This window comes from Triplophysa rosa, linkage group LG19 (genome assembly GCF_024868665.1).
Source record: "Triplophysa rosa linkage group LG19, Trosa_1v2, whole genome shotgun sequence".
NCBI classification, from domain to species: Eukaryota; Metazoa; Chordata; class Actinopteri; order Cypriniformes; family Nemacheilidae; genus Triplophysa; species Triplophysa rosa.
In genome coordinates this window covers 8,137,073-8,278,889 of record NC_079908.1, presented here as the reverse complement: position 1 = coordinate 8,278,889, position 141,817 = coordinate 8,137,073, and the positions used below count along the sequence as shown (strand labels likewise).

The 141,817-nt window shown below is 39.7% G+C and overlaps 13 protein-coding genes and 1 long non-coding RNA gene across 21 annotated transcripts in view; 5 read left to right on the top strand and 9 right to left on the bottom strand.

Annotated features, from left to right (window-relative positions):
* LOC130570364 (uncharacterized) overlaps positions 1 to 1,925 on the bottom strand; it is a 4,854-nt gene extending 2,929 nt beyond the window's left edge. The window contains exons 1-2 of one of the 2 annotated variants that reach the window (XM_057360636.1): positions 1,324 to 1,925; positions 1 to 221 (exon numbers count right to left, since the gene is read on the bottom strand). The exon at positions 1 to 221 is cut by the window's left edge and continues 441 nt beyond it. In XM_057360636.1, coding sequence (XP_057216619.1) covers positions 1 to 221; positions 1,324 to 1,335 — 233 coding nt within the window. In that variant the 5' untranslated portion in view covers positions 1,336 to 1,925. The remainder of the gene's footprint in view (positions 222 to 1,323) is intronic. The other variant, XM_057360635.1, reaches the window with a different exon arrangement.
* A 4,922-nt stretch (positions 1,926 to 6,847) lies between these two features.
* On the bottom strand, positions 6,848 to 10,599 carry LOC130570365 (olfactory receptor 13H1-like). Its single transcript, XM_057360637.1, has 2 exons — positions 9,888 to 10,599; positions 6,848 to 7,794 (listed from the first exon to the last, which is right to left on the bottom strand). The coding sequence occupies exons 1-2, from the start codon at positions 10,009 to 10,011 to the stop codon at positions 6,848 to 6,850; spliced, it is 1,071 nt and encodes a 356-aa protein (XP_057216620.1). The 5' UTR covers positions 10,012 to 10,599.
* Positions 10,600 to 21,708: 11,109 nt separating this feature from the next.
* On the bottom strand, positions 21,709 to 22,638 carry LOC130570368 (olfactory receptor 146-like). The gene has a single exon (XM_057360640.1). The coding sequence runs from the start codon at positions 22,636 to 22,638 to the stop codon at positions 21,709 to 21,711; it is 930 nt and encodes a 309-aa protein (XP_057216623.1).
* Positions 22,639 to 29,415: 6,777 nt separating this feature from the next.
* Positions 29,416 to 30,530, bottom strand: LOC130570367 (olfactory receptor 142-like). Its single transcript, XM_057360639.1, has one exon. The coding sequence runs from the start codon at positions 30,416 to 30,418 to the stop codon at positions 29,483 to 29,485; it is 936 nt and encodes a 311-aa protein (XP_057216622.1). The 5' UTR covers positions 30,419 to 30,530; the 3' UTR covers positions 29,416 to 29,482.
* Positions 30,531 to 39,018: 8,488 nt separating this feature from the next.
* LOC130570369 (olfactory receptor 1361-like) lies at positions 39,019 to 39,942 on the bottom strand (the record flags this gene model as incomplete). Its single annotated transcript, XM_057360641.1, has 1 exon — positions 39,019 to 39,942. A coding segment is annotated over exon 1 (924 nt), but the record flags the coding sequence as incomplete, so codon positions are not given.
* Positions 39,943 to 51,883: 11,941 nt separating this feature from the next.
* Positions 51,884 to 57,341, bottom strand: LOC130570366 (putative gustatory receptor clone PTE03). Its single transcript, XM_057360638.1, has one exon. It carries the CDS (start codon positions 56,404 to 56,406, stop codon positions 55,450 to 55,452), a length of 957 nt encoding a protein of 318 aa, XP_057216621.1. The 5' UTR covers positions 56,407 to 57,341; the 3' UTR covers positions 51,884 to 55,449.
* An 18,169-nt stretch (positions 57,342 to 75,510) lies between these two features.
* slco2b1 (solute carrier organic anion transporter family, member 2B1) lies at positions 75,511 to 96,348 on the top strand. 2 transcript variants are annotated; one of them, XM_057360634.1, is made up of 15 exons: positions 75,511 to 75,606; positions 75,903 to 76,009; positions 78,105 to 78,242; positions 79,841 to 80,003; positions 80,136 to 80,360; positions 80,446 to 80,538; positions 80,874 to 81,004; positions 82,116 to 82,221; positions 83,019 to 83,183; positions 85,946 to 86,135; positions 87,868 to 88,009; positions 91,717 to 91,886; positions 92,776 to 92,840; positions 93,435 to 93,555; positions 93,894 to 96,348. In XM_057360634.1, the coding sequence occupies exons 2-15, from the start codon at positions 75,986 to 75,988 to the stop codon at positions 94,096 to 94,098; spliced, it is 1,938 nt and encodes a 645-aa protein (XP_057216617.1). In that variant the 5' UTR covers positions 75,511 to 75,606; positions 75,903 to 75,985; the 3' UTR covers positions 94,099 to 96,348. The 2 variants fall into 2 exon arrangements, with proteins under 2 accessions (XP_057216617.1, XP_057216616.1); XM_057360633.1 differs by having other exon boundaries at positions 75,564 to 75,677.
* A 1,802-nt stretch (positions 96,349 to 98,150) lies between these two features.
* Positions 98,151 to 103,280, bottom strand: serpinf1 (serpin peptidase inhibitor, clade F (alpha-2 antiplasmin, pigment epithelium derived factor), member 1). The gene is made up of 8 exons (XM_057360363.1): positions 103,184 to 103,280; positions 101,707 to 101,770; positions 101,437 to 101,623; positions 101,198 to 101,353; positions 100,901 to 101,104; positions 100,617 to 100,756; positions 99,190 to 99,400; positions 98,151 to 99,085 (listed from the first exon to the last, which is right to left on the bottom strand). Exons 2-8 carry the CDS (start codon positions 101,767 to 101,769, stop codon positions 98,820 to 98,822), a joined length of 1,227 nt encoding a protein of 408 aa, XP_057216346.1. The 5' UTR covers position 101,770; positions 103,184 to 103,280; the 3' UTR covers positions 98,151 to 98,819.
* Positions 103,281 to 103,429: 149 nt separating this feature from the next.
* Positions 103,430 to 106,631, bottom strand: serpinf2a (serpin peptidase inhibitor, clade F (alpha-2 antiplasmin, pigment epithelium derived factor), member 2a). Its single transcript, XM_057360725.1, has 7 exons — positions 106,575 to 106,631; positions 106,284 to 106,470; positions 106,006 to 106,149; positions 105,465 to 105,653; positions 105,210 to 105,352; positions 104,452 to 104,650; positions 103,430 to 104,314 (listed from the first exon to the last, which is right to left on the bottom strand). Exons 1-7 carry the CDS (start codon positions 106,629 to 106,631, stop codon positions 103,878 to 103,880), a joined length of 1,356 nt encoding a protein of 451 aa, XP_057216708.1. The 3' UTR covers positions 103,430 to 103,877.
* Positions 106,632 to 107,767: 1,136 nt separating this feature from the next.
* On the top strand, positions 107,768 to 115,669 carry slc13a5a (solute carrier family 13 member 5a). Of its 3 annotated transcripts, XM_057360722.1 has the most exons (12): positions 107,768 to 109,596; positions 110,656 to 110,784; positions 110,945 to 111,081; positions 111,159 to 111,346; positions 111,782 to 111,962; positions 112,094 to 112,216; positions 112,546 to 112,758; positions 113,576 to 113,682; positions 113,814 to 113,935; positions 114,089 to 114,250; positions 115,233 to 115,370; positions 115,455 to 115,669. In XM_057360722.1, exons 1-12 carry the CDS (start codon positions 109,489 to 109,491, stop codon positions 115,578 to 115,580), a joined length of 1,734 nt encoding a protein of 577 aa, XP_057216705.1. In that variant the 5' UTR covers positions 107,768 to 109,488; the 3' UTR covers positions 115,581 to 115,669. The 3 variants fall into 3 exon arrangements, with proteins under 3 accessions (XP_057216705.1, XP_057216703.1, XP_057216704.1); XM_057360720.1 differs by having other exon boundaries at positions 115,233 to 115,669; XM_057360721.1 differs by lacking the exon at positions 107,768 to 109,596 and having other exon boundaries at positions 110,593 to 110,784; positions 115,233 to 115,669.
* Positions 111,088 to 118,361, bottom strand: LOC130570422 (uncharacterized). 4 transcript variants are annotated; one of them, XR_008964962.1, is made up of 8 exons: positions 118,272 to 118,361; positions 115,502 to 115,572; positions 115,174 to 115,352; positions 114,867 to 115,012; positions 114,039 to 114,172; positions 113,788 to 113,928; positions 113,566 to 113,656; positions 111,088 to 111,298 (listed from the first exon to the last, which is right to left on the bottom strand). It is a non-coding gene; the product is annotated as an uncharacterized LOC130570422 (long non-coding RNA). The 4 variants fall into 4 exon arrangements; XR_008964961.1 differs by having other exon boundaries at positions 114,867 to 115,362; XR_008964959.1 differs by having other exon boundaries at positions 114,867 to 115,352.
* Positions 118,362 to 118,400: 39 nt separating this feature from the next.
* On the top strand, positions 118,401 to 119,844 carry med31 (mediator complex subunit 31). Its single transcript, XM_057360724.1, has 4 exons — positions 118,401 to 118,567; positions 118,757 to 118,831; positions 119,026 to 119,122; positions 119,319 to 119,844. The coding sequence occupies exons 1-4, from the start codon at positions 118,546 to 118,548 to the stop codon at positions 119,533 to 119,535; spliced, it is 411 nt and encodes a 136-aa protein (XP_057216707.1). The 5' UTR covers positions 118,401 to 118,545; the 3' UTR covers positions 119,536 to 119,844.
* Positions 119,845 to 121,667: 1,823 nt separating this feature from the next.
* LOC130570303 (multidrug and toxin extrusion protein 1-like) lies at positions 121,668 to 132,253 on the top strand. The gene is made up of 17 exons (XM_057360548.1): positions 121,668 to 121,786; positions 122,098 to 122,199; positions 122,303 to 122,371; positions 122,448 to 122,596; positions 122,676 to 122,718; positions 125,921 to 125,965; positions 126,925 to 127,019; positions 127,102 to 127,199; positions 127,295 to 127,408; positions 127,948 to 128,015; positions 128,194 to 128,302; positions 128,464 to 128,539; positions 130,514 to 130,583; positions 130,917 to 131,049; positions 131,322 to 131,416; positions 131,485 to 131,566; positions 131,667 to 132,253. The coding sequence occupies exons 1-17, from the start codon at positions 121,670 to 121,672 to the stop codon at positions 131,924 to 131,926; spliced, it is 1,725 nt and encodes a 574-aa protein (XP_057216531.1). The 5' UTR covers positions 121,668 to 121,669; the 3' UTR covers positions 131,927 to 132,253.
* LOC130570302 (multidrug and toxin extrusion protein 1-like) lies at positions 132,182 to 140,147 on the top strand. Its single transcript, XM_057360547.1, has 17 exons — positions 132,182 to 132,367; positions 136,059 to 136,160; positions 136,254 to 136,322; positions 136,449 to 136,597; positions 136,760 to 136,802; positions 136,913 to 136,957; positions 137,045 to 137,142; positions 137,227 to 137,324; positions 137,622 to 137,735; positions 137,836 to 137,903; positions 138,066 to 138,174; positions 138,396 to 138,471; positions 138,681 to 138,750; positions 138,995 to 139,127; positions 139,468 to 139,562; positions 139,641 to 139,719; positions 139,816 to 140,147. Exons 1-17 carry the CDS (start codon positions 132,182 to 132,184, stop codon positions 140,049 to 140,051), a joined length of 1,770 nt encoding a protein of 589 aa, XP_057216530.1. The 3' UTR covers positions 140,052 to 140,147.
* Positions 140,148 to 141,817: the final 1,670 nt, after the last annotated feature.

Here is a 141,817-nt window from a genome sequence, read left to right as displayed (position 1 = left end):
CTGACACATGGGGCTGGACATTCCACTTGTGCCCTCACAAGGTCAAAGAGCTCTTGCAAAGCCTGGGTGATAACAGGGGGTACTTGTATGTGATTAGATAGGGCCTCCAGAATATACAGCACCTGACGACAAAGAAACTCCACGTAATCCAAATCCAGTGCTGTTGCGCTGAATGCCTGCTGTAACTTTTGCAAAAGATTTTCCAAAAGGTGATGTTTCATCTGTTGACAGAACAAAGAAAAGGTGTCAAGATCAATGTCCATGTTGTAACACACAAATCACTGTTCAAAAGTTGAAAGAGGTTTAAAACCATGAAAATGTTCAACTGGTTAATTTTTTATATAATTCTCTAGTCCCTTGTTTTGCACCTAGTAGATGTGGTGTGACATGATCTCTATGTGTTTTGAGTAAAACATAGTCCTGTCGTAAACATAAACATAGGCTATGTATACAAAATCCAGGCTAAACATCAATCTAATTATCAGATTAGCAGCATGAAAATTTGATTAAAAAAAAAAATTTCACTTTGATTTCAAACTCTGACGTATCCGGTCTTAGTCAATATTAAACAATCATGGATATAGTCACAAAATTATCATATGTAAAGAACAATCTATGTAGAAAACAGTAAACCACAAAAAATACTTTAGCTGAATTTACACATGCAGGGTCACAGTCAGCCAGGGACTATTTTTCCAGTGGAATGAAGGCTTTTAGTAATTTAAATTCATGCATTGATACATGTTCTTTGACTTTATTATTTGTTTTGTGTTGTTACATTAACAGTTTTATAAAAGAAATAGCACACTTGAGGCTAGTGAGACTAACTTAACCATAAACAGTTTGAAGGGTTAAAGGTTAACGTAGTCAGCCAAGTTAGCTTTATCAAACTTTAATAAGGCCCTGTGCAAACCTTTGCAAGGTGATTTTATCTGAACTATACTTTACTATCAACTATATTAAACAGTAAACAAAATCAATACCTTTAAAAATTGCCTACCCAGGCCTGCCTGAACACCATGGCCCGGTTTCACAGACACGGTTTAGCTTAAACCAAGACAAAGCTTTAGTTGAATTAAGATATTTATGTCGCTTTTATAAAAATGAATTAGAAAAATACATTGCTGGTGTGCATCTCGAGACAAAACAATGGCACTGATATATTTCAATGTATTTCTGGGCAAGATATATTAATTTTAGACAGGGACTAGCCTTAATCTTTGTCTGTGAAACCGGGCACATATCTCCAGGCGTTCTGTGGGTGCAGTTTATTGCATGGATTAAACACGATAAAAGACCATGTATTTAACATAAATTAATTACCTGCTCTGACATGATGATCCCACAAAACGTGTAGTGTCTTCTCTACCTAACTTATAGTGACTGGAATTGAACGAGAGAATCATGTCACCGATCAAACCAAACAACCAATCACAGATGCGGAGTCATCAGTCACCTGTCCCGCCCCCAAAGTCTCAAAAGTCAGCTTGAAGATCGAGCGAGTGATGAGCAGTTGCGAGCGCGTAGAGAGAATCGCGCGCGCGCTCGTCAAAGCCTCTGCTCGCGGACTGAGTTTTTGCTCGCGGAGCAGAAATGCGCCCGCGCGAGGATTCTTTTCCGCTTGCGGATACTGTTCTGCTCGCTCGCGGAGTTTAAATGCGCCCTCGCGGAGCAGCTTTCCGCGCGTGGTTATCATTATGCGCGTTTGCATAGCGCGTGCGCGCGCGGATTCCATGCGCGTGAGTTTTGGGTCCATTTAAATTCCATATAAAACAGCCAAAAACGATTTGCGAGGCGTCATTTTTAGCCGGATGCGGACAAGGTATTCGGTTATTTAAAGGGACCACGCACTATTTTTATTCAGTCAGTTTGATGCTGCAGTATTTATCCAGGAGACGAAGAACAGGAACAGGGAAACTCGAACACAACCAGGAACACGGTAGGAACTCCAACGATCTGACAACAAGGGACGGAAAGCCTGGTTCTTGAATAGCCGTGCTGATGAGCCACAGCTGACCCTGATCGACTCATCAGCACGATCACAGACACACATACACAGAGAGAGCGAGAATGAGTCAGTGAACACATGAACCGTGACAACCCAGGGTTTAGTGATGTACAGTGTGAAACATCAAGTTATGAAAACCCAGGGTTATCCCTTAACCCCTGGTAAATTATAAGCAGTATGAAATGTGAATCCCAGGATTCTGTTTACCTGGGGTTAAGAATAACCAGAGTCAACGATTTCAAGTGTGAAAAGCCCTATTGTTTGGCACATCAGGCAGAGAACCGCAGAAGTGAAGCCCTCCCTCCTTTCCAGTCGCGTTTGTCTTGGTGTGGAGGTGAGTGGTGATGAACATACTAGTGTGTGCCTCGGATTCACAGCTAATTATCCAAAAGACAAAACGCATTTTGCTAACATCCATCACTTATGAGATAATGAGGTAGCTAAAGTTTAGCTAAGGCAGTATATAATTAGCATACATGCTAACTTAATGGAGAAACGACAGCAGAATACAGTAAAATTAATAATGTCATCAGAATTGTCATTGATGTGCAAATCAGGCGTTAAGAAATTAAAATGTGCTTACTTGCATACATTTGTCAGGCAATGCAGATGGAACAGATGAGGGTATATTTTGGAAATGTCCTTTCCAATAGAGCAAAAGAAGAAAGCAAAATAGACCAACATCTCAAAATTGAACAGTACATTAAGTGTCCTGCCTTAAACAATATCGTATAGGTAAGTTTGATGTCAGACTCCTCATCTAATAACTATGGATTTTATATGTTGTGTATGCTGACAGATTTAAACAGCCCACCAAATTTTTAACCCATTTAAAGAAGTAAGTCATCAGTTGTGGCCTAGTGGTTAGAGAGTTGGACTTGTAGCCAGAAGGTTGCTGGTTCAATTCTCAGTGCCACCAGGAAATGACTGAAGTGCCCTTGAGCAAGGCACCTTACCCCTGTTTGCTCTGCAGTAATAACTGCCCACTGCACCCTACTTGTAAGTCGCTTTGGATAAAAGCGTCTGCCAAATGTAAATGTAATGAAAACATACTAATTCTATTTTGGACACTATTTAGGATGGATAGTATGCGAATTGGGGCGCAGGGACATATAATTCGGTTGTTAAGTGGTGACGTAAGGAATACCGTTTCCGGGTCCAAGCATCTACTCATTTCAAGCGGGTCCACAGTTTAAACAGCTGTTAATGAGCACTGTTTACTCACATCGCATATTTAAGTGGATCATTTATTAACTCACAGTATACACTTCTCCAGGCTTGCGGAATCTCCGACATCAATATTTGAATAAATTATGAAAAATGAATCACTGACTGGCCATGTGGGATTTCGTTATGAAGATAAAGGTTAGGATCGTTTTTGTTGTTTGCCTATAGCTTTTTATTGAGCGTTTGGACCCGGAAACAGTATATGACCTTCCATATATGGTGGTGCGTGACGTCAGACTAAACAGCCGAATACCTAGAAGCCTCCTTAAAGGAATCGTCCACTTTCAACTTACATTTTCATGATAATTCACTCACCCCTGTTGTCATCCAAGATGTTTATGTATTTTTTTCTTTAGTCGAAAAGAAATTAAGGTTTTTGATGAAAACATTCCAGGATTTTTCTCCATATAGTGGACTTCAATGGACTCCAAAAGGTTGAAGGTCAAAATGACAGTTTCAGTGCAGCTTAATAAAAAGTAAAAAGTTTTGTCTGCGTCATATCATATCACCCCTTGTCACACCGTTAACTAGCTTTAGAAAATTATCATGATAATATTGTAGCACACAGAAATGTGTCATTCATAATGAAGTGTTGTTTTTTATTTCTGCACCTAGTTATAGAGAGCTGATGGTAGTTTTGAGAGCCCCGGAAAGACGACGGGCAGATAGAGTTAGTTCAGCCTGGTGCGGCTGTGTTTTTCATTGTTCTGAGTTCCGAGTAAACAAAAGTGTACCTTGGAGCTCTTTGTCGTTTTTCAGAGGCTTCAGTATTTTATTATTAATTTAAAACATATTGTGGATGTGATAGAAGAACACGCAGTCATGCACGGGAGTGACAGCGCTAGTGCTAATCAGAATGAATTGCAGGGAAACATCACATCAAGTTATTCTTTCTACTACATAATGACTCAGCAGTTGATTTTGACATTTATTATATGGATTTGTAGCAGTTGTTGTCACTTTGAATTATAAATGCTGAAGACTGATCGATTAATGTGATATTAATTTTAATAATAACTTGTCTTTATTCTGTGCATATTCTTTCTTAATTATTTATTTTAGTGATGTGTATAGTATGTGGTGCTTAGAGCGTGGCTACATATGTGTGTGTGTGTGTATATATATATATATATATATATATATATATACTGTATTTACAGTCCTGTTCACCATTATTGGCACCCTTGGTAAATATGAGCAAAGAAGGCTATAAAAATAAATCTGCATTGTTTCTCCTTTTAATCTTTTATTTAAAAAATCTACAATATTCCAACATTTCATTGAAGGAAAACAATTTGAAGTGGGGGGAATATCACATTGAGAAAAAAAAGTTTTTCTTCCATATATGTTGGCCACAATTATTGGCACCCTTGTATTCAATTCACCCTGCAACCTTAATTTATAAGAAAATCAGCTCTGAGTGTTTTCTTTTCAGTCTGATGAGGTTTGAGATTACATTGAGAGTCATCTGAGTCCATTCCTCCATAAAGAATTTCTCCAGATCCTTCAAATGTTGGTCCTCCCTCTTCTTCAGTTCATATCACTCATTTTCTATAGGGTTCGGGTCAGGGAACTGGGATGGCTATGGCAGGATCTTGATTTTGTGTTCAGTGACCCATTTTTTATTGATGTTGATGTTTATTTTGAACCAATGTGCTGATGGCATATATTTATGCACAAATTCAAACAACATGCTTAATCTGACTTGTACATATTAACATATATAAAAGAGTAAGGGAGCATATTACGTTTTATTGTGCTTTAAATGAGTAAAAAAAATCTTATTGACAAATGGGCATAACCTAGGATAGTGGCACATTTAAAAAAATGTAAAATTACAACTAATTAGCATGAACGTAATTAGTCTTAATGTCATATATAGATTTTTGTTGTAAATATGCCTGACAAGATTGTTACACTGAATTACATTTTATTTGGCGACTTCTGTAAATCAGGGGAAAATGCGTGATATTTATTTTTTGCTCAGAAAAACTAAACTAAAAATGAAATTACTGTATATTAAACAGAAAAGTTTTTCATTTTTTTAACAACAAAGCAGTGTTAAACTTGTTTGTATGCTATAACCCTTTTTCGTCTTTCACCATGTATATGTATATGTGTATATGTATATCCTTGTAATATACAGTATATATATCTCTGGAGGCTGAGCCCCCATAATATTGAAAACCTAGAATCGCCCGTGGTCGAGCAGCAGTTTTCTGGGGAAAAAAATCAGTTCTCAATTAATTTCATAATTAACTTTCATACTTTTTACGTGGAGTAAAGAAACGTTTTGGCTCCAGTTATTGATGGTTATGATTTATTGTCATCCGGAACTGATTGTCAAGCATTCATTTAGGTTTAATAAGGCTTAATAATTGTGTACACATCTCTTTGATGCTTAATGTGATATCATTTAAGTTATATGAAATACACATTATCAGAACACAGCTTGTTCACTTTAAGATACTGGAAAAAGGTAATGATTTTAATAATTTTACCATATCATTCAAATGTTTTACTGCTGTAACGGATTTATAATTATCACCCTATTTTGGGACAAGAATACCAAAGCTCATTTGCACTAACATCGTAAAGATACTAAAAAATATCAGCTTTCAGTAACATTATATTGTTATTTAATAATTTTACTTTTGTCTTTGCCCTATAAATAATTGTGGTCACTGTCCAACTGTATTTAAACTCTTTTATCCAAAGTGACTTAACTGCATTCAGGCTGTACATTTTATCTTGCTTGTTCCAATCGAAGCCATGACCTTTTTTGTTATCAACGTAATTCTCTAGTAGTGCATCATTTTGAAAATGAATGTTTCATTTTTTACTTACCAGAACAGATGATGGTTGCTCATGTGATGAGTTTCAGTTTAGCACTGATAATTTTTCTATATAGTAGGTTCTAACTAAATTTTCATTTGTGCAACACTGCCATTAATATTGGTTTGTTTATTTTGCACAATGAGAAAACAATAGGCCTACAGTACATAAAGACATCAGGAGAAACGTAATAGATCATACATTTATTAAGTTTAATTCAACTATTGAATTGATTATATTTATGTGCACATATAAGATTTATGGGGGGGGGTTAAGAGGCCTGAGGTCTTTGTGCCTGGTGGCCTCTGGCCTGTATCCTGTAAAAAACTACAAACAGGGATTACATGTTTGATGTACAGTAGTTCATGAACTAGTTCAGTTCAGTCATTTTTTCAACAGACTTAATTTAAAAAAAAGAAACTTTTTCACACAATTCGTTTCGGTTTTTACAACATTCATGTAGTCCAAACACAATGACTCAAGTAATGTAGTTTAACACATTTAAGTGGGTGATCGAGTGAAGCTTTGACAATATTTTTCCCTTATGTAAACTGGACAAAATTCAGACGCAAAATTCATTTTTCTTGATCAAGACTTCTTATGACTAATCCATATGGAATATGTCCACATATTTAACTTACATGTAAATATTTATAAGACGTGCATATACAAAAATGAATGGTATGGTACGTTCCCCTTTTGCACGTTTGCATTTGAAAATCTCTACGCGTCGTTACATTGACTGCTTCATTTTATGATTGGATAAATATGTTATCATTATTTAGTATAGACTTTATTCCTAAAAATTGTTAAAATGCTTTGTCTTATTTCTTTAGCTTGTAAACCATATATTATAGGATTCAAGCCTGGTGGTATAACATGGAACAATACACTTGATAACTTTCGGGTTTCAGTGTAATCAGGGAAACGATGAAGAACAATAATGTTTAATCCAGATATCAACATGATTAAATACACCGCCAAATGAGTGCCACAGGTTTTTATGGCTTTGCTGTTTGTTGATTTGTTTTTGCTTTTTATGCAAACAATCGCTATCCTGAGATATGTCATTACTGTACACCCAATTGACAAGGTAAATAATACGACAGTAAAGCTTAATCCATACACATTATTGATCACCACATTTTCACAGGACAGTTTAAACAGTGAAGCATTGTCACAGAAGTGATTTTGTACCACTGATCTGCAGTGAGACAGACGTACAGACAGACTGATCAGAATTCCCACCAGAAGTAATGCAACACCCCAGGCTCCTGCAGATAATTTCACAATCATTTTGTTAGTCATTATTGATGAATATCGTAATGGATTACATATGGCCACATATCTGTCAAAGGCCATGATCATGAGTATAGTGTGAGATGTTGTTCCATACAAATGAGTAAAAAAAGCTTGAAAAACACACTCCATGTATGTGATGTAACGCGCGGAGGGATCTGTTAAAATATCCTTCAACATGCGTGGTAAAAGAACAGTTGCCCCCATCACATCATTCAGTGGTAAATGGCAGAACAGAATGTGCATGGGCTCATGTAAACTTTTTTCTGCCAAGATCTGAATCACAATCCCAATGTTTAATATCATTATAACCACATAAGCAATCAGAAGAAAGATAAAGGCAGGCTGGCTTGACTGAGGTGTAACTTTCAGTCCTTCCACTAAGAGTACGCTGTATCTAAATGTCAGGTTGTCCATCTGTGACCCTAAAGAAAACATAGAGAAAGGGTGATTACAGCATTAATATTTTGTCAAAAGTACATTGTATTTTTTAAACATTAGTAGGCATCATATTTTCTGATATACGAACACGATACAGAACAGTGTAAAACTGTTTACTTGCTACTGTTAAGCCTTTGATCTTTTCTACAGAATCTAACAGAAGGACTTATATAATAATATTATTTTTATAAGCTGAAAATCAAATTCTAAAATATTACAGAGGAAAATTATTGACACATTACAGAGTTGTCATGTTACCCAAGAAATATTGGCGGTCACTGTCCAATTGTGAATTATTTGGGAATTAAGTATGTGACGATATATTTCCTCAAAGTGGGTTAGATAGTAACCCTGAGATTCAAGAGCTCATCCTGTTTGTCTCCGTGTAGTGTTTATATACTGTGACCTGGCCATTTTATAAGTCTCACAACAACTTTTGTCTTGTCATCATATTCCTAAAAGTAAACTCTCTTTTCTGTGACTGGAAAACTGTTGACTTCTTTTTTTTTTTTTAAATACACTAGGGGCAGTTTTTTAAAAAGTTGTTTTTCGATCAAGACACCTGTAACATTTAAATTAGTCTAAGACTAGGCTTAAAGGCAGGGGCGGAGTTTGCGTATGGCAGATTATGGCAGTTGCCATACACTAGCATTCAGACAAAACAGTGAAAACAAAGTATGCATACTGATGCTCATTAAAGATAATACAAATATTTTTGACTGCTGTATATTTTTGATGTGATTTCTAAATGACAGGTTGCTGTCTAATATAACGCCTAGGTCTTTAACTGTATTTGTTGGAGTAACAGTGCAGCCTTCAATTTGCAGGTTATAATCCAAAATATTCTGCTCACGTGTCTTTGGTCCGATAAGTAATATTTCAGTTTTATTAGAATTTAAAAGAAGGAAATTACAAGTCATCCAATGTTTTATATCTTCGATGCACTCTGCCAATATGGATAGTTGGAAGGAATCATCTGGTCTTGAAGAGATATATAGCTGAGTATCATCTTTTTGATTTGATGATTCCCCATTTAAATGGACAAATTGATGTCTGTCTGATAAGTAAGATCTGAACCATTGTAGTGCCTGTCCCTGAATACCGGTATAATTGTGTAAGCGATCTAGAGGTATTTTATGGTCTACAGCATCGAACGCAGCACTAAGGTCAAGCAGGACTAGGAGTGAGATGTTACCTTTATCAGATGCTATAAGCAGGTCGTTTGTAATTTTAACGAGCGCAGTTTCAGTGTTCCTCCTGTTGAAATGAATAAAAACTCAAAGGATTGTTTACACGGCGCATGGAGTTTCTGTGACTCTACACAGCTTGTGAAATGAGGCAAGCGCTGTTCAGTTTTTGATTGGGTGTCCATTGCTTAGCGTCTGGTCGTATCATTCTGCCCCTGCCTCGTTTCACACTCCACACGTTTGGCACCGCAATGCAGGGTTAACCCTGCAAAAGTGGTGCTAACCCTGCTTCGGATCAGGGCTTCATATCCCTTGGTAAAATGCGGGGATAAAATTACAAGTGTGAAACGTTTGTTTACCCGGGGTTAAAAGCGGGGTTTGGAATGATGATAACCCGGGGTTAAGCGTAGTGTGAAAAGCGCTTATTTTTGTATGCTTGCCGTGCGTCTACATTTAAAATAATTAATATGCGCGCAATAGACACAAAATGTGAATGGCCCCAAAGGGGTTCGCACACCGGATGCGTACATTCTGTATGCGCGAGCTAAAGTTCAAAGGTTACCCTGATCTTATATGTTATTTTTTATTAAGCGATTAGTCTTTGAACTTTACTAAACAAATATTGGCTCCATATGACGTTGGCAAATCTGTTGTTTTCCTGTATCTGTTAAAATAATAGATGAAGACTTGTTTTAATGGGATATTTTTTCCGTTATTCACAAACAGATAAATACTGTATATCTTGCAGTCTCTATGAAGTTAATTTTGCGTGGTGTGGTAGGATTTTGAGCAGCATCCACATTCACGAGTTTGCCTATGCAGATAATAGAAATGGTATGCGTATTTGGCGTGCGGTCCGGGGAGTGGGCTCCGAGCTCGCCGGTTCCTACCTGACCGGTGCGAGTGAACGGGCTTCTGGACAAGCGAAGTCTGCTGCTGCAGAGGCAACTGGAAGCGCAGGCCCGGCAGGGCGGTCGCTGCTGCGATATGGGCTTCTGGACGAACGAAGTCCATTGTGGCAGAGGCAACTGGAAGCACTGGCCTCTGAGGGAGCGGTTGCTGCTGCGATGCGGGCTTTTGGACGAGCAAAGTCTACTGTGGCAGAGGCAACTGGAAGGACGGGCTCCTGCATGAAGGGTTGCTGCTGTGGCAGTTTAGAGCGAAGATGTTTGGTTGGCATTAGAGAGATGAGGGCGAGCTGAAGTTAGATGATTCGGGAGATAAGGGTCCGACGGGCATCTCTCTTCTATATTTAAGCGGTCCGACCGGACGTAGCTTTTGAATGCCTCTGGTGTCCAGCGGCCAAGAGCTTGGATTTCCGACTGGGAGAGGCCTTTTTGGGCGGCTGTAGTTGCCGCGCCAATGTGGGAATCGTGGCTGGAAAAAAACATGAATGTATGGATAGACATGAACGCGGCTTGTCTATGAATAGGCACAGTGTTACCCGGATGGATTTTAGAGGTTCAGTTGAAGTGACTGCTGGTTAACGTGTAGCATTAAGTGGTTGCATTCGCTCACCATTTCATATTGTTGTAGTCCAGTGGCGATCCGTGACTCCTCTTCCGGGGAAGCAGTAATGCGAAGCTCGGCAAAACATGTATTTAGCCCGTCATGTGTGTGACGCGTCATTTCAAAATATGTGCCTGCTGCAGACACGTCGAAAGGTTTTTTTTAAATAAAAGAGACGCTCGCGTTTGCTAGATACTCGCTTAGTCTCATGTGTAATCAGAGTTAAGTGTTAACGCAGTGTCTTCTGAATGCGAGCGTCTCTATTATCATAAACCCTTTCGAGGCGTCTGCAGCAGGCACGTATTTTGACATGATGGGTGATGCACACAGGTTCACGTGAAGCGCTGAACGCGTATTTTGAATTTCTGCTTCCTCTGAAGAGGAGGCACCGATCGCCACTGTTGTTGTCTGCCAACAAAAACAAAGAAGTGAGTGAATAGAACAGATTTTTTGAGCATTGGCTGTATTATGTATTAATAAAATACAGAGTATGGTATATACCTAATATCTAAATATCTAATATTTTAATTAAAACAAACTTCCAACCTACCTTCCATCCTAGTCCGATGAGAAAAACAAGATGGCCACTGATCAGAAAAATTCACAGCCAGGATAAAACTGTGCGTCATGACGTCAGAGAACGTGGGTCCTTAAAGGGAAATTTTACGTTAGCTAAAAGTGAGAAATTTGAGTAATCGAGAATGTCTGTGCGGTTAAGTTGAAAAAGTGTACAATTCTGAGTTACGTTTCGGAAAGCAAAAGAATAAGTAAAATACACTCAAATAGTTTTGGCTTTCCAACAAACACCCATGTTTACTTTTTACAGTGTATACCAGCTGGAGTATCACAATTCCAAATTGTATCACAGTGCGAGCAAGTAGTAGTGATTCATAAAATATTTAAGTAAATTCTAAAGTATTTCTTCAACACTGTTCCCGAAGGAATAACTGTGCGACAGTTTATCTGTACAGCAATGATAGGCTTGTGAAACAGCAGTGAAACATTCAACTGATTCGGTGACTCGCTGAATTACTGATTCGTCCAAATCGTTTGAAACAAGGATTCATTTCAAACGAAACACCGCTGTTGTTGTTCAGAGAAACGCAAGCATTCTGTTTTAAACTGTTGGAATTGGCGCAGTAGCACAAAAACTGTAATTTAATGCTATTTATTAATAACTTTGTGTTTATTAAACTGTATAACATTGATCGCTTGTTCAGTTGTGCTGATATTAGGATAACTCTTGCTATTGTCACTGTAAACGGCATTAGCGTCATTGAAAGGCACGAATACGACATAATAGTTTGCAACATAATGGGCCGGAGAGGCTTGTGGGGGTAACCTCACTCTTGGGTCGCCCCCTGGAGCAAGGTAGTGGAAAAGGAAAAGCGGGGTGAGAGAAGGGCGTCTGGGCCTGTCCTGAGCCACTGACGGAGTCATACTTACGCTGCCAGGACGGCTTGGGCCGGTGGTGGGCGGCGCCGCGCTGGGGAAAACTGCGGTCTGGTGCTGAGCGGTGGAGGGGGGCTAGCAGCGCGCCTGATGACCAGAGGCCCTTCCTCACATGGGCCGGCGTAACGGTACGAGTTTAGTAGGGACATGGATAAGGGGCCTTGTGGTTCTGGCTTGCTTTGTTAATGGCTTGCAAGGAGGAGTTGACTTCAATCTCAGACGTAGCAGCGATGGGGTGGACCAATGCTTGAAAACCGTAGAGAGAAGATGTAGAATATTTTGATAACACTTTGTAATACTGTTTCATACTTAATAGGTCGTTATGCAGAAACTAATGCAGAACAAATGGTTAGTGCTGCATTAACATGTAGTCATTACTGATAACTACTAAGGAAGAAAGATTAACTAATCAGTAGGTAACAGAAGAGGCCTCTTGTTCTGGCATGTGTTTGTAACCAAATTGGGCTGTCAGAGAATAGACCCCTTCTTCCTAGGGTAATTAATAATATTGGCATGTGCGTGAGAAGACGTGTATTTAAGCTAGGCTGAATGAAGAGAAGTCAGTTGCTTTGCAAACCAACTCGGCTTTGTTGTCCCTGACAATAAAGTCTATCTTTTGGCATCAAAACCCGAGACTCGAGTGTTTCTTCAAGAGAAAATCACAACATTTTGCCGACCCCGGCAAAGAAGAGTAAAGTGGACCACGGCAAGCGGGTTCTGGACAAATAAAATTGGCCAAAGGTAAGCAGTTTTTGCTTACATAGTTAGGTTGTGTTGTTTGCCAGAGATTGCTCGTGGTGAGACACTTTAAGTTCTTCTAAATTCATCGAACTAAATTGAATAGAAAAAATCTAAAATAAAAGAGTAAAGGGGAAAATGCGATCTCTATATTTTTTGCGGCGGAGGTCCGGACAATACTTTTTTTATATAAATAATGTTAAATCAATCAATCAATCTAATGTTTTATCAGGCCATTTACTTTATATTCTGATAGCCACAGTCTGTATGAAACATAGAAGGTCTGGTAACTGAGAAAATGTGTTGTAGGCTCTGGTGCTGAAGCGATGTCCCAGTGTCTATTTTAATATTTAAAAAACTACTGACAACAAAATGTAACAACTGAAATAAATATATCATGAGCAGGAGTACTTGCAAAGTTACTAACAGCCTTTCCATGCCATTCATACTAGAACTGATTCTAAATATTCTTTCCAATTAAAACATGATTCACAATGAAATGCTCTTAACATGCTGATTACTTATGCTATTAATATCATCAGTGCTATATGTAGATACAAGACGTTATGTTTTATAATCTGTCACAAACCTATATAGCAAACAGTAAACTGACTGACAGCTAAAAATACTTTATTACTGCTGCATTTCCGTTTACTTAAAGGCGCAGTTCTTGAAAATCAGCGGCCACTAGCTTTGTATTATAGTTTTGAAACGAATCTCTGAGTCATTTGCCCATCCCTCCCTTTCGAATTACGACGGAGGCCGCAACAGTAAAAAAAGATGTCGTCTACCGAGACAGCGGATAGCAGTGATACAAGCAGGTAAGGCAATATATTAACGTAATTAATCATTTAACATGTATTCTATTGCGAAAGTTATTGTTACAATTCTATAATTAGATATATTTCTTGTTTGCTATCTAGTACACGCTGAGAGTAGTGAAGTAACTAAAGTTAGCTAATCATAAATAGCAAAGCTGTTCAAAGCGTATGATCTGACAGCGACATAGACAGTTAGGTGTAAGTTAGTAGACGTTTGTCTCCCCCTTTGTAAAGTCAGGAACAACCGGAGTTCGTACCGCAGGGACGGAGAAACATTATTATTCGGAGGTTATATGGCCATTGGTATAAAATGCTAACGTTACCGTTTCAACAAAACAGTTGTTTGGTAAACATTGAAAAAGTGGAAACATTGAAAATGTTGAATTATCTAACCAGTCAAGCAGAAAACAGGCAACTTCGGCGTCGCCTTGAAAACATTTGTCTTTCAACAGTGCCTTCCATCTGGTAATAGATACACCGATGTTTATCCTGGATTTCTGCCGCCGTTTGTCTCTAATTCGTCTGGCAGCATCACGTTTGCGCTTCTTTGACGACGGAGATTCACGCTCTGTCGGCTCTTGTGCACAATACGCATGGTCCTCCATTTTATCAAAACTTCTAAGAGAGAACAATCAATTGCTTCAGCTAGACGTCGACTACTCCTCCTCTCCGTACTACGACTTACTACTTTGTGCGTCTTCAACTCAGTGATGACGCAAGCTGCGTCTAAAAACACACACGAAGACCAACATATACGAAACGCGCTCTGTAGAGCTGTTTGTCCGTTAGAGCTTGCTGTACAAAACATGGCTGCGCAACATAACAAATTCCATGTAGATAGGCCCACCCCCTATGTAGATACAACTGGTTTATTCTAAGGTAATAAAAACATAAGTTTTCATTACGTAAGGTTTTTATACACATCTAAAGACACAGTTTTGTATGTTATATTGCATTTCTGTTAATAGATCATACAAAACATCCCACACTGTACCTTTAAGCGTTACAGAAAAAGTGTCCATTTATTTACCTGCTCTTGGTGTATGTGAAGTGTCTTTGGTGGGAGAAGCAGGGCTCACGGAGCGAAAAGGGTTCAAATGAAGTGCGTTTGGCGCTAAATAAAGATATTAGAGGATATAACGGCAAAATATAATCAACATAAATGTCCCTGAGTGCGCGTTATGTACACGCGCTGCTCAATTTAAACCAAAGAAATAGTCTGATTTTTTTAATGGTTCATTGTGTCTTGCGGTCCGGATGGAATGAAGGATAAGCTGGGGGAAAACCTGTCATCCGGTGGTAACTGGACTGTTGCTTGTCAGGGGCAGGGCATGCATATTTTCACCACCCTGGGAGCGTTTAAAAACACAATTTTTTATCTGCTTTTCAGGTGGTTGACGCGACATATTTTCCCACACGAGCTCTCTGTCTGCTGGTGAAAGTGTGCTTACCTGTGTATGTGTGCGCACGTGTCTGTGTGTGTGGAGAATTGTAAAGGCGCGACCATGTAGAAACAGAAATGACATGCCGCCATGTAAATAAGATAAATAACATAATGCTATTTAGTTTGTTTAGTACGAGAACAAGGTATAGACATGTTATATAGGAAAGGTAACCTTAAATGACTTCTCTTGTGATGTAATGCTACATAAAAAATTTAATTAACTTGACCTTCAAGGAGGGCGGGAGGTGCAGTTGCAGGGGTGGGGCGCCCCCTAAGGTAATGGTAGGGGAAACACTGTATGCACATATAAGCCCTCTAAATAAAGGGACACAGTTTGAATGTATAAGCCCTGCAAATAAAGAGACAAGGATATATTTGTACATGAGCCCCATACGAATAAAGGGACTGGTATGAATGTTGAATATTACTTGCTTGAAATCTTACCCCTGTATAGGTTATTGTGACTGAAAGTCTATTATTGTAATAAAGCGTATATCTATTTCTACATAAAATTAATACTCTAAATCTAAATGATTGGTTGACAAATGATGTGTAAACGTTAGCATTGAGGAAAAAGTGGCTGATATTTCTGTTTGGTATTATTTAGACGAAATGGTATCACTCTGAGTATCTGTGTGTAACAAAGTTCAATAGTAGGGAAGGAAGGAGGCGGGAACCGGCGAACATTTAAACAATAAACTTTAATCAAAATAAACAAACAATAACACGAAAGTAAAGGGCCGGCAGCCACCTCACGGTCGACTGCCGGCCACACAAACATAAATAAAACTTAACATTTCCGGGCCCGGTCCTCTCTCGTCGGCAGTCCCGTCGCTCGTCCTCTTATGCTCCCTAGCTCCCCGTGAGGCATGCGGGACCGGTGCGCGTACAGCTGATACTCATTATCACTCACGCCACCGGCCCCGCCTTCCTGCCCCACGGCTCTCGTCCCGCCTTCCTCGCTACACTGTGTTAAATTGAATACTTGGGAAAACATTTGTAAAGAATTTACAAAAAATAATTTTTGTCAAGCTGATAATTTTGAAAAATGTTTTTAAGTGGAAAACAATTCAAAGTGAAAGATTTGCTGTGTATCACTTGTGTGAAGAACTTATTAATAAGCTCTCTAAAAAAATGCAAGGGGTAGTTCGTGGACAAAAGCCCATTCATAAAAGTTGCCATTGTACCAATAGTCAGACGGAGGGCTCGTATGCTTCAATTGTACGCCCATTTCACGTGCACTCTTATGGTGACTGGGACTTTTTTTCCCTAACTCACAGCAAGGGGCCGTTTTCCCGGAGAGGCACCGTATGGACAACACTAAAGGTGCTGTGGCTGCACCGGACCACTCCTCTGTCCACTGATGACCTGTTCATTTCCCTGACTGCCTAATCTTCATCACATCACTGCCTACACTCACCGTAGTCTTCCTCACGTACGTGGGGTGCCTATTGGTGCCCCCTTGCCGCCTAGTCATGACATAACGTCCAAAAGATGCCAAAACGCCCCCCTTGCCACCTATGCTCGTTGTCTTCCTTGGGTCCGCTGGTTTCTGCAAAGTTTCAGGCTCCTGGGGCCTCCTCTCTAAAAGGGAGGTGGCGGTGGCCATTCACTCATCTTTTGTTCTTCGGAACCTGCATGACGTACATGTCAAGCGCTCCATCTCTTCTAGATTTCTTCCAGACTGCTGGATTTACGACGCGAAGCAGCGGATTTCTCCCTCTTGGTGGCGGACTTCCCCTGGGCATCTCGGCAGTGAGCCGCAGATATTTCTAAAAGAGCAAATTTCCTCCCACAGTCTGCGCTGTCTTCGGGCATGTCTCGCAGCGGAGTTCTTCGGTATTACAGACTCATCCCCAAGTCCGACGGGTACAACACCTGTATTGCATGTTGGGGTTCCAGCATGCAGTGGCAGGGCTCGTCGATTAAGGTGTTGCGGTCACGGTTGGATACGTTCTCTGGAATGTAGCCGCAACCCCTTCTGCTTCCCGAGCGAGTTCGACTGCTGCTTTGGCGAGGTCGACCGCTTCGGCGAGCATGATTGGGGATTCCCATGGATGTCACTCCGCCAGTTTCGGCTCGTGGACAATCCGTGCCCTGGCACGGACCCGGCTCGTCTCTGTTGGGTGGTGGTGTACCGTCCCATAGCGGGCAGACTCGACAACGGGATGGGGACGAACTTCCTGTCATAACGTCGGACAGCTACCTCCTGGCATCGGATGTGGAGACCCCTTGGAGCTCCCACCCCGGCAATGCAGAGATGACGGCCGTGCTTGCCCGGCCCTGACCTGGGGCCTCATGTACAAAGACTTGCGTTGATACCATACTAAAACATTGCGTACGGACAAAGCTGTAAATGTGTGTACGCACAAAAAAACTCACACCAGACTTCATGTTGGCATGGAGGAACGCACATTCTCACGTTAATTTCACTGTTAGTACATCCACCGTGGGCCTGAAAGCTGGCATACACAAAGTTTTTGTGTGTACGTGGCGTTGATACATGAGGCCCCTGGAGATGCATGAGGAGCTCACAAAGACATTGAATATGCCGTTGGTGGCACATTCCAGTCTGACGGGCTCAGGAGCTGTTACTTCCCTGGATGGTGGGGGAGCTAAGGGATATGTTAATGTCCTCCAGGTGGAATGTGCAGTCGCGGTGCACCGCAGACGCTGCCACTTGGAGGGGTCGACCAAGGCTCCCTTCCAGGGCATGTAAGCTCTTTGACACTCGTGTCGAAGACTTACGATGCTCTGGGTTAAACTGCCTCCGCCCACCACGCTATGGCGGGGTTCATAATGCTATGGTGACCCATCGGGTCATAAGTCAAAGCATTGGGATCCGGTTGATGGGAAGAACGACCCGGCTGCACACCGCCTCACGCCTCGTGCGACGAAGGTCATGGTGAGTGCTCTGGTTCGGACGACGTACACAATAGTGGTCCAAGGGAGACATCTGTGGCTCAACCTTGCATAGTGACATTCAGAAGACTCACCTTCTAGATGCGCCCATCTCGCAAGCGGAGCTGTGTGGTGACACCGTGGATGCTCTCCATGGTGAAGAAGCAGACTGCTCCGCTGTGACCCGGCCACCTATTGGTCGTCGAGGTCCCGAGTGCAGCCTGCCCCCAGCAGCCTCGCCTCCCCGTGGTGGCCCCTCTGGTACTGGGGCCCTCCAAGCGACGGCCCACCAGAGATACAGATCCCCGCGGTAGAGGGCCTTTACCCTAGGAGACAGAGCGGCCCTGACTGGATGAGCCAGGGGGATTGAGAGTAACAACGGGCCCGAACCCCCCAGCCAGGTCATAGCCGGCGGGTCGAAGTGGGATGCCGCCTGCCATGTCCCCCACCCAAGCCGGGACCTTTTTAGGGCCGGGCGCCCACTCTCTCTTAAAAGAGCTTCTCTCTCTCCGGGCTTCCCTGCAGCACTCTCGATACGACGGTGCACCGGGCGACACAACTTCTCGCTGCCTTCCACATCTCTACTTGACATTGCGTTGGCCGGCGGTAACACCAGGCAGGTAAGTCAGCAAAGCCATCAACCTCCCCGGGGTTCCGCCCTGTGAGAGGTGACCGCTCTGTCAGCCACTGAACCACCCCCCACGGCACAGTGAAGCAGATCGTCCCTCTTGTTCTGCTGTCACGGTACTTGGGTGCTTGACACGAGCGCACCAGCCCGTCACGCTGGCTAGAGAGAACGATCCGTCTCGGTTATGCGATCCATTTTGCCAGGCGCCCGCCCAGGTTTCGAGGCATTCTCCACACCTCGGTTGAGGGGAGAACGCTCCCGGGCTTCGGGCCGAGGTTACCCGTCCCTCTAACCGAGATGTCTTCGGGGTTTTACAGCCCATATTTCACAGTCCTCAAATAAAGTTGGGGGCTGCGCCCTATTTTGGATCTGTGCTCCCTGAACAAGCACCAAAACAAGCTGCCGTTCAGGATGCTGATGCAGAAGTGCATCTTGGAGTCGGTTCGTCACCAAGACTGGTTCGTGGCAATCAACCTGAAGGACGCGTACTTCCACGTCTCCATCCTCCCCTGATACTGGCCGTTCCTACGGTTCGCTTTCGAGGGACGAGTGTATCAGTACAAGGACCTGCCCTTCAGTCTGGCCCTGTCTCCACGAGTTTTTACCAAACTCGTAGAGGCTGCCTTATCTCCCATCAACATCAACCGCGAGAAGAGCAAGCTCTCCCCAGCTCAGAGCTCCTCTTATCTCGGTATGGAACTAGACTCTGTCCTTATGTCAGCGCGTCTCACCAGCGAGTGTGCACAGTCGGTGCTGAACTGTCTGAAACATTTTAGATGGACATCAGCGGGCTCGCTAAAACATTTTCAGAGGCTCCTGGGGCACATGGCGTCCTCTACAGGGGTTATCCATCTCAGGTTGATGCACATGCGACCGCTTCAGCACTGGTTTCAGGGTCGTGTTCCTTGGAGAGCGTGGCACTGGCACCAGGCGCATTACGGTGGCACCTCAGTGCCTTCGCACCCTCACCCCTTGATTCGAGGCGCGTTGTGGTTACGACAGCTGGGGTGAGGTGCCGTGTGCAACGGGCACACAGTATCGGGGCAGTGGACGGGTCCCCAGCTGCGGTGGCACATCAACTACCTAGAGTTGTTGGCTGTCCTCTTGGCACTGAGGAGGTTCCAACCCCTCGTGCAGCACAAACACTTGCTAGTCCGGTCGGACAGCATGACTGCCATGGCGACTTCAATCACCAAGGCAGATTTCACGACTCGCCCGACGCCTCCTCCTCTGGAGTCAGCAGGTGATCAAGTCCTTGCGAGCCACCTTCATCCCAGGCGACCTGAACCAGACAGCCGATGTGCTCTCTCGTCAGGGGACACCCCGCGGAGAATGACAGGTCCTATGCAAGGTCAGGGAATAGGGACACCAAGTACTGTTAGTTGCGCCTTACTGGCCAAACCAGACTTGGTTCTCAGACCTGGTGGCTTTGACGACAGTTCCCCCCTGACCGATTACCCTGACGAAGGACTTTCTGTCGCAGGGGAAGGGCATGGTGTGGCACCCCAAACCAGGCCTCTGGAATATCCACGTCTGGCCCCTGGACGGGACGAGGAGACCTTGAGTTGCTTGCCGCCGGCGGAGACCGTCCTGCAGGCTACAGCCCCCGCCACTAGGTTTAGTACCCTCTTGGGACCTTAATGTGGTCCTACTGGGCCTTTGTATGGCCTTTTGAGCCCCTCAGAGACGGCAGTCTTTCTCATCTGACGATGAAGACGTCCTTTGGGGCACGGCCTTTGAATATGTTGTGCGTGGGGTTGTGATGGACGAGTGTTCAAAGCCTCTGGGAGTTTGCACAAAAATAAAGCATGTTTAAACCGAAAGGGCTGAGCAGAGGTTTATTTTTGTGAAAAAGCATTTGTATGGAAAATAAGCAGTTTAACATGCCACAGTGTACAATAAACCCATTTGAGGTGCTTCTGGTTTACGTAACCGTAGGTTTGGCATCTAAAAGTCTTGCTTACAGTCTTAAAAAATTACCTTTTACAGTATTGTCCAATGGAAGCCTATGGGGCAATTGTCAAATAAGTTACGACTGGGACCTCCGGTGGTTTTGCTGAGTCACAGGAAGTCCCAGTCATAACTTCTTTGACAGTCAGTCAGTAGGCAGCTAATGTACACAACTTTTCGAATTTTAAAATCTCTGAACTGGCCATTAATGGTCACATACACCATGTGCGGCCCCCAGTTTCTATGTCCAAAATTTCAGGGTCCAAGATGCTTCGGAAGTGTGTCTTTCTAGAGGACAGCAATCAGATTGGATTTTGCCTAACACTGGAAGTTGTCATGTACACTTTTCTATGGAGATCTGAATCAAAATCCAAACCTTAATTTTTTTTTATAAATATATAATTGATCAAAAACAGATAAAGGACAGATGGTTGCATTGAGGTTCTGTTTTCAGTTACGCTGTATCTGAATATGTTGTCCATCTATGAATATCACTTTACACACAACACACAGGTGCTCACCAAATGGAACCATGAACTTAGTGGCATTCGAGATGTCAAGGCATTTAAAGCACCATTGCAGTCTGAAAGTAGTCACCTGCTTATTTTTACTTTGAAATACTTAAAAAGATATGTCAAATGCCTGGTAGGTTTTCTCATAAATGTGGCTGTTACTTTAAGTGTCATTAAGTGAACATACTGTAAATAGTGAGGAAGTACAGTATTGGATCCATGTATTAGGTCTAAAAGTGACAGCAGCCTGATATTCCTGATGCTCTTTATATGAATAAAACAAAAGAAAAAGAGAGAATCACTCACTGCTCTTGACTCAATAACATTTGTAGCTTTAATAAAAAATCATACACTGAATAATGTTTTAGTTTTTAGTTTGAAGCACAAAATTGGCCAGGAGTTTGAAAACTGAGAACAAATCTGCCCCTAAAAATGATTATAAAAAATAAATCACAAAGGTAACCACTTTTGCTTTTTTTGATGCTCTGTATGTTTTCACCATTTGTGATTTCATTTGCTATGTGTACATTAATATCTGTATAACCAATAATTAAGTTAAAACAAACTGCTGATCTTATCGATTTGGTGGGTTCAGATTATGGGCTGTCCCCTCTTTCGAGTCATTCCGTGATCAGTGCTTCTCACATATTTGACTGTACATCATATAGACATAGACAAACACTTATGTAAAGGTATACAAAATTGTCATTAGAGTGACTGATTCCTACAACAAATAAATATGCTAATGAATAAAATCTACTTATTATTAGTAAAAAGTTTAAAAACCTTTTGTCTTATTACTTTGGCCTGCAAACCATATATTACGGGATTCATGCATGGAGGTATGACATGGAAAAGTATACTAGCTACTTTTCTACCTTCAGGGTTTTCTGGGAGACGATGAAGAACAATTGGTATGAGTCCAGATATCAGCATGATTAAATAAACAGTCAAGTGAGTGCTGCAGGTTTTTATGGCTTTGCTATTTGTTGCTTTGTTTTTGCTGTTGATGCATATCATTGCTATTCTGAAATATGTCACAAACACACTTCCCATTGAAGAGGTGAGTAAAACCACAGTAAAAGTCAATCCATACACATTATTGATCACCACACTTTCACAGGACAGTTTAAACAGCGAAGCATTGTCACAGATGTGATTGTAAATCACTGATTTGCAATGAGACAGACGTACAGACAGACCGATCAGAATTCCCACCAGCAGTAATGCAACACCCCAGGCTCCTAGAGATAATTTTACAATCATTCTGGTATTCATTATTGATGGATATCTCAATGGATTACATATGGCTACGTATCTGTCAAAGGTCATAATTATGAGTATAGTGTGAGATGTTGTTCCATACAAATGGTTAAAAAATGCTTGAAAAACACACTCCACATAAGTGATGTAGCGTGCAGAGGGATCTGTTAAAATATCCTTCAGCATGCGTGGTATAACAAGAGATGCCCCTATCACATCATTTATGGGTAGCTGGCAGAATAGAATATACATGGGCTCATGTAAACTTTTTTCAACTAAGATCTGAATCACAATCCCAATGTTGAAAATTGTTATAAATATGTAAGTGATCAAAAGGATGATAAAGGACAGATGGATTGACTGGGGTGGAATCTTCAGTCCCTCTACTAAGAGTAGACTGTATCTGAATGTAGCGTTGTCCATCTGTGACCTAAAGAAAACATACATAATGCGTCACAGCACTAACCTGCACATACAGTTTATGTACTAAACACACCACTCTGAAATATATTTGTGATAATATGTGATGTTTGTTTTATTGCACATTGGCTGTGCTTCTTGGCTAGTTTTGTTTGTCTTGCAAAATGGTCTATATAATTTATATCATTCATTTTATTATACTAAGTGTATATTTTAGTATGAGTATTTATCCTGAAATATGTTTTACTTACCAATGACGATACACACACAGCAGTGACTTCACTTAATATGTAGTTCAAGTGCCTAACTGTTGCATCCCTTCCTAGTCTGTATTACTTAGTGAACATAATATTCAAGATCACACCTGAGTTTAGTGGACATGACCATTTTATATTTGTCTTACAATCGCATGAAGTCTTGTCATCAAACCCCAAGAGTCTTTATCTCTATGACAACATTTCAGTAAACATTTTCTGGTCACAATGTAACATTAATCTCTATAACTGGGGTAAAGTAATACATTTATTTAAATTTGTTTAACAGAGGCAAAAGCAGTGCAATAAACCTCACCTCCCGATCTCTGATGTTAGAGGCCGTGGGCTTTAGCTTCCTTGTAAAAGTGAAGGCATGATTCCCATGCTTGACCGACTGCTGGTTTGAGTCTGTAATTACACAATGTAATGCATTACACAAAAATTACACAGGGGCTCTGGAGTCTCAAAGAAGCCAGAGCTGCATGCATGCACTTTGTGAAGACCAGGGTACGGCTCTTGATGAGCATCAAGCTTGTGGCCTTTGAGAGTCCAAGTCAACATACTTGCCCTCTGGTTTGCCCCTACTCCTCCGCCTTGGGCGGATCATTGGCACGGTGGCCGGCTGCAGAGAAGCGATGGGTGGCACGGCTAGCTCCGTGCTGGAGGAGTCGGACGGGGAGTCCCACGACTCCCTTCTCCCACGCCTTCCATGGAGGCTGGTAGGAGGGCCAGGACCAGCAGAGCTTGAGGCTGGTGGGGTCGAGTCCCCCAGGGTCACGGTGGCTAGGACAAGATCCTCCAGGATGGAAGACAGGCGGGGACATAGGGGGTCCTGACAGCAGCTGGAATAGAGGCCCTTGACTAACTCCTGGAAGGAGCCCCGGATTAGCCTCTTTCGCTCTGCCAGAGGTGGAGGATCGGCGAGGCCCGCTAGGAAGAAGGCGTTCATGATCACTTCCGAGAGAAAGCCCCGCCTAGCCGTCGATGTCCGGGCATACTCTGAAAGGCTCCTGTCCCCCTGAGGGGGAAAGGGACCGTCGCCGCTCTGCATCATGGCAGAAGTCGATATGCGAACAATGCTGGCAAATGTATTATTTCCTAACAAGAAATTGGCGCTGAACAGCTAACAGCTAACGAAATATTCAGATACTGTTTAAATATGTTGTAATACAGTTCAATGTAGGGAAGGAAGGAGGCGGGAACCGGCATCATTCAAACAATAAACTTTTAATCGTGAAAGTAAATAAACAATAATAAAACAGGCCGGCAGCCCCTCGCGGTCGACTGTCGGCCAAACAAACTGACTCCACTTAACTTCCGGGCCCGGGTCCTCTCTCTCGATGGTCCGGTCGCTCGTCCTCTTATGCTCCCGAGCTCCCCCGTGAGGCATGCGGGGACCGGGGGTCGCACAGCTGACACTCGTTGCCACTTATGCCGCCGGCCCCGCCTTACTCGCCCCACGGCCTCGCCCCGCCTTCCTCGCTACATATGTTTTGTGCTTGTTTTGCGTGTCTGTGTGTGAAAGAGTGGCGCGGTTGCGTGTACCTAACACGTGATGCTTGTGGAGTTTACAGCGCTAGTGTTTCACTGTACAAGGACCCAAACACATAAACAAACACCATTTGCGGCGATCCGTCAAAATAAAAGTCCAGTTAACTTAAACAAATGCTCTTTGCGGCTTCCCGACAAAAATAAAGTTGGGTTAACTTGAACAAGTTATAACACACTCCCATTTTACCACACCACCCCCCTTGATTTTTTTTATAATTCGACCACAGTCAGAGTATATTGTTTACTTCAGTAAACTGAAGTAAATGTGCTAGTAAAATTCTGCTACTTATCATTAAAAAATAGAAATAGTACTTAAATTTAAATAGATCTAAAAACAAAAGAAAATGTACCAGTAAGATCAGTAAGTAAGATACTGGTTTATTAACATACACGGTGCGAATTCTGATGGTCGGAAGATCGTATGTCCACACACACTGAGTAAAAACTGAGAAGTGTACAGAGGCAGCGATACATGACACGATTGTACGACCTGCCAATATCCCAAGCAATCACACAAAGTTCTGCGCCAAAAACATGGAGTCAGCAGAAGAGATTGCTTTCTTTGTGACAGCAATGCAAAATTTTTGAGTTTTGTTTGAAACTCAGTGATAGAACCATCGACAGTTAAGGTGACCGACCCACCTTTGCGTAATTGTTGAGGAGAACCAATGAGCATAATCGCAGTCTTATTGCTGTTAGCGACATCAATTCTTTTATCTTAGAAATACAATCAGAACGAAAATCAACAAGCACAGAATCATTGGGTTTCGAATGTATGTATATCTGAGTATCATCAGCGTAAAAATGAAATTTCCAACAAGAGATTTCAAAAGCTGGCCAAGATGTTAAAAAGTGTCATGATCCTGGATCAGCTTGTCTTGCTTTTCTAGCCTTGTGGCAGGGTCATGGCAGTCCCACTTGTTTTGTGTGGGAACGCATGGTAACTGTTTGTTTATGATGACCATGCGTTTTCCTGTCTCGTCTCTTGACCCCGCTCCCTCTTTTCCTCGTTTAGCTTCCGGCTTGTGTTTCATTCCCCTAACCCTATTTAATGCCCTCGTGTTTGCTGTCCTGTGCTGTTTCGTTTTGGTTCGTGGCTTTGAGTAATGACTTCCTGCCTTGTATCAAGATTAATTATCCTGTTTCTCTGTTTTTTGCCCTCTCGAGGGAAGTTTTTTGTGTTCTGTTATCGTTTTCCCATTGAGGGTCTTTATTTTGTCATTAAAGTTTTGGGTCAAGTAAAAGCTGCCTGCGTTTGGATTCTGCTCTCTCCAATCGTGACAAAAAATTGAGGGCCCCAAAATGTATCCCTATATACATTAACATAGTGCTGATTGCTCCGCGAGGAGGAGCCTCCGCTGGGCTGAGGACCGAGCGGCAGCGTGTCAGGGAACCGGACCACATTTGTTTGTTTTTTTTGTTTTTTGTTTTGTCCTCTCTCCCCTCTCTCGTTTCGGTCGCTCGGAATGCTCCCGGCTCCGTTCTCTCGCCTCGTCCGTGCATGCCCCAGTCACTGGGGCCCTCATGGGAGAAGGCCCCCCGGGGGGGGAGTAAGCACAGGCTCGGTGCTGCCCCCCGGCCTGTGAGGGGTGATGGGGTATGAGCGAGGAAGGCGGGGCGAGAGCCGTGGGGCGGGTAAGGCGGGGCCCGCCGGTCCCTGCATGCCTCGCGGGAGAGCTCGGGAGCATAAGAGGACGAGCGACCGGACCATCAAGAGAGAGGACCCGGGCCCGGAAACAGTTAAGTTTGTTTATGTTCGTGTGGCCGGCAGTCGACCGTGAGGTGGCTGCCGGCCTTTTATTTGCTGGATTATTGTTTATTTATTTTGATTAAAGTTTTGTGAATGTTCGCCGGTTCCCGCCTCCTTCCTTCCGTTTTATTGAGCTTTGCTACACTGATAATCTGTGCTATTGATAGGTGGCAGTAAGTGCACTATTTCTGGTGCAAACCACCATGCTTTTACTTTGCTAATGACACAATAGAAGAGAATGGTGCTGGCGATCACTAGTGATTCATTTATAGATCACTTCGAAGATGTAAACACTGGTCCAGAGGCACTTCCAGTTTTTATTTTTTATTCTTACATGCAAACTTAAATCTTAAAGCGGCAGTCCGTAGGATTGGCCTCTTTGTCGACATCTCAGTTTGTAATTGCTACTGTAGGTGATGTGCGGAGGTATTTCTTTACGTGAGTTGTGATTCGGCACTGCTCAACTGTGCGGATGAGTCTGATGTTTTGAGTCGTGACCTGTGACAGTGCACCGCTGAGAATCTTCACTGTACATCAGTAGCGCATAATAAACACAGATAACATGGCAGATGATATAACACGAAACAAATACGAAGATAAACAGACACAAATAGCGCAAATGGAGGTTGTGTTGAAGTGTTTTGATATTATTTCGGGTGCGGGTCATTTCCATACCTGCCAACACTGCCGGTTTGACCGGGAGTCTCCAGTTTTGTTATTTCTCATGGAAACTCCCATAACGCGAACCGGACAGAAGATCCCTGTACGCGGGTCTTAAATGCTGACAGGCACGGTCATAAATCATTATACACCATACAACTATATATACTATATGCAAAGCCTTGCCATCATATCCGGGATATAAGTAAAATCACAGGCTTCACTTGTTCGTGCTAATTCGCGCCACACGAAATACAGATGTGGGGAGGTAATTTCTAAATCACACGAGGTCCCCAGATAATACTAATCCCGGGTGAATAGGTCTTAAGTTACATTTATCATAATGAACATAACAAAGAGAGAAAGAACAACCGATGAAACTGTACCTGTCTGTATTAACACAACAAGTGCGCTACGGTTTTTGTGTTATCTATTGAAATATTGACATGTCTTACCTGTTCAGAAGAAATAAAGCGATGTCTGCATCCGTTTACAATCCTTTCAGATCACGGAGTTCACGCCACCTTTGAAATGCCTTGCCAATATTAATTCTTGTTTTCGCACGAGTCTGATCACATTCCCTGTTTCTTTGTAAACTGTCATCAGTTCGTTCTTTCTTGTTGTTCACAAATGATGAATCCCCAGATGTCAACACTGCTTGGCGTTTTAAAGTAAAAGTACTAAACGGCGCCATAAATAATACTAAACGTTGTGTGAAATCCTACCCAGCAGTTGTGAGTACATGCTATAAACCGCCTGTCACTCGCAGCATCCACGCACGGGCTAGCAGCCGGATCCTCTTTGTTCTGTCTACGAATGTGACGAAATGACGCATAGACGAAAGTGTGTGTGTTTGTTTTGTCGAGCACATGGCATGTTGTTTTGACTGCTCGCCATGTGCTCGGTGTCTGCGTCATTCGCCCCGCCCCGTGTCTCCCAGTCAGGCTTTCCCTCTCACCACTGTATCACTTTTACACCTGTAGTTAATTCCCTAGTTATTACCATCCTCTCACCTGCAGCCTCTTGCCGTTATTTGGGTTTCTCTATATAATCCCTCTCGTCTTGTGTCAGACCGTTGCATGTTTTACCAACTCTGACTGCCACAATCTAGCGAGTCTAGTTCTGTCTTGCCTTAGCCAAAGCTACTCTAGCCTTAGTCTTGCTTCGCCCTCAACCAGCTTCTCCATTGTCTTTGCCCCTCTCTGTGATCTGTTGCTGCCTGGGACTATTTTTGTTTGGTTTTGTTTTTTGGGACCTTGGACTTGTGTTTTTCCTAATGAAGTTCTGTTCTCTCCGCACTTGAGTCTCCGCCCTCCTGAGTCATGACAGTGAACTACTCCTTTAATAATTAGCATGTTTGTGTGCTGCTGTGCGTCCCTCTGTATGTAACAAGCACAATGTTCACTGTACATCTGCCTTTAGGCGCATATATAACACACTCTTTAAATAGCCAATATTGCGCCGTTGACTTTAGACTAGGTTTCAGCAGCGCGCCAACAATCCACCTGAACACACGTCGTTTTCAGACCAGCACGCCCATGGGCCCAGTAATGGGTGCATTTTGCTGTTTAAACAACGTGGCGCATGACGTAAAAATGATAACTGCATCTGGTTGAAACTAGCAAAAAACACTTGAGTCACGCCTGCCTCATTTGTTAAATGACCATGTATAATTAAATCATAATAAATACGATTATTAGAATTTTGTTTGTTTGTGTATTTTGGAGAAAAAAAACTGAAAGGAAAACAACGTTATTTTTTAATACAAAGCACAGCTTTTCAGTTGTCATTTATGTACATTGGATTTATTTTTAAAACCTTAATGTACAGTTCTTGAAGTATGCACCCACCACTATCAAAATAAAATAACTCAGATTTGGGACATCCCTACCAAAAACTTTTCTTTCAGATATGATGTGTGATGTGCACTAGGGTGTTGTTTTTACACCTGACAGAAGTGTAGTGTGATGTAGTTTATTTATAGTATAAGTGCCTCAAGATGTGACCTTTCCAGCCTTTGTTAAAACATAAATAAGCACTCATTAAACTTAACACTTACTACTGAGACAATTAAACACATTAGTCTGTTGAACGTATACAAACTTGTATTACAGTATGTCATTTGCCCTAGACATAAATTATACTGGTAACACTTTACAATAAGGTGCTATTTGTTAACAATTAGTTAATGTATTAGCTAACATGATCTAACAGTGATCAATTCTTATATAGCATTTATTAATTTTAGTTTATGTTAATTTCAGCATTTACTAAAACATTTTTAAAATCAAACATTGTGTCTGTTAACATTAATTAATGCACCATGAACTAACATGAATAATTGTATTGACATTCACTAATACAAGGATTAATAAATGCTGAAAAACTAAATTGTTCATTGTTAGTTCATGTTATCTAATGCATTTACTACTGTTAACAAATAGTACCTAATTGTAAAGTGTTACCATTATACTCAGTAAATATTTATCTTACATATTGATGTAAGAAGGTTGTATTGTATTGACACATTTAATGTACTTCATTTAGGGATGACGATACTTATGCACATGTATATTTCATATTTAAAAGACATAATTGTTACAGAATAAATTAATATGTAAATAAATATAAATCACACAGAATTAATTTTAGTAGAACATTTAAAAATCTTTTCTCTTATTTCCTTGGATTGTATACCATAAATTAAAGGATTTAAGATGCAAGGTATTATATAGAAAAGTAAAGCTGATAGTTTTCTACCTTCAGGGTTTTCTGGAAAGCGATGGAGGATAACTGGCACAAATCCAGATATTAGCATTATCATATAAACAGTCAAGTGAGTGCTGCAGGTTTTTATGGCTTTTCTGTTTGTCGCTTTGTTTTTACTTGTGATGCATATCATTGCAATCCTGACATATGTAATGAACACACTCCCCATTGAAGAGGAAAGTAAAACCACAGTAAATGTTAATCCATAAATATTATTAATCGTCACATTTTCACAGGACAGTTTAAACAGTGAGGGATTGTCACACATGTGGTTTTGAATCACTGATCTGCAGTGAGACAGACGTGCAGTCAGGCCGATTAAAATCCCCACCATCACAAAAGAAACACCCCAGGCTCCTGCAGATAATTTTACAACCATTCTGTTGGTCATTATTGATGTGTATCGTAATGGATTACATATGGCCACGTATCTGTCAAAAGCCATGACAATGAGTATAGTGTGGGCGTTTGTTCCATACAGATGTTGAAAAAAAGCTTGGGTAACACACTCCATGTATGTTATGTAGCGCTCGGAGGGAGCCGTTAAAATATCCTTCAACAAGCGTGGTATAACAAGAGTTGCCCCCATCACATCATTCAATGGCAACTGGCAGAACAGAATGTACATGGGCTCATGTAAACTTTTTTCTGTCGAGATCTGAATCAAAATCCCAATGTTAAATATCATTATAAATATGTAAGCGATCAAAAGAAAGATAAATGCAAGATGGTTTGACTGAGGTGGAATCTTCAGTCCCTCCACTAAGAGTAGGCTGTATCTGAATGTCGCGTTGTCCATCTGTGACCCTAAAGAAAACACACAGACCTAAGAGAGTCACAACACTAACATGCACATACAGTACATGGACAGTAAAGCACCACCATTAACAACATAATCAAGTATTGCAAGAAGAAAAGTAGCAAAACTCTTTATCTATTAATATTCCAAAATTTTACAGATTGTTTTACAGGGTGTAAATACATTATTCTGTTTGTTTTCCATTTTTCTTCCTTTTAATTGTAAATGTTTACATGCTTGTGGTTGGACTGCAAATATAAAAGTAAAATATTCAATATATGACATATAGTATTAACAATTACTCCTGAAATATTCTTTACTTACCAGTGAATATACACACACACAAACACACACAAAAGCAGTGACTTCGCCTAATATGTAGTACAAGTGTCGAGCTGATGCATCCCCTCCTAGTCTGTGTTAGTTAGTGAACATAATACTCATTTATTTACTCAGTTATATATTTGTCTCAGTCACTGAACTCTTGTCGTCATACCCCATGACTCTTTGGGGCAGTTTCCTGAACAGGGATTTGCTTAAGCCATTCTCTGGTTAAATTAGGACATTTAAGTTGTTTTTAAAAACATACTTTACAAAAAAAATCATCACTGGTGGGCCTCTTGAGATGAAAAAATCGCAATGATATATTTTGAGATGTGTCAAGTTGTTGTCGATTAAGACACCTCTAACATTTAAATTAGTCTATGGGACTAGGCTTACGCCCTGTCCGGGAAATCGCCCATATGTCTATGTAGTTGAAAAAAATTATCTGTTTTCCTCTTTTAGTTCATTTATTCAAAGAGCTTGATTAATAAGATTATCGTATCAATTTTATATTTTATCACTTTTTTTTACTTGTATATCTAATTGACATAACCTAAGTGAATGCTAATACTACACGGTTAGACAAACGATTTTAGGCCAGCTAGGTTATAACCATGAAGAACTGAAACTCCTCCATATGTTTTGAGAATGTCCAATTGTTTCTAATATGTGGACTCTGTGTTAATGTGACTTCATCCTCTCTACTATGATTCAAATCCAAGTTTATGTCTTCTTAAAGGGGCCATTTCATGAAAACGTCTTGGTTACGGATGTAACCTCAGTTCCCTCATGGAGGGAACGAGACGTTGTGTCAAGCCGACAGATGGGGTTCGTCCCTGAGAACCAATCGCTTCCGACTTCTTATAAAAGGCCAATGACATTGGCGAATGAAATTTGCATGCCGGACTCCGCCCCCGGATATCCGGGTATAAATGGGAGATGGCGTGCTGCATTCATTCGCCTTTGTTCTGAGGAGCCTGAGGCCTCTCACGACTGCTGCAGCGGGCAGCACGTGTTGCGGCAAGAAGGACACAACGTCTCGTTGTCTCGGTTACGTTTGTAACCTCGGTTCCCTGATGGAGGGAACGATCGTTGTGTCGAACCGACAGATGGGGTTCGTCCCTGAGAACCAGAGATGGGAAGTAACGAAGTACAAATACTTCGTTACTGTACCTAAGTAGATTTTTCTGGAATCAGTACTTTACTCCACTATTTATTTTTCTGACGACTTTTTACTTTCACTTCTTACATTTTTACGCAAATACCTGTACTTTCTACTTCTTACATTTTCAAACCAGGCTCGTTACTTTAGTTTTAATCTGTATTTGATGCACAATCAATATTATTTCTTGTCATTGCGTGACTTTTTCAACCTAATGATAGGTCTGCCTAAAAGCCGAAGCGCTGTGTGAGGTGGCCACTAGCCAATCAAATGTAAGAAGGCGGGAGTTACTGTTTACAGAGCAAAGCGGTGACCAATCAAATCAAAGAAGACGGAGTAACTGTTCTCAGATCTCGAGCGTGATATTCTGCATCATGTGGTGACTCGTGAATGGTAGGGTTTTTTAGCGCGAAAGGACCAGATTTTAAATATGTAATTTAGCTATTTAGCTATTCGCATGTTCTACAAACATATACTTCACGAAAGATGTACTGTAGTTCTGTCAGAAGTTAAGGCAGCTCGTTAAGGTAAGCGCATTATTGTTGCTGTTGTTCATTAGTATGTATGAATTGCATGTTTTTTGCTATCGTGGTGTGTGCGTTAAGTTCATGAACGAGTGAAAAATACCTGCTCATTGCGTTGCTTTCGATGAACTAATTATAGTGGGCACTTTTGCACAAAAATGCGCTAATTTCCTGATTGCCATTTGAAGTGGTTTCTGGACATATCCTATTAGTCTTATTTTCTAATTTTCTTAATGCATTTGCCTTGTTTGATCTGTTTGATCTATTTTCCTGATTTTTATTATATTTTTTCATCTTGTCATGATTAAAATTATAAGGAAATAAAAAACGATCCTTATCAACGTTGATTGACATTGCAATAAAATACTATCACATTATTTTGGAAGTTAAAATTTTGGGCTGGTTTTTGTTGGAGTGAGTAGGTTTTAGTGAGCCTTTGGGCTGGAAATCATCCACCTAATCTAGCAACACTGACATCAGTTTTAATGTTGAACGAGTGTAACGTACAATGTAAGAGGCTAAACATTTAATATTTTAAAGCGAGGCATAATTTCAAGAAATGTGTTTAACCAATCGAGAAAAACAGTAATTATTACCAAGTAAATTGACTTGCCTAATTAATTATCTCTTTATTTCTCAGTTTTCTCTTTTTGACAAGATCTCTCAAGTGTCTACAACCTTTGTATAATGATATGTCCATGAATGGTCTGTGCTTAAAATTTAAAGGGACAGTTAATCTAAAATTGAAAGCAGTGAAATTCTGTTATAAAATGTTTTGACAATCACAGTACCAAACAGTCATTTCCTGGCTATTACGCATCGCAGACATAGGCTAGTAGTCTAAGAAGCTGCCACGGACCAAGGCGGAAGGCAACACAAAGAATAGCTAAAATTATGGTTGAGAACTTGAGACAAAGGGAATTCTGTCACAATTATTATCAATACGCTTGTCCTTTACACTCTTATCTTACATCATAATTGTATTATACATTTGTGTTTTTTTCCACTAGGTAGTGGCAAATAGATTTATTCCATCAGTCTTTTTTATGCTTGTGTTCTACATAATGGTAGTTCAGTTGTGAGGTACGAGCGTGACTCTAAAACAGGTAGTAGTATTGGCTACTTTTTACTTAAGTACATTTTAGAGCCCATACTTTATACTTTTACTTGAGTAAACAAGTTTAGTCAGTACTTCAACTTTTACTTGAGTACTTTTAAACATGAGTATCTGTACTTCTACTTAAGTAAAGGATGTGTGTACTTTTGCCATCTCTGCTGAGAACCAATCGTTTCCGACTACTTAGAAAAGGCCAATGAAAATTGGCAAATGAAATTTGCATGCCGGACTCCCCCCCGGAAATCCGGGTATAAAAGGGAGACGGCGTGCATCATTCATTCACCTTAGTTCTGAGGAGCCTGAGACCTCTCACGACTGCTGCAGAGGACAGCACTTGTTGTGGCAAGGAGGACACAACGTCTCGTTCCCTCCATCAGGGAACCGAGGTTCCCTTTCTGTCGGTCTCTCGACGTTGTGTCGAACCGACAGATGGGGTTCGTCCCTGAGAACCAATCGCTGCCGACTTCTTAGAAAAGGCCAATGAAAATTGGCGAATGAAATTTGCATGCCGGACTCTGGGTATCCGGGTATAAAAGGGAGACAGCGTGCCTCATTCATTCACCTTTTGTTCTTCGGAGCCTTCGCTCATGATCAACAGACTTCGCTACAAGACTGCCGGCTCTACAACGTGGTGCAGCGGACTGTCCCTTCCTGCAGTGACTTCCCCTGGGCGTCTCGGCGGTTCCAGAAGTGTTCGAGTTTTTTCTCTAAAAGAGCAAATTTCTCCAGCGTGGCATGTCCCGCTGTTCTCTTGGGTGCAACACACTCATCAAGGAGGGGGACGGACACGATGTCTGCTTCCAGTACACTGGGGCAGATGTTGTGGATACGTCCTGCCCGCACTGCGGGTGGTTGACGATTCAGACGTTGCGTCACGTCACCACCTCATCTGCTTCCCGTTCCGTGACGGCAGGACTACGGCCCTGCCGCCCGCTACGGCGAGCAGCGAGGATGATATGAGGATTATTGTGAGCGCTAATCCGTCAACCACTGGCTCGCGGACCGTTCGCACCTCGTCTTGCTCGTCTGACCGTTCCCCATGAGACGGTCCGCCGTCTTATTCCTCAATCACGTATCGGACACGGTACGTGATGATGAGATGTCTATTGCAGCATCGGAGGGTGACTTACTAGCATCAGACTCCGAATATTCCTTGAAGCTCCCTCCCTCGGGGGGTCGAGATCAGGAAGAAGCGGACGTCGAAATGTCAGCCATGCTTTCCCGGGTCGCCGGCATTGGGTTGCGGTGCACCGCACTGCCTCTCCCAACGCTTGCGGCTGGATACACGGTACATCGGGCTTGAGAGCGGCTCCAAGCCGCACTCGCCCCCAGTGCCGTGTTCCCCCGGAAGTGCATGAGGAACCTAGTACGACCTGGAACGCCCCCTTCGGCACGTACACGTCAACTAGTTCCATCACGCTTTCTTCCCTCGATGGTGGGGCAGCTAGAGGATACGTCGATGTCCCCCAGGGGCTCGACCTAGACTCCCGTCCAAAGCACGTAGGCTTTTCGGCATCTGAGGTGTGGAGAGCTTACTCTGCTGCGGGCCAAGCTGTCCCCTCTCTCCACGCTATGGCCTTCCTGCAGGCCAATGCGCGGAGAGAGCTCCACGAGGGTAAGACCGACCCAGCGCTTATGCAGGAACTCCGCGGCTTCACTGACCTCGCTCTCGGGCGACCAAGGTGATCGCGCGGGCCCTGGGTCGGGCGATGTCCACACTTGTGGTCCAGGAGAGACACCTCTGGCTGAACCTTGCACAGGTGAGTAATACTGAGAAAGTCCGCTTTCTCGATGCACCCATCTCACAAGGGGGGGCTGTTTGGTGATACTGTCGAGTTCGACAGTTAGGGAGCAGACAGAGGATATCAAGTATGTCCTCCCCAGCCGCGACTTGACTGCCCTCTGGCCGCCGAGATCCCGTGCACCGTCTGCTTCCCAGCAGCCCTGGTCCTCTTCGAGACATCCTCCCTACGGTAGGAAGTGGTCTCTGTAGCGCATCCCCCGCTTGAGGAAGTAGCGCTTACCAAGTGGCCTTACGGTACCAGGCCGAAGGCAGGGGCCTTCCCACCTTTCTAAAAGCTCTGGGACCCCCTACCTACCCACTGGTAGGTTACAATTTCGTGGTAGCGCTCACGGCTGACACGCCCAGGCCAGTCACCGTAACACATTGCCAGTTCCAAAGGGAACGTCTTGGTTACGGATGTAACCTCAGTTCCCTGATGGAGGGAACGAGACATTGTGTCCTTCTTGCCGCAACACGTGCTGCAGCAGTCGTGAGAGGTCTCAGGCTCCTCAGAACAAAGGGGAATGAATGCAGCACGTCGTCTCCCTTTTATACCCGGATATCCGGGGATGGAGTCTGGCATGCAAATTTCATTCGCCAATGTCATTGGCCTTTCCTAAAGAAGTCGGAAGCGATTGGTTCTCAAGGACGAACCCCATCTGTCGGCTCGACACAACGTCTCGTTCCCTCCATCCGTAACCAAGATGTTTTTCATGGTTACATGGGTTCCCACCTGTCCCGCTTTGCGTTGTACAGCACAGCATTTTCACCCCTTGTCCCGCACGTCGCATATTGAGAAAATGTCCCGCATTTTCATCAGTCTGTTGGTTTTCAGTTGTAATATTAAGAAACACGTTCTTTAACCTTTAACTTGAGACGCTTGTTTGCGCCATTGTTTATTTTACTATTTAACAGTGAAGTGTCAAACCCGGCGCACACCAGTGTCCAACGTGCTCATACAAACGTAACTATGTTTTAAAGCCTGACTTTTATCCAATGTATGAGAAGAAGGCAGTGATTTCAGTCATCAAGAGGCTGCGACGTCTGTAAGTTGATCGGGTGGCGATCCTCCCATGTCAACTTGCCGAAAAAAAACTCACTATAACATTGTAAATTGTGTGGCATTGAAACTGTGTTTAGCCTATAGGTTGTGGTTAGCGTATTAAAATAAAACTTGTTTGCAGATCATGAAATTCATTATTTAACAATAATACATTTGAAAAGATTAACTCTTTTTCATTATTTGTTTGTTCTTTATTCCTTTAGTTTTCTCTTTTTGAGAAGATCTTCAAAGTGTACAAAATGATAACTCCGCGTCTGACCTCTGTGCTCAAAATTGAAATTGAAATCGCCAATAAAATTGTTTTATGTAATATAACATTTTATTGTTGTAGTTGGAATGGACTAAATAAAAAATATTTTATAAGCTAAAAAGTTATATTTAAATGTTTTCATTCTGTTATTATATCACAGTTTTACGCATTTTCAATGTTGTCCCACATAAACAGATTACCTGTCCCACATTTGGTTTGTTGGGTGGTGGTCACCCTAGATCCCGCCACGCTCACGTTTTGTTATTTCATCCCGTGAAACCCCGTGACGTGATCGTGGGTCTCACTCCTGATAACGGTCGTGACCAGACCAACAGGGACCAGAGCGCCTTCGCGAATGGCCCCGGGGGAAATAGGCGTGCTTATAGAAAACAATGTATTTGGTGTTCAAAGACGAGACATAGTAGTTTCTCATTCGCTTTGTGACCCTTCTTTCTTGTGTAGGCTACTTTAACTTGTAGAAAGCAGTGTGTATGATTTAGTATGCGATCGGTTTGTCATGTGTGTTTTCGCGTATAGAAATCATGACACATTTGTTAGGAGTCTGTTCGCTTATAGATCTCCTGCATCCATATTTCCTCCCATGAAATCTCCTCTCTGCAACGCTGGAGATGTGTTCTCAGGCTCCTTACTGCTGAGGCTGCATCGTACTTGCACCTTGCAGTCTTTTGTGTGTTACCTGTTCAACTCTAAGAACTTCCTCAAGAATAATTATGGAAGTAATGAAGCGGAAACTTGTCATGTGGTGATACCATCCTCTTGCCTCCACGGACCACTTTTCTCCCTCTTCTTCCATGTCTTTCAAACAGCGAGTGATGGCAGCATACTGTGATTTGACAGCAGAAACACATTTACATTTGCAAGCCCAACGTGTTTCGCTTGGCTGTATCTCCTTTGGTTTAAGAGCCAGTGTTTTCTGCATCATCAGAAACCAGCAATAGTTGCTTGGCTCTGCAAACATAGAGTACAGTTTGTCAATCACGTTTAAATGTCTCTGTTTTAATGTCTCTGTTCACTGTGCATGATTCAACGAGGACAAGTAGCTTATACGCCATTCAATACACATACAAGGGGAATTCCTCTTTGATTCGTTGCTGAACACTACTCAAATGTCCCGACATTACATTAGGCTCCCTCATATGCCTGGGAATGTCTTTCAGCCCACACGACTGCAATCCTTCTTTAATGCCAGAAACAATCCCTTTCACGACTTCGCTTCATCAGCAATAACAGCAAGAAAACCTGTCTCGTGTACTTTCTTGGATTTTTCTTCATGAACGAGCTCTGCACACAATGCAATAATTTCATTCTGAAAATCTCGGCTTGTGCAGTTAAAATATTTGGACGGCATGGATTTGAAATCAGGGTCGTATTTTGAGAAAAAATTGCATATGCTCAAATAATTCCCCTTTGTTTCTGCATCAGCATCTTCACGGTGTCCGCGGAAAGGCAGGCCTAGTTTGAATAGCAATTTTGCAATATTAATAGATTTGCACAAGTACTGTCTGTTTTTTTCTACTGTGCTTTGATGGCTGTGAAGGTCCTTCGAAATAGAATGTTTCCGGTTACGCACATATCCTAATTCCCTGAAAAGGGAACATGGTACTGCGTGTTGTTGCCATGCTTTATTCATGCCTGCAAGTCTTGTTTAGGAAATATATCTGATGATGTTTCTTTTATGGTTCCTGTGGCTTGCATTGCTACATGACCTGACCTTGACATTGCTCATAAGCTTAGTATGCATAATAGAACATTTGCCCTTCGCTGTGATCACAACACAGCGACACCCTGTGTGGAAGATGATTTTGTTGAGGTGATGTTGCCAATGATCTTTGTATGGTGTTTTCACCAAATTGACAAAGCGTGTGTGTTACATAGTAACATAGATACATTAATATTGTTGATAATAAAAGGTTTTTCTGAAGTCCCCCTTTAAATTACTGTTTGCTTTGGTAGACATGGACCCTATTCAATACACTGTGTTTTCTTAAAAAAAGGCAAGTCCAATTATTAGGGTATTTAGTGTGTTTTGTCCCAATTGGGATTTAGGTTTAGTCCACATTGAAAGGAAAATAGAAATGTTTAATGTGACAATTTTTAACACAGGTTGACACAGTCACTATCTGCATTACGTTTCTTGCATCTGCATTAACTTGTAATACATGTCATTTGCCCTATAAATAAAATATACTCTGTACATATTGATGTAAGGTTGTTATATTGACATACAAATTTTATTATACATAATTTAGACAGCAAAAATATGCACAGGGATACTTCTTTTTTAAGACATTATTCACAAAATTAATTATATAACACAGTAAATAAGCATTTAAATAAACATAAATCAAATAGAATTAATTTTAGTAAAACGTTTAAAAATCTTTTGTCTTATTTCCTTGGATTGTAAGCCATATATTATGGGATTTAAGCTACAGGGTATAATATAGAAAAGTAAAGTTGATATTTGTCTTCCTTCCAGGTTTTCTGGGAAACGATGGAGGATAATTGGCAAAAATCCACATATCAGCATAATTAAATAAACAGACAAATGAGTGCTGCAGGTTTTTATGGCTTTGCTGTTTGTTGCTTTGTTTTTGCTTTTTATGCATATCATTGCAATCCTGACATATGTCACGAATACACTTCCCATTGAAGTGGTGAGTAAAACCACAGTAAAAGTTAATCCATACACATTATTGATCACCACATTTTCACAGGACAGTTTAAACAGTGAGGGATTGTCACAAATGTGGTTTTGAATCATTGATCTGCAGTGAGACAGACGTGCAGTCAGGCCGATCAGAATCCCCACCATCACAAAAGAAACACCCCAGGCTCCTGCAGATAATTTTACAACCATTTTACCGGTCATTATTGATGTGTATCGTAATGGATTGCATATCGCCACATATCTGTCAAAGGCCATGATCATGAGAATAGTGTGGGCGTTTGTTCCATACAAATGTGTAAAAAAAGCTTGGGAAACACAGTCCACATAGGTGATGTAGCGTCCAGAGGGATCAGTTAAAATGTCCTTTAGTATGCGTGGTATAACAGTACTTGCCCCCATCATATCATTAATTGGTAACTGGCAGAACAGAATGTACATGGGCTCATGTAAACTTTTTTCTGTCGAGATCTGAATCAAAATCCCAATGTTAAATATCATTATAAATATGTAAGCGATCAAAAGAAAGATAAATGCAAGATGGTTTGACTGAGGTGGAATCTTCAGTCCCTCCACTAAGAGTAGGCTGTATCTGAATGTCGCGTTGTCCATCTGTGACCCTAAAGAAAACACACAGACATAAGAGAGTCACAACACTAACATGTACATACATGGACAATAAAGCAGTGGCATTAATAACAAAGTATTGCATGAATATTTCTAAGCAATAAGTTTGAAAGTAGCAAAACTTTATCTACTTCTATTCACAGATTTTACAGATGATATTACAGGGTATTAAACACATTACTCTGTTTGATTATCTTTTTCCTGCCTTTTAATTGTAAATGTTTGTGTGTGGTTTTTGCTTTGCCGAACAAAAGTTTTCTATTCTCTCAGAATAGATAAAAAATTAAAAAGAGAACAGTTTATTTGATATTATTTAATATTATATTTAAAGTATATAGTAATTACTACTGGAATACTTACCAAACATAATGATGATCAATAGGCACAGCAAGAGATACAAAAGTGACTTCAACTAATATGTAGGACAGGTGCCTCACTTTTGCATCCCCTTCTACTCTGTATTAGTGAATACTCATGAACACAGTTTGAGTTTAGTGGACAGGGCCGTTTTATGTTTGTCTCATAATCACTGCAATATTATTGTCATAACCCCATGAGTCTTTATGTGATTGTGTTTCCCCTGTTACTTTATTCATTCATAGGGCTTGTTTAGGGCTTAGGGAGGGGTCATACATGGGACATTTAACCCTCTGGGACTTTTCAGTCATTTTTGACCAAAAAAATGTACATTTTGAAATGTTTACAATCGTAGTTTCATCAGAATGAGATGACAATTTAATAGTTTTATCATATTAGCTCTGTGAACATACAAAACAATTATGGACATGATTCGTATATGTTAAAGGGTCACAAAAAAAATAGTCCGACTTGGCTCCTTCACGGTCAAAAATGACCAATATAGGAAATGAATGGAAAATATGAAAAACTATGAAAACTCAGAGAATCTTTTGGTGGTACAAACTACAAATCAGCCACTGTGCAGAAAAAAGTCACAAGGGGTGACACTCTAAAATATATGCAAAATAGTCACCCACGCACACACAGACTCACAAACACATACACACACCCAAAAAAATGAACTGGTAAGGCTGGAATAGAGCAAATTTTGAGAGTAAGTTAAAGAAAATATATAAATGAAATAAAATTATAAAAGAACCTCTCTCTCTCTCTCGGACACACATGCATGCACACATACAAACAGGAACCGTCTTGTAACGGATGTAAGCTCAGTTCCCTGATGGAGGGAATGAGACGTTGTGTCGAGCCGACAGATGGGGTTCGTCCCTGAGAACCAATCGCTTCCGACTTTTTAGAAAAGGCCAATGAAATTGGCGAATGAAATTTGCTCCGCCCCCGGATATCCGGGTATAAAAGGGAGACAGCGTGCTGCATTCATTCACCTTTGTTCTGAGGTTACATCCGTAACCAAGACGTTACCTTTATGTCGGTCTCTCGACGATGTGTCGAGCCGACAGATGGGGTTCCTATGGAAAACGCCACCACACTGTGCCCTGTCACAATCTCTAGCGAAGCAACGGTGACTGGCCTGGGCGTGTCAGCCGTGAGCGCTACCGCAAAATTGTAAACTACCAGTGGGTAGGTAGGGGGTCCCAGAGCTTTACTTGAAAGGTGGGAAGGCCACTGCCATCGGCCTCACAGGCGGCGGCCTTGTTTCTCTAACAGCGAGAAGCCGCCTGGTACCGTAAGGTCACTGGGTAAGCGCTACTTCCTCAAGTGGGGGATGCGCTACAGAGACCACTTCCTACCAGAGGGAGGAGTTTAGTGGAGATACCAACATGGTCTCACCGATGGGGGAGAACTCATGGGAAGAATGTGCGGACTGAAGGAGTTAACCGCGAGGTGGAGGTCCACCTAGGGAAGGTCATGGGTTGCCAAGGTGGGAACCAATCATGAGGATACATCAGATGGAACCGCCCTGCTGGGGGGTTACAACATCCGGTAGCACTAGGTCCGGTTAGAGCTATGTTGTGGATAACTCAGTTGGTACCCAGCCTAAGGGGCAGGGTTGCTCTGCCCAGCCCGCCCACAGGAGGTGCTTGCTTAGTGATGGATGGAGTGCCTGTTCTTCACCCAGTGGGGGAAGAAGGGAGGCCTAGTTGGAGACCCCTTAGGAGAAAGGGGGTAAGGTACTGTCATAGGCGTACACCCTACTGGCCGTCAGTCTTGCCTTATGCCTGCAAGACTCGAGCTGATACCAGTTTTACGCGGAGGCTGTAGGACCTCGCGAAGGTGATGGGTGTAGCCCAACCCGCAGCTCTGCAGATGTCTGCCAGAGAGGCGCCTAGAGCCAGTGCCCACGAGGAGGCTGTATTCCGTGTGGAGAGAGCTCTCACCCAGTGGGCGCGGGCGATCTTAGGACAGGTACGCCGTAGTGACGGCGTCCATGGTCCAGTGTGCCAATCTCTGTTTGAGACAGCCCTCCCTGCTGATCTCCAAAACAGACAAAGAGCTGCTCAGAGCTACTGTGGCTCTGCATGCGGTCCAAGCAGAGGCGCAATGTGTGTACTGGACACAGCACGTATGGGTTTGGGTCTTCCTCCCCGGTGGGGAGTGCCTGTAAATTCACCACCTGGTGTAGGGGGAATGGTGGGAACTTTGGGCACGTAGCCGATTTCTAGGCAATCTGTGGACACGGAGAATGCTTTTAGGTCTGCTACCCTCTTCAGCGCCATCCGGAGAGCCGTCTTCATCATGAGGTGAGAAAGAGCGGCATCTCCGAGGGGCTCCAGGACAGCATCAAGGTCGCAAGAGGGTACGGAGCGCGGGTGAGGCAGTGCCTTCCCGCACCCATTAGGAACCAATTGATCAGGTTGTGCTGTCCTAGAGACTTACCAGCAATTGGGTCGTGATGAGCGGCAAAAGCGGCTACATACACGTTCAGTGTGGAAGGGGAGAGATTACTCTCGTATCTCTGGAAGGTCAGCACGTTCCCAATTGAGCAACTCCGCGGGTCTTCTCTTCGAGAAGAGCACCAGGATGAGAAGAGGCACCACTTACAGGCGTATAGCCGCCTAGTGGCCAAGGCCTAGCCTGAGTGATGGTCTTAACCACAGCAGGGGGGTAGGCCACTCAGGATCTCCTCATCTCAGACATGGAGGTTCCAGAGGTCTGTCCCCAACCCTGCAGGGAGGCCGCTGTCGTCACCACAACATGCCTCTTGACCTGCCCGAGAGGGACCCCCGCGTAGAAAGGTCATTGAAGACTAAGGGGTTAGGGTGCGTCGGCAGAGAGGCGTAATCACCATCCGCCTGCTGCCGGTGTGCCACGCTCTCCAGGGACCTCGACTCTGTAGCCAGTGTTGGAGCGGTCTCATGTGCATCAACCCGAGGGGTATCACCACCGCCGAGGATGCCATGTGCCCAGGAGCCTCTGAAATGGTTTCAGGGGGACCGCTGACTGTTTGAAATTTTCCAGGCAGTTCAACACTGACTGAACGCGCTCTGTAGTCAGTCACGCTGTAATGGAGACAGAGTTGAGTTCCATACCAAGAAAGAGGATGCTCCGCACAGGGGAGAGCTTGCTCTTTCCTCGGTTGACCTGTGGTCCCAATCGATCTAGGTGCCGAAGCACTAGGTCCCTGTGTGTACATAACAGATCTCGCGAGTGTGTCAAATGAGCCAGTCGTCGAGATAGTTTAGTACCCGCACACCTCTCTCCCTGAGGGGAGTGAGGGCGGCTTCCACGATCTTCATGAAGACTCGTGGGGACAGGGACAGACCGAAAGGGAGGACTCTGTACTAATATGCCTGACCCTCGAAAGTGAACTGTAGGAATGGGCGATGACGAGGGAGAATCGAGACATGAAAGTAAGTGTCCTTCAGGTCGATTGCCATGAACCAATCTAGCAACCCCCTTTTTGGGGAGGATGAAGTACGGGCTGTAAAACCTGTTGAACATTTCAGCTAGAGGGACGAGCATGATCGCTTCCTCACCAGAGGGGTGGCGACCTCGGCCCGAAGCACGGGAGCATCCTTGCCTCTGACTGAGGTTTGGAGGATGCCCGAAACTTGGGTGGGCGTCCAGGGAGTTGGACCGCGTAGCCGAGACGGATTATATCCTGTAGTCACCGTGACGGTTTGGGAAGCTCTTGTCAGGCTCCCAGGGACCGAGACAGGGAGGCTAGGGGCACGTTCTGCTTCATCGACCTCCCGGGGGGTGGTTCGATGGCTGGCAGTGTGGATCCCTCGCCGTGGGGGGGCCCCCGGAGAGGAGATCGGCTCTGCTGTTTTACCTGCCTGGCTATGATGTAGCACAACGCACCACCGATTGAGAGTGCATAGGCTGATGATTATCCTCAACATGGGGTCTTGCCTCAACATTGAGTTGCCGAATGCCGTCATGTAGAGGGTGAGAGCGGCTGTGATAATACTCAGACGATGATGTAGCACAACGCACCATCAATTGAGAGTGCTTAGGCTGCTGATTATCCTCGACATTGGGTCTCGCCGTGACGCAACGTCGAGTTGCCGAACACCGTCGTGTAGAGGGTGAGAGCGGCTGTGATAAACACCCAGAGAGAGAGAGAAAACTCTTAGAAGTGGGCTGTTGGGACGGGGCAGGAACCGTCCCGGATCGACCAACCAGCGAAGGAATGGCTGGGGTCGGGCCCGAAGGTATTCTCGATCTCCCTGGGGTCTTCCCTTGAGGGCCGCTTCGGCTTCCACCGCGCCTGCTGACGGGGTAGTGGTCCCCTCTTTGATGTCTTCTTCCGGGGGTTGCCTGAGTGGGGGGGCGCCGAAACCGGAAGGCGTCGAAGAGGACCAGGGCTGCTGGGAAGCAGACTGTGCACGGGATCTCGACGACCAGAGGGCAGCTCTGCGTCGTAGAAATCCAGTAGTAATCAAGAGATAATTCGCTCAGCATTAGCTTCACAGGTTCCGTAGAACAAAAGGTGAATGAATGGGCACGCCATCTTCCTTTTATATCCGTATGTATAGGACGGAGACTGGCATGCCGTGCCATTCACCAAGTTCATTGGCCTTTTAAAAGTAAAATCAGAGATAATAGGTTCTCAAGTTCAAACCCCATTCTGTCTGTTAGACACAACGTCGAGAGACTAACAGAAAGGGAACTGTTTTTGCTAAAGTCACCATTTAGGTGATTTGTCTATGCTTTGGTAAACATGGAACCTGTTCAACAGATTCCATTTCTTTCCACAATAATGAATTGGCATAAGTTTGCAAAAACTCATCGACACATCGAGCCGATTTACTTAAGTGGCCCGGATGATGCTTTAGATCGGTCCAGTGGGTGGAGTGTACAATTAAATTCGCCTGCCAGAATAAGGTTGTGACTATCAAGATCTGGAATACGTGGAAAGAGGTCTTTAAAAAAATGAACATTCTCCCAATTAGGTGCATATATGTTTGTCAGCAGCAAAATAATTTCCCTTGGACAATAACATAGCGGCCCTCTTTATCAGCTATCACCTTTGATTCTTCAAATGCTACATCTCTATGTATTAATATGGCAGTACCTCGGCTTTTACCAGTAAACTTTGAATGAAAAACTTTATGAAAGCCACCTCTTTTTAGTTTATTAATATCCTTAGGGATCAAATGTGTTTCTTGTAAATATACGATAGATGCTTTATGCTTAGAAATATGAGAGAAGACTTTACTTCGTTTTATTGGATGGTTAAGGCCCGACAGTTCCAACTTAAAACTACTGTAGATTTCCTTTTGCCATATGTAATTACGCTTTGCAGCATAGTATATATGCTCCTGGGAAAAAAAAAAAAAAAACATACACAGAACAACACAACTTGAGCTGGCCTTTGAAGAAAGGCTGCTAGTACTACCAGTTGTTTCAAGTCACTCACCTCACTGACTTAAACTCCAATCTGAACTGTAGCAAGATGACATAACATTATAATAACATAACATTATCACAAACTGCATTCCTCTTATTTACAGGAATATGTAAATGTAGTTCTAAACTCTACAAATGTAAAGAACGTATCTCTTTAAGTGTATAACTGTCAACAGACATTATCTTCAGATACTATTGTCATCAATGAGAGATGGCCAAACAGGTTCTGAATTATATCGGTTTAGCTCACCATACATGGCTTATCAAAATGTTGAAGGCATGTCGTTTGCATTAAGATTTCAGAGTATCCCTCACAAAACCCATAGTCTGCTTTGGATCTTTAAAGCTCCGCCTCACTCCGTCTTTCGTGGTGATTCTCAGCTCGGCCGGGTAAAACAGACCATATCGCACACCCTCACTGCGTCTGAGTAGACCACGTACCTCGTTGAAAGCTGTCTGCTGTTTTACAACCTTTTGTGTGTAATCAGGCTGAAGGCGTATTTTGTCCCCATCCGGCGTGACAACCTCCCTTCTCTGTAAGGCTTTCTTAAGCACCAACTCCTTCTCCTGGAAATAGTGAAATTTCACTATAATTGCCCTTGCGGGTTGATCGTCTCCTGGTCTCAATCTCAAGGTTCTGTGTGCGCAATCTATCACAGGGGCCTTATCCAGCTGTAGCGCGTTCTTAAGCAGTTCGGATATGAAATCTTGCATATGTTTTCATTCCTCTCGCTTTTCCTTCACTCCCGCAAATGTGTAAATTACAACGGCGAGACCTGGCCTCGAGATCTTCATTTTTTGTTTCCAGTGCAACTACATCTTGTTTAAGTTTCGTCACTTCTCGTTGCAGGGTACTCACAACATCCAAATGCTTGTTCTCAGCTTACTCCAGGGAAAGCACCCGCGTCTCCAGTGCGGCCATTCTCGTACCTGCCAGGCCCATCGCGTGCCCAAACTCCTCTCTCAGTTGCTCATATTGCGTCTTTATCGCTGTGGCCTGGACGTCGGCCTTTTCATCTATTCTCAAAAGTAGCTCTGTTTTAAGTAGTCTTATTTCGCGGATAATGATCTCTTGATTAGTTTCCATACTTTCCACTGCTTCCTCCGCAGTGCTCTCCGCAGCCTTATCTGTTTTGCTGTGAGTACCAGGCATGTTCGATCAAACTCCAAGTTGGACGACTGTTTACTCAAAACTTTACTTAAAACAATCTCTACTCTTTAACTACATAACTCAAAGTGAACTGGTCGAGAAAGCGTTTGTGTTCAGCTTAGTTTGTACAGTTCAGCGCGGAGCTCCGTCAAACACGTCTTCACATGTGCCGTCCAAACCGGAAGTCCCAGAAAGCGTAATTATCACGCACGCACACACACACACACGTCCAGTTTTTATATCAGGTTCATGATTCACATTATGTTGTTGCCTAAAACATAACCCTCACATAGAAAACATGAGCTAATAACTAGATTACACAGAAACATGATTTTCATCACGATTTATACGCATTTTTAACTAATAAAGACATATGAAACAGTCGATTGTCATGCATTGGGAAAACACTGTCCTTGACTCAATATGTGACGCAACTTGTCGCATATTTCGTCAATAAAATTGTTGGTAAGAATGTTTTTTTCCTCACCGGTAGCCTGAATAAATATGAACATAGCATTGTGTTGACAGTGCTATGGCGCTTCGTTCAAACGAAAGCAGCCAACGTCACACGTTAGCGAGAGAAGTAAAAGCCAATCATAAAGCGACCTGGTTTAGAGAGGCGGGACTCAAAAAAGCAAAGCCGATCCTGTTAGCGACGTGAACTACAGAGGTGGGACTCATTGCAGAGAATGAGATTTAACCATTTGTGATCCACAAACAGCGGTTGTAAAACATGTTTAACTTCAATTAAATTATTTCTGGAGAAAATGAATGTTGAGTAAAATAAGTGTTAAACTTCAGGTTCCTTTCAAACACTAAGTTTCTTTCTGTGTTTTGGATCACCATTAAAATCAAATCAGAAATAGGTTGGATGTTGTGAGAGAATTCTTCTGCAGATCTGGGAGCACAAAAAAACAAGACACAGAGAGGCATCAAGCTTTTGAACTCATTTATTTTAGAAACTACAAGTCTTTATATCACTTCCATCACTTCCTCCCTTCACCATCCTGGACAGCACTGTAGATACTGTGGAGTCATTCAGGTTCCTGGGCTCCACCATCTCTCAGGACCTGAAGTGGGAGTCCCAAATAGACTCCATTGTAAAGAAGGCCCAGCAGAGGTTATACTTCCTCCGTCAATTGAGGAAGTTCAACCTACCACAGGAGCTACTGACCCAGTTCTACTCAGTGGTCATCGAATCTGTTCTGTGCACTTCAATTACTGTTTGGTATGGCTCGGCCACCAAATCAGACCTATGAATACTACAACGGACAGTTCGTAGTGCTAAGAAGATTATTGGTGCTCCTCTGCCCACACTTCAGGACCTGTACGATTCCAGAGTGAAAAACAGGGCAAGAAAAATCATCATTGACTCCACACACCCAGCACACAAACTTTTTGAACTGTTGCCCTCTGGCTGGCGCTTCAGAGCACCAAACACCAGGACTTCCAGACACAGAAGCAGCTTCTTCCCCCAGGCAATCTCCCTCCTAAACAGATAACTGCTCCTTAAGAGCAATATTACACTTCCACTACTCCTATAGTGTGCACTATAGTGCCTTATTATATCTACATTTTATTTATACATGTATATAACAATACCTCTACTTACTACATTATCCATTTGCACAAGTGTACATACAATCTGTTAATATGTATATTCTACTATATACTTTGTACTACTGTCATGGTTCTGCTTCTTTTAGTCTTGGATTTCCTGGTCCTGAGGCAGAGCCATGACAAAGTCTTTGGTTATGTGTGGAGAGAAACATATTGTCCTTTTGACAATAATATGTGTTCTCTCCAGTGTCTCGTCATTGGCCCCGCCCCTCTCGTTTCCTGTATTGTTTCCCGGCCGTGTCTGATTACCCTCACCTGCCCTGTGTTGTTATCCTTTGTTTGTCTTCCCTATAAATGCCCTCATGTTTCTTTGTCCTGTGCTTGTGGATTGTGCTGTGAACTTGTACGTTTGTCGTGCTACCAGTGTTTTGATGTTAGCCTTACGCTCTGTGTATTCCCTGGTTGCTGTGTTCCTGTTTCCCCTGTCTTAGTAAGTGGTTAGTTTAGTCTTTGTCAAAGTATTGTCTAGTTTAGTGTTTAGTTAGCCTTGGTCCTGGTGTTTGTATTTTTATTTTTGTCACCTTGTCGTTTACCCCTCGTGGGTGTTTTGTTTCTGTCTTTTATTTATAATTAAAATCTTGTTTGTTAACCCCCTCATTGCCTGCCTGCATCTGGGTTCTTCCTGCCACACCCGTGACAGAATCCACCAGCCACAACTGAACCCAGCAGGCAGCCCATGGACAGGCTCCCAACCAGCCGGTGGCCGTGTACCGGCTGGTTTTTTACAGTGTTTTTGTTATGGTGCAGCAGCACCATTAAGATTTGTTGTTAATAAAGTCTGACCTCGGTTTCCCAGCTACGCCGACCCTGACTCTTTTCTTCCGGTATTAATGAACCTCATTACACCTGTATACAATACAGGCGATTAATCATCTGTGTAACTTTAGACGTGCTGTTGTGCGAAATACCGTGGTTATGTCTTATCAATACCACAAAGGACAGCTTTGGTAATGCAATTCACCTGTTTTTATCTCTTATCAAACCGTTAGCATCTGGGGCACATCCATTTTCTGCCCAATGTTTCACGTCTCCCTGTGTGGGTTGACTTTGCAAAATTTTCAAATCTATGTCAGGAACACATGATACATGTGCAAACATCATTGTTTTTACGTCCCTACTCTGCACTCTCTGATATGGGGAAAACTCTGCATGTTGAACGGCCCATTTGGCCATTTCATCAGCATTTCTGTTGCCAACAGCATCTGGTTCATCTCCTGACGCATATCCCTTGACCTTCACTACAGCTTGTCCAGATGGATATTACAGCTTGTAATAGATCTCCCACCAACTCTGCATGTGATATTGGTTTGCTCTCAGATGTCTGAAAATTTCGTCCAGCCCAAGTCTGGGAGAAGTCTTGAACGACCCCGTACGCATATTTGCTATCTGTATAGATGGTGGCTCTTTTGCCTTTCGTTAACTCACAGGCTCTTGTTAATGCAATTATTTCCGCAGCCTGTGCTGAGTTATGGTTCAGGTGATATACCTCCACCCTCCTCTGTCACAATGGCATATCCACACAGATACACTCCATCAGACGGTCTTGAACATGAGCCATCTATATATAAGTGCTCCCCCCCATCCAGGGGCGTATGTTTCATGCCAACCCAGGCCGAAGTGGAGCGCTCAATATCATTCATCCAATTATGAGGTACAGTTTCAGTTATCAATGTGGATAAGCCATACAGCGACTGAATTGGTGGGCTAGAAACTGAAGTGAGCTTAATTGTTAAATTTTCCGTGGCTAGCAGCGTTGCTTCATAGCCAGACCTCCTCTGGGCTGTCATGTGCTGTGTCTTCAAATTGTGTAAAATAACCCCCACCTGGTGAGTGATGTATAAAATCAAAGGATGTGATAAAACAATTTTCTCAGCCAATCTTACCATCTCCACAGCCACAGCACGAAGGCATGCAGGCATACCATGGACTATCGGGTCCAATTGTTTGGACAAATAAGAAACAGAGCATGGTTTTCCACCATGCTCTTGGGTCAAAACGCCTATTGCAACACCCATAGCCTCCCCCGCATACAAGTGAAACGGCCTTGAATAGTCTGGTAGCCCCAATGCAGGAGCGCACGTGATAGCAATCTTCAATGCATCAAAATGTTCTTCTGCTTCAGAAGTCCAGTTCAATGAGTCCCTCTGACCCATGCCATGTTGAATGAGACATCGTAGGCCTTGTCATGATACGCACAGTCAGGTATCCATGCACGGCAATAGTCCACCAACCCCAAAAATCTTTGTAGCTGTGTTACAGTTTCAGGAGTTTGCATAGTCTTTATCAGCTGCACCCTCTCAGCTGAAATGGCCTTCAGGCCCGGTGAAATGATGTGGCCCAGGTAATGGATTTTGGGTTGCACCCACTGCAGTTTGTCATTCGAGGCCTTAAATCCAGCGCTCGTAAGCACATTGCAAACAACAATGGAGGCCTGCAAACAGTCAGCCTCAGTTTCAGCGGAGATTATAATGTCATCTGTATACTGTAGGACACATACAGTGGACGGCAGGTCAGTTATTGTGTCCAAAACCCATTTCACCGCAGCAGAGAAGACGGCTGGGCTCTCAACAAAACCGTGAGCAAGGCGTGTCCAGGTCAGCTGCACACCTTTAAATGCAAACAACGGCTGAGTATCTGCATGGACGGGGATAGAGAAGAAAGCTGCACACAAATCCACCACCGTGAAGTGGGTGTGATTGTGTGGTATAGAATTCAGAATAGTTGGAACATCAGGCACAATCGAGGCCAGAGGAATTATTAATTGAATTAATAGCCCTCTAGCCCCTGATGGGATTGATTGGTGTTTGGTAAGGTGAGTGTTTCAGGACAATAACCCCTTGTTTAAAAAAAATATCAATTAACGGTTGAATACCCTCAACCTTTTCAGTTGACAATGGGTATTGCTTCATGTACACAGGCTTCTGTGTGATCAATTTCACCTTGTAAGGGGGTATACCAACAAGGCCTGATTCATCTTTATACTGTGACCACAACGTCGGGTTTACCTCAGGAATGTTGTGTTTAAATTGTTGTTGTTCGTCATTACTCATGAAGTGTGGCATTAACTCCACTGTTGCATCTGGGACATCTGAAAGCAAAGAAAAATTAACAGAGCTGTCTGAAAATACAATCTCAATTCTAAGTTTATGAATGAGATCTCTGCCCAAAAGATTCAATGGTGAATTTGGAGCAATTACAAATTTGTGAAAGAAAGGCAGATGATTAAGTGCCCTTACCTCAATGGCAGGTGTCATGTGACAAATAACTTCAGTCCCTGAAACCCCAACAGAGCACATAGTACGATTTGTGATCAGCCCTTCATAACATTTAACAGAAATAGATGAGCACGTAGCACCAGTGTCGATTAAAAATGAGTAATCTACCCCATTTATTTCTAAATTTACAATGGGTAGTTCATCCGTGCAATTGCTAAAAGAAAAATAAATCATTGATTGTGCATCTGGACTGACATCGCTCTGTGGGCACCCCTAAGCATGTTTTGGATTATTTTGTTCACACCTCCTGTTCACCCAAGACACCTGATATTGATCAGCAGAGCCACTGCCATATAATGGTGCTTGAGTTTGGTTTATCTGTGGTGCTCGAGCCAGACGTCCGATGTAATGTTCCTGTCAGTCTACACTCTCTCTCCAAGTGGCCTGGTTTACCACAATAACGACACACCCCGGACCTTTTAAGACCTCCCCGATGCAGGCCCCGATTATACTGAGGTCCGCCCCTTTGGTTCCCTCTGGTAAGCACCGACACTGCAGCCATTTTCTGCTGAGAAGCTGCCAGCATAACTTCCTGTTTCGGCTTAAACAGAAAAGAAGTGAAACCACTAGATGCATCTATCTTACGAATGCTTTATTTAAGCACGTATTTATAAACAGTGAAGACATTTCACCGCCTACTGGAATATGAACGTCTTCTTCCCACACGTTTAAAACGAGAAAAAAAAGTAGAAGCGGATTCGCCCTTATTTTGCTTGGTATTTGTGACATGGGTCAGATCTCTGCAGACATGAGCACGGGCATCTAGAAAACGCTTAACCTGCTCGAAAAATGTAGTGACATTATCGGGATCAGCCCACCAAAATTCATGAGGGTCTTGCTGTATACCAGAGCCATCCAACTCATCATTATCAAGACTTAAAGCAGGGATTTGTCATCAGACAAAACTCGTAATAAGATCGACCTATTATCCAATCCGCTTAATCGTGCATATGTGTGTGAGCGCAAAACATCTTCAAATTTGTTAGAATTATTTGGGTTCAGGAGAGTTTTACATATAGTATCAATGTCTGTCATTGTTGCTGGTTTAAGAATAATTATAGGACCCTCTTGGACCCACGCCATTGACAGCTGGGCTGCAGCGTGTAAAGTTTCTTTGATTAACTCGGGAGGGGGTTGTGGACTAGAGGAAAATGAAAGCAAAAAGGGATACAAATTTGAACTGGTCTGAGCATGAGTTTGGACAGAAATCACGGCTGTATCATAAGGTGGCGGTGTTTTTACAGTCGACGGCGCGTCGATTGATATTTTGTTCTCTTTATTAACACGCTCGGGACCTTGATTCCATATTATTTTCATTTTTTGCCAAATTTCATACGATTCGCACATATATTTATAATCCCATTGGGGATCACCCCATCCACCCTTAACTGTCATGATTCTGCCGCATCATGTCATGTTTTTCGTGGTCTAGTGGCAGGATCATGACAGAACCCCATGTTTCATGTGGAGAGGGGTAATTTTGGCCCTTATGGCCTTCCATACACCCTCTCTGGTCTCGTCTCTGTTCCCGCCCTCTCGTCTCCTCATTATTGCTCGTTTATTGTTTCATGCCCTTCACCTGTTCCCCTCTTGATTTATCCCCTTTATAATGCCCTGGTGTTTTCTGTCCTGTGCTGGTTCATTTTGATTTGTGTGGTGTAAGTCCCTGTGTCTTGTCAAGTTTAGTCTAGTGTAGTCATTTTGTAAATTATGTCAAGTGTTAACTGTAGTTCTTGTGTAAGTTTAGTTAGTCTTAGTCCTGTTTTGTCATGTTATTATATTCCATTGTTTTGTTATGTTACCCCCTCGTGGGTTTTTTGGTTTTGTCTTTATTATTTATTAAACGTCTTGTTAACCCCTTACCCGCTATCTGCACCTGGGTCCTCTGTCCTTGTGTCTCACCACGTCTCACGACACTTAACCATGGATTTCATTAACTGCATATCAACTTTCTTAAATGAACTGAGTCTGGGATATTCGTCAATTTGCGGTCCGGCGCTTTCAGACCATCCAGCCAAATTATCAACAAATGGTTGTGTACAATAACCCTTATTATTTCTGAACATAAAATCTACCGGCGTTTCAGCTGATAGTGATCTGAATATTTCTTGTCCCATCCTCAACGAATGAACAAAGCAAATGTTAGAAAAGGAAAGTAAGAGACGAAAACTTCCCCCACAAAATCCAACTCTTTATTTTCGTTACTTATTACAATTATGTAATAAAGTCAATATCTTTAAATACGCACATTGTGTGCCTCTCGACTACAAGGACGTAACTTGGCCTTGGTTAACGTCATGGAGTGTCACACGCAAATGCAGAAACCCATCGCAAACATGCGGAAACTGCCAACAACAGTATATCACAGGAAGGTTATATAAAAAAAACTCTTACCTGTGTGATACTGCTGGAACCCGTAGTACGTCTTTCAGTCTAGCGTGGTCTTCAAAACACAGAGTTATCAAGTTGTCCCCGGATTACCGATGAGTAAACAGGACGAAGCCCCCAATTGTTGAACTTCAGGTTCCTTTCGAACACTAAGTTTCTTTCTGTGTTTTGGATCACCATTAAAATCAAATCAGAAATAGGTTGGATGTTGTGAGAGAATTCTTATGCAGATCTGGGAGCACAAAAAACAAGACAGAGAGAGGCATCAAGCTTTTGAACTCATTTATTTGAGAAACTCTTTAGAAGTCTTTATATACGGTACCAGAAGACATCTGGAAGGTTTCATATGTCCAGGGGTTCACAGAATGACCAAATAAGGTATAGCTTGTCAAACAAAGAATGTTTAGCTTAGAAGGAATCCCCTCCTCCACATATAGCCAGAAGGAATCCCTTCCTCCACATACTGTATATAGCCAGCAATGTATTCAGTGAGCTTTAAAACTTCACATTTCATTTTTTGTGGGCTTGTATTCATTTATGCAGAAATTAAATCTAACCATAAGTAATAGGTAAAAACACAAGACACAGATGGACATCAGTGGAAAATCAACTGTTACTTGTAGCTTGATTATTTGTTCTTATTTTTATTTGTCAGTACCTGAATATATCACAAACTGAACCGACCTGAAACCGTGACCCTAAAACCGTGACAAAAACCAAACCGTAAGTAATTAGAACCGTTACACCCCTAGTGGTTATATATAAATGTAGATTAATTGTTTGGTCTAAATTATTGGTAGGGACAAATTAGTGTTCCCTGGATCAAATCGACGCCCTTGGCTAAAACAATATCACAGTATAGTGAACTTAATGTTATGCAACTTTTGATTTAAAATGCTTGTGTAAATGCTGCAATTAACATGGACTATAGAAGTTCATTGTTACTGTAGTAAGTAACTAATCCATTTACTAATGTTAACAAATACAACCTTATTGTAAAGTGTTACCTTTTGATGAATGCATGAAAACATCTAAGACTACTATTTCTATCAAGTTTATTGTTTGGATATAACTTATATTGCATACAGTTCACATTCACAGAACAGGTCAGTTAAAGTATTAACATACAACTGACCAGAAACGCACCTGACACCTTAGCAGATCAACACCAGTATTGTGTTGCTTTTATCAGATGACAGTAAAAGAGCAAATTTTACATTTTCTAAATTTCATGACCTTTTTTAAGCAAGCTTTTCTTTACCGAATTCAATGTGAGAATATCTTTCCCTGCCCTGTTTTCTTTAAGCACAGTACCTGTGTGAGAGCATGTCTGAGCTCGGTGCACTGCAGACCATATATGACAGGGTTTGAGATGCTTGGAACAATATGAAACAATAGAGAAACCAGTTTCCTGTAATCTGAATAAGCAGGAAAGCGATGTAGGAGTATAACAGTGGTGCCAGATAATAACATTATCAAATACACAATCAAGTGAGTGCTGCAGGTTTTCAGTGCCCGGCTGTTCAGAGCTTTGCTTTGGGATGTCAAGCAGACGACAGTTATCTTAATGTATGTGATTGTGATGCTTCCTAAGGAGGAGACTAACAGCAGTACTGTATATGTTAACCCATACACATTATTGATTGTCACATCATCGCAAGATAACTTGAACAAAGACGCATTATCACAGTAAGGATTTGCTATGAAAGTTCTGCAGCGGTTGAGCCTGTAAGTGAGTCCCAACAAAATAAAAACAAAAAAAAGCGGCACCCCCCAGGCCGAAGCTGATAGCGTGATCACCATTTTATTGCTCATTATAGTCGTGTAGCGGAGTGGATTGCATATGGCCACGTATCTGTCAAAAGCCATCGTCATCAATATGGTATGGGAGGTCGCGCCAAACATTTGTACACAGAACGCTTGAATGCCACACTCTGGATAACTGATGGTGTGTTGAGACGGCTCTCTTAAAATGTCCAACAAGAGTCTTGGGACCGTGATAGTATTACCAAAAATGTCATTAAACGTCAAGTTACAGAAGAGCAGATACATGGGTTCGTGAAGATTTCTCCGTCCTGCTATTACCATGATTATTCCACAGTTCATCACAATAAGTATCACATAGAAAATAAGTAACGATACAAAAACAGGGTACGCAAACTTCTCAGACACCTTCAGTCCTTCTAGTCGCAAAATGGCGCTGTTGTACGTCAGGTTTTCCATTGTAAAGCTTTGAACAGTTGGACAGTTGAAAAGCACTCCCTTCTGAGAGGACTGATAAGATGGTGAGCACAGTCTGATGTCCTGAAATGTTTCTCCAGAGCAGGTCTCCTAAATGTAGCACATTCACAGTTCTTCAGAAAACAGCAAATGGAAAAAAAAGGATAAAACCTGAAGCACAGCTTTTATCTCACATGCGTTTGAACAAGATGCAAATGTGGATATACAATCTAATGTGTGATAGTTGGAATGCAGATGTGCTCTATTTAACAGAGTGCCAAGCTACAGAATATGTGACCGTGTCTATGTCACACCTACGTCAGACAGTTTTTACTCCAACGTTCATAACTGTATGGTCTCTCATTCGTTACTAATAATATTTTAATACTTTTTAAACTATGTCAATTAAACTATGGGATAACACAAATGTTACTATGGAAATTATGATGTAACTCAAAAAAGTAAAACGAATCATAACTGTTCAACATTTTCAAAGTCACTTTGCCTAGAATGATAAAAAATGCATGTTAAAGCTTCTTATGCCCACTTAAGATTACACGATTTGTTTGTCTATTACAATAGTCACTCCGTCTTGTTGTGGACGAGCGACATGACCTGTCTTAAACGGCGGGCTGTGGAAAATCAAACATGCTAGTCCTTCTGTCACAACGTTGTGAATGCTGTGTCGGTTGCAAACTGTCCTCCAAGTGAACATACAACAAGAAAATTTGTTTGTTCTTATCTCAAATACGATGCGTTGGACTGTTCACTGAATAAGCACCTGTACCGGCAGCAGGAGAAGCTTTTGTCTACCATTATTAAAAAAGGATATATTGTGCTATAATTTTGCAATGAAAACATTTATTGGATTGTGATTTTTAATTTAAAGGAGTTGTTCACTATAAAATAAAAATTTCATGATAATTCACTTTCATGATAATTTTCTTCTGTCAAAAACAAATTGAAGCTTGTGAGGAAAGCTTTCCACGGTTCTTATCCATATAATGGTCTTGAACGGGGGGCTGTTGGTTAAGGTCCCAATTTCAGTTTCATGGCAGCTTCAAATGCTCTACACGACACCAGTCAATGAATAAGGGTGTTGTCTAGCGAAACAATTAGTAATTTTCCAAGAAAACAAAAAAATATTTACTTTTAAAAAATAAATATATGGCTTGCTCTGCCTCCGCGATGCACGTCAATGACTTCCATAATATGCAATCACATTGGAAAGGTTATGCGTGCCGTAGATTTCAAAAGATCTAAACATCCCTGATATGCACACGAACTGACCATTTTAAACAATAGTCTTGCATAAAGACATATAACGTGTCATTCAACATCCAAGAACTTTTGAACGGTCTTCTTTCTCCACAGTCGTAAACACTGGGTCGGAGCTTCCACTTACGTCACACGTAACCTTTCCAACGTGATTACGTAGTACGTGAAGTCATGGACGCGCTACATGGAGGCACACTGAGGCAGTGCAAGCCATATATTTATATGTAAAAAGTACATCATTTTTTTGTTTTTTGGAAAATGACTAATCGTTCTCTTATTCATCAGCTGATGTTGTGTAGAGCCTTTTGAAGCTGCAATGAAACTGAAATTTGGACCTTAACCAACAGCCCCTCGTTTAAGTCCTTTATATGGAGAACAACCCTGGAAAGCTTTCCTCAAAAGCCTAAATTTGTTTTCGACAGAAGAAATAAACACAGACGTGGTGGGTGAGTAAACACACAGGTATGTGGGTGAGTGAATTATCATGAAATAAATGTTTTTTTTAGTAAACTACTCCTTTAAACCATCAAGATTTACTGTATTTACATTACACATTACTCCATTCATGCATTCTGAGCAAGTAACATAACTCATTTATTTATTATATAACACAAAACACAAAATATAAATCATTCACAACTGTTTTTCAAAATATGCAAATATTCCAAGCGTGCCAATGTCAAACAAACCGGAAAAAACGCTAAAGCGAGGACCAGCTGCATTAAATCTTCAGACCAGGTGAACTTCTGGGTTAAACACACGTTTAAAACCACCGCCTGACAAAGTGATACATCAGTAGTGATTGTGAAATAGCATTGGCTTTCGTGTATCTTGTGACCGATTGCATCATTACGTCAGCTTTGTATCTGAAGTGTCATGGCTCTCATGACCAATTACGTCATGATGTATGAATGTTTCAACGAGATCTGACTGTGTACGTTTCATTCATGATATATTCGTATAAAGTTATCTTATTGCTTTAATTCAGAAGGTTTGCAACACAAGTTGTTTTGTAATATACTGTTTTTCGGTCAATTTATGCAATAAATACCTTTGACTGTACTTTCACTCATGTGTTGTGTTTTGTATGGTTGAGAAGGGGTTAGGTTTAGGGTGGGGTTAGGGGCTCCAAAATATCGTTAAAACCATAAATATTCATGTCATAAATGTGAAGAATTAAATGCATAAAGTGAACAGCTTAAAGCAATGGAATACCCGGCACGTCAATACACGTAACCGTAGGTCGTAATGAGTTGCGGCGCTCGAGGGCACGCATCCTCAAGACACACCTGTTGGTCATAATAACGTGCTTGTAAAAACATTTTTAGGAGGACAGTCTTGACGGTTGTCGTATACTAGTGTCAGTTACCAGCTGTAGTGCCCTCTCAAAGCCACAAGAGGGCATTCTCCACATCACCCGAACTTTCAACACACCACATTTCCCATAACCCTTTAACACCTGTGTCCTGTTATCTTGTGTGTGTATATACAGGTGCTGGTCATATAATTAGAATATCATCAAAAAGTTGATTTATTTCACTAATTCCATTCAAAAAGTGAAACTTGCATATTATGTTCATTCACTACACACAGACTGATATATTTCAAATGTTTATTTCTTTTAATTTGATGATTATAACTGACAACTAATGAAAATCCCAAATTCAGTATCTCAGAAAATTAGAATATTACTTAAGACCAATACAAAGAAAGGATTTTTAGAAATCTTGGCCAACTGAAAAGTATGAACATGAAAAGTATGAGCATGTACAGCACTCAATACTTAGTTGGGGCTCCTTTTGCCTGAATTACTGCAGCAATGCGGCGTGGCATGGAGTCGATCAGTCTGTGGCACTGCTCAGGTGTTATGAGAGGCCAGGTTGCTCTGATAGTGGCCTTCAGCTCTTCTGCATTGTTGGGTCTGGCATATCGCATCTTCCTCTTCACAATACCCCATAGATTTTCTATGGGGTTAAGGTCAGGCGAGTTTGCTGGCCAATTAAGAACAGGGATACCATGGTCCTTAAACCAGGTACTGGTAGCTTTGGCACTGTGTGCAGGTGCCAAGTCCTGTTGGAAAATGAAATCTGCATCTCCATAAAGTTGGTCAGCAGCAGGAAGCATGAAGTGCTCTAAAACTTCCTGGTATACGGCTGCGTTGACCTTGGACCTCAGAAAACACAGTGGACCAACACCAGCAGATGACCTGGCACCCCAAACCATCACTGACTGTGGAAACTTTACACTGGACCTCAAGCAACGTGGATTCTGTGACTCTCCTCTCTTCCTCCAGACTCTGGGACCCTGATTTCCAAAGGAAATGCAAAATTTACTTTCATCAGAGAACATAACTTTGGACCACTCAGCAGCAGTCCAGTCCTTTTTGTCTTTAGCCCAGGCGAGACGCTTCTGACGCTGTCTGTTGTTCAAGAGTGGCTTGACACAAGGAATGCGACAGCTGAAACCCATGTCTTGCATACGTCTGTGCGTAGTGGTTCTTGAAGCACTGACTCCAGCTGCAGTCCACTCTTTGTGAATCTCCCCCACATTTTTTAATGGGTTATGTTTCACAATCCTCTCCAGGGTGCGGTTATCCCTATTGCTTGTACACTTTTTTCTACCACATCTTTTCCTTCCCTTCTCCTCTCTATTAATGTGCTTGGACACAGAGCTCTGTGAACAGCCAGCCTCTTTTGCAATGACTTTTTGTGTCTTGCCCTCCTTGTGCAAGGTGTCAATGGTCGTCTTTTGGACAACTGTCGAGTCAGCAGTCTTCCTCATGATTGTGTAGCCTACAGAACTAGACTGAGAGACCATTTAAAGGCCTTTGCAGGTGTTTTGAGTTAATTAGATGATTAGAGTGTGGCACCAGGTGTCTTCAATATTGAACCTTTTCACAATATTCTAATTTTCTGAGATACTGAATTTGGGGTTTTCATTAGTTGTCAAGTCATAATCATCAAAATTAAAAGAAATAAACATTTGAAATATATCAGTCTGTGTGTAATGAATGAATATAATATACAAGTTTCACTTTTTGAATGGAATTAGTAAAATAAATCTTTTTGATGATATTCTAATCATATGACCAGCACCTGTGTAGTGCCTGTGTTTCTTGTGTCAGGTGTCCGGTATTGTTTGTATTCGTTGTGCCTTGTTATCTGCTTTTGTTTTCAACGGATATTACTTTTATATTAAAACTGTTGCATATGGATCCTACTTGGCCCCTCATCATTACAACTAGGACAGACTATACGGGATGAAACGATTGAATGTTGCGTCACGGTGCCCCACGTCGTCCTCATTATTCAGTCAAAGTCATGTTTTTTTTTTAAATAAAACAACAATACTGAAATTAACACAATATCTAGTAAAATGTACTAAAAATAAATAAATAATGCTATCAGTGAGATTATTCTTTAACTTAGTTTTCTCTTTTTCTTATTTTTTAATTTAATAAATTTTTGTATAATAGACCACTTTACAAAATGTAAACATTGGTTCAGAAGCACTTCCGTTTTCAGTCTTTATTTATTTAGTATTTTGAATATGTTTTTACTCTATATATAATGAAATCCTAAAGATATTCGCTTAACATTTTGATTCAGTTATAAATGTTCAGTTGGTTGTATTTTGTTCAAACGTTTGTGTAGTGTCAAAAAACTGAAACAGGAAGTTCTTTGGACCAGTGTTGTTTACGTTGACGTGGTTTATAAAAACATTTAAGCATACACTTTCAGATTTAAATATCATTGCAACATTTTATGCATTTGGCAACTTCTTTTTACCAAAGCAAATTATGGTGCATTTAGTCTATACATGTCTTTTATCATTATGTGTGTCCCTGAGATTGAACACACGACCTTTGCGTTGCTAGTGCAATGCTCCTTAAAACCTCCTGAGACCTAAACATAGTGTTTTGTCCACAGTAGTGGACATTTTATTTTAGTGAATTTCTCTGACACGGTACATGTCACAGTTGTATGGCTAGATGTCCTATAAAGAGCACATTCAGGGCTTTTCAGAGATAAGAGACATTTGGAGGTTTCACCATGTCAATTTCTTCACCTTGGTCAGTAAATATGACTGACATTAAACGAATGATCAAATTCTTATAGAAATGTGAAACTGTCACGCCCCCCGGTCTGATCGGCCGGTCTTTTCCCGCTTTTCCCTTTGTGTTTGTTTTTTGACAGCTCCCCATATGCATGTCTCTGCCCTGCCCCTGTAGTTATCCCATTCATTATCTCGTTTGTGTTCACACATTGTCAGATCGTTTTGTTTACCCCCCGTGCGTTTGACCCGCTAATTTTCTAGCTTCTAGTCTTGTCACAGTCTTGTTTAGTTTCCTAGACCTGTTTAGAGATTGGTTTTGTTCCCTTTATGATTTTCTCTCGACTCTATGTTTTGTTTTGTTTTTTTAAGTGAAGTGAAAGTGACCTATTAGTCAGATATGGTGACCCATACCCGAAAATGTGACCTCTGCTTTTAACCCATCCAGAGAGTAGTGAACACACGCACAGCAAGTGGTGAACACACGTACACCCGGAGCAGTGGGCAGCTATCACTGCAGCAAGTAGGGGTAAGGTGCGTTGCTCAAGGGCACCTCAGTCGTTACCCACCAGCCCTGGGAATCGAACCGGCAACCTTCTGGTCACGAGTCCAACTCTTTTACCATTAGGCCATTGATCCGGTCCAGTTCATGGATTCAGCGGGGGTGGATCCCCTCCGGTCTGCGCTGCAGCAACAGGGCGTGATGCTGGGCCAGCAGTCTTCTCGGCTCAACACCGCTGCCCAGAATATTGGGACTCTCAAGTCGCAGCACTTCTAGATCATGTGGACCAACTCCAGCTCGAAGCCGCAGCTCGCAGGACCGCCTTTCCGTCCCACGAGCCTGAACCCCATGCCAAAAATCCGCCAGTTTATGATGGAGACCCCAATTTCTGTGATGCTTTTCTCTCACAATGTGCTCTTGTTTTTTCTCTTCAGCCACGCCACTATGTCATGGTGGAGGCGAGGGAGGCTTATGTCCTGACTCTTCTGATGGGCAGAACCCGGGAATGGGGGGTGGTCGTGTGGAATTCCGAGGCTCCGTGTTGCACCTCTTTTGACGCCTTCCGGCAGGAGATGTCGAAACTTTTTGACCGTTCAGCCCGGCGAGACGAGGCGGCAGCTCGACTCTTACACCTCTCACAAGGCAGGACTTCCGTAACGGATTTCGCCATTCACTTCCGCACATTAGCTGCTTCATGCGACTGGAATGAACCTGCTTTGCGTGCTCGTTTTCTGGAGGGTCTTAATTCTGCCATTGCAGATGAATGTCTTGGTTACGGATGTAACCTCAGTTCCCAGATGGGGTTCCTATGGAAAACGGAAATAGCGCTGTGCCGTGTCACAATCTCTGGCGGAGCGACGTTGACTGGCCTGGGCGAGTCAGACGAGCACTAGCACGAAATTGTAACCGTCCAGTGGAGAGGTAGGGGGTCCCAGAGCTTTTGAAGAAAAGGTGGGAAGCCCCTGCCACTGGCCGTCACGGGTGGAGGCCTTGATTCTCTAACAGCGAGAAGCCACCCGGCATCGTAAGGGCCACTGGGTAAGCATTAATCCCCCCCGGGGGAAAAACGCTACAGAGACCACTAGCCTACCAACGGGAGGAATTAGTGGAGACAGCACATGGTCTCACCATCTGGGGAGAACTCATGGAAAAATGTGCGCGCTGAAGGAGTTAGCCGCAGGGTGGAGGTCCACCTAGGGAGGTCATGGGTTGCCGAGTCGGGAACCATACATGAGGATACATCAGACGGAACCGCCCATGGTGGGGGGGGTAGCACGTCTGGAGCACTAGGTCCGGTTAGAGCTATGTGGTAGATAACTCACCTGTTTCCCGGCCTACGGGGGAGATCTTGGGACCAGGGCAGGGCTGCTCTGAACAGGAATGCCTGTTCTTTACTCAGTGGGGAAAGAAGGGAGGCGGAATATAGCCGCTGACCCCCCCTACGGAAGGGGGGAAGGGCTTTCGCAGGCGTACGCCCTACCGGCTGCCGGTCCTACACGTTGCCCTGCAGGACGCGGGCTGACACCGGTTCCACGCGCAGGTTGTAGAACCTCACGAAGGTGTTGGGCGTAGGCCAACCCACAGCTCTGCAAATGTCTGTGAGAGAGGCGCCCCGTGCCAGTGCCCATGAGGAGGCCACACCCCGGGTGGAGTGAGGTGTAGGGGATGCCCCAAAACTTGGGTGGGCGTCTGGCGAACTGGATCGCGTAGCCGAGACGGATCATCCTCCCTAGCCAGCCTGACTGCCTGGGAAGCTGAAGCCAAGCTCCCAGGAACCGAGACAGGGGGACTAGGGGTTTGAGCTGCTTCATCGCCCCCACGGGGGGTGGTTCGATGGCCAGCAATACGGATCCCTTGCCGGGGGAGTACCCCCGGCGCAACGTCGAGTTGCCGTCCACCGTCGTGCCGAGGGTGGGAGCGGCTGTGATGACCCAGAGAGAGAGGAAACTCTTTTTGTGAGTAAGTGGGTGCTAGCCCCCCGGAGGGGGCCAGCAGGTGGTGAGACGGAGCAGGAACCGTCCCTCTCCGATCCCCCAGCGATGGAGTGGCTGGGGTCGGGCCCGATGGTAGCCTCGATCTCCCTGGGGTCCCCCCATCAGGGCCACTTCTGCTTCCGCGACGGCTGCTGACAGGGTGGCGGTTTCCCCTTCGACGTCCTTTTCCGGGAGGCAGCCTAGGTATGGGGCAGGGCCGGGCCGTAGCCACTGCAGTCTCGGAACGGGTAGCAGACGAGGTGGCGGCTGTGTCCCTGAAGATCACAGCTACCCGTGACCGCAACGTCTGGATCGCCATCCGCCCGCAGTGCGGGCAGGACGTATCCACAAAGACAGCCTCAGCGTGCCTGAGACCCAAACACCTGAGGCAGACATCGTGTCCGTCCCTTTCCTTGATGAGCGCATTGCATCCACGAGAACAACGGGCCATGCCACGCTGGAGAATTTTGCTCTTTTGAAAAAGGAAACTGCTCGAACACCTCCAGAACTGCCGAGACGCCCAGGGGAGAGTCGCTGCAGGAAGGGACCGTCCGCTGCACCACGTCGTAGATTCCAGCAGGAAGATAGCCTCTTCGGAAGTAGATCAACGAAGATCGCAGAAAGATCATCAGATGCGTAGGCTCTGAAGACCAAAAGGTGAATGAATGCAGCACGCCGTCTTCCTTTTATACCCGGATATCCGGGGCGGAGCCCGGCATGCAAATTTCATTTGCCAATTTTCATTGGCCTTTTCTAAATAATCAGAAGATGATAGGTTCTCAAGTCAAACCCCATCTGTCGGCTCGACACAACGTCGAGAGACCGACAGAAAGGGAACTCACTGCTCTCGACTTACCTGTGTGATTGGAGGCTCTCATCAACCTCGCTCTCCGTGTAAAGAGTCGTCTCGCCCAACGAAGGCAGCGAAGACTCCGAACCGACTCTTGGCAGCTCCCTGAGAACTTCACGGCCGAAGCTGCTCTCCCTGCTACTCCTGGCACAGAACCTATGCAGCTCAACACCACGCACCTCACCACCGCTCAGAAACAGCAGCGGCTCGTCCAAGGACTCTGTTTCTATTGTGGAAGAGCTGGACATCTCGTCTCCAAATGTCCGCTAAAATGTGCACCATTTCCAATTCAAACTCTCCGGCATCTCGACCCCTTCTGCCTTGCACCTTGGAGTATGAGGGAAGCTCTCACGCCAGTCATGCTCTTTTGGATTCTGGCGCCGAAGGCAACTTTATTGACCAAGAGTTGGCCCACAAGTTGTCCATTCCTTCCATTCCACTCTCAGAACCCATTCAGGCCTGGACGCTAGTGGGTCGCCTCCTCACCACCATGACCCATATCACACCCCACCCACGTAAGTCACTTTCTTTCTGACAACCATAGTGAGTGTATTGAGCCGTACATCATCGAGTCCCCCAATAACCCCATCATTTTAGGGCATCCTTGGTTGCTACAGCACAATCCTCATATGGATTGATCTAATAATTCTGTTTTAGCATGGAGTCTTTCTTGTCATGTTTCTTGTCTTGGCCATGCCCCGTTTCCTGTCTCCTGTCTTGCAGGTGGAGTCTGTCGATCTGGCGGGGGTTCTGGCGGAGTATCGCGACCTTCGTGCCGTGTTCAGCAAGTCACAAGCCACCTCGCTGCCTTCGCATTGCCCTTACGACTGCGCTATCGACCTTCTGCCAGGCACTTCTCCGCCCAAGGGTCATTTATTTTCCCTTTATGCTCCTGAAAGAGAGGCCATGGACACTTACATCTGTCAGTCACTCCAAGCTGGACTCATCCGCCACTCTTCCTCGCCGGCCAGTGCGGGTTTCTTCTTTGTCCAGAAGAAGGACGGTTCCCTGCGTCCCTGTATTGATTATTGAGGGTTGAATGACATAACTGTGAAGAATAGATACTCCTTGCCTTTAGTGTCATCTGCCTTTGAATTATTGCAGGGAGCTCGGGTCTTTACTAAACTAGACCTCCGCAACGCCTACCACCTGGTTCGCATCCGTGAGGGAGATGAATGGAAGACGGCCTTCAACACTCCCACGGGACACTTTGAGTATTTGGTACTCCCTTTCGGTTTGACCAATGCTCCTGCCGTCTTCCAGGGTCTTGTCAATGCCGTGCTGGGTGACATGTTGAATCACTTTGTCTTTGTGTACCTGGATGACATATTACATTTTTCCCCCTCTCTCCAGGAACACACTCAGCATGTCAGGCAAGCCCTTCAGCGCCTTTTGGTTAACCAACTTTTCCTCAAGGCGGAGAAGTGCGAATTCCACGCCGAGTCAGTTATGTTCCTTGGCCATATCTTGTCCCCCGAAGGCATCAAACCAGATCCCGCTAAGATCAAAGCCGTCGCCAAATGGCCGGTCCCTGACTCCCGTAAGGCTTTACAGCGCTTGCTGGGTTTCACCAACTTCTATCTGCAATTCATCAGGGGATTCGGGCAAATTGCAGCCCCGCTTATGGCTCTCACCTCCACTAAAGTGCACTTCAAGTGGAATCCCAAAGCTCAGGTAGCCTTTGAAAACCTCAAGTCCCGTTATGTCTCTGCACCTGTACTTTGTTTTCCAGATCCGAAGTGTCAGTTCATTGTCGAGGTGGATGCATCGGATGTTGGGGTAGGCGCGGTTTTGTCTCAGCGCTCTCTACCAGATGTTTTTGGCACTCCCTGCGCCTTTTATTTTCATCGCCTTAGCCCTGCTGAATGTTATTATGATATCGGCAACAGAGAGCTTTTGGCGGTCCGACTGGCTTTGGGTGAGTGGCGCCATTGGTTGGAGGGGTCAGCGCAGCCCTTCTTGGTCTGGACGGACCACAAAAACCTCAAATACGTCCGTTCGGCCAAGAGCCTGAGTGCACGCCAGGCCTGCTGGGCACTTTTCTTTGGCCGGTTTAACTTCACCCTCTCGTACCGGGCTGGGTCAAAGAACACTAAGCCCGACGCACTCTCACGGCTGTTTGAGGCTCCGGAGAGAGAGCTTGCGGCCAAGGCCATCCTCACTAAGGGAGTGGTGGTCGAGGCTCTCTCCAGGGGTATCGAACGGCGAGTTGAGATGGCCGGTCGAGGGGTGCAAGTGCCAGAATTGTGGCCAACCTTAGCCACCGATGTCAGACAGTTTGTATTAGCCTGCTCCACTTGTGCTCAATGCAAACCCACCCATAGTCACCCCTCTGGTCTGCTCCGTCCCCTGCCCATCCCTTCCCGCCCCTGGTCTCACATAGCCTTAGATTTTGTTACTGGGCTTCCCCCCTCTAACGGCCACACCATCATTCTTACAGTGGTGGATCGCTTCTCCAAAACGGTTCATTTTATTCCCCTGCCCAAGCTCCCTTCAGCCCGAGAGATGTCTCAGTTACTGGTAGATCACGTCTTCCGACTCCATGGGTTGCCGGTCGACGTGGTTTCCGATAGGGGTCCCCAGTTCATCTCTCGGTTCTGGAAAGAATTCTGTAGACAGATCGGGGCCACTGTGAGTCTGTCTTCAGGTTTCCACCCACAGGCCAATGGGTAATGCGAGCGGGCTAATCAGGATCTCGAACTTGCGCTCCGCTGTCTGACATCCAACATCCCCTCTTCCTGGAGCCAACAGCTCTCCTGGATCAAATATGACCATAACTCCCTTCCGGTTTCAGCGTCAGGTATGTCCCCTTTTGAATGTTCCATTGGATACCTCCCACCTCTGTTTCCCTCTCAGGAACTCTATGCTGCAGTCCCATCCACCCTGGCCTTCCTCTGTCGCCGCACCTGGAAGCGAGCCAGGTAGGTTCTGGCTCAAACCTCAGTGAGGACCAAAACAGCGGCCGATCGTCATCGTCATTCCCAGTCCACTCTCACTTCATTGTCAGATCATTTGGTTTACCTCCCGTGCGTTTGACCTGCTAGAGAATTTTCTAGCTTCTAGTCTTGTCACAGTCTTGTTTAGTTTCCTAGACCTGTTTAGAGATTGGTTTTGTTCCTTTTATGATTTTCTCTCGACTCTGTTTTAGTTTTTTTTTCTGTACCTTCACCTGCCATTGTCTCCTAGTCTCCTAGAAACTTTTTTACAGTTATCATGTTAATCTGACAGATTTTTTAATTGTTTGTGGTAGGGCTGTGCACGATTAACCGAAATATATATCACATGATTTATGCACAGCTTGTGAGTGAAGTACGGTAAAATGCTGCTTCACCCGAAAGCTATAGGGCACTCTTGGGTAGAAACTGCAAATACGCACTGCGTAACACCATAACACACGTAGTTCTTGGAAATGCCTAAGGACATGTTTTTTATCACTGTTCCTCAAGCCTCCTCAGGTATTTTCATGATAATAAAGTATATTTATAATGATCATGTTTGACGGGTGTTGCTTTTTTAAAAGCACGTTATAAGTGACTCAAACTCGCACTGCTTTTAGATCGAGCTGCATTTCCTACTGATCCCAGAGCCATGCTTCACGGACAAGCTACTCAAAAAATGATCGATGCCTTGCATAATCGAGCCAGCTCGATTTCAGCATGATTTATTGGTAATCGCGATTAATTGTGCACAGCCCTAGTTTGTGGTAAATCAACATCTCAGGAAATTGTTATGGGTTTTTTAAAGTGAAAATATGATTTTTTTACAAAACAGGATTTTATACGTACACTATAGTGGACGCCAGGACTTAAATTGATCGTTTTTCCCAAACATGTCATAATTTACTCTCCTTTGTGTCATTTCAAACCTGTATGACTTTTTTTCTTGTGCAGAACACAAAATAAGTTTATTTGAAGAATGTTGGTAACAGAAAGCCATTGGTAGGCTACTCATTGGCTTTCATTGTATGGACTTAAAAATGACAAGCCATCTCTTTTCAAGTTATTTTATTTTTTGAACAACCAAGTCCTGATGTCCACTACAGTGGAAATAACATAGCGTGTGAATAAAATATCTTTTTTTCAAAAATGTTTTTTCAGTTGTTTCTTCAGCTTCAAATGATGTAATGACAATAAAAAAACACTTTCACAAACTTTTTTTCTTTGTCTCAGGAGAATGAAATTGAGCTATAATACTGGAGCTACAAGAAACATTTCAGTTAAGTGACCCTAACCGAAAATATTGACCAATTTGACTGATGTACAGTGCATTTATTAGTGTGTGTTCTCTGGTTATTGAACCCATTTGCACCACATTTGTGCTGCTAATGCAGTGCACTACCAAAAAGATCAATTGCTAATAGCAGAGCGATTATCATCTCTAGTTTCACCTTGCAGAATCTCTCTACCTTGTCTTTTTTAGCAAGAAAATAGAACTTTTGTTCATGTGGTCACCTGTAATGCCTTCAGATAAGAATATATAAAAATCAGTTATTAGTATTGTGACATCATGTGTGTCCCTCAGTGACTGCTGCTGTTGTGGTCAAACCCAAATGAGCAGTTATTAGAGTAACACTGGGGCATTTCTAATGACCTCTGTGTATTACTCACAACATCAATGACCATGCCATGATTCAATTACTGTTTGACTTCTATTATTGTCCAAGGAGACAGAATTCTTCACAGTTAAAAGTGAAAATGTGCTGTATTTCTAATGTAGTTTATCTGACCTCTGACACCTTTAAACGTCTTTTGTTGGTAACATATTGTACTCTTGTGTTGATTCCATCTCATAAAATACTCATTTAAAACAGTTTATTTAGATGTTAGATTGTTTGTGTATGTCTGTTTCTCTAATGTTGGTATATTTTATATACTAAAAATGATATTGCTATTGATATGGCAGACTTACATTACATAACATTGAGAGGCCTGTGTTGCATTGAGCTGTTTTGAACAATAAAGAATAATAAATTATCCCATTATGAATTAGAACCTTGAGGGGTCTAAAGCGTCCCGGGACTTCATTATCAGCTCTCCTCATTAGCAGATGTATCAGATAAACATTCAATAGTGTGTCAATTAGCTCCCATAGGATTAATTATTATTTGACACATTCGAGTGTCCCAATAAACAACCAGTTTTAGCATTCATTAATGACAATGCAACAGTTTCCCTGTCCCTCTGAGACAGTATTAACACAAGTGACTAATTACACGTTGTTATCTCCTGCAATGTGTTGTGTTATTTGCACATAGTAGTAGTAGTAGTAACAGTCCTGAAGGTGTTCTGGATACATTGCATCAACATTGTTTACAACATGAAGTGACCCTTGGAATGGCAAACATCTAATAGTCTGTGGGGAGAACAGCTGTCAGATCATATCACCAAAGGAGTTTGAACTAGGCTTCATTTGAGTCAATAACAATAATGGGAATTTTCAGCCCTTGGGTGTCTAGATTTAAGTTGCAAAGTTTAATTTATGGCCTTTCACACATGAATCATTTGGGTTATCCACACTGTACAGGTTTTTAGGTTAAAAGTATTTTAAAATAGACTCACAGATTCGTTTGAGTCAAATCTTCTCAATGAATCATCTGAACAGTTCATGAGCACAACTAAAACTTTAGTTGCATATATGTACAATTAGTTCATCCAAAAATAAAAGTCCTCTATCTTTTACTCACTCTCATATCATTTCAAACCTATATTTAATTCTTTCTTATGTGGAACACAAAAGAAGATATTTTGAGAAATTTCTCAGTGGTTGTGTGTCCATTGAAGTCAATGTTGTTTGGTTACCAACATTCCTCAAAGTATCTTCTTTTGTCTTCTGCAGATGAAATAAAGTCATACAAGTATGGAATGACATGAGGGTGAATCAGTGATGAAAGAATTTTCATTTTTGGGTAAGCTGTCACTTTAAGTAGAACCCATGTCTGCTGTATTCCTAGAAAGTTCCCTGGTTGTCACAAGGAAGTGTGAATCTCTGTACTTTGTACTTTTCATCTATAATTCCCAGAATGTTTTTTATGTTACTAATGTAATGCCAATCATTACACTTAGCTATATAAAACAATAAATAGACAATGTCACACCTAAGAAATGCTGCGTTGTTTTAACCCATGGTTGGGTATAGACAAACCCAGCCGCTAGTTTAAAATAACCTGGAAAATGTCCATATTTGAGCCAACCATAGGTTAAAACAACCAAACATTGTGTCTTAAAGCAAACCAGCATATGTCCATTTAAATTTAACAGTTGGGTGTTTTCAAATGTACAAATTATTGTTTTTAAAGTGTCACCTAAAGGAAGTGGTTTGAGTAGATTTACTACTGTAAATGAATGCATCCTCCTCATCTTCCTCTTTCCTCTAAATGTTTAAAAGTGTCTCAGTCACATAAGTTTACATATTACAGCAAATGTTGCATGATGCCACTACACAAGTGCACAGTGCTGTAAACCTTAGGCCTTTATTTCTATGAATGCAAGCTTTATTTTGAGGCAGGCCTGTGAAGTGAAGCGGTACAGCATTGATGCCCATCATTACAATTCTGTGTGCATCTGCTGAGTTTCCAGCCAAGGCAGCACAACATTGGGCTCAATGAGAACAACAGAGCCCTTATAGCAACACACATTGTGTGCAGTCACATTAAATCCATTCATATAAAAGGGATAGTTCACTTCAAATGGAAAATTTGTCATCATTTCTTCATCCTCATGTCATTCAAAACCTGCATATTGCTCTTTCTTTTAGTATAGAGCATTAAAAATATATTTTGAGAAAGGTCTCGTGTTTTGTGTCCATACATTGGAAGTCAATGGGGTCCAATGTTGTTGAGGCACCAACGTTCTTCAAAATATCTTCTGTGTTCTGCAGAAGATAGTCATACAGGTTTCTAATGACATGAGGGGAATAAATGATGAAAGAATTGTCATTTTAGGGTGAACTGTCCCTTTAAGTCACTTTTACTTGATTTTTATGCAGTTATGTATCATAGTACTATACATCCATCATGTTCAGCATTTAATAGATTATAGTACTGTATTTTTAGATGCATATAAATATATTGTGAACACAAACATTTGACTATACAGTATATATTTGTTAAAAGCTGCTTAAACTCAGTGAATTTGGACCTGAGGCCTGCTATGATGTACTACTGTATTTAATTTATATGAGATGTGAAGAATAGTCTTCTAAACGTATCCTGTGTATGTTGTGTTTATGAATGAAGTGATGATTGCGTATTGGCCAGAAGTACAGTAACAATGATTTATCACTCTGCCCAGCTAACACCGCTCACATATAGGTTTTTATTAGTTGTGTTCAATTTATATACATATTTTCATATGTATCATGTTTTATACATTCACATTAAATGTTGAATGTTTACACTGATCTTTTTGTCCTGTTACTGTTATTCTTTCACATTCTGGTTGCCAAGACTTCATAGCTTGTTTATGTTACACATGTCCTAGATGACTGTTGTCTTGGCAGGAGCTGATGCTGTCAGGTGATACACAATCATCCTCAAGTGTTGCATCATGTTGCTGAATGTCCTAGTAATTTTCCACTGCTGCCAGTGTAGGTCTTAGTATTTTACCACATTTCAAATTCCCAAAATATGTTTTTAAAATATGTCACTTTTATTCAAATACACAATGTGAAAGTGTGGACTTTTATTGCTTGGTGCTGTGAATATCACACTTTGATACTCTCACACTGCTGTCTGGCTTGTTTTGCTCTCTTCTGGAGAAATTATAATCCTGGGCTAACATGTTTTTTCCTCCCTGTACTGTGACAGGATGTGTTCAGCACAGAAATAAAAACATGTCAGGGTTTATGCATTATTTGTTTAATCAGAATGTATCTATTTGTGTAGATGTAAATCCACGTGTTCACATTTTAATATATTGTGACACAAATCCATTAACAGGATCCAGCTGTTTGTAGTTCCTCTTCACGTCTGTGTATTTCTGACTGTTAATAGACTACAATAATTATAATACTTCACATTATTTCATAGTTTAATGTAACATTTGTATGGACACATAATATTAATAAAAAAAACTTGTGACCTTGTGGTTTGCACACCAGGGGTGATTCTGTGGTCAGTGTTTATCTCTGTTCATGTGTCTGGGGCATTCTTTTATGAACAAATTTATTAATGTCACTGTTATAAATAATCAATGTTGAACTAATATTTCATCTGCAAGGACACCTTTTGAAGTGACTCTTTTAATAGGACTGGAGCTAAAACTCTAAATGTACTCATTACTTAAGTCTCAGATGGCCAGAGGTCAAACATTGTGCTTTTCTTATTAGTTTATCAGCTTCATCAGCGATCAGAATCATTGTGTGCACTGATGACCAGTTTATGTAATTGCCTTGTATGTTGTTATGCTTTAAGTATTTGCACATACTTGGATGGATAACATTATGTGAAAATGACACGTCCTGCCTGCAGTCACTTTATTTAGTTCTTTTCTTTCATTGTCCATTCACAAGTTCATTTGCTTGTTTTTGAGTGTTCTGTCTGGACCACCACAGGTCTCTCAACCCCCATTGCCCTGATCCATAATGCATCCTTAATACATTTACTGCAGACATGGTCAAACATCCAACCCAATCACATGGCAATTTGTAGCTGTAGTAGGGGGTGTCTAATTCTTAACTTTGTGTGATCTCATTTGTTGGCCTGTACATTTTGGTACAATCTTATGAAGTCGCCAGATCATTCACATTATATAAATTTATGCGAATTGGCCACCTCATAAAATTGTTACGGATTACTGTGAGATCCTGCTGCGTCATCAGACTTAATCCTCATATCAAAAATTGATTGTTCCAAACACAATTATTTGTCACGTAAAGGCTAATTGCACAAATGACTAAAATTACTAAAAAATTTAAAATAATTACTAAAAAACTAGCATACTCAAAGGCCTTTCTCCTCAAATTATATGAAAGTCCTTTTAGTACCCATTTTTTAAAAACTGTGAGCAGTCATCTTTAATAAAGAAGCTTGCGCCGTATGAAAATGCAAAAGGAGAAATGCACTACATTTCCTGACTATTTCCAAAACTAACCCCAACATCATGTTCCCCGAAATATCTTTGTGTTCTGCAGAAGAAAGAAAGTCATCAAAGTTTGGAATGACATAAGGGTAAGTAAATGATGACATGGATTTTTAGTTTTGGGTGAACTAGGCTACTTTAAGTAGAACTCTTGTCGCTGTATTCCTAGTAAATTGCCTACTGGTTGTCACCAGGAAGTGTGAAACTTTATACTTTTAATTTCTAATTACCAGAATGCTTTTCCTTTGAATGTTAACTGGTGTAATGCCAATCATTACACTCAAATAAACAAAATAACATAATGTTACACACTAAGAAATGATGGTAGAAAATGTCTTGACCCAACCATGAGATGAAACAATCCAGAATAGCTTCATTTTAAACTCAACTGGCTTTGTTGATGCAAATCATCTTCCTCTTTCCTCCAAATGACAAAGAAGCCTGCATGTGCAGTATGGAAATGCAATACGCTGCTCTTCATTTCCTGACTATTTCCAAAACTAACCCCAATATAAGCATGAATTTTCATTTCTGCAATGTCCATGGAACTCCATCCCCTCTTGAAATTCATTCCCTGGACTCCATCCCCCCATTTCTAGCAGGTGATGTCATGGAGTGAGATTGATGTTTTTAAACTGTACTTTGCCTCTGCCTGCTGGTTGTATTGGGAAATTCTTGTGTGTGCTTCAAAACCTCCCATAGTTGCCTGCAAAGTCTACTGCATGCCAGCAATGGGAAAACAAATCTGCTGTATAACAATGGCAAAAGTATTTGTTTCAGAGTTTATGCATGATTTAAAATGTATACACCTAAACACAGAATGTAAAGAAACGGGCTTGTTGGAATAAAACAGGTTGTTAGATTGCTGCATGACATGAGAATTATGAGTTTTTATAATGGTCTGATGAGTCACCGTTTTCACACAGTACAGGTGTATGGTTCATGTATTATCTTGCTTTTATCTCGCTATACAATACAATTTAATCAGATTAATTATTTTGTTATTAGACACTAGACCCTGCTGGTTCACTTCTTGTGTTTGTGTGAGTCATACAGTTTGCAAAATAACAGCCTCCAGCATCTCTGGCCGATCTAAGCTATACAGTAGCTGTTCAGTAGTGGTTTGAGTAATGTCACTGTGGAAAATCTAAACACATTTTTTTTTTGTTAGTGCAAACTTGAATTATACATTAGGAGAGTATGTGGATCTTCATTTGTTGGGTTTTGCATTTTAATAGTGTTAAAATTTGCCAGGATTTGTCTGCTCTAGACCTTTTTTGTAAAAAAAAGAGCCAGACACATATGTACATTCATTAGACATAGAATACATAAACAAAAAATCATCAGAATTGTACTTTTTGTAATATATATAATTAAGTTCTTTCTTTCTTTCTCCACTCCAAGCTTTCTTTCACTTTCAAGCAGAGATTGCGCAGTCTGGAAAGCCCGCCCGCTCATACAAGAAGCTGGGTAAGTTGTCTTTAGCTTCCTCATAGTGAAAGTAGGACAAACTTTCTCCAACTCTTCAGTCACAGCAAGTAGTAAGTAGACTTCTATGAACTCACACAATCGAGCTGCTTCACAAACTGCTTAGGCATGAAAATGGCAATGTACTGTTGTAAATAAAACATAGGAGTAACTAATGTTTAGACTAACAGCAATGCATAGAAAGATCTTAAATACACACTGTTCTCTGCAAATGAGGAAACAAAGGAAGTCCTAATGTGCTTTACTGAGATAAGACCAGCATGTTTTTATTTCTACAGAATGTGTGGGCATCTTATGAAAATACGCAAGGACAGCTATTGAACTCCAGGGAAACACACAGACAGTGAGGCCTCATAGATCAATGGGTCTTTTTAACAATATCAAGGTAAGATGTTAACAATAAAATTAAGCATATAACTTACACTATTAAATTGTAAAATACATCTGATTTTTTTTTAAAAAAAGGTTAATAAAGACAGAAGTATTGTTACAGTATACTGTGAAGAACTGTAATTTTACAGAATATATTTTTCACATATTTTGAAATACGGTAAAACCTGTCAAATTACAGGAAAAGACTGCAAATCAACAAGAAGAACATGAAAAACTTTCAATTATGTGAATTCTTTTTATTTTAAAGTATTTTTCTGCCGCCCCAGCTGCCAGAAAATGTCAGTTTTTTTAAGGTTTTTTTTACGGGACAGAATTCCTCCGCAGTGATTCTGGGCTTCCAATATGTAGCCTATTGCGAAATAATTTACTGAGGAAAAAAATATTAAATGAACTAAATCATTATGAGCTTTTATTTAACACACCATTTATTTAACACCACATGTAAATCTGAATAATTTTTGAAAGATATAAATACTTTCTCTTCCTTTTCACTCTCTAAAGATTTGACCTGATGATTTCCTTGCATTCATTGCACATGCTGCTGTTAAGCCGAATATATTTTGCCGTGATAAATGCATCTGGTTCTGCACCCTATACATTTTAACATAACAAATCTGATACTGACAACTGTTTAACTTTCCAGTCCATATTTTGTGACTCATAAATCTATTTGTTCTTAAAGAATAACTGGTCCCTTCAGAATATTTTGTAATGAAGTGCACACAGTATTGTTCAAAGCGGTTTTGATTGGCTAGCAAATGCAATAAACTTTTTGTACTGAAATTGTGAAAGGCAATCTTCTTTTGAAAACCTTTCTCTAAAGGGTTTCCAGGATCTTATCACATGTCACTGATTGGCTCTAGCAACCCATCCGTTTGCTTTAGCTAGTAACACCAGCTGGCCAATGTGCAGAATGCATTCAGAATTGGCCCATTAACCAATAAAACAATCACTTCACACTATAAATCTTAACCTGCACCAACTCATAAAAGTACAGGTATGTTTGTATTTTCAGCCAAATGCTACAATATACACTACATTTAGTGACAACAAACGTAAAAAAAAGTAATCAGGAATGATTGTTGGTGGATTGTATCTTCTTTAATACTTCTTTAATTCTTCTATACATAAATACATGTTATCACAATTTTTTATTTAAAAATGTCTGTAAGTTTAAATTAGGTTGTTATATTCATACTAATAATAAGCAAATGTGTGTATGAATGCATATGAAGATCTTACTCTGTTTTTGTTTTTTCACCAAGAATGGAGTTTAACAAACACATCTCTGTTGCTTCCACCTTATGTTCATTAGTTTATGTTTTGTTTTGTTTTGTTTTGTTTTGTTTTGTTTTGTTTTGTTTTGTTTTGTTTTGTTTTGTTTTGTTTTTTGTTTTGTTTTGGCCGACATTGTACTACAGTATCTGGTCATCACAGGTAGTTAATACCTAACCTCTGATAAGGTTTTCAAGCCTATTTAATTACTGTCAGGATAGGACAACAGAACCCAAGCGCAGGCAGTATGATGGTGACACAAGGACTTTATTTAACATTAAGACACTAAACAAAACCCACGAGGGGACAAAACAACAATAACAGGGGAAATAACTCGGAATCGACAGAACATAGACTAACTGAAACTGGACTAAACTAAAACAACATTTGACATGAACTATAACTCTACACTTACTAAGACTTGACTTGCCAGGATAATCCACAGAGCAAGAAATGACGAAACGTCATATAAGGAGTACAAGCAAAACGAAACAGCACAAGACAGCAAACACAAGGGCATTAAATAGGAAGACTAACTAAGGATAATGAACAAGGGACAGGTGTCGGGAATGAAACACTGAAGGAAAGCGCTAAACGAGGATACGAGAGGTGCAGGGCTGAAGACGAGACTGGAGAAAGCGCATGCTATGTCAGAACCAACAATAACATGCCTCTCTCCACACAAAACACGATGCTCTGCCATGATCCTGCCACAAGACCGAAAAAAGACATGACATGATGAGGCAGAATCATGACAATTACAACAGGGTGTAATTACTGAAATTGTACAAGTTGTACTTTGTGTGTTCCAGTTTTTTGTACTGTGTCATGGAATGCTCCAGCTGGCTCAGCTCATGGTGTCTGGCTATCTGAAGGGCTCCATAACCACCATCGAGAAAAGATATGGATTTTCCAGTCAGAAATCAGGACTGCTGGCTGCTTTCAATGAGGTAAAATTAACTGTATGGTACTAACATAAAAAATAATCCCCCACCCCAGACATCCAGAATTATTGTTTTTTTATGTTGAATTTACTAAAAATAGGTAGAAGAGTATTCCAAAATAGTATTGGTAATAAATGGCCTGAAGGAAAAATTTTGTTTGTTTGTATTTGGCACTGGTTAAAGCTCGTGGTTAGCAATTATCATGTTTTATTACAGCGACAAGTTGAGGCATTACGTTTTTAATGCGGTTATGGAACTCACTGCAGTGTATTCAAGGACACGGAGGTCGTTATTACGTCATGATTTGTGTTCAAGTGGTTTTGATTGGGGGGAAAATGACACAAAAAATGGCATATTATTTATTTTGTAACAGCTTGACAAATGCAATAAGATTTTAAGCCCCAGTTTGAAAAAATACTGTCAACTACAGACGTTGCATATAGCTTTTGTCATGTTTTCTCACTGAAACATCCGCCATGTTGAAAAATGACATGCCCCGTAAGACTCAGCAACTTATGTATCGTCTAGAAAAGGGGTTCTCAACTCTGGCTCACGAGATCCATTTTCCTGCCAGGTTTAGCCCCAACCCAGATAAAACACACCTGAACAAGCTAATCAAAGTCTTTAGAAATAGACCTGTTCAACTTAATGCGGATCTGTGCAAATCTATCAGCATATGACATTAAAGGACAGTGAGAGAGATTCAAGTGCCGAGTGCTCCGAATGCTTACTCTCACGGTACTTTAATGTCATATGCCGATAGATTTGCACAGATCCGCATTAAGTTGAGAACCCCTGGTCTAGAATGTTATCATACACTGTACTGTCAGCATTCACAACTATAATTTGTTATTATTTAAAGCTGTTTCCTTCTGCCATATATACCTGGCACACAACGCAGAGCTTTCCTGGTTTGCCACGAGTGCGACTTTAAAGTGGGCGTCTTGTCAGAAATACTGTGACATCAATCCGACATGACAACACTCAATTATAATTGTGTTGCCATCATGTCAATTACTGTAATGATAAGTTTCTGATTTGTTATGCTGAATCATTCACAACTTGTTGAACAACTCAACAGTTACTGTAAATTATTTTATACAGATCTATGTATTTTTGCTTGATAAGTAATAGTACAATATTATAAATATTGTTTGTGCTTTTATTCTGTATTTTGGGGGAATGAAGTCCAATAACATAATTTCTGAGCTGTTAAATATTTGTTAAATATTAAAGTGTCATGGTGGGAGTATTCACAATCATTTCAATACAATGTAATTGCAGCAATAGACATGCCCCCCTGTTTCCAAAATGTGGCTTGCACTGCTTTAAAAAGCAATATCGGATACGCAGCTTTGCACAGCAAAACTGAGATTCTGTTTCCTGTTACTCAGAAATGGGTTGCTTTGTAAGGAAGCAAAATGACCTGATTTTAGTGCACGACGCACATTTATTTGCAGTGTCCATGGCTGTAATAGATAAGATTTTAGGACACCCCCCCAAAAAAACGTTTAATATAGCTTATAGCCCCTTTAATATATAAATGGATAAACCATTGTGAGGACTATGTCTGAGCTGTATTAATCTTTTCTTGTTTAATAAAGGTGGGGAACACGGTTCTTATCGTGTTTGTGAGTTTCTTTGGGAGCAGGGTTCATCGGCCGAGATGTATTGGAATTGGAGCTTTGTTCGCAAGTCTGGGAGTGTTTCTTATATCGCTGCCCCACTTTATTAGTGGAGAGTATGATTATACAGGTTCTGGAAGCAGTGAGTTTTCATTTCTGGTATACGACAATTCAGCATTTAAGTTAAAAAGAAAATCTAGTAGCATTTTCTTTACTAGTGCTTAGCAACTGAATGTATACCACTGAATCTACAGTATGTATTTTTGTTCTACAGATGGCATAAACAACAGCTCCGGCCTTTGTCAGTCAGAGAGAATTCTCCCAAATGAAGCGTCCAATCAGACGTGCAATCAAGAAAAAGCCAACGCCCACCTAGGAGTGTATCCAATCCTTCTAATGGGCCAGTTACTGTTGGGTATTGGCGGAGTCCCCATCCAACCGTTTGGGATTTCCTACATAGATGATTATTCCAAAAAGAGGAATTCTCCATTTTACCTAGGTTGGAATAGTCATAAACACTCGGCATTTGGCTTTGTTTAATTTTTTGTTTCCATAATTCTGCAACTTCTTAAAATCTTCTGCAGGAATACTGTTCGCTGTGACTGTAATAGGGCCAGCCTTCGGCTACATCATGGCATCATTCATGCTCCGTTTCTTTGTTGACATTCACAAGATGAGTGAGTCTCACATTCCACATGTCTACACCTTTATAAAAAGGTCTTTCATTAAGTACCAACCTTTGCTTAAGATTTAAACTGCCAAAACTGAGATGCCGTTATAAAAAAGTACTTTTGCAATTGTGCTCAACATGTTTGGACAGGTGCGATTCGACAAGCAGAAGAAATATTAAATAGAAGCAGTGACCTCAAGATTCAGCATGTTAAGCAATGTTATTCTGCTCCATTAATCTGCACATCAACTCAACACAGGGTGGTTTTTAGTAGTACCGCAGTATGTTTGACTTTTTGCCTTTTAAATTTAGGGGATGTTTAATATGTTACCTGCTTTTCAGATGAAATCAACTTTAATAATAAAGATGCCAAATGGGTGGGAGCCTGGTGGCTGGGATTCCTGGTGGCCGGGACGATACTTTTCCTAACATCTTTGCCATACATGTTTTTCCCAAGGAAGATGACCAAAGAGGTACATCACTAATCTCCCCTGTGGTATTTTTGATTTTAGAATATAAAAGTCACATTAGCAAATAATGTGATCTTAAAAATTACATTAAAAAATCCTGAAAACGTACATTTTTATGAGTTTTATACCTGACTGTGATTTAACGACAGTGAGTCAACAGTGTTCTGTTATTATATTATTGCCTTTGGTGGGTAAATTTAAAGTGCAGGAATTTGGCACTGTTAGTAAAACACTCTCAGGCCCCTTGAACATGTTCAAAAACATGAAAGAAGAAACGCGAGTGCCAAAGGCGCTTGTCAGAGCATGTTCTATCAGCCAAATTTGTTTAACTTTATAAAATGACATGTTGACCTCCCATTGAAGTGTATGTGTGATCACATTTGATTTTCATGAGTATTCTTGCACAAGATGCCAATAATATGAGTATGTTGTAAATTTGGATGCATAATCTCAAAACAAAGGGGGTTAAAATTTTAAAGGGACAGTTCACCAAAAAAAAAATTCTGCCATCGTTTACTCATTCTTACTGGTAGTCAATGGTGCCCCAAATCTGTTCGGTTACAAGCATTCTTCCAAATATCTTTCTCTGTGTTTAGCATAACAAAGAAATGTATATAACTTTAGAACAACTTCAGGGTTAGTAAATGATGACAGAATTTAAATTTTTAGGTGAACTATACCTTTAAGCGCTTACAGTTTTAAAACATCACACATTGGAGTTAGTTGCAAAAACAGACTCAAAATTCACATTCTATTCATCAAGGTGGATATCTGGTGGATAATAAAAGATGCAAAATAGTTACTTTAAATTCTCTTTATTGGTATACACACATTGATATACAAAAGTAATTTAGGGCTGAATGGTTCCATAAAAGAACCTGTTTCACAAAAGGCTCTTTGTTATGGAAAAAGGTTCTTTAGATTTTAAAGAGCCCTCTTTTTAAGTGGGCAATTGTTATTTGATATTGACTTTAAGGCTGTATAAATACTGTCTCTGATGACAGAAATATGACTGATGGTTGATGACACTAAAGGAAAACCTGTAGGCCTAAATAACCACAGACACATGCGCTGTCATCTCTTCACAAATAAATGTCAACCTTATTATCCACAGGAAACCATAGAGGTCTCTGCAGAACCATCATCTGAGAAAATGATAGAGGACAAGAGACCCAAAACTGATACAATGGAAGACATGTCGCTCACCGAGTTCCTAAAAAGTACGTTTTACGATTTTGATCAAAAAGTTGTGCAAGTTCAGCTGACAAACATGAATCTTTTTTTATCTTTGGAGGTCAGCAAGACACTGACCTGTTTTAGCGCGTGTTGATGGCTGACAACCAACCACATTCATTCCAAAATGTAGTCCAGGGACTATCCCTCCCACGATGAATACAAAATGAAACTGTCAGACAAATCTCTTTTTTGCTCTTAATGCTACATGTGTCAAGTTAAACAAAGAAAAAAGAAGTTGCTTCATGTGACTTCTAAAACGTAACCAGATGCATAAATGTTAGTAGCAGTAAAACAACGGCTTTGTTCATATGGGAGCAGAATTTAGTCACACCTGTTTAAGTACTAAATATGGTTACATTCACACCCAGTTCGGCATGAACCAGACTGACAACTGCATTTACTAGCTGTCTATCATGTGGGGTTCTGGTAACTCACGAGGAGATGTAAGATGTGTGTCATTTTAGAGATTTTAGATCCAGTCGCTGCCTTTCACGAGAACTATACTTCATTCAGTTTTCTATTCTGGGAGCAATCCAAATAATGAGCTTTACACAAAAAGCCCATGTTTGTTTAGGATTTTAAGCCAAATGATTTTGTAGATACTGTACAGCCACATGAATTACAATGAATGGGTCTTAAAGCACAACATGTTGAAAACCACAGACTTAGCAGTGCTTCTTTGGGTGCTTTTTATTTAGATATATAGATCACGTTACTGTTTCTTTGTGTGCTGTAACTTACGGATTGTTTCCAATTGTTTTCTGTCTCTGTCTTACCTCAGGCTTCCCCAAAATTTTAATGAGAACTTTACGGAACCCAATTTACCTGTTGGTAGTGCTGGCTCAGGTAAACCTGGCTGCCATGGTAGCGGGACTGGCCACTTTTATGGCCAAATTCATAGAGAAGCAGTTCAAACAGACGACCTCTGATTCTGCAATGATGATAGGTAAGATGGTGAAGAACACACAGATTTGTTTGGGTGTTCACTCAAATTAGAAGAACATGTTATTGATCAGAGGTTTCTAATTTCTAGCTCAGGAGATTTGAGTTGTCAATTGATTTACATTTCTCAAATTGCTTATGAGAAATTAAACGATTCACATTTTTTCCAAATCACATTAAGAGTATGGAGGTGTAAAATGACTATAGAAAGACTCAAGTACATTTCTCAAGTATCTGCACTTTATCAGAGTGTTACACTTTGAAAATATTTTACATACATTATTATAGTTTCCCCTAAACTACATTTTGTTTTGTTTTTAATACCTCTTACTTCTTCTTACTCAAACTTTCTTAACTCGGGTAAAATTCTTGAGTAAAAGTAAGAAAGCAGCACTAGATTTTTTGTTTACTTAAGTATTAAGCTTATAACAATTGCATGTACTTGTGTGATATATATACAGTATATATATAAAAGTGTGATATATGCTTTAAAATGTAGTATTTATTAAAAGTATTTATTTAAAAGTTAAAACACTATGGGGCGGTTTCCCAGACAGGGTTTAAACCTAGTCTCAGACTAACCTAAATGTGAGAGATGCCTTGATCGAAAACAACTTGCACTGACATATCTTAAAATATATCACTGTGATTGTTTTGTCTCAAGATGCACACAGTAATAATTTTTTTGTAAAGTATGTTTTTTAAAACAACTTAATTATCCTAATTTAACTAAGGCCTAGTCCTGGCTTAATCTAATCCTTGTCTGGGAAACCGCCCCTATAACAGATAAATAACACAATACAGATACTTGAAAATGTACTCAAGAGTAAAAATACTTGTCCATATCTGCTTTAAAAAGAGAATGTAGATAAAATCATCCGAATTAGGCCAAATTCCAGGGGCGTTGTAGACCTAAAGCTCTACTGTGGCACAGGCTCCCATGACTTTTTCTATCACTGTTTTCTTAAAATCCTGCTGTGTGCAAGAAGTATGCAACACAATGCACTATACAAACTTCCCTTGCTTAAACCACTATATTTACAGTGCAACAATACTGGGGAAGGTAAACATTATGTATTTAAAAATATTGAAGTATGTTCAACATACTTAACATAAACTTTATTAACATGGTTGCATGCACTGTATGGAAATAATGAAAGCAGAGAGAATTTTTTCTTGCACATCTGCATTTATTATACATTACACGATGATAACAATCAATAATTACATCTTTTCAAGAATTTACAATTAGCCTACAATGTTTCAAGAGCATTTTTTTTTTTTTTTAAACAATATTTTCAAACAATATTCCAAAAAAAGTTGGTTCATTTTTTTAACCAACTCTACTGCATTAAACTGTACTGCCTATAATAGCACATAGTTATCGCAGTTATCTCAAGAACACAAATGTTTTTCTAAGCAACAATGCAATTTTACAAACTTGACAAAGGTTTTCCTGAGACATTTTCCTCTAATGTCTGAGACCTGACTGGCTGGGGACGTACAGTAGTTTGTTAACCTCCCTCAAACTCATCATCTCCTTTCTGCTTCCATTTCCCTGCTTTGCACAAACTAATTCTGATGTGCAACTACAGGGGCTATTAATGATCGAGTCAAAATTAGATGATCGATATTATTTAGAAACGTAGTTTGGTTTCGTCATGTTTTTGTTTTGGTTTCGTCATGTTTTCATAGCCTACCTCAGTCACGTGTCGTCATCCCTGCGTGCAAGGAAACACACAGACGAAGACATGGATTTCCGTGCAAAAGTGCGGCACTAGTTGGTATTTCCGGACTGCGTCGCTTTTACAAGCGTAGGTTACTATGTTGCATATAGATCAGTTTTTTGCCGCTGTTATCAATGTAAATGAGTACACTGACAAATAAATTAGATTGTTAAAACTTAAACTTGAAATTTATACTGGGGCACGTGCCCCAGTAAAAGGGGTTTAGCAACCTCCATGCCAAGTTCAATAAGAAATGTTTGAGTTCATATTGAGATCTTCAATAATATTGGATTCTGATTGCCGACTTGGCAAATCTGAGCTCAGTTTGTGACATTGTTGAGATCTCTTCTGAAACTCCAATAGATATATTTTTGAGATGTCTGTGTCCTTTTCTCAGGAGCAATTTCTGAAACACAGGAGATTTGAAGGAGTAGTTCACTTTTAAAATAAATTTTCACGATAATTTACTCACCCCCATGTCATCCAAGATGTTTATGTATTTTTCTCCATATAATGGACTTCAATGGACTCCAAACGGTTGAAGGTCAAAATTACAGTTTCAGTGCAGCTGCAAAGGGCTTTACAAGATACCAGACGATGAAAAGGGTCTTATCTAGCGAAACGATCGGTCATTTTCTAAAAAAAATAAAAATGTATATGCTTTATAAACACAAATGCTCGCCTTCACTTAATATGTAATTACATTGAAAACTTGCACGTTCAACTTGTAAACACTGACTCGGTGCTTCCGCCTATGTCAAGTGTGACATTTTCAACGTAATTATGTATTACGTGAAGTCATGAACGCGCTTCGCAGAACAGAGCAAGGCGAGCATTTGTGTTTATAAAGCTTTTTTTTTTTAATGACTGATCATTTCGCAAGATAAGACCCTAATTCATCGTCTGGTACCGTTTAAAGAGATATTTAAGGAATCTCGTCTGCGATAATTTTTTTATGTGTTCCAAATCCATCTGTGTGAGTGGGTGCCTGTGGCTTACGTAAACATACTGTCTCATCCTCTACACTGTGTGTTTGCAGGTGGTTTGAATATTCCCTCAGCCATGTTAGGCATTATGATTGGAGGAGTTATCCTGCGCAGACTGAGTCTTTCCGTCAGATCCTCAGCTTTGATGTGCACGACAGTGGTTCTTCTCAGTATTTTCTTTGCCATTCCACTTCTCTTCCTTGGCTGCCCCACACAGAGAATTTTTGACATGGACCGTTTTGGGTGAGTCACTTTTGGCCCAGAAATGCTTTCAGTATCCGCATCTGCAGTGTTTAAACTGTAAATCCAATGTGATTTTTATGTACTGTAAGTGAATGCACATTTATTTGGGATAGACAACACATTTAGGCCTGCAAGTGCCCAGATGTAGAAGAACAACATTCCTAAAGATTCTAGTTTCAGTTTCCTTTTAAATATACATTTTATGTCAGGGGTATTCAGCTAAAGTTGCAAGAGGTCCAAGAGTTCTTTATATTTCATTCCAAACAGAGGTCTGGACAATATGTTTTTAGAAAATAAATAAATATTTAATCAATTTAGCCCAGTTAGATATATATACAATATATTATCTTTTATCAGGCCATTTATTTTATATTTTGATATTCACAGTATGTACAGTGTGTATGTATTGTGTATTGTAGGCTCTTAGGGGAATGTTCTATAATTAGTCTAATAATTAATATTTGTAAATTAAAAAACTACTGACAACATACAAACAGCAAATGTAATGTAAAAATGCTCTCATCCTAAACAGAAAACAAATTTACTTACCATACCAGATCTACTTATATCTTTAAATAATTTCCCAATTAGAACGTTGTTCATTATAAAATGTGTCTTTTAACTGTTTTCTACATAAAATATTCCTACAGAATATTCTGTGAAAATATAACAACAATATCTTCAATATTGACTGAATAATGCCATTTCAAAGATTGAAATCTTAGTGAAATTACTGCTTGAAATTAATCTTTGATGCTTGTTTGGACTTAGTAGCGGAGGTTTAACTGTTATGCTGGGCTTGGATTCGTGGCGGAAGAAAGTAGTTCCCCATTTCCTTTAAAACCGGATGGGTTTAAAGACACTCCGACGTTGTTTCTGGTTTATCTACACACTTGTGCCGTCGAACTGATGTATAAATGCAATATCGCTCTCGTAGTGGTGTATGTAGTGTTCTTATATCTTCTTATATATATTATTGCCTCAGGCACTCGGCCTGCGCCCTCTGGCCTAATCACGGCCATGAAGATATAAGAACACTACATACACTCCTACTCGAGCGATATTGCATTAATAATTCGATTATGAGACTTTAGCCTGGGTTTTCACGGGGTCACAAATGTTAACATGCTGGTCAATAATGCTAATGATAAATGTAGATAAAAACGTTATGGTTCATAAAATATCACAAATCTGGTCGAATGGTTGGAGACATATAGCAAACAGTAAACAGACTGACTGATACAAATACTTTAATATTGCTGCAGCTCTGCGTGTCTGCACTACTGTTGTTAAAATAAGCACGTTTCTGCTGCTCTTCATGGCGGGAGAGAAGCAGCGCGCATGGAGCGGAAAGGATTTTTTTTCTTTATCTAGCGGCAAAAGATCAATAACATAAATGTTCCCGAGAGCGCGTGTGATGTGATTCTCCATTGTGTAGAGGCACGACTCAATTTAAACGACCGAAATAGTCAAATGTTTTAAATGGATTATGTCTCACAGTCCGGATGGAACTAAGCAAAGGACCCAAAGGTGATTGAAGTGGCTGGATTAAGTGCTCCTGTGCTTTATCCATTACAACCTTCGGCATGTTTACAAAATTCTCATAGCAGAGTAAAAACATTTGTTAATGCTCTACAAAGGCAAACATTTACTTCTTAATTGAGTGATAAGTCTCGCTAATGTGCATACTGTTATGTTCATTACGTTCTTTTACTTTGTTGATATTTTCCAGCGGAACGTCCCAACAGTGCTCCTCATGTTCCTGCTCTACTGACGTTTTCAACCCTGTGTGTGGCTCAGATGGAGTGGAGTTTCGCTCCCCCTGCCATGCAGGATGCAGGATAGAAATCAAATCAGAAACTAATGAAATTAAGGTATTGTTAAGCTCTTATTTACTTGCTTTCCTGGAACTGATGGTTCTTAATAAAACAGTGCTGATTCTGAGAGATCTTGGCAAACTTAAGCTAGGTGCTTCAATACATATTTTCAGGAATTTAAGGATTTAGATTTTTGTACTAGGCAGTACAATACATGGGATAGACTAATATTCAAGGCTGGTACCTGCACATTAACACATTTTATACAGACCATATAGATATGTGTGTAACATTATTGTAAAATAAAGTGCTGACCGTATTTTAAATACCTGTAGAGGTTGAGTAGGAAAGTGATGTGCAGCAGAAAATAAGTACTAGTACCGGGCCGAACAACCACATACAATCTAAAAAAAATGCTGGGTTATTTTCAACTCATGGTTGGATCAAAAAGGCACAAACCCAACCGTTGGGTCCCACCTATGATGGTTTATTTGGGGTCAAACTGCTGTGTTGTTCCAACTCATGGTTAGGTCAAATATAAACTCTTTCTGGGTTCATTTGTAACCCATCTTGGGTTTTCCCGTTTTGACCCAGCCAGGGGTTCTTTTTTTAGAGTGTGTTATTTCGATTGACAAAACCGAGGTTACGGTTGTAGAGGAAGTGTTTAGATTCAAATGTTGATATTTGTGTTAGGGTTGGGTCATACAGAGTTCAATTCCATTTATTTGTGTAGTGCTTTTCACAATAGCAAAGAACTGTGCTTTAAAGGCAGGGTGGGTGATCCTGTCCAGAAACATTTTTTGCAATCAAGTATCAAGATTTTTATAATTATATATCGTCTGTGAAAGGCGTAGGACCAAAAACATTCGCCCAATCAAAACGTTCTGGCCGAATGCTGTGACTGGTCATGTGTACATTTTCAGCCAACGTATTCTGCATACCACTGCTCACCCTGTTCACGCAGACATCATACGTCAGCTCACGTCCGCTGTGTCAATGTAGGGAGAATGGTGGACAATCAGCAACAATCAAACTTTCCTGCGGAACCGACAACAAGTAAATCTACAAAACGAAAGTCAGTTTTTGAAAAAGCAGTGACAAAAAACAACAGAGGAAAAACTCGAATTAACATCGGTTCAGCTTTTACATGATGGAGACAGCTCCGGCTGGAAAAGGGTCTGAAAGACTAACCGGGCTCTAACCATGGTTGCTCTCTTCCTGTTGGACAGGTATGTACATGCTTTGAGAAGAATTGAATGGATTTAGTTTGTAATTCGTTACGTGGATTTACGAAATACATTCATGTGTTTGGAGGAGGTTTTGGACTGCAAATTGCATAGAGGGTGGGATTACAATTTCAGTGCTAGCAAGCTAAAGTTAGCACCTTTCCAAATCGACCACCCCACTTTTAAAAAAGCATCTTTTATTTTACACAAAAAGACATGGCACAAGACTATGAATTACATAAAGATACCTAGAATGCCCCCGTAAATTTGCGGTCTTTTACTGTAATTTTACGGTTTTGACCGTATTTCAAAAATACATAAAATACGTTTTTGTTTTACATTTTACGTGGAAAAACTGTATTAAAATTCTGTAAAATTACAGTTTTTTACATTGTACTTTGCTTCCTGAAAAAAAACACTGAAACTGGACCACGATATGCAGTCAAAATTGAACCAAAATGGTTACTGTGTTTAAAAAAAGCTACAAACAAAATGAGATAAAACAGCAGTATCTAGCCTTGATATATTATATACATTTAGACATATATTAGTGTAAATATATCATATTAAATTATATCATACTAGTTTAACTTCCACAGCTGGAAATGTTTAAACAACCAAAGCAAGCATGATTGACAAGCAGTGAAAAAGTGAAAGTGATGTGAAGTGAGGCCAAGTATGGTGTTCCATACTCGGAATTTGTGCTCTGCATTTAACCCATCCAAGTGCACACACCCAGAGCAGTGAGCAGCCATTGCTGCGGCACTCGGGGAACGGTGCCTTGCTCAAGGGTCTCACCTCAGCCGTGGTATTGAAGGTGGAGAGCGCTGATCATTCACTCCCCCCACCTACAATCCCTGCTGGTACTGAGGCTCTAACCGGGAACGTTTCGGTTACAAGTCCGAGTCTCTAACCATTATGCCACAACTGCCCCGTTATAGTACGCAATGTACCTAATTGGATGTGTTAGTAGAGCTGGCAGACACGTGTGTGACTTCCAGTGTGGGGAAAGTTAAAATTATACTACATAAACATATCAGGTAATGGGAAAAGAAACTAGTTTAAGGCTATTTCAGAACAATTCTCCTGAAGCCAAGAAGCATTATGAATGCCTTGATTTAATGACTACACACCAGTCAAACAATTACATACCTGTATGATTATATCAAATTACTGTAAAAAAAACATGTGGGGTAAGCCAGTTTACAGTACTTCCGCTTCTACAAATTCATTTATACAGTTAAAATTGTAGTTTGGGGATAGTAAAACCGAAGCATGTTGCTCAAGAAAATGTGCTTCTTGATCACTATCAATCTTTAGATATTGATCAGGCTTTTTGGGAAGAGTTTCTTTAACTATATAGCAATGTATTAACAGCAACCACTGTTAAGAACTGGGCAATTCCATGCAAATGTCAACAAAATGAGATGAAAAAAAAAGTTTATACCAAAGGTTTTCACCATACTGATATGTCAGTGTTTGGTGGTTTAAATACCCATGTGAAGTCTGTCTTAAAGTTTTAAAGCATAGTTTTCTATAGTCAGGTAAGCGAATCCGTAATGGTCCATATTCCTCACATGGGCAGATGAAAATTAAAATACAGTTACTATTTTATAAAGAGCCATCCCTTCTCTATTTGTTCGGTATTATTGTTGTTAGTATATTTTAATTCACAGAAATCCTACAAAGTATGTTGTCTCTCAAAAATGTGCATCCATTTTTGTCACATCCACAACACATTCATTCTTAAACTAGAAAACATGTGCATAGACCGATATTTTTCTGATGGCTGGACCCTATCATCAGGGGTTTAGTCAAATATAAACAGATGATTCGATATATATTGCTAATTCTCTGAGAATTTAAAGTTTGACTGAAAATGTTACATCCATCACGCTGGAATTGCCCACAACGGTTTTTGGATAACACATCTGTCTGATTTCTCAAATTGAAAGTAGGTCAGGCTGGCAGTTAAAGTTTATATAACAGATTCCTGCTTGGCCTTTATCTCTTCATTAAAACCTCACAAGAGTAATACTTCAAAAATGCTCTGCTATCCACTGAGAAAGCAGCTGCTTTTAAAATAAAACAAACTAAACATAGTCATGGTTACATGAGCTCTGTTTTTACAGGAAAGCTGTTGAATCTTTGCTGATACTACAACATGTTTTCAAAACTTTATTTTTGCACAGTGTTATCTTTTTTGCACAGCAAAAAATAACCCAAAGCATTTCCTGCATTTCCTTCTCATTGTTCTCCAAACAAAAAACCAAACAAACAATAATTACTGAGAGCAGCCTGTCCACCCGCTTGGTAAACATTGAACATCAGTATTTTTAACCTCTGTGTGATTTTTTTGTGATTTCAAACAACAAACATGAAAAACAATACTATAATTGTTACAGTTTGAGAAATGGAAGAGCAATTGTTTTACATTTTGCCAACAACAATGGTTGCACTAGAGCTAAATATCAAAGATCTTCAATTAAAACTGATTGTTTTTAAGTTGTCAATGTGTAACCGTAAGTGTTTCTTTAGAACTACACAGACTGTGCATGTGTGGCCTCGGGAACGTCTCTGGGTTATGCCACCCAAGGACCATGTGGAAGTGGCTGCACCAACCTTCTCATTCCCTTCATGGTCCTTTCTTCCATCACTTGCTTTGTGGCTTCTCTTTCTCACACCCCATCATTTATGATGATCCTCAGGTATTTAATCTATTCTAAGCTTATTTTAATATAATGGTATAATATAGTCAGGATAACGTTTTAGTTTATTGTATTGGTATAATACATGATGATCCTTCAGTATTCCTTCTATTTTAAGTAGCCTACTGTATAATGGTATAACAGTATAGTTTAGTATATGATTTGGTGTTATAGTTTAGTGTAAGTTTATGTGTTGAATAGTTGTTTATTTAAGAAAGCTGAGAACATTTTTCATCGTGAAAAGGTGCTGAAGTATGATTTTGTGGCATTATGTACAAATGGCAAACACAATGGTAAGAGAATCACATTCATAGGTCTGTCACATGCTTTGAGGTCATGCAGAAGAACAGGGATGAACTTGCTAAGCAGGTTGCAACGTGTTACAGACTAACACTTGCATAGTTGATGTTCCCCAAGGAATAGTACTTTTTTGAGTTCTAAAGCAGTGCGCTACATTAGTGTCGAATAAGAACACTTTTGATTTTTTTCTCTTTACGAAATCTAAATTATACATCAAATAAGAATCATGTTTTTATGCAGGAAATCAAATTTTTAGTCAAGTTCCAGATACAGTTTGAAAATTACTTTTGTTCTCTCAAAGCACTCACATGCTTAGGCATAGGTCAAATAACAAACTGTTACACCGTTTGGCAAGACTGTGTGAAAGTATCATTCTACCTGCGTCATATAGACCTGTCTGTGCAGGTCCTGGCAGCATGTCACGAAAAACCGTCATGAGGGTAAAAGAAAACGACAGGTTTTAAACCTTATACTTTCAGGAAAGCCTCAGGAGATGCACGTTTTGTGCAGAGCAAATGATTTGTGAGAAATGTTGTATTCACAAACAAAATGCTTTGTTTTATGATACATATTTCTGGTATCTTTCCAGGACTGTGACTCCGCAGGATAAGTCCTTTGCTTTGGGAATCCAGTTCATGCTCTTTAGAGTCCTTGGTAAGCGAAAGAAATTGCTCATGCAGAACAGACATGTTTTTTTATCATTATTAAAAATACATATTAAACTGCCAAACCATGTCATGAGGAGACAGTGTACTCTTAACAATACCATTAATACATTTAATAACAGCTGCATGTCATAAATTGCACTGTTGCGTGCAGATTGAGTTCTCTTGATGTGATGGTGTTTGTGCGGTTTGAATGTGTTCACTTTCATTGCTCTTCACTCTCCCATGTAGTGTCTAATCGCGCTTGTTTGTTTAGGTACAGTACCGTTCACAAGTTTAGGGTCACTTGACTTGACTGAGATGTTTTTTTTTTTTTTTAATAATGAAGAATAGCATGCAGATAAAGCCCAACATTGGGAACTCCTTTAATACGGTCTAAAAAGCATGATACCTCAGATATCATATCATAACAGGAAGAGGTGTGTTCAGAGAATATTTGGACAGAATTGCTGTTGTTGAATGTCTCATGGTTCTTTTATGTTTGTAATGTGTAATGTGTTCACATAACCGTATGCGTGGGGGGAAAAAATACATTTAGGAAAAGTGCTGTGTGTTTATTTAAAAAAACTGTTTTTCCTGACAGCATTCCTCCCAGCACCCGTACTGTATGGTCATGCCATTGATACCACCTGCATTAAGTGGGGAGAAAAATGTAACAGGACAACATCGTGTATCTACTACGATTTAGACCATTTCAGACACAGGTAAAGTTGACATTTCAAATAAAAATGCAATGAAGTCATTTAAATAGCACTTATAATATGTAAGATGAAATGCTGTTTTGAATTATTACCTACAAAACTAAACACCACAAAACACACCCCACCACCAGCATTGGGTCAAAAAGGGACAAACCCAACCTTTGGGTTAAATTAACCCAGAGAATGACGCAATAATGGGTTATAACAACCGAGCATGGTTAACTTTTTAACACAAAGGGTTCATCCCTTTTAAATGCTGGGTTGAAAATAACTCAGCTTTTTTAAAGCTTTCTTTCCAGAATGTGCACATACATTTGTTCAAACATTTGTTTGCATTTCAGGTTCCTGGGACTCCAGATTTTCTTTATATGTGGTGGCTTCGTCTCTTTCCTTCTGACGTTTCTGGTGCTTCGAAAGCTTAACTCGACCCAACAGCAGAATGACCAAAATAATGACAAGAGCAAACATGAAGACAGAGAAATGAAAGATGTCAAGCAGCTGTTGAGCTCTTCAAATGGACGCTGCAGTACACAACGGAGTGTTTAAAGAGTAAAACAGCAGGAAACAGAAGGATAGGAATCTCCCTTTAGGGGCTGAAAGGAGAGAAGCGATAAGAGACAGATCTTGAGATCTCTCAGCTCTCCTCTATAATCTTAACTGCATGCAGCTCTTCAAGCTAAGACAGGCCAAGTTGTTGTCAGCATGTGAACATCTGTGAATAGCTGTTTTCTGTGAAACATCACCGTTCTTCTGCCGAAGATATAAGCCATCACTTTAAAACATGTTAATGTGTTTGTATAACACGTCTTTATAGATGTTGTCCGTGAGCGCGGTGTGTTGGGGGGTTTAAATGACACTTAATACTGATGCTGATAATGTGAAAACGTTTTAACTCTCGATTGAGTTTAGACAAGGAGCCAAGTATATACTGTAGGGAGTTTTATTGTTGGTGCCCTTTTTTATCAAGTACATAACTGTGATGTTTTCATGATAAAGCTGCTTTTGCTTTTTTATTATAACCTAAATGCACACTAATAGAGGCATTCTTCTTTGGTTTCATTGCATTTGAAATATATTACATCACTTTAAATGTGTCAGTGTAAGCAACATGTATTCATACTGTTATATTAATATCTTCATATGTTTGATATGTTTATATGTTTGTACAGTTAACAAATCACATGATTACATGTGATGTACCTTAAACTTTGCATAACTATACGGTTATGTGTTTTTTTCAACTATGTATGAGTTTTATACGCGATAACCAACTAAAGCCTACGAAAATACAAATCTCAGATTTCGTTAATCGTTCATGTTTTGTTTTGAAGAGGAAGACGTTTATTAAACACACATTTACAAGCCGAATAATCAAATGTAAAGTGACAATTATATTTTGGTAATTGTAATAATTGTTTTATACTTTCAATCTTTTCTGTCAGATTACTATTACAATTCAACATTATGTAATTGTACTGAATGTGCTTTTGTTTAAAATAAAACATAGACGGGCATAAAAACTGTGTGTTGGAGGAAATTAAGCCGCTGGAATGTTGAGTTAAAGGGGTCATATGACAGGGCTAAAACGAATATTATGGTTTGTTTTAGATGTAATGCAATGCGTATACATGATTTAAGGTTCAAAAATGCTGAATTTCCACATAGCGTGCATGTTTGTATCTCCTCTTTGCCCCGCATCTCTGAAACGTGCAGATTTTTAACATAGGTGTTCTATGATTGGCCAGTTAACCAGTGTGTAGTGATTGGTCGAATACTGCAAGCGTGTGATGGAAATGTAACGCCTCTTACCATATTTGGAACATACTGACAGTATTGACTTGCGTATACATTTGGGCGGTCTTAGTCAAATCATACCATGAGCTGACGTGGATTTGTGGGGGTGTGGTTACACGAGGCGTTTCAGGCAGGTCTGGGTGAGCATTCGCTTTTAGATAGAATGCATCTTTTGTTCCCACACTTTAATTTGTGCAATTTTACGTGTCTAATACATGCACGGGCAACTTATAACACACCAAAGACACAGAAAAACACGCCATATGATCCCTTTAAGTCTTTTGGGTTGCAGTGTCAAGTTTTACTTGATTTGTTGTTTGCTCCTAACATTTACTCACTAAGCAAGTTTCTTACCTCTAAAAAATGCTATACTAGTTTAAAATCATAATAAAATTATATATTCTTGTGTGGAAGAAGTTTCAAAATGTCACATTAAATGTCATATAATAATATTATTGTTATATTACTATTATTATTTTGCTGGCTAATGATGTTTAAGTGTTGGATAATTGTAATGGGTACTGTAATATGTTGTTATGAGGTGAATGGTTATGGTGATGTGTTAGAAATGACCTAACAAATTTGTTTAAAATTATTGTATGATGATTGAGCAACATTGATACAGCGTTGATAAAGGGGTTGTGGATCCTTTTTAACAACCGTTGACATCAAATACCTAAGCAGGATAGCGGGTGTGAACAACAGCTTCCTGTTCTCATTCCAGCATTGATTATAGTCTCATCCTCTTCTTTGTTTAATGGATCCAGCCACCTGCAGCAGTTTATGGATGCCGGTTATACGTTTGTGAATAAACTCTCAAAGCGAACGGAAGACTGCAGGGAGACAATATGCACAATATCCTCAAATGTGTTTTGAGATTCCAGATTACACCGGAATGAGTGTTGTTTGTCTGTCTGCCTAAAACACTCCTACATCTGCACTTTTTAAGTGATGCGTGTCATTTTTTTTAAATTAAAAATAAATGTTCCTCTTTCCATGTAATACGGGGGGCCATTTATTTATATGTTGATTTTTTGGAAAAGATTAAATACTCTGATGCTTTCACAACATTGCTTTGTTTGCACATGTCAGCTATCTTACAGTTCAAAGATGGGTATGATAGTGTGACCCAGTTAACCCCTGCTGGAATACTTGCTGCAACTATACAACCTCCTCAAAGAATTAATAGCTGTTGAGTAGTTTTAATTTAATCTAATACAAATAACACACAATAAAAGATTAATATTAATTAATATTCATAAAAAATGTGTTTTATTATAACCAAACACAGACCGGAAGTTAACACTAACATAATAATATAGTTAAACATATTTAGAGTAAACTATATTTTTAAGTACTAATAAAAATAGTAGATTACTAAAAATAGTAGATTGTAAATAAAAACAAAAACTCAAAATGAAAGTAAATTAAAAAGAAGAGTGAACATGCAGTGATTTGAAACAATCTGTTTGCTCAGACAGAAACATCCAGACTGTTTGCTTCTATCGTTTTGTTGTGAAAGAGTTCACGAGGACTTCCTGTAAAGGGAAATAGAAAAGCTCAATGCTTTCTTAACACATTTTTTTCTGAGCCTTAACAAACATTGGGTGTCAAGAGTGTAAAATGAATTATTGTGAAGAGATGGAGTTTGACACTTACCATGTGTTTCTCATCAACATCATCAAAAATATTTAGCTGTTCAGCTGTTCATCATTAAATGCTGAACAGAAACATTTTTTACTGTCCCAGATTATGTCAAATAATGCTTTAATTTTTTTTGTAAATACACTCTCAAGATAAAAATAAATAAATTTGTAATACATTGTGAAGCTTTATTTAATTTAAATATTTGTCTGTATGATGATCTAGCTTATGCCGCTATCTAGTGGCTATAGAGAGCACAGACACAGGCCTAATGCTTATAGGTATCTTAGCTTTATTTGTGGTCTACTGTGCTATGTACTCAATTACCTATTTTTAATGCCCAGATGAAGGAATCACAAGTAAAGCATGATTCTTAGAAGTTCTAATATTTCTAATTTTCTAATATTGGATGCTTTGGATACATACTAAACACATTAAAAGAATTCACAAATTAAGAAAATTCATACTGCAAAACCCCATTTTTAATAAAAAGGCAAAAAATGTACAATATTGAAACATCAATTAGATTGGCTGGTAGCCTTGTTTGATCTTTTTTTTTATTGAATGAATTATATTTTAACAAATTATTTATATTTCCAGGAATATTTTTGTGCTTTGAAAAACAGTATGCTTTACAGATCGGCTCCGTTTTATGAAAGCATCAGACTCTAATCCTAAATACTGTCATGAAAAACATTATATATCTAATATATCTGTATTTACATAAGAAAAACATTATAAATATACATTTTTGTAAAAAAAAAAACGTTTTACAAATAACTGGCATCCAGATTTGTGTTATTAAGGCCTTGGTTGGATATGGTGGTAACTGTAAACCATTCTTTTTGCTCAGCTCACAGGCTCTCATGCGAGTAAATGCAGAGAAACATGCATGTTATCTATAATAAATGTTGTATCGCCAGCGGTGAAACGGTAGGATTTGAAAAAAGGCTGAACTTGAGCCTGCTCTTTTAAAAACAAGAAAACCAAACTGCTAAGAAATAGTATTTGAAGTTTTTCCAAATAGGTTTCTGTAATAATCAAAATCTAAATTCAGTTTGAGACTCTGTTTTTCAATCTTACTCTCATAACACACATGAAAGATCAGATTAATACCTTTAATACATACATACATTTAATTGCTCAAACATAAAGCCAAGGGTCAGAAACATTATGTTTGAAATACGTTTTTTTTATTCTTTTTTTATTCAATTTTACATACATAATATATACATTCTGAATTTTCTTGCGAGTAGTAAATGTACATAATGAATGAAGTCAAATGAAATAAATTTTGGCAAAGTTTAATTCGACCATTGCTGATGGACTGTAAAGTCATATGATCAGTATTCAAAAGTGTGAAACATATGAAAGTACTGAGCACTTAGAAATAGAAATGGCTATTGCGACATTTTGAGACCATAGTCTTTATAGCAGCTGCTTATACTTGAGGGATTTTTACTAACATGCAAAAAGATTTATGAGCGTCATAAAGTTATTATGCCTCAAAACAGATTGTATGGCTAAGATCCAGCTGGAACGAAATTGAGTATCCATACAATATCCATAAAAAGGTCCATATTTATTATAAATGTAAAGCTTGGGTTAGCGCATATAGCAATGCTTGCTTATAAGGGAATGCCTAAGCATGCTAAAAATGTTAATGGGAAGTGCAGCTGTGGTGAAAGTATACTTCTAAAGGCCATGTGAGTACAAATATGTCATTTCAAATAAATTTTGTTAAAAATAAAAGACTTGGGCTTAACGTTGAAAGTTCTCATGAAGTTTTCTCATTTGTTTGTATTTGTGTGTGTGTGCAAATGTGTGTCTCATACCCTTTCCAGGTCACGAGGACTCAACACTTTTCCGATCATAAGAAGTGCCCCTGATGGCTCATCTCTGACTAGAAAGAGGAAGGGGCGGTCCACATTGTATGCCAGAGTCAGTGATTGGCCTCTGGCAGTAGTGGTGGTGCTGGCATACTCTGTGCCTTCTGGAGCTGTCTCCATGACAACCTTATGACGGACAGCATTTAACTTCACTGGCTGACTGGTTATTTTAATAAGATCTGTCTCTGCCAACCATTCAGATAGACCTGGACAAAGAAGAACATAATGGAGTGAAAAATGACATAAGCAATGTAACCAGTGTCAATATTGGACGATAAAAGTAAAATGTAAAACAGTGGTCGTGTCTCACCCAGGTCAGAGAGGGAGGGCAGCAGGTCTGTGCTGTAGCTGACTTTTATAACGGGCAGAGTGAGGTGGACCTGTACCGCGTGGAGGGTGTTAGAGAGGTCCTGGACAAATTCAGCAGTAAGTGCTTCCTCTATCATCGTCAGGTTCTGAGTCACCTCATCGGGCAAGAAAAAATACATGCTTACTCCATCCTGCATAGGAACCTGGGCAATCTGGACAAAAAAACAGAGAAAGACAGAGATGTCTCATCCTTTTACTTCAAATTACATTCTCTCTACAAATACAATTCTGTGTTTGATGACAGAATTTATCATTATTTATTAGGGAGTTCTCCAATTAAATAATAAAATAAACAACTTACAATATACAATACACATTGTATTCCAAGTTGTGTCCCAAATTACATACTATATAATATGCACTTAAACTATGTATTCTACCATCTAGTATATACTTTTTATTTTAAAAGTGTAGAATCATCTCAAATTGAACACTTAAAGGGCCAGTTACCCGAAAACTTAAAATTCTGTCTTCATTTACTCACCCTTGAGTTGTTCCAAATCTGTATACATTTCTTTGTTCTGGTGAACACAAAAAAATATTTTGGAAGAATGCTTGTAACCAAACAGTTCTTTGCCACCATTGACTACCATAGTATACCGTAAATGAAATCCAGGAAATAAATGCAGTTTTCCAGGGGCGCCAGAAATATGCCGTAAAATAACAGTTTTTCCTGTAAAATTACGTTTATACCGTTTTACAGTCTTTTCCTGTAATTGTTTTTTTTTCTTCACATTAGGAAAAATGACAATGGTAGTCAAAAGTGACCCAAAACTGTTTGCTTTCCTACATTCTTCAAAATATCTTCTTTTGTGTTCAACAGAACAAAGACATTTAAAAAGCTAATTTTCCTACTATGTTAGTCAATGGTGGCCAAGAACTGTTTGGTTACAAACATTCTTCAAAATATCTTGTTTTGTGTTCATCAGAACAAAAAAGAATTTCCATTATAACTGTTCCTTTAAGGGGTTTCTACTAAGCAAAAGTACTTAACGCAATGCAAGTCAATGAAAATCCATTTGTTTATTGTACTTTTAATGTCACTTGTTTTGCCCAACATGACCTCAGTCACTGTCAGACTGATCTGTAATCGTCTCCGCGGGTGAACTTTGCTCGGCAGTGCCAACCTCTCTTCCGCTGCGTAAGCAAACCTGAGACCGCTTGTGCATGTTTAGCATTCCACACTTCACATTTTCAGTTGAATAAGTGCATCATTTCAATACTTAAAGTGCACTTCTTCTTGGAATTTTTAAAGTGAACATACAGTACTACTTACACTATTTATACAACAAAATGGCACATAAAACAGTGCACAAATATGTGATTTGGGATGCACTTCTAATCTTTCATCAAAAATAGTTCTGGTACCGTGCAGCCAATGTCAGGGTCATTGCCCATCTTCACCGGGTAATTTTCCTGCTCCATCATGGGAATGAGAACTGGCGCTTGTCCATCCACCTGGAAGTTGTCCATCTTGTTAGCCTTGCTGAACCTAGTTACCCATTTACCTGTGAAAAAAAGAGCAATTTAAAGTTGTAGCTGTAGTAGGAACTGAGAATAATTAAACAGATTTTATGTAAAACACTGTGTCAGTCATTTCTAAATGACAAATGTTGCTAGTTTCCAAGTCCAGAAAAGAGAAGCTCATTTACCCTTGAAGTACGCTGCCCCCACAGGCAGAACAGCGGTGTTGCGCGGGAGAGCTGAAGGAAGAATTTGGCCCACTTTTCCGCCGGTCTTCTGTTTAAACCAATCATTAACAGCCTTGAGGTCCCGAGCTCCACCCATAAGAGTTTGAGGGCGTACCCCGTATTGAGTCTCTACATTGTTGAGGTATTCCAGCTTAAGTCGAAGCTCTGAAACGAACAGATGAATAAAATATGTACTGCTTTTTTATTAACCAGCAGCTTTTCTCACAAAGGCACATCTAGATAAAATCATACACTCACTCCTGGCCAGCAGGATGCGTTCTGCGGAGTTAAAGCCCTTGGCCGGTGCCCTTAGAGAAGAGAGAAGCTCTTTCAGTGTGTTATGGAGTTGACTGTCTTGCAAGGTGTGGTAACGGAGAGCCCTGTAAATCTGCTTCTCAGCTCGCTCAGACACCCCTACGACAGATGAGTAAGAAAATCTCAAGGTAAGATCAGGTTAGTAATAATCGGGTGTGTGGTTGGACAAGAGCAAACCTCACCCATTGAGAGCTGTGTGAAGGCTGCTGAGATACTCATGGGGGACAGGAAGACGCTGACCTTGGGGTCACGTGCTGCCAGCTGACGGAACAGGTTGTAGCCAAAATCAGAGGTCGCAGCAGCCAGCTTGGTGTGTGGTGTGGTGAAAAGATCAACCACCTCCTCATCACCGTCAGCCTCTGTATCTGTCTATAGAGAGAGAGGGGACGTTAAAGCCCGCATAGTGTCAGAGTAAAGATAACAGCTGGGAATTTGTGGGGACGATACTGCACCATCTGAGCATGTGAGAGGCAGAGAAGACTCCATAAAACAAGCAGAAGGGCTGTCTTCTTCATCCTGACAAATACAAAAACCGAAGATTAGATGGATGACATCACGGACATGGACGCCAACACTGTTAAAAAAACAAATTCTGTCATTGTTTATTCACCCTTATGTCATTTAAAACCTGTATATGACTCTTTCTTGTGTGGAACACAAAAAATATTTTGAGAAATTATTTGTGTTCATACAATGGAAGTCAATTGGGGTTCAAATTTGTTCGGTTATCAACATTCTTCAAAATATCTTCTTTAGTGTTCTGCAGAAGAAAGGAAGTCATAGCAGATTGGAATGACATGAGTGAGAGTAAATGATGAATGTTCAGTTTTAGGTGAACTGTCCCTTTAACAAACAGCGATTGTTTGGCCAGCTATTACAAAACATAATGGAAAGGCTTCAAAAGATTAACATAATTTTGAAAATATTAGTAAGAAAATCCTGCAAAGGTAAAAAATTATTATTATATTTATATTAAGAATATTTAAGATGTTGAAAGAAAGAAAAATTAAGGGCACACTCTTAAAAATAAAAGTGCTTCATGATGCCATAAAATAACCTTTTTTTTGTCTAAATGGTTCAATAAAGAACCGTTAACATCCAAAGAACCTTTCTGTTTCACAAAAGGTTATAAAAAGTTAAGAAAGAGATGGTTCTTAAAATAACTTTTGACTGAATGGGTTTTGTGGCACCAAAATTGGTTCGGACGGCATTGCTGTGAAGAACCTTTTAAGCACCTTAATTTTTAGTGGTATATGGTCTTTGATTTTTTTAATGAAGCCAGAAAATTAAAAAAATCTAAATAGTATTGAAACTTTATATAACACTACACACAGTTAACTTGGAATGGGTTCAAGTATTGGAGGAGTTCCTACTGCAAAAACAGACACTCTTTCGGAAACTTTCCCATGTTCCTTCAGCACATCTGGTTGTCATTAAAGTCGTCTTCAAGTTTCTTGCTGAGTTCAGATCCATCACTGGAAAAAAATACACCTAACCCTATTGTTTTTTCACATTTGTCTGACTGGCTGCCTGCATGCCACGCAGTTAAACAGTAGACGATGAAGCATCCACTGCATACTTTCTCAACATTTATTCACAATCCACAACTACATTTTATTAACCAATTTACAAAACACCTACAATAAAAATACACAATTTTGAAACAACTTATCAAAAAAAACATTTAGTCCCAATATTTATCACTTATAAATGTTTAACACTCTTTGCTTTACTCGTCTGTAAAGCAACCTCCAAAAAGTGTAATGTTTAGGCAACTTAAATATGATGATGAATAAATAAACAAACACCATTTTTGAGCACACTTGAAGGAGAACAAATAGGGCTGGTACAAAGCATGATGTGAGTATTCATAAAAATAACCGTTATTAAACTTTAAACATATAAAACATTGATGTTTATTTTTCTGACCTGTATTCTTCTTTTACGTCGTCTCGAGCAGACTCTCCGTCCACAGCTGCGCCAACTGTGCGCGAGCAGATGCACGAGAAGCGTTTCACTAAAGAATCCCGCCCTGCGATGACGACTGAGCACTGCAGCTTCTGAGGAAAAGTCTTCACGGTAAAACGTATCCCAAAATATCACAATATGCATGTATTTAATACTATATGCTGTAGAAAATAAATATCGTGTCATTTGGTCTTCGTTTCTTTTCAAATGTTGCGTTTTATTTGTTATAACTGTTAGCATGAAGATAAGCGTGAACGATACACTTCGATTAGCCTAATACACAGCGATACAGGTAGACAATTTTTTTTTTAATTTTTAAGGTTTTGTAGAATACAACGAAAATGTATTACCATGCGACTTAACATTATATTACAATAATATGTACGATTTAGCTGTATGATAATAAAGTCATTTTCTGTGCCATTGGATACACTTGCACATGTTGTTTAATCATTAGAAAAATAATTTCTAATGGGATTTATTATGTCTGTCCTTAAGTTTTCTCCTTTTTATGTCTGTCTTACAAAAATTAAACAATGTTCAGGAGGTGCATGTCCATATATAATGTTACTGTACTATAGACAGGTCACGAACAGCATAACCCTGCGTATCACCCAAGCACATGTAATATACACGGATCCATGCACGTTTTCTTTCAGTTCCCTTGATCCATTTCCTGATGTCCAAGGAACTGCTGAGGAATTGTTTCCCTCCACATATTTAACATGTAACTTAGCATGTTTTCATGTGGGCCGTCACTGAGTGTTGTGTCAGTCAGGCGAACATTGCTTGGTACAGTTTCATTTTCAGTTTTTGGCTCATCGCTTTGTTCAGCCGTCGCTCCAGGATTGGGGTTGGTGACCATTCCCAGGAAGAGAGGTGTGTAAGACGCATCATCCACCAGTGCAAAGATGAATGGCATGTTTACGGCAAACGTGGGAATGGTACGCACTAGTGTGACAGAGGTCGCGGCCGAGGCTTCGGCCCCCTGTTCGTTCAGTTCAATACTTGAGGCATGTTGTACCCCTGACACCACTAATGGGCCCTGGGAGATTCTGGATAGGTCAGGCCCAGAAAACAACATGCCCAGACCTGAAATATAGATATAGAAAGTTTGTATCCAGGTATAAATATTTTCACAGTTCCACTCAACTTCATGTTGACCAAACATTAGCTTAATATGATTCACCACAAAATGTAAATTGCGAACATGTGGAGGATTCTCTTACCCATGTTTGTAAGTGCTTGACGTAAATCCTGTTTGGACTCAAGCTTGAATTTGGGTAGTTTCACATGCATAGACTTCTGACTTGGGAGACGTTCATACAGGTCGGAAATGTTGAGTTTGGCAGCCGTGGTTGATAGATTTCCATGTGATGGCATTACTACTAGAAGACTCATGTTTCCTTGGAAGGGTAATCTTGCGACCTGATGATAGATATGGCGAAACACCAAACCTTGTTTAGATAATTAGAAAATAACAATGCTTTGTGTAGGCTAAAGAACAACATGATTTAAGCAACAGTTCACCCTAGAGTGACATTTTTGCCATAACTTACACTCATGCCGTCCTAGGTGTACATGTCTTCCTGTTTTCTGGCGAACGCATTTGACAGCGAATCAAAATCCTGGCTGATCCTGGCTTTGTAATGTAAGTGAATAGAGACTCGATCGTTTTTGCTCACAAATGTATCGTTTGGTGTCATGACACATCCCTGTAAGCCTGGATATACAACATATATGATGGATATATGCGGTTTTTGGAGCTTCTAAAACTGGGTCTCTATCCATTGCCATTACCAAGCTGAAGAGCCAGGATATTGTTCAATATAACTCCGGTTGTGATCCGCTAAAAAAGATACAGAAGTCATATACTCCTGGGACAGCTTGGGGGTGAGTAAAAGATTGGCTAATTGTATTTTTTGGGTGAAATGTTCCTTTAAGTTAGGAGGAAAATAAGCAGCATAAAGGAAATAATATACAGTACCTGTGTTCCATCCTTTAAATCTACAAACATGCTGAGTGGATATCTGGTTGCCATCATCATGTCCACCTTTACAGAGGTTTTTTTGTCAATGTAGAAGAAATCCTTTACAGTGAACTTTGAGTCAAAGCGAGACTGCCACTCCCCTAAGAGTAAGAATGACATTATAAATCGCATCATTACCACTTGCCAATTATTTCCTAATATATATATATATATAAGTATATATTCATTTAATTTACATAAAAATTTACCAACCTTTGAAATGAATGGCATTTATCAGCATTAGAACCACATTAGATGGAAGACTAGACATGAAGTTGGTTATGTGACCTTTGGTGACCTCCTCCACCCAATGATTGACTTCTTTAATAGAGGTCAATTGTGAAGGTTCAGATTTATACAGGCGTGAAGATCTATCCACAAAGTCTTGGTTCACCTTAAAACCTTTACAAAGACAAAAAAAAATGTAAAGAGGACACAACTATCCTCAATTGTGGAGTTAATTGGCAACAACTTTCTAGTATAGTTCATTCCATGCATAATTTTTTAAGGTTTAATCACATCTGTGATTAAATTGACAGATGAGCATTTAACAGATAATGCAAATCAGAAGTATTTATTGTTTGTTCTTTTTCAGCTTGACATTTTTGGAGGGGCCCAAGGTAAACATGGGGGAAAAGCTCTCCTACTCTCCCCAGACCCTGGCTAATATTCCACTTTTTTATTTCTATTTCTCTAACTGTTTATTTATTTATTGTAATGTATTTATTTTTGACCAAAATGCAATATATTTTACCTGGTAAGAGATAGAGACGGGATGCCATCTTGACAGCCTTAGTAGTCAGATGTTCCTGGAGACAGCTTAAGGTTTCATGAAAATTAGCCTGTGCTTGTGCGTGAAGGACTTCTAACAACTTCTCCTCGGTCTTGTTGTTTGCACCTATTAAGCAAAATATTTTAAAATATGTAAAGTATGTAAATATTTATATAATACCTGCCATCTTGCACTGTAATAGAATGTTCCCTATTTCAAAATGATGTGTGTGTATGGTCACAACTGTTCAGATTTCTCACCCAGAGCAAGCTCAGCAAGTGCAAGGGAAACACTCAGTGGAGATATAATTATATTTGGTTGCTCAAGCCCAGGCTGTAGATTCTCTAAAAGCTCTAAGCCAAGTTTGGCCACTGCACCACCAACTGTACGTTGAGCTTCCAAGCTTAAAATATCATTGCATTTCTCTTTACCTGTTTCATCAGAAGCCTGGGAAAAAAGATGTGCTTTTATGAAGACGCTTAAGAGACATTGTTAACAGGGAAGGTTTTGGAGGATAGTTTGATATCCAGAGTAAAGAAGCTGTTTCTTACCATAAGTTCAAACCTAAATATACAAAGCAGTGTAAACACCACATGACTATGCTTCATGTTTTTCTTTTGGCCTGGAAAACACAACAAAAAGCATCTGGTAATACGATTTCTCTAATAAAAAACTGCATACGATATAAAAAACAATATTTTACACATAAATCAACTGTTGTGCAGTGAGCGGTTTTAGAAAACATTTAGAGCTGAGATAATGTTAGCCTTTGGTCTGATGAGACTTTAAGATTAGCCACAAAAAAACAGAAAGGGCTACAAAAAGCGTTGGATAAATTAAATAGGACCAGCTCAATACAGCTGGTAATAAAATTAATAAGAAGTATTGAAATGTTTAAAACATTGAATTAAAAAATAAGATTAATTTAGCAATTTGTCAATGTAATATTTGTCAATGACGTATGTAATAATATAATTTCCGTAATAATGCTGTCATTTCTGCAAAAACAAATTTCCAATATTTTAATAGCCCGTGTTAGTCCTGCCACCATGCATGCCATGTCACCGCTAGAATAAAAACTCTGCCAGATTTCAACTTTAGAGATATATTGTCAGCTAAAAAGCTAGAGCTGTTTTAGAAGTTAAAATAGATGCATTAAACTTACCAAACCTTGTGGTAGGAAAGTGTTGTTAAATATAGGGAGCGGGAATGATGTTGTTCTGATCAGGACTGATAATGGTGTCAGACACTGTGCTGCTGGTTAATGTTTTATTACTCATTGACTTGTGTCACTGTTTAGTTTTAAATGTAAATATGAATATATGTGGTCCAGCGGTCAAACTCAAGAAATGCCACAGAGCCACCAAAAGAGAAACAAATGCAAAAAAAGAACAAAATGTCTATATTAAAACATGATTAATAATGTTGAGGATAATAGAACGTCTGTGCACAGAAATATTTTATTTTTTAGCATATATTAATAAATATTAAAAAGTTTAAAAACAAATGTTTAAATCTGTTAAATAGGGATGACTTTACTCACTAACAATGCTAAAGAAAATGTGAAAAAAGTTTGTTAAAGGATATTTGTTTCCTTGCTTATCCCAGCAATAGCATTAAAATGGAATAATTATTTAATTATTAGTTAATTTATTTATTATATTCAACTAACCTAAAAATATTTTGCATAGTTTAGTTAAACATCTTTAAGAAACAAATCATTAATTGAACACTTAGTTTGTTATTAAATGTTGCTCTAATTGAACTGGCATTAGAAGTATTTTCAAAACCCATAAATGAAATTTATTTGTCCAGTTTGTCCTGCAAATCTAGTTCTCCGCCTACGCAAAACCTTGAATCCTTAATCCCACCCCGTTAGACTCAATGCCACTGTGCTAAAAAAACATCCAGGGGTTCATCTGCGAAAAGTCATTCTAGTAACAAAATTACAACAACATCTGTGCGAAATAAAGCCTTTTAACACACAAAACACTGAAAGTAGCCTATTATATTCTATTATCATAAACGACAAATCTAAAACATCCGACCTTCTACTGATAAGATATTGATTAATGTTGTCATGATAATGTCATCTTCCAACCAATTTAACTCATGCCGTAACTCATTGGTCTAGCTGTTATTCGTCATGTTGAACTCTAGAGGGCGCCAAAGCTAAAATAAATATCTACGTATAATGGAAATGTGCAGTGTATGGTTCCAGAGAAAACATCACAAAATTCTTATGCCTTTGTGAGTGTTAATCTCTTCGTGAGTGTTGACCTTTTTATGGGTTATGTTTTGTTAAACAGTATTTTAACGTCTTACTTATCAAAACTTTAAAGACAAGAATTTGGCAGTCATTTAAAAGTCAAATAATTTGAACTCTGAACGTTAAGTAGATTATTCACTAAAAAAACATAAAAGTACACTGTAAAAAATGTAATTTGACTGCATTTTACGGTATTTTTACAGATTTGTCACGAATAATGTAAAAAGATGCTTTTACATTTTGAAAGACGGTAAAAAAGTCTAATAACAGAAAAGGACAACAAATGTACAAGAGAAACATGAAAGCATGTAATTTAGTCTGGTTATTTTCTGTATTGTACCGTTTCAACAGCACAGCCGTATAAAAAGTTCACCTGGAACGCAAAACATGGGTCCATCAGGCTTTCCCACAACTCAGTGTTGACTTAAGGAAACCTCATCCTAGCTCTTACACAGAGAGCTATTGTCAGCCTCACAGCAGGTCTGTGTGTCGGACTCCCTGCTGCTTCTGTGTAGAGTTTCAGTAAGGGCAGCCGTGGATACCCACTGTTTATCTCCTTTTCATTCAACTCTGCACAGAAATTGAGCACCGCTTTGTCTTCTCCGTGCTCTTCCACGCACAAACTCACCTTCAGGCTGTGCTGGTCCTATACGCACAAAGCCCCTTGTGTGAACTGTCATGGTTTTATCATTTTGTGAACTGCAAAATATATTTGTGAAGATAGAGATAATGCTGACAAAACTTAGGTGCTTTGCTGTTAAAATATTAAGTGATTAATGTCTTTTTGAAACGAAGGCCTGTAAAACATCTGAAGTGTGGAAAAACCATCTAGAATCATATCCTAACTCATCTACAATAAAAACAGTACTCTGCTGTTACAATCTAAACATCAAAATTATCGCAATCAAATAAAGACCAAAATAAAACGGCCTGCTGACAAAAGCAATTGCAGACAGCTATTTTTAACAACAAAGACTTTCTCTGATGTTAAATGAACACATGCACGGGTAAATGTTCAGAAATTGAAACGACAGGGTACAAACTTCGCTTAATTATGCTCTCCAGTGTGAGTGTGAGCGCGCGCGCGTGCGTTAAAGAGGCAGCGCGAGCTAATGCGCTGTCCACTCTGATCAGTACTCTTGTGTTGTGCGCGGCTTCCACCGCTCGAGTTCTTCTGAAGTTATTCCAAACAACAAATGATGGGTTCACATTTACTTAAGTTTATATGGATGAATAAAACTGGACTCATTCTCTTTTGCACCCCATTTCTTCTTCTCCCTTTGCCGCTCGTCGTTGGAACAAAGGTAAGTCTGTAGTAACATTCTGACAGGTCATTTTATGAAACATGTAAAAAATTAAACACGTGCAGTAGAGTTGAACGCGGAGGGCATTGGCGATGCTCCATAGAAAACTTATCGTCTCTCTTTCCACCTTGAGTGACTTGACAGAGACAAGTGTGCGTAAAAGTGTCAAGTAGATTTAGGGATGCGCTTTTGTGGATCCAGAATATATGCACAAAATACGAGATGTAATGTCAGCACGAATTCTCTGCATCTTAATTGTATTTCTGTATTGGAGAACAGTCAATGGGACGAGACCCTGCGTGACACTGGGGGGACACATTCCTTCACCGAAACACACAATGCACTATGTTTTGTCTTAACCCTTTGTTGACGCAAAGTTTCTGGTGCCAATTTTGCGCATAATTATTAGCATATTCCAAATAACGTAATATCACTTATAAACAGTAAATATATAATTGCATATAACGATAAATTAAACTGTATTTAGTTTTAAACACATTATACTGCTAATTTATGTCGCTAGAAGTAACGTGATTGGATGAGAAAGTTTGCGTTTAGAATAGCACGTGCATTCCTGCACTGCAGGTCAAATGGTATGATGTTTCTCATCATACAACCTTTGGAAACTATGACAAAAGTTTAAATAGAATGAACAATGAACCACATCGTTTGGATTATGTGGCTGATAATGAACTTTTGGTGAGGAACTTTGAATGTTACTGAGTGACTAACAAAAGGAACTTTGTACCTCATTCCTGTCATTACGGCATATCATTTAAGTTTCTTTAAAGGCACAAAAAGTTACACATTACAACTTTGTTGTGATTTGTTGAGGTAACAGTTTGAGTGTTGACATGTATTTCACAAGAAAAGTTAACTGTGAGTGTTCCTTAACTCATTGGTAATGTTTTAAATGGATCATACTTAACATAATATTTGGATGATAAGCAGCCATTTAACCTAAAACTGTGTTTAACTCCTCTCTTTTCACTTGTAATGTATAACATGATACTTTTTCATCCATTTGCACACTTATGCAATGCACTGTGTTGTATGCAGGTGGCCAAGTGTGCGTATGTGGTGGCATTGATGGCAGTGTACTGGTGTACAGAGGTGCTGCCGCTGGCCGTCACTGCATTACTGCCAGCTGTGCTCTTTCCTCTCTTCAGAATCATGGAGTCTAAAGATGTGAGTTTGAGGTCCTATATACAGTAAAACATATCATTAAACTGTTTTTAAACAACCATGTTCGTGACATCTCAAATGCTAGTCTTTAATGTGTGTTTATGTTGCAATGCCTTCTGGGTTTCAAACTTTGCATCACAGATATCCACATGTGTATGCATAGGTCTGTATGCAGTACCTGAAGGACACTAATATGCTGTTTCTGGGTGGTCTAATGGTGGCCGTAGCTGTCGAGCACTGGAACCTACACAAACGGATTGCGCTCCGAGTGTTGCTCTTCGTTGGTGTGCGGCCCGCTCTGTAAGTGCTTAAGAGCCACTGAGAGTCTTCTTGTTGATAATAGCATCATCGATTACGCTTCTTCTGCTCTTTCGTAGACTGATGTTGGGTTTCATGGGGGTGACCGCCTTCCTCTCTATGTGGATCAGCAACACGGCCACCACAGCCATGATGGTGCCAATTGTTCAAGCCGTGCTGGAGCAGCTCAACAACAGAGCGGAACAAGAGCAGATGTCACCTGCAGAGAGGGAAGAGAAAAATACGGAAATACAAATCAATAACCGGGGTGAGAAAGTTGATTTGATGCAGGATTAACATCATATTGGGTCCTGGAACAACTTTTCTTTTAACAAAAAGACTGGGCCTATAGCGTCAGTGTTAGATTTAAGATTAATACTGGGTTAGGGGCTTGTATACCGTTCTCGTCATTTTATTATTTCTCTCTGGTTTTATGGATAAGTCATAGTTAGTTAGGGTTTAGCGTTTAGGTCAGGTTCATGTTAAGTCTCTTTGACAGTAATGTTGTTTCAGGCCAAAATAAAGAACACGCTGATCCAGAAGCACGTCTTACATGGCAAAATCACAATGACCCACTGTATTAAAATCATCTTGACATATTCTGAAGACATGTTACATAAATACTGAAGATCTAATGTAGAGTTCATCTGCACCTCTGTTCGGTGATATGCGTAAAGTAACTTTAGCTTCGCTATGTGCACAGTGGTTCTGAATGGACGCATCTCAATGGACTCAGGCGGAGAGGAGAATCACAGGGAGACAGAGGAAAGAATAAATTTGTGTAAAGGATTGACACTCTGTGTGTGCTATGCAGCCAGCATTGGTGGTACAGCAACGCTCACAGGCACTGGACCAAATCTGGTACTTATGGGACAGATGAGCCAGTAGGTACCTCACCTCAGTGCTCTTCTAGATTTACTTTCTTACTTCTTGGTTGTCTTATGTGCATAATGTAATCTCAGTGATATAGCAATGCAGTAAATCCAGTTTAAATCAACGTATGTTTGATCTACAGACTTTTCCCTGACAACCCTGACGTTATAAACTTTGCATCGTGGTTCGGGTTTGCCTTCCCCAACATGATCATCATGCTGACACTGGCCTGGCTGTGGCTTCAGATCGTCTTTCTGGGTTGCAAGTATGTGTTCTTTTCCAATGAATTGAACTTAATAACATTCCAAAAGTCATACTGTGTGTACAGACTTATTAGTCACAGACATACAGTAACTTTCAAAAAATGCAGAAAGTTCTGTGCATGCTTCAATCGGCCAATCAGATTGGAGAATGCCAGATCAGGAAAATATTTGTTGCGCAATATGCATTAGACAGTAAACTGAACTGTAAGGAAACATGGACTTTGGGCGGTCCAAGAGCGTGCCATCTATGGCTAAAACCATGATATAACACACATGTTAGCATGTTTATTTGTTACTGTAACATCCATGCATGCCTCAAACATCTCTACAGCTTCAAAAAGACGTGGGGCTGTGGGACAGTGAAGACAGAGAAGGACATCGCCGCATATAATGTGATTAAGGAGGAGCACCGGCGTCTCGGCCCCATGTCATTTGGGGAGCTGAGTGTCCTAGCCCTGTTCGTCCTGCTGGTGGTGCTTTGGTTCACAAGGGATCCGGGCTTTGTGGATGGATGGGCTACGCACTTTTTCAATGCTGATAAAGAGTAAGAGTGAAAACACTAAAAATAATGAGATGCAGAATTCGAGTGGTGCTAGACAGAATTTTTATTTTTGGGTGATCTGCATAGCAACGCCCTGGCAACCACTCAAATCAGTATCATTATGAGGATAACTTTTGGGGCTAAGGACTATTCATATTTTCTTTAAAAAAATGTATTTTAAATGTAATTTTTTGTGCTATACCAAATAGTTTATTTTGCTTCCTGTTTTGAGATTTGATTGTAATGAAGCACAATAAAATTGTGCAAAATATTACTTTGAAATGAAATATCAAATGTCCTCTGATATCCTTTGAAAGCAAACAAAAAAAATCAAACGACAGAATTATTTAGGAAGACAAACCTCTGGCCCACAGACAGAATACCCCTAAAGTTGAATGAAGTAATCAAGACTTTAGCTGTCACATACACATTGAACTTTTGCTCAACACAAATAGCATGTTCTTCTGTTATCAGTTGTAGCGTGTCGTTTTATTTGTAGGTCAAATGTCCAGGAAAATGGTAAATGGAGTTTCCTCACATTGCAATCGGTACTTGTGTACAATTTTCTGATGGAGCGCACAGTGACCAGTGATGTGCCCAGAGATTGAGTGTATAACCGTGAAGACAATGATGTTATGTGGGTGAAAGGTCTAGACCAAAAACAGAACAGATGTAGGGTACACAAATACTCCAAAAGTCAATGGGCAGGGAGTCAATACCTGATTATCTAGGATAAGTAAAGACCTCCACACACCTGTTTTATTGCAGCCGCTAACAATTACCTCTTTTAACCTCTGACCCCTGGCTCACCTGTGTGCAGGTTTGTGACGGACGCCACAGTTTCTGTGTTCGTAGCTGCTTTGCTCTTTGTCTTCCCCTCGAAACCACCACAACTTTGCTCCTGGAGGAAGCAGAGTTTTGACACAGGTCAGTAATACACCTGTTAGGCTGTTGTCTAGATTGTGAAGTATGCAACCAAATCTATTTGTGTGTAATGGGAGAAAATGCCCTATAACAATGCAATGAACATACATGAATATGATTGTGTCTTATGTCAGCGCCTCAATCAGACAGCGACCCTACTCCAGCTCTGCTCACATGGAAGGTGACGCAGAAAAAGATGCCGTGGAGCATTATCCTGCTGCTGGGAGGGGGCTTTGCGCTAGCCAAGGGCTGTGAGGTAAAACAAATGTTATTCCGATACACGTGTTTGTGTTTTTGTTTGAGAGGGTGAGATGAAGGATGAATCAAGATCATGTGCCATAACAAATACCAAAGATCACCTTCAAGCGCCATGAACTCCTATTCGTTTGTTTGTTGTTGATCTCATCAGGTCTCTGGGCTGTCGAAGTGGCTTGGAGATCAGATGTCGCCTCTTCAAAGTATTCCTCCCTGGGCTATTGCCATTGTCCTGTGTCTGATGATAGCTACCTTTACTGAATGCACCAGCAACGTTGCCACTGCAACATTATTTCTGCCTATACTTGCATCGATGGTAAGTACGTGACTCATATTAACTACGCATGCATTGGTTTTTAACCTAACTTTTTTGGTTAAAATGTTTCATTTGTGCTATCTTTTAAAGGTCCAATGTGTGATTTTTTTGAAGGATCTATTGACAGAAATGCAATTGCATATACATAACTATGTGTTCAGAGGTGTATAAAGACCTTACATAATGAAGCGGTATGTTTTTATTACCTTAGAATGAGCTATTTCTATCAACATACACCGTGGGTCACCTTGAATGGAACTCACCATGTTTTTTCTACGGTAGCCCTAAACGGACAAAATGCTACAGAGCGCGTTTCATAAATACGCTATCTCCTTAGGCAAAGAAGAGAAAACATGCCGACATCTTAGTCCAGTGTCAACCTCCGTAGTGCTTCGAAAGGGGAGGAGTGAGCCGTTGGTTTGCAAGTCGCAACCTCACCACTAGATGCCGTTCAATTTCATACACTGGACCTTTAAGGCGGAATCCACTTTTATAATTGAATGCAATTACGTTTATACATTTTTTAAATCGGCTAAAGCGTCCAAGAAAGATTTTCTCACACATTAATTTATATAAGCACAGTCTCCTCCTTCATAAATCTCTCATTGGATTTCACCTTTCTTGCCTCATGCTGTGCAGTTGGCACAGGTTGTCCTATCCTCATGAATTAGCCTATGCAAGAGAGCCTGTGAATGGAGGGATTTGTAGGGGGCTGAAGTGCCACATATGGGAGAGCCATGGAGATGTGCCATTGTTGTCTGGCTGGAAAAAAAGAGGAAGAATAAGGGATGGGGGGAGGGTTTTTTGGTAACTTTACTTGTTAATTCATCCAAGACTAGGCAGATATCCAGGCACTGCTGTGTGATCGAGTGTTGTTGTCTTTTCTATGTTACCTGTGAGCAGTTAGAATCGAGCAAGCTTACGTAATGAGAGATTAGACTCTTTGTCGCAGTTCGACTGAACTTTGTCTTATTTTTTTCAGTCCCAGTCTATAGGCATCAACCCGCTTTATGTTATGATCCCCTGCACCCTCAGTGCATCCTTCGCCTTCATGCTTCCAGTGGCGACCCCTCCAAATGCCATAGTCTTCTCATATGGATACCTGAAGGTATCTGATATGGTGAGTGTTAACCAATTACTGAAACAATTATTGATGCAACCCACTATATTACATTCACATGATCTAAATCTGTTTTATCCACAGGCAAAAACAGGCATCGTCATGAATATCATTGGTATTCTTTCCATTACCTTGGCCATTAACAGCTGGGGCAGAGCTTTGTTCAGTTTAGACACCTTTCCTAGCTGGGCCAACACTACAGCTGTGTGAGAAACAGAGAGAGACTGAATTCCGGCATCAATCGGCTGTCAAACTGCAGCATTCCACAATATTCTCAGCAAGCACATCTCACCTCAAACTGAGGAGGCCAAGCAGGGTAAAGCCAGTGGCTGGGAATGAGGAAGTGCGATCACTTCAACAACTCAAATAGTGTTTTTAAATGTAAATACATTTGTAAATTTGGGGCTTAAATTTTGAATCTAAAGAAGCCTCAAAAGCAATAATGATTTACTGCACATGCTACAAGAGGTATATGTGTGAAAAGCCAAAAGGCTGAAATCATATACTTTGAAAAGCAATGATGTGTATACTAGTCTAATCAATGCAAAGGTTTGTATACTTTGATGTACAGTGTTATCATTTACAGTTAAACATTTATTTAAAATATGAAATGTAATGCAATTCAAGAATAAAGTCAAAATCATGGGGAATAAAGTTGAAAAAAATAATATTTTTTAAAGGACTGTGAGTGAAAGGCTTTAAATGAAGTATAGTCAATGTTTTCACATTTGGGAAAATGTAGTTTGAAATTATTGTATCAATCATATATAATCGTGCGATTTTTCTTTTTTTTTCTCATAATGTTGACTTTATTCTAGTAATCATGTGATTTTAACATGTCACTAAAACACTGTTGTGCAAATTAACGTTCATCAATGCAATGTTATGTAAAATGTAAATTTTTTAGCTTTGTAAATGTAATAGCTTTAATTTTGTTCATATTTCTTAATAAATTTTTAGACACTGTCTGTTCCTCTGTGTGTGTATGCAGTTAGCCTGCATATTGTATATTACAAATTATTTTGTGTGTATTATATAAATAAAATATTAATAATATACACTGCCAGACCAAAAAAAGACACACAATCTAATATTTCGTCGGTCCGCCTTTAGCTTTAATCACGGCACGCATTCGCTTTGGCATCGTTTCGATAAGCTTCTGCAATTTCCAGAATGTCCATTTTTTTCCCGTCCAGAGTTGCATTCATTTTTCACCAAGATCTTGTATTGATGATGGGAAAGTCCGACCGCTGCGCAAAGTCTTCTCCAGCACATCCCAAAGATTCTCAATGGGGTTAAGGTCTGGACTCTGTGGTGGCCAATCCATGTGTGGAAATGATGTCTCATGCTCCCTGAACCACTCTGTCACAACTTGAACCTGATGAATCCTGGCATTGTCATCTTGGAATATGCCAGTGCCATCAGGAAAGAAGAACCCATCGATGGAATAACCTGGTCATTCAGTATATTCAGGTAGTCCGCTGACCTCATTCTTTGGGCACATAACGTTGCTGAACTATAGACCTCCAATCCAATGGGAGGCGCCTCTTACCTATTTGCTTAGTTAAATCCAGGTGGTGACTTTCTTTTGGACGGGCAGTGTAGTAGCCTAACATATATTTAATTTAAAACTACATTATACATCCAGAACCTACAAAGCAAACCAAGTAGGCCAAAAGCTGTAATACAAAAATAGCAGCCATTTGAAAGGGTTTAAACAAATTACAATGTTATATTTACGTATAAATATAATGCTTATGTTATATTTATTATATTAAGAGTTTGGTTCCTAAATTAGATTATACTCCGTTGTTTTTTCAAAAATCATGTTTTTTATTGTGCATTCCAATTAATATCAATCAAACTGCAGTTGGTTTGTTTTGATTTAAGCCATAACTCAAAAATACAGCTAACTAACCCAATAAAAACATGATAACATAATAAAAACATGATTTTTGAAAAATCTCGTTTTGGAACCAAACTCTTAGGGTGGGTTGCACCAACAAGGATTAAAGTAAACAGAGTTTAGAGCTAATCTAGGGTTTGTTGATCCTAGTTTTAATTTAATTCAAATAGCATTGCACCACTTAATTTTATACAGAGATTAACAAATCGTGGATTAAAAATTTAACCTGTATTTAAACCGTCATATGCGATTAATTTGGTCCGCCATGATGGATTTGTCGGTGTAACTAAACAGCAACAGTGTTTCACTGTCATGTAAAAAGGACATAAACAGCTCGTGCGTGTAAAAGAAACGTAATTTTTCTATTTAAAACCTCTCTCTGGATAATTCGATGATCAATCTGATCATCCATAAACACATTTCACAAGCCTTGAGCGCCATTACAGCGTACGGATATGACAGTTGAGCCGCATCATTATCCTGCAGCTCGCGACTGGAGCAGACATAAGTGAGAAAAGAGCAGTACGGGAATGACCAGCGGGTGAACCTCTGCCGTAGACGCCGCCGCCGCGAACGGCCCCGGTAGGCGATTGTGTTTCCGGGGGTCGTCCTCGGTCGTGTTCTGGGGCTGTTTTCGGCAGCACCGAACATTTGATTATAAATGTGTTTTTTTATTATTTAAACCTCAGTAGCTGGTTTAAAATTAATCCCTAACTGAGAGATAAATCAAGAGTTTAAAATAATGGAGCAACAGAATTAAAATGAATCTAGATTTACTGCAAATTTTAAACCTGGATCAAATGATAGCTTAAATATAAACCTGATAATTTTTAAACAAGGTTTAAAGTTTGGTGCAACGGAATTATTAAATAAACCTTGATTTAATCTAGATTTAAACCTAATCCTTGTTGGTGCAACCCACCCTTAATGTAATAAATATAACATAAATATAATTCTTCGTGTATTTTAATTTCAGTTTAGTTCAGACAACCTACCTTATATTTACAGTAGCCAGTGCACATGTAGCCTAATGACAAAACTTTTAATTTGGTTCATAGGAGAGACTATAGTTTTGAAAAGCGCCCACAACAGGGAAGTAATGTCGTAAAAGCTTTTACGACACCAGCGAATGTTTTGGGCAAATATGGCGGTAGCGTAAGTCTTACCAGACAAAACGTAAAATGTTTTGTTAGCAATCCGTTCTTACATCTGTGTAGATATTGAACATTTCCATCATATTTTACAACGTTTGCTCTTCAGTCGTCTGCTATGGCTGGCGTTATGGAAACAGGTTTGCAATGTTAAAAATGACGAGCTATGTTAGCCAGGCAGATTTAATCAACGCTGTAAATATCATTTAAAGCGATGCTACTTTAGTAACGTTAGTATTATCATTTGTGTATCTATTCATAGGTAAGTTCATGCGTAGGATCTCTCGTTTTTTCTTCTCTAATAAAAACACGCTTTTATACTTTGACAGAGGAACAGGCGAGAAACCGTTTCCAGCTGGAGTTGGAGTTTGTTCAGTGTTTAGCAAACCCAAACTACCTGAACTGTAAGGACTGTAATACTTTTTTTAACCTTCTGTAAATGCTTGCAGTTTGATTTTGTATTTCACAGTCAATGTGTGGTCATGATAGAAATATTGTAGCCAGATGTAATGTAGTCATGTCACTTTTTCAAGATAATATTGTATTCATGCTTTAATTTGTATATTGTATTCGGCGATTCTGTTTCCTCATCACACAGTTTTGGCTCAAAGGGGTTACCTGAGAGAGAAGCCTTTCGTGAATTACCTGAAGTATCTGCTTTACTGGAAAGAGCCAGAATATGCTAAATTCCTAAAGTAAGTTGTATATGGATGGTTATGCCCATGTTACGATAAAAATGGTTATATATATATACACATTACTGATATAGCATACAATTTGTACTCTTTATTTACATCTCATCAATCAAAGAGACGCTCATAGATTTCTTTATAAATTTGGTTGTTATGATTGACAGTTGGACTCATGCTGGCTATATCTTACTGTGTTTAGGTATCCTCACTGCCTGCACATGTTAGAGCTGTTGCAGTACGAACACTTCCGGAAAGAACTGGTGAACGCTCAGTGTGCCAAGTTCATAGACGAGCAGCAGATCCTGCACTGGCAGCATTACTCACGGAAGCGTACACGTCTGCAGCAAGCTCTCGCAGAACAGCAGCAACAACAGCAGCCGCAGGCTCCATCACATAGCAACACAACCTCCAAGTGAGGTGATCAACACACTCCGTCTGTGTTTCAGATAAGGATTTTTGTAAATAGAATCAATTGGGTTTTTTTACTTGTAGTTTAAATCAGGCTTGGACTGTCGGAATGCTCTCTATAGGCCCATAATGTTGTGTGTTTGTAAACCACTTGGATGAAATGTCAAAGAAATGAATTAGAAGCTAAGATGAGGATGATGAAATTGCCTTTCATTTGCAGGGGTGTTTTTATTTTTTAATTTAACAGTTACTTATGTATTGGAAAAGAAATAATGGATCGACATGTGTGTTTGAATTAAATTGTCTCTGTCGGTGAAGCATGAATTCTGTTTTTTTTTACGTATTCTGCAACTGTTATCAGGTATTTTGACAAATGATAATGTGGAAGTAAACAACATACACAGTCATTTCACATACGGTGACAACACCTACTGTTAAATGCTTTAGCAGTATTGGAGAAGATTTTGAGCATTACCAAATGTCAGGGACCTGAGATTTTTTAGACCATTGTACTTGCAAACTGCAAAAAAGTGTGTGTTGAAAAAACATTTACTGGTTTATAGAATCATTTCAAAGATGACTGGCGTGATGGTCTTCATGTGGCTAAAACAATGAAAGCCTCTAATAGGTGCCTACACTATTAACAGGGTCTCACAGCCTATTTGCCATTTTAGATTTATATATCTTGGTATAATAAATTCAAAATATTCTCAGGACTGTTTGAACAAAATACTGAAAACACAGCTGGCACGTGTTAGAGATTTAAATTAAAATGGGCGAACTATGCCATCTAGTGGTTGTAGTGATAATACAGGCACTCGTATGGGTTGTGGTAAAAATGCCCTCAATATTAAATCAATATAAAAAACGATTATATGACCAACTTATTTGTGGTCATTTCATCATACTTTCAAACTTGATAAACTTCTGTCGATTCTGAACACGGAAGGATTGTACAGTTTATTGACCTCTAAATTCTGCATTATAGCAAAGGGAACATTTAATACTGATTTACTTAAAGGGATACTCCACCCAAAAATTTTGTCTCACCCTCAAGTTGTTCCAAACCTGTATGAATTTCTTTGTTCTTGTAAACAAAGGAAGATATTTGAAAGAATGTTAGTAACCAAACAGATCTCATCCCCCATTGACTCACATATGCCCGGTTTCCTAGACAAGGCTTGAGACTAGTCCCAGATAAGATGAATGTTTTAAGATGTCTTAACTGAAATAACTTGCCCTGAAACATCTTAAAATATGTCACTGGGAATGTTTTAGCAAAAGATGCACACGAGCGAAGTTTTTTCTGAAGCATTTTTCTAAAAGCAACTTAAATATGCCCTTTAACTAAGGCCTAGTCCTGGTTTAAGCCTTGTCTGTGAAACCGGGCCATAGTGTTTATTTTCCCTACTATGGGAGTAAATGCGGGATGAGATCTGTTTGGTTACTGACATTCTTTCAAATGTCTTTGTGTTTAGCAGAACAAAGAAGTATACACAGAGTATACACAGGTTTGGAACACTTGAGGGTGAGTAAATGATGACAAATATTTCATTTTTGGCCCTTTAATATGTTAAAATGCCTATTTCTTTATTAACAGACTATTTACACACTTCCTGTGCTGCCCTCTACTTTTTACTTGTGTCATTCTGTTTTAATTGAAAAATCAACATAAGTTCCTCATATTGTCCACAACACGTGTTATGTCTTGACACTACATACAGATCTGAAGAACATCCCATTTGTCTTGCATGAGTCTAATCTGAACTTTAATTTCATGTGAAAGACAACAACCAGATTACATAGCCATCAAAGTGGCGTTATGACACTTTCCCCACATTGTTTTAAGTGTTTATTGGATGCATTTGGATGCTTTTTAACGGGGTGTGTCTGTGTCTCTTTACAAAATCTGATTTGAAAATGCAGTAATGTTGTTATCAAGTGCAGAAGGCGGCAATGAACAATTCACTGCCGACCAGTGGAATCTACTGAAACCTCTTTCTGTATTGGACCTTGAGGCTATGTTATTTTAGGTGTATTTGTAGTTCGTTTTTAAGAAGAAGTTTCCTTTAAATTAAAGGACAATAGTAGAAAATAGACAGTGTAAACACAGTGACAAAAGGTAACAGAGACTCAAGCCAGATGGAAAGTGATGCTGCATCGACGTGGAGTTCACAGATATACGATGACAGCCGAGGGGAATTGTGCAGCTTGTATTATAAAGAAGCTGTGGAGTTGGTGAAACTGGCTGGACCAGCGGTAAGTGTGAACATTAAAATAGTCATTGTCAGCCTAAAGTGTTGTTCGATGTCTGAGATTTACATTTAGATGAGAATGCAATATTGTAAATTGAGTTGTGTGTTTTACATCGTAGTTTAACTTTGAGGCAATCAAATAAATGGATTGTTGAAGAAAAATCACTTTTTACAAAAAAATTTAATGTGATGATGCTTGTGTCTATACAGTATAACATCCGGCTACATAGAGATCAAATTAAAGACAAAAGATATAATTTAGAGATTTATTTTTAAAAAGTCACTCTATTAATGATGCTTAACCTCTTTCTGTAGTTTTTGTCTCGGCTGATGATCTTTCTGATCAGTTTCGTCAGCACTGTGTTCTGTGGACGCTTGGGGGAAACTGAACTGACAGGTGTTGCTCTGGCTATTGCTGTGAGTTCCTTGTTGATAAAAACACAGAAGCGTGTGTTTAGTGAATATCCATACGTACTCACAGAACAGCAATTTGCAAACGTTCTCACAATTTTTCTCGCAGGTTATTAATGTCACCTGCCTCTCTGTTGGTTCTGGTTTGGCATCTGGATGTGACACACTCATCTCACAGGTAAGATAGAGAATGTTGAGTAAATGCATGTGCTGGCATACAGTCATGGATTAGTTCATGGATGTCTGTCTTGCAGACGTTTGGCAGTAATAATCTGATGCGGGTGGGTGTGATACTGCAGAGAGGGATTCTCATCATCCTATTGGCCTGTTTTCCCTGTTGGGCGCTGCTCATCAACACAGAACCCATCCTCCTGGCTGTAAAACAGAGCCCCAGTGTGGCCAGGTCGGTCATGTTAAATGATAAAATAATTAAAAATAAAATAAATAAATAAAACAAACTCTCTCTCTCTCTCACCCAACAGTGTGGCACAACGCTATGTAAAGATATTCATGCCTGCACTGCCTGTGAGTGCCATTCTCTTTTATTTCCACACTATCAGTATTAGAACTAAAAAGTGCGAGTTATCCTATAAATCGTTTCATCGGACGCTCGCGCCTGGACTGAAGTTAGCTTCTGGTCTGTGTATGTTTATCAGTCTGGACATAGGGAGCCGCAGAGATGACGTATTTTTGTATGCAAACCCCGGAAGCAAGTTAGCATTTTAGGGCTTCCTGTTCCATCGCCCCAAAGTCTGTTTTTTTATGGGTGTTCGGTAAATCGCCTGAAATAAGGTCTGTGGTAAACAAAACCCCTAAATATTTTAATTGCCTTATTGTATCTTAAAAATGGCGGTTGCTAACAAGTTGCTAAAAGCAACTACTTCCTTTGGCGGGGATGTTAGACGTCATCGCGCATTTAAAGCTCACAAATAATGCAACATGGGCCTCTTTCCTCGCTCTAAAAATTGTGGGTCGTATGCATGCCCGCTCCTGGCAAGGGTTTGGCCCAGTCAGCACTGCCCTATAGATGAAGTGTCCCCACATGGCTCAAACTGACATCAGATGATGTCAAAGAGCAAATCTTCAAAGCTGGCCAAGAAGGGTCTAACCCCTTCTCAGATTGGTGTGATCCTCAGGGATTCTCATGGTGTTTCCCCGGTACGTTTTGTCACTGGCAACAAGATCCTTAGGATCCTGAAGTCCAAGTGTTTGGCCACTGATCTGCCCGAGGATCTCTACAACCTCATCAAGAAGGCTGTTGCTGTGAGGAAGCACTTGGAAAGGAACAGAAAGGATAAGGATGCAAAGTTCCGCCTGATTCTGGTTGAGACTGAGAGCAGAATCCACAGGCTTGCCCGCTACTACAATACCAAGAGAGTACTTACACCCAACTGGAAGTACAAATCCTCCACAGCTTCTGCACTTGGCATAAAATAGCAGTTTTGGACGAATAAACATATTTGGATCAAGAAAAAAATAATAATAATGCAACATGGGCACAAATCTCTTAAAACATAGATTCATTCACGGAGTAATTACTTAATAGCGAACGCATTTTTAATACAGTTTGACAGAATTGGTGGTGGTGACGTTGATATTGAGCGACCTTAAGTGTAGTATAGAGGGTATGCATTGACGTCACTTTCCCACGTCAACACGCCGGAACACGCTCGCTTGAGTGGTAAAACTAAGGCAAAATGGATGCATTCAATAGGAGGAACAAAAAACCGGGACTAAAACACGCAATTATTTGTTGAAACTACAAGCAGCTGGACTCGACGGTGATCCTTACGACTACCTTATGAATTACAAAGGAATCAGATGTTCTTAGACACTCAAATGTTGCGCTGATTTGCGTTTAATGATAATGTAACCACTCAACCACCATTGTGTTTTACCACTCAAGCAGGCGTGTTGCGGCGTGCTCACGTGGGGAAGTGACGACACGTGCATACCCTATAGCAGGGGTCTTCAACTACTTTTCTTTGAGGGCCAGATTCCAAAATTATAAATAAGGATGTGGGCCAGTTTTTTACCATATCCTCATTTCTTCTGTTATTTTGTATTTCTGTTATTTATTGCGTTTTGTTCCTTTTATACTGTTTTTGTTGCTGTTACTTATAGGCCATATATTAAAACATGCACACAAATATTTGATCCAGTATTTGTGCCTTTTCATGATATTAAATTAAAATGGATATTGTCTTTTTAATTGCATTTTATATTCTTTAATGTGTTGCTTTACCCAAAAATTGCTACTAATTTACTCACCAACAGTCCTCCAGTACATCGAGATGAGGGTGGCATTGTTTTTTCAAGAAGATATTTATGAAGATATTTGGTTGAATTAATTAAAGTTAAATCAATAAAAGTAAAAAACGCAAATACATTCAACACAAAAGTAATCCCTGCCCCTTGTGACGTTAAATAAGCGTCTTATAAAGCGAGTCAATTGATCTGTGCAAGAAACTGAACGCTATTATCACATCTTCGGGTGAATTCCAATCGCATTCATGCGCCCCACGCACTTATAGGGAAGAGCCTTTGTATAGTGAGAGTTCTGGGGGAGATGAACAGCTGTTTTTCGTAAATATAGCCGTTATACATAATGAATGCAGTAATAAAAAAAACACAGTTTTCCCCTTATCTGAGACATCCGTTCACGTGGTGTACCCTTCCTACAGTTAGCCTACTTTTAAGGGCACAAAACGCGTTTTAGAACACGACCTATCGCGTGCGCAAACCGATTACTTTCGTATTGAATGTAGCAGCGTTTTGGACTTTTAAAGATGTGGCGTCTCGGGAGGACGTGCATTTTTTAAAGCACTTATTTGAAATGTTAAGGCGGGCCAGGTAAAGATGATTGACGGGCCGCATTTGGCCCGCGGGCCGCCAGTTGACTAGCCCTGCTCTATAGCATCGTGTTAGCTTTTTACTTCTGCCGATTGTATTTTGGCTTCAAAAGTAACAAATATTGTGTTCATTTGTAATGATTATATTGATAGACAAAACGTAAACATCATCCTTTGTTAGTCACAGAGCTTATTTTTTGCGATCTTCCAAAAGTCTATGGGAAAAATGCAGAGGCTTTCTGTCGAGGGAACCAGCGCCAGATCCAGGTTAGCCTACAAAAATACGTCATCTCTGAGCCTCTCCATGGGCTAATAATATAACTATTTATATTTTATTTATGTTATGTTATGTTATGTTATGTTATGTAATAGTTCATATGAATTTATATTATTATTTCACTGTATAATAATTACGATGATGATAATAACGATTTGTTAATAATATTTGCCCATTTTAATTGTATTAAATAATTTGTTGAATGGGTCCTGAAATTTTGTCGCATTTAAAGAAACCGTATGGGATATTGACATCTAGCGGTTGAACTTGGTATCGCTGTATAAATTCACAATATTGGAGAGGCGTTTAGGCAAGTACGGTTCTCGGTTTCTTTTGATTGTTATCAGAAATATTCTACAGGCACTCAGTTATTTGTGAATGTGTACCGGAAATTAAGGGCAGTCCACGAACGCGCGCATGTCCAGTTGTTGCTTTCAAATCGTCTACACATTTTATTATCAATTTTAATAATAGCCATTCTCCAAAATGTTTTCTATCTTTTTATTCTGTGGGGACTTCCTCCATATAGTTATTATGGGGTAAAGATCATTTGTGCAAACGGTTTTGCTTTTAATACTATTGTTGTTTGCATCTACAGGCTGTTTTTATGCACAAGATGCAGGAGTTATATCTGCAAAATCAGGTAAAAAAATCCTAGAAATGCCGATGACGTCATGAGGTGAAGCAAGCTGCGGTATCAATGTCCCGGCCAAAATAAAATCAAAGTCCCGGCCATTTTAACTAAATATAAAAAAGATATAGATGAGAATTGTAGCTTTTGCAAACAAAAGCCAGAAACAATTGTTCATTTATTTTGGCAATGCCCTTTTGTTTTGTATTTTTGGCATAATGTACTTCATTTTATTGTTGAAAATATTGAAGAAGATTTTGTTTTACAGTGGAAAGATGTCCTCTTAGGTACTAGTGTGACTTTTAAAGATAAACAAACACACATTTACTTTATTATTTTGTTATTCTAATGGCCAAATTTCACATTCATAAATGTAAATATTTAGGAAAGAAACCATATTTTTTAGTATTTGAAAATGAAGTAAAACGTTATTGCGAATCCATAATACCCTCAAAGAATCCAAAGGCAATAAGAATCATACGAGCTTGTGCACTTTTTGAAGTATTCCAATAATATTGTTTGTATCTTCCCCTAGCATGATATGTAATCTGATTTTTCTTGTTTCTATTGCTATGTGGATGTTATATACAGTGTATATATATAAAAAAATCAATGTCCCGGCCATATTCCATGTAGCCACACCCCCTTTTATCTTAGTTACAATAACTAATTAAAACCAAGCTTATTAGAAAAACGAACAGGTGAACATACATTAGTGTGTTAAGAGCTAAATAAACTGAAAGGAACTATTTCTGGCAAACAAAAAAATGAATTTGCAGTGTAATTAGATTTTCTTTGTTTGGCTCACCTCCCGTTCCTTTACATGGAGAGAGCGGGGTTTATGACGTATACTGCAGCCAGCCAGCAGGGGGCGATCAAATAGCTTTGGCTTCACTTTGGAGTACGTCTACTGTATGCTTTATAAGTTATATATATGTAATTTTGGTCTGTTTCTCTGTCTCTTTGTTCAGGGTATTATTTGGCCTCAGGTTATTGCAGGAGCAGTTGTGAATGTCCTTAATATTTTATTAAATATCAGCGTTGTTTGGCACGAACTTGGCTTAACGTAAGCGGCTGTTTATCTCATATAGATTAGAGACTTGATTTACATCTCATTTCTTTAATATCTCAATGTCCTGTGTTCTCAGAGGATTTGCTGCAGCGAACACCATTTCCCAGTATTTATTAGCGCTGTTTCTCTTAGTTTGCATCCACTTGAGGGACCTGCATAAAGCCACCTGGGATGGTGAGTGTCTCTCCAGTCAATGAGTTTTTACTGCAATTTTGTGGTTTTATAATTGTTATTTTTGTCATGTGTCACAATCATATGTACATCATCAGGCTGGTCTCGCGAGTGTCTACAGGAATGGGGGGTCTACCTTCGCTTGGCTCTTCCCAGCATGCTCATGCTTTGTGCGGAATTGTGGACATTTGACGTTGGTGGATACCTGCCAGGTTTGCAGAATATTTTATTTGTTTATTTATCATTTTTTCTGCTTCCTAAAAAGGTTAGTGTCTCTAAAAATGATGAAAACTTTGTAACTTTTAAAAACTTCTAATATTATTGCCTTCTTAAGATTAATTGTGTTCTTGTCCAAGTTGCTTTGAATAAAATCGGAGCAAAATGTGAATGTAATAGATTTATATTAAAGGTCCAGTGTATGGAATTTAGCGGCATCTAGCGGTGAGGTTACGAATTGAAACCAATGGCTCACTTCACCCGCCTTCCCTTTCACTACGGTGGCTGACACAGGCTGTCACATTTTCGCTTCTTTTCCAAGGGGATAATATAATTACGAAACGAGCTCTGTAAAGGAGTTTCATTGCGTAAGGTCTTCAAACACATCTGAAGACATAGTTGTGTTTATTTTATTGCTTTACTGTCGATAGATCCTCTAAAAAATGACACACTGGAACTTTAACGTCATTAATATATTTGACATATATGTCCATTTTTGGTTTATATTTTATATGTCGTATTCTTAAATTTGTAGGGCTTATCAGTGAGATTGAAGTGGGGGCACAGTATGTTATCTATAAACTGGCCAGCATCACATGTATGGTGAGATTACCAATATTGGTCAATATATTACTGAATATCTAAACTGAAATTAAAACATTGAATTAACATCATTGGTTAGTGACAACACTGAGTACCTCTTTAACATGACGGTAAAATCTTTCAATTATTTCAAATTTATTTCATTTGTGTCATTCAGTAACTTGTTGTCTATCCTTAGTTTCCTCTGGGGTTTGCAGTAGCCGCCGGTGTGAGGGTGGGAAATGCACTTGGAGCTGGAAACACAGAACAAGCCAAACTGTCTGCCAAAGTCTCTGTGGTCTGTGGACGTATGTAGTCCTTCATTTAATTCATAACTGATTCTGAACACGAGTCTTTTAATATCAAACCAACATTAAAAATAATGTTAAGTTAAAAAAATAATAAACATTGCCAAAGCATTTTTTGATGTTTTCTTGCAATACCTAATTTCTTTCAATTCTTTTTGTAGTACTCGTTTCCTGTGTGATTGCAGCCGTTGTTCTAGCTACCAGAGATATTATTGGATACATCTTTAGCACAGAAAAGTAAGTATCTCTATAGATCTACACTTTACTGTTGCATAGTTGTTGTCTTATTAGGATTTCATAATGCATAAAGTGCATTATGTAAGTCATAATGTGTTGATGCCAAACATGAAATGCTAAACATTGAATATTGTTTTTACTTTATTTATTGGTATGGAAGTCATAATTAAAAAATAAAAAAGTGAACTATGCAAAGCCTTTTTTCCTTAAAGGAGCAATGTGGAGATTTTAGTGGCATCTAGTGGTGAGGTTGCGTATTGCAACCAACCGCTCACTCCACCCCTCCCCTTCAAAGCACTATGGCAACTGACACAGGACAAACATGGGGTCACGTTTTCGCTTCCTTGCCGAAGGAGATAATGTATTTATGAAACACGCCTTGTAGAGCAGTTTGTCCGTTTAGGGCAGGGGTCGGCAACCTTTGCAACCAAGAGAGCCATTTTGGGCCATCTCCCACCCAAAAAAATTGTCTGTAGCTGCAAAATATGTAACCTTTAAATTAACACAGGTGGCTATGCCTGTAATGTAGTAGTTACCCAGTTGCACCATTAGGTGGCAATATAGTTGATTTTTATGGTATTTTATTTAGATGTTAGCAATTTAAACATTTTTAAACAGATTAAACATTGGCAAGAAGTGGGAGTGTTGCACGTCGCGGTGTTGCACGTGCTGCTTTAGTTAGACTTCAGCTTCTTTCTGTGAACTTTTGTTTTTGCGGCGTTTGATGAACAGCCACAAGAGACCGCCTACTCTCCGCATACAGACATCATGCGTAAACATTATGAGAAGCGTGCTAGCCAGACAGGATTTAAACTATGCCGGTCAAAAACCTAAAAGTTTGGTTTAAAGAGTACATAACATGAGATCTCGAAAATTGCATTTCATGCAGTCTGTAATGTTGCCGTGTTTGAAAGTAAGCAGTCTGCCAAGCTGTAAATCCGAAGGTGAATGAATAACAAAGTTATTGGCTTGGAAAAAAGGGAGTCGACTCTGAATCACGCAAACGAGTCGTCCCTAGTCCGATTCACGACCCGCCGCGGATTTACGTCACTACATATAGTCCCCGCCTACGTTTTGCTAGGACTGCCTGCGAAAACTCATTCGCGGTAAACCAATCACAGCAGACTAGACCATCTGACCAATCACATCAGACTAGACTAGCGGAAAGGAGGGGATTAGACAGATGAATCGCGGAACGAATCATTTGAGAGTCAGTCAAGAAGTAAGGTAAGAATAACTGCCTATTATTACAAAATAATAGTGTTTTTACACCTTCTATGTACATAAACTTGTTGTTGGACACTCCATAAACCAAAGTAGGACCTTAAAAATCCCTAGTTATGTACTCTTTAAAGACTCAACATTCCATTAAACACACGCGTACAGTGTTCGGCCCTGTCTCACATCTGTCAAAGCAGAAATGAAACCGCAGCTCTCTGTATGTTTTTTCTGACATCTCCGGTCTCGCTTATTTCGTCTATTCGAATGAAATATCTGAAAAAGCAAATACATTTACCCAGCCAGGATGTATGGCTGTGGAAACGTGTATGCTTTTTCAGATATTTCTTGAAGAAATCAGGACAGAAGTGGTCAAAAGTGGACAAAATAGACGGATTACAGCAGCAGGTGTAAACGGGTATGTGCCTCTTTCGTCCACTTGTGATCCGATCAACCAAAACGCATCTTAATACCAGGCATAAACATCGCCTTATAAAGACTGCAGGGATCCGCAGAAGAGCCACGGGTTGCCGACCCTGTTTTAAGGATAATGTAGAAACAACATGGTGAATTCTGTGTAAACATTTCTGTATAAAATTCTGCATATAGGATTTTGTATAAACGACATGCACAGTAATTACTGTCTCAAGACATTACCTTATGTTTTTAAATGATGTCACTTTATTAGACATGGCTTTTGCAGTGATGTAGCTTTTTTCTGATTTCTAATGAGCTCATGTCATTATTTTTTCATAGAGAGAATGTGCTCAGAGCTTCAAATGTCTTAATCGTGTTTGGTTCTTTTCATCTATTCAATACCACTGCGGTAAGTTCATAAATTTGCTGTGTGTTTGAACAGACATAAACAGAAGTATATTCTCAAGTCTAATATCTGTTGCCACAAGAAAAGGTACTTTTAACCATTTTGACATGCTCAAAGCATCTTGTTTGAGTTATTCTGTATGTGGATATGTTCAGTGATTCATTCAAAAGCGTAACACTATGACAGTCAATTGTGTGGTGATGTTCAAATATTTATGAAAGCATCTATTGTAAGTAAAAGAACAGAACGAAAAAAATATTTTGCTTTTCTGATATTCTTGTATATTCCAAATATTTGGAAACCATTCTGTTTTTCTTTGATATGTTTTGTTTGTAGGTTATTGCAGGTGGAATAGTCCGAGGTGCTGGAAAGCAAGCGATTGGTGCTCTTTGCAACAATGTTGGATATTATTTAGTGGGATTTCCAATAGGAGTTTACCTAATGTTTATTGTTAACATGGGCATTATGGGTAAGAAAGTGGCTTTGTACATATGACTTTATTTTAAAGGGATAGTTCACCCAAAAATGAAACTTCTGTCATGGATTACTCGCTCGCTAGTTGTTCCAAACCTGTATACATTTCTTTGTTTTGTTTTTTATAAAGATTTGCAACAACTCTAAGGTGAGAAAAGGATGACAGAATTTTAATTTTGAACTATCCCTTTAATGTAAAAAATATTTTGTAACAGAGCTTATGCTGGGCAATGTTCATTTTTGCTTCTTGTATTTTCTGTTTGTTAGGTCTGTGGATTGGGTTTCTTATATGTGTTTTCCTGCAAACAGTGTCCTTTGCCATCCTTCTTGGAGCAATGGACTGGAACAAAGCAAGTCAAGAGGTAAGTCATACTTCTTCATTCACATCATGTTGTTTGTATTAGATGGTGACACGAATTTGTCTTTTTAGGCCTTGGTCAGAGCAGGTGTACAAGAACCTGAAACCAGACATAAATATAATGCGATTGAAAAGTACAGGACAGGCACAGAAGGTACTGCCTGTATATGACATGTCATATGATGTCCCTGTGGTCTTTTTCTATAAAAAACAAACGTTTAAGTTGTTTTTTCCTTTTGTTTGTCCATTTGCAGACGTATCACAGGGGTCTGAGCACCTTGAAGGAGATCAAACTGATGCAAACACAGACATAGAAGCTCTAAATAAAGCAGAAGGAGGACAGACAGAAGGTGTTGCACTGGTCACTATTGGAGAGGTCTTGACCTCCAGGCAGCTGGTGGTCCGTAGAGAACTTGCTGTTTTCTTTATGCTGCTTATATTTGCTGCAGGAATTGTGTTGAATGAGATGCCGACTGACTTTATTAGAGGAATAAATAACACAATTTTAAATTAAAAAAAGTTATTAAATAAGGCATAAATTAATGTGTTAAACATAAATTTAAACACATACAGTAATGTGGGGCTGTTTAAAGAGGCTTGAAAATATTTTGAGGTGGCCCTCTGACTGACCGCTTTAAAATTTGGCCTTGAAATGTTTTCTGTATCAAATGGAGTTCAGTGGGCAGACTTTTATCAAAGCGTCTCTTAAATATCTCTGTTACTTGTTGCATGCACATTCTGTACTGTTAACTAATTGCTTTGTAATCGCATGGGAATTATGGAGAGGGACAGTATTCAAACAATAACTCAAATAAACAGAGACTTAAAGCCGATGCAGAGTGAAGATTCTCAGTCACAGGTTTGTTGTGGAGGATGTCAAAGGAAACTTCAAAGTCTTTTACCAGTGAATTATAAAGATGAACTTTTACAGGTGCTAAAACTGGCTGGACCAGTGGTAAGTGTAAACATTAAAATATATAGTGTAATGTATTCATTTACACTCTTAAAATGTGCTACGAAAGGTTCTTTACAGCGATGCCATAAAAGAAGCATTTCTTTCTTTTGTTTTTATAATCTAAAGAATCTTTCTGCATGACAAAGAACATTTTGTGAAAAAGAAAGGCTCTTCGGATGGTATCACCTTTTTAAGAGATCTGGATATATTTAAGTGTATCATGTACCATGCCATGTAACTTTATTTTAGTCCATCAGCTTTTAAAACGATTCGTTCAGTTTTGTATTGACTATGATTGCAAAATGTTTAAAACATGATCTTTACATTTTTTATGTATTTAAATATCTTACATATATAAAGTCAGTTAAAAATCAATTGCTGTATGATATAATTAAAATATTGCCCTATAATATGTTTTAAAAGACAGGTTTGGGGGGTAGGGATGGGTGGTTTCAGAAAATTATTTTAGAAAATATTTGCAAAAAAATTAACAAAATCTTGTTTTTATTGTGCATTCCAATTAACACACACTGTAACAAATTTCTGTAGTTTTTACAGCATTATTACTGTAAAATGATAAAGTCCTTACTGTAGAACCCGTATACAGCAGGTTGCTGAAGATCTGCAAAGCATTGTTGGAAAATTTTAGTCGCGGGAAAATTCTACAGTAAATATGTTTATGCTGTGAATCATTATACAGTCATTTTTAACAGATTTTTTTGTCAGCACAAATCTGAAGAGACTCGACAGATTCTTCAAAATCTTGACTTCAGCGAAGTATTTTTTCTAATTTGTATCATTATTTGTTGCTATTATTGTTTATTTAGTGCAGTTTCCTCTTGTCAAGTTATCTGTGCTAGTATATGAGTGCGCTGGGAGAGATAGCGAGAGAACAACACAGACATGAGCTAGTATGATAGTGTGCATAAAATAAACGCTTATTTGCTCATATAATGATATATTTTCTTATCTGGCAAGATTTTATGGATGACATCTTCAGTTTGTCAAAGTATTCGTGCTGCTGGATAAAAAATAAACCGGAATTGTGTAACTGTAAATATATTTATCCTGTGAATCATTATAGCCTACAGTAATTTTTAACGTTTTTTTTATCAGTACAAATCTGAAGAGACTCCACATATATTATTTGTTTCCATTATTGTTCATTTAGCGCAGTTTCCTCTTGTCAAGTTGTATATTTACGAGTGCTCTGGCTGCTGGGAGAGATAGCGACAGAACAACAGGCCAGGGAGCTTAGCTGGTAAACTAGCGTGTGCATATTACTACAAAAATAAACGATTCGCGCATAAAATAATATATTTTCTCATCTGTCAAGACTTGATTGATAACTTCTTCAGTTTGGCGAAGGAGTAATGCTGTTGGATAAAAATAATCCGGAATTGTGTCCGTGTGTATGTTATGTGTGTGTTTGTGCGTAGCCATGTGAAGGAAACCAATAAGTTACTGAAGTGTGCTGAGCTGAAAGAAAACGCAATAATAGGTAAGACTTTTAAAGAGTTTTAATGGTTAGACATTTCATATGCTTTATAAGATTCATTGCAGGGCAAGCTGCAGCAACCAATGTCTGAGAATAACGGGGGCTTTGTGCAAAAAATGCCCTAGAATAATAAAACTAAAAGTATAACTGTGATTAAAATGATCACCTGTCACGATAGTTGAGGGGAAGAACCCAAGCGCAGGTAGCAGCGGTGGTGAAGGGGTTAACAGATACTTTATTAAATACAAGGACAAAACAAAACACCCACGATGGGGGAAAAACAGGCACGAGAACAAAACAAGAATTCAAACGAAACACTTCCCTCGATGGGGCAAAACGAAAAACAAGAACAGCAAAACTAAACTAAAAAACACAACCAAACGTCTTACAATAAACCACGGCAGGGTAAAACATAAAAATCATAGTCCATTTACAAGGCACGGGACAGGAACACGGGAACATTACAAACACACCAAACGCAATGACCGAGCAACAAGACAAAGAAACATGAGGGCATTTACAGGAGAGACAAACGAGGGATAATGACAGAGGGCAGGTGGGAAATATTAGACAAGGCAGGGAAGCAATACATGAAACGAGAGGGGCAGGGCCAAAGACAAGACACGAGAAAGCACATGAGATGTAAAACGTAAACAACTCATGGCTTTCTCACATAAAACCTAAGGGCTCTGTCCTGATCCTGCCACATGACTAGAAAATCCTGAACAAGAAGGCAGGACGTGACAATCACCCATAAACAATATGTCTTTATAGTCAATAAGAATGAACTGTAAGAATGGCATGCTAAACAATTTTAACATATTCTATTATTTGACAATAATCATGATTCAAATATCAACAGTAACATTAAGATGTTTTTAATTTTTCAGTCCACTGTAAAGAGTGCCTGTTTCTTATATTTATTACATGTGATATGCTCCTCTAACTCAGTTTAAAGACAGCATCAGCCTTACACTTTGTTTTTGTCTTTTTTTATCTTTTCATAATGTATTCACATGCATTTAAAATTACATTAATCTTTATTGAGTTGTGGTGTAAATACAGTTAAATACAGGTAGTCTGTGTAATAAGCCAGATGCAGCTTCTGCAGAATGAATATCACTGAATATAATGAGTCTATGTCTTTTGTCTTTTACTGCAAGGAAGAAGACTTCAGTCCAGGAGGGTGACTCCAGTTCAGGAAAAACCTTCAGGACCAGAGTCAGTTATAAATAATGTTTTTTTCAGTGATATATTGTATAGATCTAACAATGCCGTTTTTTATTATAAACATGTAATATATATTGTATCATTTTAAAATGATTGTGTTTTATGCATTTCTAATTTTAATTTTACAAAATAAAAAAATATATTTACAAAATAAATAATGTTTACATGTTTACAATCTATTTTTATGCCTTTATGCATTGTCACATGAGAAATGTTTTAAGTCAATAAATGTCATTTTTGTGGTAAAAGTGGTGTCATTATTTCACAGTACACAAAAATTAATGCAGTAATGCATGTTACACTAGTGTAATAATTGCTGTGATAAAGAACACAGCATTCTAATACTCTAATTGCAATTACAGAACTGTGTTATTACTGTAATAAAGAATTACAGTATTTAATAGTTACTGTGATTAAACTTACAGTCAGCATACTGTGGAATGTTTTACAGCAACTTACTTACCAATTGCTGCCAGCAAGTTGCTGTAAATTTCACAGTATTCTTTTTACAGTGCACTATGTAAAAAAGTATTTGTTGATTTTTTGTTGGTTCAACTTAAAAAGGTTGCCTTAAAATGTTAAGTTAATGCAACTTAAAAATATTAATCATTCGTTGAGTTGATTCATATTTTTAAGTTGAATTAAACTCATTGAGCTGACTAATATTTTTGTCAAGTCGAATTGAAGTTGAATAAGTTGAATTTTTTTTTTAAGCAACCAGGTAACTTATTTTTTAAGTTAAACCAACTATTCTTTTACAGTACATCAATCAAACTGCAGCTGGGTTGTTTGGATTAAGTAATAACAAATCGTTTTTATAATAACACATGTTTTTGCTTTTACAACTAAACTCTTTATTTAGAGAAATTGTTTTAAAACCAACCTAACATGCAGTGTACATCAATGAAACCAACAGTATAGTAGTCTCAACATTGACATGACCTGTTTCTCATCTTTCTGTAGTTTATATCTCAGCTGATGATCTTTCTGATCAGTTTCGTCAGCACTGTGTTCTGTGGACACTTGGGAAAAACTGAACTAGCTAGTGTTGCTCTGGCTATTGCTGTGAGTTTTTATAGTTTGCAAAAATGCAAAGTTTAGTGGAAGTCCAGATGTATTTATTAAAATCATAAATTACATTTGTAAATTTTCTCACAGGCTATTAATGGTACGGGTATCTCAGTTGGCTCCGGTTTGGCTTCTGCATTTGATACGCTCATCTCACAGGTAGGCTTAAGTTTATACGTTTATTTTACAGTATGTTATTGCTATTTCTTCTCAATGTGAATGTGAATCACAGTAGTTTGTCTGAGGTTGAGGGTGTTGTTGTAATGGATCTGTGTGTTCTTGCAGACGTTTGGCAGTAATAATCTGAAGCGGGTGGGTGTGATACTGCAGAGAGGGATTCTCATCCTCCTATTGGCCTGTTTTCCCTGTTGGGCGCTGCTCATCAACACAGAACCCATCCTCCTGGCTGTAAAACAGAGCCCCAGGGTGGCCAGGTATCTATTCGGTCTTAAAATCTTAGTAAGACATTACTTCTAGAATGGCTATTCTGTTTTTTTTTTTAACTGTAGCCTATTTATACAATTTATTCTTGGATATGCGACGGTTGCTTATTTGATCCACTGTCAAAAGCTGTCTGTCTGTCTCTCTCTCAACAGTCTGTCACAGCTCTATATAAACATATTTATGCCTGCTTTGCCTGTAAGTGTTTTATAAAAATTACATTACTCTGAATGCAAATAATAGTAAGATAATCTGCCACTTACATGTATACATTCAGAAGTTATTCTACAGTATGTTCATGTCTACAGGCTTCATTTATGTATCAATTGCAGGGAAGGTATCTTCAAAATCAGGTAAACCTCATTGTTGAAGTGTTTTTACTTATCTGTGTTCATACTGCTTTAATTTGAAGGAACTATTTCTTTGTGTCTTTGTTTTAGGGTATTATTTGGCCTCAGGTCATCACAGGAGCAGTTGGGAATGTCCTCAATGTTTTAATAAACTACATCTTCCTTCATCTACTTGATCTTGGTGTAGCGTAAGAAGCTGTTTGTTACGTATTCAGACTAGAAACAGGGTCTTCATTTCATTTCTTTAATATCTCCTTGTCCTGTGTTCACAGAGGATCTGCTGCAGCGAACACCATTTCTCAGTATTCATTAGCTGTGTTTCTCTATGTCTACATTCGCTGGAGAGACCTACATAAAGCCACATGGAGTGGTGAGACTGTTTTATTTTATTTATAATATTTAATACATTTATAATAACAATATTTATTTTATCAATTTATTTTAACATTACAATTAACTTCATGTCAATTTCATTTCAAATTCATTTTATTTCAAATTTATTTCCATTTCAGTTCATTTAAATTCAAATTTATTTTTTATCTTTTTTTCATTCAATTAATTTCATTTTCAATTCCATTTCAAATTCAATTCAATTCATTTCAAATGTATTTCATTTAATTTTATTCCAATTATTTTGATTAGTCTTACTTGTTTCTCTTTCTGTTAGGTTGGTCTCGTGACTGTCTGCAGGAATGGAGTGGCTTTATTTGCCTGGCTCTTCCCAGCATGCTCATGCTTTGTGTCGAGTGGTGGGCCTATGACATTGGTGGATTCCTTGCGGGTATGTTTGTTATATTTATTAATTTATTTGTGATTTGTTTACATGTCATGAATGTATTTGACATTAAAGGCTAGTTTTGCTGTATTTTATTTTATTGCAGGGCTCATCGGTGAGACTGAACTTGGGGCCCAGTCTATTCTCTATGAGCTGGCCAATATTACATATATGGTAAAACTATCAACGTTTTTTCAAACACAACGTTAAATGGTCTGACCTGCAATCCCTTGATGGTTATTGAGTTGAAACATTAGCATGAAAACCAAAACGCACAAAATCATTGTCTTCTTTTTTTTTTAACTTAATAGGTTCTTGTCTATCCTGATTTTTTAGTTTCCTCTGGGGTTTGCGGTGGCCACTGGTGTGAGGGTGGGAAATGCACTCGGGGCTGGAAACACAGAACAAGCCAAACTTTCTGCCAAAGTCTCTTTAGTCGGTGCACGTATGTAGTATGTCATTAACAGCCTTAACTGCAACATTATTGAAATCAAATAATAAAACATGTTACATGAATAATTTTTAAAATAAGATACATGCACCTAAATTAAGGGTTTTTCTTTAAATTCCCAATTCTTACGTTCTTACATTTAATCATTTAGCAGATGCTTTTATCCAAAGCGAATAAGAATTTAAAATATTCTTTAAATTCTCCCAATGTTCTAGTACTTGTTGCTATTGTGACTGCAACAACTATTGGAGCTTCCAAGGACATTATTGGCTACATCTTCACCACAGAAGAGTGAGTAGCTACAGAGATCCACAGTTCAGTAGGGCATTGTGATCTTATTATTTCAACATTTTTGGACACATGTTTTTTTAAGTAGCACTTTTGTAATGTGGTATTAATAATAGCAAAATGCTAAAAAACAACAGTGGCGCTTTTAAAGGTTAGAGACATCAGTGTTCCTTGTTACATTTCAAATAAGCTCAAGTGTTTTTCTCCTACAGGGAAATTGTGCAGAGAGTTTCCAACGTCATGATCATATATAGCTTTGTTCATCTATTTGATGCTGTTGCAGTAGGTTTATTAATTTGTCCCTTAAAAAAATAAAACGTCTGAAATAAAATATTGCCTATTTAAACCAGTTTAGTTGTTTTATTTTATAATAATAATAATAGTGCATGCTAATTATTGTAATTCATTTAAATAATTATTTGGAATTTAATCATTTGAAATAATTGTATGTTTCAAACATAATGTGAATCTACATTCCTTTACCTTTTTGTAATAATTGTTCATTTGTGTTGTGTGTGTTTTGTAGGCTGTTACAGGTGGAATAGTCAAGGGTGCTGGAAAGCAAGCCATTGGTGCTCTTTATAACATTGTTGGATATTATTTTGTGGGATTCCCAATGGGGGTTTCCCTGATGTTTGCAGTCAACATGGGCATTATGGGTAAGAAAATGAGTTTGCAGTGTGTTATATCATGACCATTAAAACCACACGATGTTGTAGAACTTAGTGTTAACTTGGTGAATTTATTATTTGCCACTACCACTACCACACACAATCCACTACCAGTATTAGTACTCACCACCATAAAATAGCTCTCTAAACTTATTTTCAAACTTTCTGAACATCGCTGAACATTCACCAAAACATAATCGGAAACAATTGTTGAAAAGCTTTACAATGATACCAACTAAATCTCCATCTTGTGTTTCAGTAATTATCGGTGTTATAGTATGTTGAGGACCTCCATCAAATACCCTGCTTTTGTCTTCTCTCTTGTTAGGTTTGTGGGTTGGGTTTTTAGTTTGTGCCTTCTTACAGTCTTTGTTCTTCATCGTTCTCATTTGCAAACTAGACTGGAAGAAAGCCACTCAAGAGGTGGGTCATCCTCCCTCATCCACATCATGAATGATTTATGTTTGATGACACAAATTTTCTTATTTGTTTTATTTTCAGGCCTTGGTCAGAGCAGGAGTACAACAACCTGATACCACGATTGAATCCTATGCGATGGAAAGCATGGGCTGCACAGAAGGTACCATCTGTCTATAGCATATGATCACAGATTACTATCATCTATGGTGCTTCTGATGAAACAAAACTGCAGCATCTTTTGTCCTTGTTTTTGCAGAGATGTCACAGGTGGCCCAAAACATTGAAGGAGGCCAAACAGATGCAAAAACAGACTTCGAAGCTTTGAGTAAAGCAGAAGGAGGACTTACAGAGGCTGTTGCACTGGTCACAGTTGGAGAGGTCTTGACCACCAAGCAGCTGGTGGTCCGTCGAGGACTTGCTGTTTTCTTAATGCTGCTTATATTAACTGCAGGGATTGTGTGGAATGAGATGCTGACAGACTTTCTCAGATAGATAACTTTTTTATTCTGTGCCAAAATCTGATTTTTATATAGCCACACACCACATTCACCTATTAAATGGTTTCTTTTTCACAGTAGCATCCCAGCTAACAATTTTTGGTTCCCCTAACGTTAGTTTTTGGTTACCAGAACGTTCTAAACTAAAATATTTTCCTCGGGTCCGTTTGGCCTCACTACACGTCAGTAATGAATACATCCATGCTGTGTCTTTATCCGTCGCTTGTCTAATCTAAATAAAATAAGTAAAATACATCATCCCACACAATATGGAGGATGAAATCAATGCATTAGATTATTATTTTAGTATTATAATCCCTTTTTCATTACAGAAGAAGCCTAATTTTCGATTTAAACAGCACAAACCATTTGTAATAAAACCACACTGTGTGTAGCCCTACCTCAACATCAGACATTATAGATATAGAAATAAAATAACCGATGAGTTCAACACAATATTTAAATCAGATATTTATTGACAGAAGAATAAACATTTAATTATCTTCAGGCTAACAGTATTCTTGTCTCACCACAGAAAGCGCGGCTCCGTCTTTAGATATAACAATCAAAAGCCCTGAGTTTCAGTCCTTACATCATGGTCTGTTGATTTATAAGTGACAAAGCAATCGAAAATCACGAAAATATAAGTTTAAATCTGTACGTTTTTAGTGGGTGAGGTAAAACGAAATGACCGTTAATTTTGAAATGACGGGAGTGAGTGAATGCACCTGCTCGAGCGCACACACAAAAAAAAACAAACAAACAAAAAAAAAAAAAAAAAATAAATATAAAAAATATATATATATATATATATGATTGTATTTTCATTTAGTTGAACTAGTTTATTATTTTCAGCCAATAAAGGGCACATTTATTAATTTCATTTGGTCAGTATTGTGTTAATGTGATCTTATAATTTCTGTATTGCACATGTCACTGACGTTTACCAAATTAAAGTATAACATTTCATATAAAATCCAGATTGTTTAAGTATACCTTTACGTACTGTATACATATATATATATATATGTATATACAGTATATATATATATATATATGTATGTGTGTGTGTGCTCACGTTTCTGTCCACTTGCTGAACTGAACCGGTTTGCCTAAAGTATAAGAATACTTTCTCGTCCCTGGCGGCGTAGTCTCTCTCTATTCAGTGGTCAATTGGTGCCAGGTCATATAAACATAAAGGCCCGGTTTCACAGACAAGGTTAGTCCCAGACTAAAATGAATGTGTGACCTGTCTTAACTGAATTTAACTTGCCCAGAAATATCTTAAAATATATCAGTGCCATTGTTTTGTGTCAAGATGCACACCAGAATTGTATTCTTTTAAGGTATTTTAATAAAAGCAACATAAATACCTTAATCTAACTAAGGCATAGTCCTGGTTTAAGATAAACCGTGTCTGTGAAACCGGGCCACATGACTCATGGCTACACGGGAAATTATTTTAAACACATTTCTGTTGTAAACACAAAGATTTGCGTGTTTAAAGATCTGCGGTTTGCGTTGTTTTGGTCCACCTTAATTCCTCCCGTCATGATCGTTATGTTACGTTTTTTCCTGTTGTTTCAAAGATTAAAGGCACAATCGCTGCAGTAACGTGATAAAGGCTAACATGTACGGCAGGGTTTTTAAGAATGTTAGCGTTCTGACACTTAGAATTTTAAGATGTAGAATAGTAAATTTGAATTAACAAACGTTATTGCGTGGTAGAGTCTATTTTTTTCATTTGCAATGTCCAAGAAC

Bases quoted from the DNA above. Each gene is read 5' to 3' on its own strand.
- LOC130570365 (XM_057360637.1), bottom strand. From the start codon at position 10,011: ATGGACTTCGTTCGTCCAGAAGCCCATATCGCAGCAGCGACCGCCCTG. The intron at 7,795-9,887 runs GTAGGAACCGGC...TGTTTTCTTTAG, and splicing joins CGTTCACTCGCACCGGTCAG to GGTCACAGATGGACAACCTG.
- LOC130570368 (XM_057360640.1), bottom strand. From the start codon at position 22,638: ATGGACAACGCTACATTCAGATACAGTCTACTCTTAGTAGAGGGACTG.
- LOC130570367 (XM_057360639.1), bottom strand. From the start codon at position 30,418: ATGGACAACGCGACATTCAGATACAGCCTACTCTTAGTGGAGGGACTG.
- LOC130570366 (XM_057360638.1), bottom strand. From the start codon at position 56,406: ATGGAAAACCTGACGTACAACAGCGCCATTTTGCGACTAGAAGGACTG.
- slco2b1 (XM_057360634.1), top strand. From the start codon at position 75,986: ATGGGTCTTTTTAACAATATCAAG. The intron at 78,243-79,840 runs GTAAAATTAACT...TGTTTAATAAAG, and splicing joins TGCTGGCTGCTTTCAATGAG to GTGGGGAACACGGTTCTTAT. The intron at 92,841-93,434 runs GTAAGCGAAAGA...TTTTCCTGACAG, and splicing joins CATGCTCTTTAGAGTCCTTG to CATTCCTCCCAGCACCCGTA.
- serpinf1 (XM_057360363.1), bottom strand. From the start codon at position 101,769: ATGAAGAAGACAGCCCTTCTGCTTGTTTTATGGAGTCTTCTCTGCCTC. The intron at 100,757-100,900 runs GTAAATGAGCTT...TTTTTTTCACAG, and splicing joins GGGGGCAGCGTACTTCAAGG to GTAAATGGGTAACTAGGTTC. The intron at 99,086-99,189 runs GTGAGACACGAC...TTCTTTGTCCAG, and splicing joins GCCCTCCCTCTCTGACCTGG to GTCTATCTGAATGGTTGGCA.
- serpinf2a (XM_057360725.1), bottom strand. From the start codon at position 106,631: ATGAAGCATAGTCATGTGGTGTTTACACTGCTTTGTATATTTAGGTTT. The intron at 106,150-106,283 runs GTGAGAAATCTG...TTTGCTTAATAG, and splicing joins ACTTGCTGAGCTTGCTCTGG to GTGCAAACAACAAGACCGAG. The intron at 104,651-105,209 runs GTACTGTATATT...ATCTATCATCAG, and splicing joins ATTTAAAGGATGGAACACAG to GTCGCAAGATTACCCTTCCA.
- slc13a5a (XM_057360720.1), top strand. From the start codon at position 109,489: ATGATGGGTTCACATTTACTTAAGTTTATATGGATGAATAAAACTGGA. The intron at 112,759-113,575 runs GTAAGAGTGAAA...ACCTGTGTGCAG, and splicing joins TTTTTCAATGCTGATAAAGA to GTTTGTGACGGACGCCACAG. The intron at 114,251-115,232 runs GTAAGTACGTGA...TATTTTTTTCAG, and splicing joins TGCCTATACTTGCATCGATG to TCCCAGTCTATAGGCATCAA.
- med31 (XM_057360724.1), top strand. From the start codon at position 118,546: ATGGCTGGCGTTATGGAAACAG. The intron at 118,568-118,756 runs GTTTGCAATGTT...ATACTTTGACAG, and splicing joins GGCTGGCGTTATGGAAACAG to AGGAACAGGCGAGAAACCGT. The intron at 118,832-119,025 runs GTAAGGACTGTA...CTCATCACACAG, and splicing joins AAACCCAAACTACCTGAACT to TTTTGGCTCAAAGGGGTTAC.
- LOC130570303 (XM_057360548.1), top strand. From the start codon at position 121,670: ATGGAAAGTGATGCTGCATCGACGTGGAGTTCACAGATATACGATGAC. The intron at 122,200-122,302 runs GTGAGTTCCTTG...TTTTTCTCGCAG, and splicing joins GTGTTGCTCTGGCTATTGCT to GTTATTAATGTCACCTGCCT. The intron at 127,020-127,101 runs GTAAGCGGCTGT...CTGTGTTCTCAG, and splicing joins TGGCACGAACTTGGCTTAAC to AGGATTTGCTGCAGCGAACA.
- LOC130570302 (XM_057360547.1), top strand. From the start codon at position 132,182: ATGGGAATTATGGAGAGGGACAGTATTCAAACAATAACTCAAATAAAC. The intron at 132,368-136,058 runs GTAAGTGTAAAC...ATCTTTCTGTAG, and splicing joins TAAAACTGGCTGGACCAGTG to TTTATATCTCAGCTGATGAT. The intron at 137,143-137,226 runs GTAAGAAGCTGT...CTGTGTTCACAG, and splicing joins CTACTTGATCTTGGTGTAGC to AGGATCTGCTGCAGCGAACA.